The 144,179-nt window shown below is 41.7% G+C and overlaps 1 protein-coding gene across 1 annotated transcript; it reads left to right on the forward strand.

The window, feature by feature from the left end:
• The first annotated feature begins 3,817 nt into the window (after window positions 1-3,817).
• NEK8 (NIMA related kinase 8) lies at window positions 3,818-112,368 on the forward strand. The gene is made up of 15 exons (XM_089682987.1): window positions 3,818-3,969; window positions 16,121-16,326; window positions 28,241-28,473; window positions 47,179-47,310; window positions 52,051-52,256; window positions 53,555-53,634; window positions 54,130-54,314; window positions 59,640-59,787; window positions 64,302-64,378; window positions 74,036-74,153; window positions 77,289-77,439; window positions 88,385-88,548; window positions 88,820-88,978; window positions 101,224-101,382; window positions 109,194-112,368. The coding sequence occupies exons 1-15, from the start codon at window positions 3,923-3,925 to the stop codon at window positions 109,217-109,219; spliced, it is 2,091 nt and encodes a 696-aa protein (XP_089539113.1). The 5' UTR covers window positions 3,818-3,922; the 3' UTR covers window positions 109,220-112,368.
• Window positions 112,369-144,179: the final 31,811 nt, after the last annotated feature.

A 144,179-nucleotide genomic window follows, 5' to 3' on the forward strand; every position in this document is an offset into this window, starting at 1 on the left:
GAAGAGTTGGACTGGTGGAATGGGACATTGCTTTGTGGTGTCTCCTTCAAAATGTCACATTCCATATGGGTATGCGTATCATGGGACAGTGAAGTGCATGCAGCAAAGCCTCAGAAAATGATAGTTACACCGGGTGTGTGGTGAACTTCTAATTCGAGGTGCCACCTTAATGTTGAACCTGACATGGATGCGGCCCCGCCTGGTCCCGAGCATCGGTGAGCATGTACACAGGAAAAGGAGTAGGAAAGAGGAAAAGTCCCCATGTGCACAGGTGAGGTGGCCCTGCCCACATGCTCATCCATAGACATACATTGCAGGAAGCAGCCAGAATCTGGAGCAGGGGTTACCCCCTAATCAGCTTCTAGCTTTAATTTTCAAAGCTTAATGTAGAACTATAGGCAAAACTTTTTTTTTTATTTTGATTGAGGAGATTTACCATTGGGAATTTACCATTGGGGTGATTTACCTGCACTTCCTGTCCCATAGCCAAAGCAGGAAGTGAGCAGAAATCTCTACAAAGTAAGGTGCACCCTTTGGCCTTCCAGGTCACCAGAACTAATGTTCTAGTCCCATTGGAAGATTTTCCCTCTATTACCCCTGTTATGGGGTGACAACCGTTAAATTCTGGGCTGAACAGTTCAATCTATTTTTAGATCCTGGGCTCAACAGTTCAATCTATTTTTAGATCCTGGGCTCTGGGCTCAACTGTTCAATCTATTTTTAGATCCTGGGCTCTGGGCTCAACTGTTCAATCTATTTTTAAATCCTGAGCTCAGCTGTTTCGATCTGTTTTTAAATCCTGGGCTCAACTGCTTGATCTATTTTTTAAATCCTGGGTTCAGCTGTTTGATCTATTTTTAAATCCTGGGCTCAGCTGTTCGATCTATTTTTACATTTTGGGCTCAGCTGTTTGATCTATGTGTAAATCCTGGGCTCAATTTCTTCAAAGAACCTTATTTTAGATTGTGGGCTCCACTGAATTACAAAAATGGGGGGAAAAGCGCTTTGGCCTTGTGCAGTATCTCAAACTCTATGGGACAGGAAGTGAAAGGAAATCTCCCCAGTGGGACACAAATGAAAAAAATACCTGACAGAGGTTATAACCCTTTATATTAATGGTGAAGCGCTCAACTTATATAAAAATGAAAAATTATGAAAAATTATCTCCTGCCTAAATAATAAATTCCAAATGTGCAAACAAATAATCAATCTAAACGAAAATGTCTAGTGCAACATCCCCACATATAAATTATACGCCCCCTGGTGGTATAGTGATGATCAACTAATGCCTCTTAACTGTGCAAAGTGATACATATATCCAATTAAATAAAAACAATTAGATGAAAAATCAATTCAAAATTATTAGTGATGCCACACTGTGCAAAATAATAAAAGTGTTCAATGACTTCACTCCATGCTGCAATTGTGCTCTTTGTGATAATCTTGATGTGACTCCCCTCAATAATAGCCAAAGTGCCCCCTCACCTTCCACATTCGACCCTTGCGGGTCACAAAGCTTTATATATATTATATATCTCTGCCAGGTTTTTCCTCCTCCACTGCCTCCACCGACTTAATCAAGATCCTCCTCCAGGCAATGAGTTCCACTCAAATAACTCCCCTCACAATACGGACTCAGACACAGGGCGCATATGCAAGAAAAAGCAGACCTCCATAGTGCAACACTGTTTTAATGCACTCAGAGATATATAAAAAAATGCACTCACATATCCTCCAACAGAGAGAAGCAGTTCCCCATGTGCTATGGGTATATTCAGGTGTACAAAGATGGCGTCCGAACCCGGAACCGGAAGTACGTCACCCCTATGACCGGAAATACGTCTAAGGTAAGGTGCACCCTTTGGCCATCCAGGTCACCAGAACTAATGTTCTAGTCCCATTGGAAGATTTTCCCTCTATTACCCCTGTTATGGGGTGACAACCGTTAAATTCTGGGCTGAACAGTTCAATCTATTTTTAGATCCTGGGCTCAACAGTTCAATCTAATTTTAGATCCTGGGCTCTGGGCTCAACTGTTCAATCTATTTTTAGATCCTGGGCTCTGGGCTCAACTGTTCAATCTATTTTTAAATCCTGAGCTCAGCTGTTTCGATCTGTTTTTAAATCCTGGGCTCAACTGCTTGATCTATTTTTTAAATCCTGGGTTCAGCTGTTTGATCTATTTTTAAATCCTGGGCTCAGCTGTTCGATCTATTTTTACATTTTGGGCTCAGCTGTTTGATCTATGTGTAAATCCTGGGCTCAATTTCTTCAAAGAACCTTATTTTAGATTGTGGGCTCCACTGAATTACAAAAATGGGGGAAAAAGCGCTTTGGCCTTGTGCAGTATCTCAAACTCTATGGGACAGGAAGTGAAAGGAAATCTCCCCAGTGGGACACAAATGAAAAAAATACCTGACAGAGGTTATAACCCTGCTTTCCTCTATCCAAACTGAAAAAAAAAAAGTTTTCCTTCAGTCGCTCTGTAATGCAATGCATGTTAAATTGTGCATTATAATGTAATGTATAAAATTGGGAAGGTGTGAATGAGCCCTAAGGTATTCTGCTTCACTGAAACTTTACTAACTACAAAATTGGTTATTTCTGGCAGAAGTAATTTTGTGGAAATCAGTCCGCCATTCTCAAACAGCACCCACTGGGACATCCATATCCACTATGACAGCTGGAGGGCCAAGAGTGACCACACAATGCACTGCTCCACACACAGCATCAAATACACCGAGAAAGGGGAGGTTTCTGATGCAGCTTTATTATAGGACATCTCTTTATTATATACAGATCTTTATTATAGGACATCTCTTTGTTATATACAGATCTTTATTATAGGACAACTCTTTAGTATATACAGATCTTTATTATAGAACAACTCTGTTATATACAGATTTTTATTATAGAACATCTCTTTATTATTTAAAGATCTTTATTATAGAACATCTCTTTATTATATAAAGATCTTTATTATAGAACATCTCTTTATTATATAAAGATCTTTATTATAGGACATCTCTTTATTATATACAGATCTTTATTATAGGAGAAGTCTTCTTTTATATACTGATCTTTATTATAGGACAACTCTTTATTATATACAAATCTTTATTATAGAAGTCTTCTTTTATATACAGATCTTTATTATAGGACAACTCTTTATTATATACAGATCTTTATTATAGGAGAAGTCTTCTTTTATATACTGATCTTTATTATAGGACAACTCTTTATTATATACAAATCTTTATTATAGAAGTCTTCTTTTATATACAGATCTTTATTATAAGATATGTCTTTTATATACAGATCTTTATTATAGGAGAAGTCTTAATATACAGATCTTTATTATAAGTCTTTTATATACAGATCTTTATTATAGGAGAAGTCTTCTTTTATATACAGATCTTTATTATAAGTCTTTTATATACAGATCTTTATTATAGGAGAAGTCTTCTTTTGTATACAGATCTTTATTATAGAGGTCTTCTTTTATATACAGATCCTTATTATAGGAGAAGTCTTCTTTTATATACAGATCCTTATTATAGGAGACGTCTTTTATATACAGATCTTTATTATAGAATATGTCTTTTATATACAGATCTTTATTGTAGAAGTCTTTTATATACAGATCTTTATTATAGGAGAAGTCTTCTTTTATATACAGATCTTTATTATAGGATATGTCTTTTATATACAGATCTCTATTCTACAGACGCAGACACCCCAACCCGTACCGCCCTCACATACTCAAAAGACCCCGCAGTCATGTGACCCTGGCACAGTCCAATCACATCCCCCTCCGGGATTCCAGAGGTTTTCCAGTTGTTTGTCCCCCCGCAGCCTCCGTAGGGTTTGTCGGAACTGTTGCCATGGAGACGGAGGGACGTTTGTTCCAGGGGTCTGCAAGATGGAGAAATATCAGAGAATCCGGGTGGTCGGCAGAGGGGCATTCGGGTGAGCTTGTTAGAATGTAGAAGGGATGTGTCGGGTCCTCGGGAGCACAGCGTGTCGGCCCCGGAGAACATCAGTACAACACGCGGGCATGGCTTGTCCAGCCTTTGTAGAACTACTAGTCCCAGCATGCGGTGCGGGGTCACCTTTCCTGTCCCTGGAAGTGGGCGGAGCTCCCAACCGTCCACACGTATCCCTTCTTTTTTCGTTGTTATGTCTTTTGTAATCAGGGAGTGCCCATTTGATATTAGAAGAAATAACAAGCAGAGATCTGTTTTTTTCAGAAGATGGTGTCAGCTTCAGCTTTGTTTAAGGTAATCCTGCCAGAAAAGGTCACTTCCTGTTATGGGGTGACAACTGTCTCTCGAATGTACACCTGTGTTGTCACCGCTGGGTTGAGTGGCCATGATGGTGCCGAGTCCACAGGCACCGTTGTCACTATTAGGAAGCCATTCTAATGGTGAGTAGGCAGTGCTGGATGGAGTGTATACGGTGCAGGGGGGATGTATGGTGGAGTTACACCACAGTCTGTATTTTATGTGCTGATCAGAAAACCTGGGGGGGGGACATAACTGACTGGTCAAAAAGAATAGGGGATTCAAGAGATCAAAACGCCCCACAGTGCGCCAACCCACTTAATAAGCGCCATCACTGTAACCAAAACTGCAAAACAAATATGTTCAAATATCAGGTTATAGAGAGCCGTGTTGAGCAAAAGTGGTCACTGAAAAGTGACAGATGTGGCTTCACCTGAATATAAAAATCAGTATAACCACTTAAAGTGGAGCTCCACCCAAAAGGGGACATTGCGCTTTAACCCCTTGCCCTCCAGAGGATTTACCCCCCTTCCTGACCAGGCCATTTTTTGCGACACGGCACTTTACTTTAACTGACAATTGCGCAGTCATGCAACGCTGCACCCAAATGAAATGTAGGTTCTTTTTTTCCCCACAAATAGCGCTTTGTTTCGGTGGTATTTGATCACCTGTGCGATTTTTATTTTTTGTGCTATAAACAAAAAGACTGACAATTTTGAATAAATAATTTTTTTGACTTTTTGCTATAAAACATGTCCAATAAAAAATTTTAAGAAATCAAATTTCTTCATAAATTTAGGCCAAAATGTATTCTGCTACATGTCTTTGCTGAAAAAAAATCCCAATACATGTAAATTAATTGGTTTACGTGAAAGTTATATGATTTACAAATGGCGGTGTGTATATATACTGGGATTTTATTTTTATTTTTGTTTATACTAGTAATGGCGGCGATCAGCGACTTATAGTATGACTGTGGCAGGCATTCTGACACCGGTGGGGAACTGACTAACTGCCACTGACATCCCCAGTGACACCAATACAGCGATCGGTGCTAATAAACAGCTCTGACACTGTGCTAATGACACTGGGTAGGAAGGGGTTAACATCTGGTGTGGTCAAAGGGTTAACTGTGTGCTGTGTGTGTTTTACTAGGAAGACAAGCTGCTTTGTATTGCTCTGCATGCAGAGAAATACACAGCAGCAGGTTTGTGCTGACAGAGAAATACACAGCAGCAGGTTTGTGCTGACAGAGCAGAGATCTGTGTTATTTACACACAGACCTCTCCCCTCTCAGTGTTCCTTGGCGATCGCCGGGTGTCGGCGGGGAATCTCTGGCCAGGGCCTGGTGATCGACAGCTGTAGCCACCAACAGCAGGGCGGGTAGGGCGGTGCGTGTGCTTCCTACCCTGAAATGCGAAATCACGTATATATACACGTGATTTTGCGCAGCTCTGCCGCCCTGTAGCAGTAGTTCTGCTATAGGCGGTGGGGAAGCAGTTAAGCACTGGTTCCCCGATCCCCATGAGGAATTGCCACATTTGGGATTTTGAAGGGGTACCCTCTTCCACTGCGATTGCCTAGGTGATCGGAAGCAGAAGCTGTTCTCCCTTCCAGTACTCTTCTGGGACACGTGACAGGTCCCAGAAGACTACGGGACCATTCACAATGCTCAGGACTACTCATGCATGCGCAGTGAGCATCCAGCTGTGAAGCCGCAAGCTGGGTGCCCACAGTTAAGATGCCAGCACCAGGGAGCAGTGAGTACATTGCTGGATTGACGGACAGGTAAGTGGCTGTTTTTTAAAAGTCAGCAGCTACAGTTTTTGTAGTTGCTGACTTTTATTTTTTTTTTGACTGGAGCTCCACTTTAAGAACTAGGCTTTTTCTGGCACTTTTTGTTCACATGTAACAATCAGGTTTTTTTTTTTCCTAGAAAATTACTCAGTACCCCAAAATATTATATATGTTATTTAAAGCAGAGGCGCTAAAGAATAAACTGATGAGTTTTGCAATTTTTTATGTCACACAGCATTTGCGCAGTGGATTTTCAAACACAATTTTTGGGGAAAAAATGCACCTTTTAAAATTTTAAAGCAAAAAACCACAATACATAACCCAATTTTTTTGTAAAATAAAAGACGATGTTATGCTGAGTAAATAGATGCCAAACATGCCACGCTTTAAAATTGCGCACACCCGTACATTGGCGACAAGCTATGTAAATTTTACTATCCATAGACAGCGCTTTAAAAGCCTTTACAGGTTAGCACTTTAGACTTACAGAGGAGGTCTAGAATTACTGCCCATGATCTGATGTTCATGGCAATACCTCACATGTGTGGGACTATCACTGCGTGCATTCTGGACTGATGCCTGTGTTTGCCTTTGCACGCTTGCATGGGGGGGACAGGGCACTTTAATTTTTTTTATTACACTGTTGCTTTAAAAAAAAGTTTGATCACTTTTTTTTACTGTCACAAGAAATGTAAACATTCTTGTGACAGCAATAGACACATGACAGGTACTCTTTATGGAGAGATCTGGGGTCTAGAGGACCCCAAATCCCTCCTCTACACCTAAAAGCATTCAAAATATCAAAATCACTGTTTTTTAATGCTTATGAGTTTTTAAAATTGATGCTGTTGACATCCGGGTAAGCAGAAGTACACTGCAGTCATCACTTCCGGGTTACCATAGCAGAGAGCTAATCAAAGCCGATTCTGGCTAGTGGGTGGACACGCTGGCTGGTTGCTTGGGTCTCCCGTTGGGATGGGAGATCCAGAGTAAGCAGCAGAAGGTGGCGGGAGAGGGGGACTCTCCTGCTGCTAATAATACCAATCCAATGGCTAGTTAGCCGTTCAGATCACTATTACAAGAGGGCTGACCGCCAGCTCTAAAAAACGGTACCGCAGTGATATCTGCAGCTGCAGGCATCACCCTGGTACAACCACTTGAAGACCAGTGACATACCAGGTATGTGAATGTTGTATGATCCTCCTGCGCTTAATGGAGTGCCTATAGTACAAAGCAGCTAGCACTCAGACTGATACCAAACAGTAACGTAAAGCATATGTAGGAAGGTAGTGCAGCGCTCAATAACACTCATATATATAAAAAATGGCAGATACGTTGGCATAGACTTATACTGCAATAAAACGTCATATACTGAAAGCAAATAAACAATGAATAAATACAATACTGTGATAGATATTAAGCAATAGCAGTAACCGTGCCCCCCTCACTCCCACTCTATAAAGTGTAAGGTGGGTACAGCTAGTCAAAGTGGGTAAGCACAGTCCACAAGATGATAAGTGATGGTGTTTCAACACAGTAAAACTTCATGCATTGTGTATAATAACACAGAACATTCAGTGCTGGTGCGTGACTCTCCCCCTCTGGCTGAATTGCCCCCTCACCTCCACTCTGCGACCCAATGGGCCTATGTGCCTTCAAGATCACTAATAGGATCTTTAATCCAATGCTGTCAGGTAAGCTCCTCCAGACATCTCATCTGTTGGGGATGGTGAGCTGGATATCCTGGCTCCTGATCACCGCTGGGTGTACCACTCATCCAGATGTTGTAGGATATATATAAAAAACTCTGATAGTGTAGTATGCCAAAGTAAAGTGCGTTTTATTGAATAACAAAAGGATTGCACTTACATAGGGATGTCACATAGAATGCTTCCTCCACACATGCGTGGGTGTACTGCATGGGAAAAGTGACTATTTCCTGGGTATAGAAAGATGGCGGCTGTACCGGAAGTAAGGACCATCACTTGTGGACTGTGCTTACCCACTTTGACTAGCTGTACCCACCTTACACTTTACAGAGTGGGAGTGAGGGGGGCACGGTTACTGCTATTGCCTAATATCTATCACGATGTGTATTCATTCATTGTTTATTTGCTTTCAGTATATGACGTTTTATTGCAGTATAAGTCTATGCCAACATATCTGCCATTTTTTATATATATGAGTGTTATTGAGCGCTGCACTACCTTCCTACATATGCCAGGTATGTGAACGGTCGATAAGTGGATAAAGTTTACTAGTACAAATATCGCTGAAATAGCATACATTACGTAACAATAAAACTAAAGTATAACTATAGTCAAAACGTTTCTTTTTAGTTTTGATAGAGTGGAGAGGGATTAGAACCTCTGTTGTTATAGCTGTTTGTGCCCCCCATTAGGGAGATTCATTCTTTCTATTTGTCCTATTTAACATTATCATTGAAAGTGAAAGTAAAAGAAAATCCCAGATTTTGGGTTGTCCCCTGAAAAGTAATAGAGGGGAAATTTTCCAATGAGGACAATAGTTCTGGTGGCCGGGGGGTCTCCAAGGAATTTCCTTTAATTTACCGGGATTTCCTCTCACTTTCTGTTTGGCTATAGGACAGGAATTGAAGGGAAATTTCCGCAATGGGATACAGATTGTGAAAAAGAAATCTGACCGGGGGTATAACCCTCCCTTACTCTATCCAAAATGAAAATATAAAACGTTTTGCCTATAGTTCTACTTTAATATTACATCAGTGCCCCATACCTCACCTATATGAAAGACGCAAAAATGTGTATATGACACCACCCAAATTAAAGTGTCCAGACAGCTTCTCGTACTGGCTGTGACACCACTGGGGAAGTAATAAATACACTTGAGGGTCAACCAATCTTTACCCTAAGTACTGACCAGATATAAAGGCGGCCATAGATTTGAAAACCGAACACAAATTCTTGTTGGTTGTTAAATTGCTCATTTTTTATATCATTAGTGTGCCAGCTGCAACACAAGATTTTCATGCTGCAATTGAAAGTGCCTGATCCTACATGCCGTTTTGTTTTAGAAAACTAAACAAATGGCACAATCGGATGAGCTATTTTCATTTTTTGACAGAATGTTCAATTTTCGACTCATCTATGGCTGGCTCAAAGTGATTGTGGACCCCCCCCCCCCCCATGTGAATGAGTATTGGGTACATAATACCCCTACTCATTCACTAAAAAAGTGTCAAAAGTGAATAAAAACACAACTACAGTTTTTACAGTCCTTTATTTGAAAAAAAAATTGTCCCCTGAAGTAGATCCAGTGTCAGTCACGATGAATGCCGCCGGCCCAAAGAAAAAAAAAAGCGCTCCCGTGAAGTGGAAATAAACTGCCACCGTCACCAAATCAATAGACAAGCGTCAAGTTATTCAGGCTGATGAAAATAACATATTCAATATATTGATTTATGCACTTATCTTTGTTTGACAGCTTTCTGAACTAGAGCCTGCAGTCAGCTTTTCTTTGTTTTTAGAAAGCAGTAGGCGGGCAAATGACATCAAAGAGAGAGCTCTTATATGAACACCCACCACTAATAACAGTCCATGAGCATGCATCCCGGCAGTGTATACCTATGGGCATACTCATGCGCCTGTCAATATACTGAGAATTACATGCATACACTTCCTCTTTACAAATATGTTGTCAGGATGTTGATGGTAAGGGGGGAATGATTGACACCACTGCATGGTGTTGCTGATAGTAGCTGACAATTTCACAGGCTGATTAAGGAAAACAGGAGTGTTGCCATAATCCAAACTTGGTGAAGGTACATAAGTTATATGAATGTTATTGTAAATTGATGTTCCTATTCGTACCCCACAGAACATAAGGCACTTTACATTCATTACTTTTTGGGTTATGCTGCTACCTGCAGGTAAATGGACACTAGCCATAAAAAAGAATTCCCTGCACAGGCATAACCCCTCCCAGCTCAGCTAGGCCTCAGATTTTAGCTACCGTAGGTAATTCTCCTTTGTGGTGTCTAAAGATGTTGCTGTTTGGTGCTGGATCTGGCAGCCAGTAGTCACTGGGGTACCCAGTATCTGGTGACCTCGCTAGCAAAGTGCTGTGGAGTCAGTGTTTCTTGACCTTTATTAAGTCAAGGCACCCTTTAAAATTATGGACAGTCTTGAGGCACCCCATTCTAAAATGTATAAAAATATTCTAAGAGTTTTATACAATGCAGAAACATCCATACACGTAGGACACCCAACGTTAGAGCTGGTTTATTCTTTCAAAGCAAATACACTTTTGCACACTGGTACTGACTAGTATTCCAATGTTTCTCTTCTCCCTCAGTTTTTCTCCATCACTGAGCTAATGTGACCCCATCACTGATGGAGAGGGGCAGGGGGAGAGTCAAACAAGGATGCTGTGCAGGAAACCAACATCCCCCTTATCAACTGATGATATCATTTGTTGTCAGGATGCCGGAGGCTAGAAGGTTGCAGTGGTGTACTGTGAAAACCTGTGGCTTTGTATAACTGAAAGGCAGGCTTGTTCCACCCGCTGGCTTGTATACATGTTTTGGGCAGTTTTTAGACATTTTGCTAAGGTACCCCTGAAGAAACCTCAAGGCACCCTGGTTGAAAATGGCTGGTCCAGGGCAGTGAGCTCCTTGGGGAGTTGAGACCTTGAAGCCCCTGCAAGGCGTGCAAGCTGTTATAAGTGAAGATCGTACATTTTGGTGCTGTGACACGGAAAAGCAAGTTAGTAAGAAACTAAGCGCCTTCTCTTTACATGCAAAAAAGTGATATAAACTACCTTACACAAACATTGTATCTTCTATGCAATAAAATATAAATAATTACTCAACATTTAGTGTGCCAACAAAAATAAAAATATTACAAAAAATGTTTGCTGCTTCTTGAACTGAAAAATCACTTGTGACCAAACAATACAATGAGGTATGGCGCTAAACACACATAGTAGATGAACAATATTGTTCATCTAATATGTATGTTTAGCTCCATACCTTATTTTATTATAAGGAAAAGCAAGTGCCTCTGTATGTGGAAAATGTGTCAGTCACCTAGTGTTCCCTGGTGCTTTGAGCTGGGAGGGCTTATAGAAGTTCAGGACTGGAATGACACATCATCATAGCGTTGTTCAAAAGGGACGGATCAGGCACAGTGATGTCATCGCGCTCACCTGGATGCCATTTTCAGTTTCCCTTGGCACAGAAACCTGTGCAATCAACAGCTCAGCATGGGCAGCTACAGCATAGCATTGGCACAGCTCCACGTCAACTCCTAAAATAATCCAGGACGCCATTTTCAGTTTCCCTTGGCACAGAAGCCTGTGTAATCAACAGCTCAGCATTTGCAGCTACAGCATAGTATTGGCACAGCTCCACGTCATCTCCTAAAATAATCCAGAGCAGCCCTTGCACAACCAGAGTCCTGTAATTGCATCCCTCAGGTTCAGATTGGCTCTGAATCCCTGCCCTTATCTGGTGATTGCAATGTTTTGGGGCAAAGTCAGACGGTTCCTATTTGTCGGGAAAAATTTTCAGTGACCATTTTTGGCTTGCATGACCACCTCTTTTGGGCCTTCATTGATTTGGAATGCATGGGTGCTTTTCTTCCCCTTCCTCTTTTTGTGGGGAGCAGAAGTTGTTGATCAACATTGTGGAGCTTCGGGTGATTTGGCTGGCCTTTCCCTGATCTATGCCTTCCCTCCTTTGCAGCTTCTTCCTCTCCTGTTGCACAGAATCAAGTTGGAGTACATTCTGGTGATTAAGATCTCATCTGGTTGGCCAAGAAAAACATGGTATGCGGACATTGTCTCTTGGCATGTGAGTCATGGGCTCTCCCAGATCATTCAAACTTTTTTGCAGCAGGACCCAATCTTTCTTCCTGTTTAATAGTTGTGGCTTTTCATGGCTGTTGAAGCTCAAGCCCTGAGGTATACGGGTGTTTGTGACTGTCATTTCTGCCCTTCTCAAGGCAAAAAAAATCAGCCTCCAGAAAAGTGTATCATCATATAAGGAAGGCTTATTTCACTTGGTGTGAGGCTTGCAAGTTTGATCCTTCACAATATATTTTAGGTGCATTTTGGTTTTTCTCCAGTCTTGTGTGGAGATGTCTATGACATTAAGTACCAGCAAGGGGAAAATCTCAGTCTTTCCTGTTTTAAAGACCTTTCCCATCTGATTTCTTAGTAAAATCCTTTGTGCAGGGCTTCATATGGATTGTGGCCGCCTTTGACTCCATTGGACCTTTATTTGATGTTAAAATTTGTTTGTGAAATACGCTTGTGAGCCACAAAATTTCTAAAGTGAGTATCGTGCTATATCATTAATAATATGGTTTGCTGACATTAATACACATTCTCATAACCATGTGTTACAAAACCACAAATAAAACCACTTAAATGTCGCACTCCATAAACACTGCAATTGGTATTGAACTTTTATAAGTTCATTAATAAATCATCAATTGTTTGTCATTAATCCTGTGCTTAATTCAAAATAGCATTTGCAACATGTGACATGATTATAGAAAATTATATAGTGAAAAATTATATAAATTAAATGAATATTTAAATCTAAATAAATAAAAATAAATAAAAAATAAAATATTATAAATAGTGATAGTCCCAAAAGTGAATTCATATGATTCAAGCGGTGTCTATTTCTTGTGTGAGTGCCCTCCGAATTAGAATATCAATATGCGCTCACCTCAATGAAAGCCTAACATATAATTTAGGCAAACATAACTTTGTGTCCTAATAATGGCTGGACCTTTCAGCTGCTCTGCGTTTGCGATCTGCTGGATAATAGATGTCCACTGGAGTTTCCTGGATAATCCAATCCTTAATTATGGATAGGGGTGCATGGACCTCTCCCTCTGTTTACTGAAGGATTACTCCTCCGTCTCTCTGTTTGTCCATCGTTTAAATATATGAAAGAAAGGAAATATAGTGTCTTATCCTTTTTAAAAGCCGTTTAATTTGTACCCAATATGCTTATACACTCACAATGTATACATAGATATCACGCTTTGTATTAGATAAAGAGCCTCCTTTGTGTGTGTGTCGCACACAGCCTATACTTGCTGTCTAGTCCTTGAGTGCGTGGTGACGTCAGAGCCCCTCCCCTACACGTTGCGCCACCGGGTCACGTGGCTTCGTCAGGGGGATGTCAGGGGAGGTGGTCATGCTGCTCACAAGAAGCGTTTTTATAAGATAACCTCACGAGACCCTCCCAAATGCCCAGAATGCACTGAAAAATAGTAAATAATTAACTATTTGAGACATTTTCTGAGAAATAGAGAAAGCACCATTTTTTTTGATGGGAGTTGCAACTGTAGCAAAAGTGGCTCGTGAAACAAACTTGGCATTGTGGGAGGAGCTACATAGTGCTGTAATGCCTCCGGATGCATTCTGGAATGAACACAACACTCCTTGTGCTTTTTTGCTGTGTTTTGATGTGTTTCAGTACAGTTCTGTGCAGAAATAATGCGGCACGTTCTACCATTTTTTCCTGCATGCGAAACCTGGAACTGACTGCGCTGGTGTAATAGGTCCATTTGAATACATAGAAAACGCTGTGCATGCATTTTTGATGAAGAAAAAAGGCTCTGGACAGCATCTGGATATGGACCAGCCCAAAAACACCTCTAAACACAAATGCGCATTAACGCATTTACACGTGGTTATAAGCATTTGGTGTTTGAAACGCTGGTAAACTCTACCCTGAACGCAATTTTTGTGCTTTCAAAAAAATGCCTGCCAGCTCAACTGCCTGTAAACTGCTGTAAACGACACGTAGGAAAACATAAAGGAGAGTTTAGGGGCTGCTGAAAAAACACAGTCTAGCAGCTGCAGAGTACATGAGCCCTTTAGCCCTTAGATCCCGCTGTGAGTATAACAAGCATGCTTTACTGCATATACAGACTGATTTTACTGTTGTGAGCTTAGTAACACTTTAAGTAGTCCTCACTGTTCAAAAGGTTGTGTCCTAAGTAATCATGTCCTGTGGTGTAATAAAAGTTAGGATTTATTGTTTACCTGTAAAATCCTTTTCGTGGAGTACATCACAGGACACTGAGCACCCGCTCTGAAGGTGGCAGCATAACCCCAGTAGTTATGAGTATTAACTTTATTGTGTCCTGTGATGTACTCCAAGAAAAGGATTTTACTGGTAAAGTATAATTCCTAATTTTTTTTTACACCACGGGACATGATTACTTAGGACACAACCTTTTTTGGGAACATGTTACGTATTCCACCCGTCCTCCATCTGCTCCCTGATACCCGAGTTCCCCGTACCAGCTGTAAGTTTTTTAAATCGGCGTGGCCGTGCTCCACCCACAAGCCCATATCATTTACTCACAGAGTTCTGTGAACGAATGAACTACAAGTCCCAACATCCTTTGCAATGTCGGCTTGTAATTCTCAATGAACTACTGCGCCTCTGTGGAGCACTGTTGTAGTTCATTCAGTCTTCCTGTCAGTGTTAAGCTGTCTGCTCATACGAGATACGAGCACACAGATTAAACTGACAGTCTGCTGGAAACCTGCATGGCAGCAGTGATTTGCTGGTCACTGGTGCAGTGCTGTACAGGCTAAATGCTTTATCTGCAAAAAAATGTGCATTTATGAACTGTGAACTTATCCTTTAAACCAAAAACCCTAATGCTTCTTGGTGAATTTATACTTTAATGCTGTATTTTAAAGGCAGCTTTGTCACCCAAGTAAAATAGGCAGCAAGGCATCTGTCCATCCTGCCTTAGATTGCCAGAGTACCCAGACTTTCAATGAGCTTGTTCTAGACTCACCCATCATGTTAGTGTAGAACAAACTTGGCTAAAGTGTCACTAAACCCACAACAGTAAAATCAGTCTGTATATACAGTAAAGCATGTTTGTTATACTCACTGTGGAACCTAAGGGGTTAATTCTCTGCATTGTGTAAAAACGCTGATTAATCCTGACTTCTCTGTTCCTCCCATTATTCCAGTGCCCCCCTCTTATCTCCTGATAAGACATGTCGTGTGAAGTCACTCTGCACATGCTCTGTTTGGTGTGTATTGCTAGTGAGGGTTTTTTTTTCCCTTGGGAGAGTGCATGTGATCATCACAGGGCCAATCAGCCCTGTCCAGACAGAGGTCGGGTTCTGCATCCTCCTAAAGCAGAAAGAAAACTCCTCCTACAAGCTTTAACCAGTTCTCTGCCTGACACTGATAGCAGTCACAAAACTGCTCCAACTGCTGATGAGAAAAGGTATGTAGTAGTTTATATTGACTAAAATAACTCCAATTTTATGTTCTGTGTACTGTGGGAGACCAGATATAGTGAATGGTCCCGAGTTTAGTAACACTTCAAAAAGTTCATTCTCTTTTCACATGAAGAGTTTTTTTTTAAAAAAAGTTAGATGTTCTCTGTGTGATATTGGTTGATTCATATATAACAGCTTATGTTTGCTCTCTGATTGACCCCCTACATGATCTGGTAGTCACTCAGTCACAGCTAACCATGATTAAAATGCTCAGCTGTCACTATAATATATGGTCATCTGAAGGCTATGAGCAAACGGGTCATTGTTGTCTCTAGGTCCTTCTAATAAAAACATAAATTTCAGATTTCATTTTATACAACCAACAAGCTTCTGAATTGTTTATTTTTTTATGGGTGTCAGGAACCTGGAGAAAATGCCACTTTGTCTTGTACAGATTTTTATTTGCATAAAATCTCATCTGGAATTATTATGGTAAACAGTTAACAAGCTTTTTTGAATTTTTCAATTTGAAAAATGTATCGCACAAGTGACCACCTGTATTCATCCTTGATTTTCTCTTACATGGCAATGCTCCATTGTCACTGCTTCTAGCACCAATTTAGTTTAGACTCATTTATGGTAACCTACTAGATTTATGGCACAATGTGTAACATTTTGTGGAAGTAGCACATAACCAGTGTCATTCAGGTGACTTTTCAAAACATAGTTCTTCAGTGATCTGTGGGGTCTCTTCTAGCTGGCAATTCATATTTGTGTGTCTGCAGGATTGTGCACCTCTGTCTGAGAAAAGCAGACCAGAAGCTGGTGATCATCAAACAAATACCTGTGGAGCAGATGACCAAAGATGAGCGTCTTGCAGCCCAGAATGAATGTCAAGTGCTGAAACTATTAAATCATCCAAACATCATTGAATACTATGAGAATTTCTTAGAAGACAAGGCCCTTATGATTGCAATGGAGTATGCTCCTGGTGAGTAAACAGGATTTACCCCTGCAAACGTGGTCAGTGGTATGATATTTGAAATTTCTGATGACGTGCCTGCAGTTATACAATCTATATTAGTCTGTAAAAGTTTTTGCTGCTATTTACATTTTAAAATTTGTGACTATTAACTGATGAAGCTCATTAGCCACAAAAGTTATTAATGGTCTTTGAAGTCCTTAGGCTTTGCAGTCTTAGCATTTGCCAGGCTGGGTTCCCTATTGTTGACATCAGTGGACCATTCTTGTGCAATGTGTGCTGAAACTTGTAGTCTTTTTTTTTTTGGGAGACAGGGTGACAACACAGGTGCATGCCTGGGGGACAGAGCATTATCAAAATATAATAGAAAGTCCTTGTTCAGGCACTATCTGGATCACTGGATAACACTTTAAGGAAAGCTAAAACAGGAAAAAAATAGAGAATACTTTTGTATTTGGGTTTGCATACACTTTTAAGTGCTGGTTCACATATACTATGTTGCCAAAAGTATTGGGACGCCTGCCTTTACACACACATGAATTTTAGTGGCATCCCAGTCTTAGTCCGTAGGGTTCAATATTGAGTTGACCCGCCCTTTGCAGCTATAACAGCTTCAACTCTTCTGGAAAGGCTGTCCACAAGGTTTAGGAGTGTGTCTATGGGAATGTTTGATCATTCTTCCAGATGCTCTGCCCACAGGGCCATGTCATTGATTCACAGATCCCTGTGAATCAGCGAACTACAAGTATTGACAGCTTTTACGGCTGTTGGATTGTAGTTCTCAATGAACTACCATGGCGCCGCATTGCTCAGGTGGGATTTTAGCCCATTCTTCCACACAAACAGTCTTTAAATCTTGAAGGATCTGTGGGCCTCTTCTGTGAACTCTGATCTTTAGTCCTTTCCATAGATTTCTATTGGATTTAAGTCAAGTGATTGGCTGGGCTATTCTTGCAGCTTTATTTTCTTTCTTTGAAACCAATTGAGAGTTTCCTTGGCTTTGTGTTTGAGGTCATTGTCTTGCTGAAATGTCCACCCTCGTTTCATCTTCATCGTCCTTGTAGATGGCAACAGATTTTTATCAAGAATGTCTTGGTCCATTTTTCCTTTCATCTTTCCTTTAAGCACATGAAGTTTGCCAGTACCGTATGCTGAAAAACAGACCCACACCTTGATGTTCCCACCTCCATGCTTCACTGTTGGTATGATGTTTTTGGGGTGATGTGCAGTGCCATTTGACCTCCAAACATGGTGTGTATTATGGCAGCCACAGAGTTCAATTTTGGTCTCATCTGACCAGACTATATTCTCCCAGTTATTCACAGGCTTGTCTAAATGTTGTGCAGAAAATTTTAAATGAGCTTCAACATGTTTTTCTTCAGCAATGGAGTCTTATGTGGTGAGCGTGCATACAGACCATGGTGGTTGAGTGCATTACTTATTGTTTTCTTTGAAACAATTGTCTCTTAGATTGTAAGCTCCAAGGAGCAGGGCTCTCCTAACCCTCTTGTATTGAACTGTATTGTTACTGTATTGTCTCCCGTTATATTGTAAAGCGCTGAGCAAACTCTTGGCGCTATATAAATCCTGTATAATAATAATAATACCTGGTAATTCCAAGTCTTTATGAAGCTCTCCACAAGTGGTCCTTAGCTCTTGGACAACTCTTCTGAATATTCTTTCCACTTCTCTGTCAGAAATCTTGCGAGGAGCATCTGGTTGTGGCCGGTTTATGGTGAAATTATGTTTTTTTTCCAGTTTCGGATTATGGCCCCAACAGTGCTCACTGGAACATTCAGAGGTTTAGAAATCCTTCTGTACCCAATGCCATCAGTATGGTTTGCAACAGTAAGGTAGGGAAAGTCTTGAGAGAGCTCTTTGGTTTTACTCATGAGATGTTTCTTCTGTGACACCTTGATAATGAGACACCTTTTTGTAGGCCATCAGTTAAGACTAAACCAGTTGATATTAATTTGCACTGACAAGGGGCAGGATTGCTTTCTAATTACTGATAGATTTCAGCTAGTGTCTTAGCTTTCCATGCCTCTTTGCACCTCCCTTTCTTCATGTATTCAATACTTTTTCCCTGGTCATTCTATTTTATTACACATAACTTAAATCTGAACTTGTTTGTTTTGGTTTCTTTGTATGTATGGATTACATGGGTTGTTACTGATATGTGGTGAACATTTCATGTCAATAGCACTATTAGAAATATATTTACTGAGAAATATGGTGATGTGTTCAATACTTATTTTACCCGCTGTATACAAGGGTTCGAATTCTTTGTATGATTCAGGGTACACGTAACACCTGTGAATAGGTATACAATGTCCCGATTTTCACTAATAACGTGACCAATTTAATTATTGTTAGTGGCAGTTCTGGAATAGGCCTACACAGAAAGCCAAAAGTTTACTAGGCTCAAAACGTGCAAGAAGAGAAGAGAGGAAGGTGTTCTGTAGTCCTGCGATAGGGTGACAGTGGTGCTGCTCTGTAGATACAGTACAGTGAGTGAGTGTTGTAGTACTGGGAAATTGGAAATTTGTTACCGACGGGGTCACCAGATGAAAATACAGCAAAAATGGCCTTTAAAGAGAAACTAATGTGACCACCTCATCTGAAGATTGGTAAGCTAAAATATACTAAAGTATTGTTTGAGAATTTAGATATGGTTTACGAGAATATAAAATATAGAACAACTGGCACTTAGTAAGGAATAGCAGAGATCTGGAAATTGTCAGCTCACCACTTTCACTAAAAAGCAGTTCGTTCTACATTGCCACAGCATCTAGTGTTAAAAGATGTTTCCGGGGACAAGCAGGCGATGCCGTCACGTACAAGGCCTACTTATCTATTGCCCGTCCATGAATACCTTTATTTTTCAACAAAGCTTGTCATCAACCTCTGTCACCTCCTTAACTACTACATCTGGAATGCTTATGGATGAAAAACCATATGCTGAAAGACTTAAATATTTCTCTGAAATTAGAAAATATCTACCAATAATTATTTTTCCTGACCAGGTCTTTGTTATTATACAGGATTTATATAGCGCCAACAGTTTGCTCAGCGCTTTACAATATAACGGGAGAATTGTTGATGTTATATGTATGCTGATTGCTGTAAGAGCACAGATTTTTCTCATTGCCTCTGCTGCGTACACAAACCTTATTGTTCAATTCATTTAGCAATGCCAGAATGCCAGCCAGCAAGTTTAGTTACAGCTTCTAGGAGGCTTTAAACCGGGGCTTAAAATTTCAAGTCTTGAGCTACTAGCCAGGCCTTAGAGTTACTCACCACCAACAAACACACACAAACAGAGACACCTGTACACACACACAGACATGTACATACACACACAGAAACATGTACACACACAGAGACACATGTACACACACACAGACGTACATACACACACAGAAACATGTACACACACACACACAGAGACACATGTACACACACATACAGACACGTACACACACAAACAGAGACACCTGTACACACACACAGACATGTACATACACACATACACACACAGAAACATGTACACACATACAGACACATGTATACACACACGGGCACATACAGACACGCATACACACAGATACATGTACATACACAGAAATACACACGCACAGACACATGTACATACACACAGACACATGAACATACATAAACAGACATATGTACATACACACAGACACATGCACACACACAAATACATGTACATACACGCAGACACATGTACAGATACACACATGTACATACACACACACATGTACAATTGTACATGCATACACAAACACACACACATGTACACGTACACACACACCCACCCACCCACCCCCCCCCATAAAAAGTTGCAGTACTTCGTTGTTCACTCACAGAGCCAGGTACTGCACTCTAGGGGGAAGCAGAGAGCACAGCACACACTCCTTGCTTTGCTTTCACTGCGATCAGCTATTGAGCAGTCTGACGGCTCCCAGTGCCAATGACAGATCCGGCCTGAGCTCCGAGCCTGCTCAGCAAGACGGCCCTGGGGGGCACACTCGCCCCCGTCATAATTTCCACTTCCCATTGGCGAGCAGGCGAGTGGAAATTTCAGGCCCTGCTTTAAACACTTTCTAAGTTTTTGTAAATCATGTTTGCGCATTTAAGTTGTAAATAGGTATGTTTAAAAATTCTAAAAATACATGAAAGTATTTGTTGATCTGCCAGAAATCAAGTGTGCACCTAACTTCCTGTTTGAGCTGACAACACCGTGCCTTTTCTGCATAGAAATTCCAGCCAGCGTTGTCATCCCTGCCTGCTTGACTACTGAACTCCATTTATCATCCACCCCTCTCCACTCCACTCCACTCCACATGTATACATTGATTTATTTCCAGCAAAGCAATGTTCCTGCTTTGACTCCTGTTCACGCACTGTGAGGGAGATTTACTAAAACTGGTGCACTCAAAATCTGGTGCTGATGTGTATAGTAGCCAATCAGCTTCTAACTTCAGTTTGTTCAGCAAGCTTTACCAATAGAACCTGGAAGCTGATTGGTTTCTGTGCAGAGTTGCTCCAGATTTTGCACTCTCCTGTTTTAGTGAATCTCTCCCTGTATGTAGGGAAGGGCTGTTTTGAGAAGCAGTTCTGTAGGCATGTTTACATCAATAGGAACTGAGCTTCCAACAGCTGCCCCTGCAAGAATGTTACAAGCCTGGTGATGTCACAGGGTGCAATAAAAGCCCTACAGCAGTGACATGGGGAAAGGTAGACACAGTACACATTAGTACACTCAGCATTTAGCCCCTCTGCACGAGGCTCCAGCATTTAGTAGCGGGTGGGGGCACAGGTTTACTGCCCTGCCCCACTGTCAGCAGCCTGTCAAACTCTGTAAGGGGCTGGTGGCTGCTGCGGCGGGATGGTGCACCCAGCGGTACTTACATTTAGGGTAGTATGCACCCAGAGCCATTGAACACAGGTTGCTTGTGATCTGAACATCCAATGCTGGAACCTCATGCACCAGGGTTAAATGCCCAGTATGTATGAGACGTAAACAAGTTCATGATTTAATTTCACCTCTAATATGCTATAGGTCAGCTTGACTAGAATAGAATCCTTGGTTTGACAAAATATTACCAATGCTGTATAAGCCTTTATCCAGTGTTCAGATTGGGAAGGAAGGCTCAATTCCAACATGTTGAATGGCCTGTTTTAGCTCCCACATCAAGGTTGCCAACTCATTGGTTACATACCTAAAGCTGCCTATAGGCTTGTAAGGGCAAACTATGTCTCATCTTTACAAGTTTATAGTCTGTACAGTGCTCCCCTTCTACATAGGCACAAATGAGCACATTAATGTTTGTACCATGATCGTTCTTTAGGAAAATTGGCAGCTAGATCCTGCACTTAATGTCATGCAATGTATAGACCTATATGGAAATGCTGATACCTTTAGGGCTCATTCACACAAGCGGCAGACTCTGCTGACCTTCTGAAAACTGATCTGTGGTGGATTGCTTTTTCAGCGTCAGTTTAAAGCTGGTTTACATTCATACTGCTGCCTTGTGAAGGCCAGTTTTTTTCCCCCAATGGGAATTTTACATTATTTATTTATTTCAGGTACTTATATAGCTCCGCCCATTTACGCAGTGCTTTACATATATATTGTACATTCACATCAGTCCCTAACCCTCAAGGGGCGTACAATCTAAGGTCCCTAACTCACATTCATACATACACATACTAGGGACAATTTAGACAGGATCCAATTAACCTACCTGCATGTCTTTGGAGTGTGGGAGGAAACCGGAGTATTCGGAGGAAACCCATGCAGGCACAGGGAGAACATGCAAGCTCCAGGCAGGTGGTGCCGTGGTGGGGAAACGAACCTACGACCCTAGTACTGCCAGGCGGAACTGCTAACCATTTAGCCACTGTACATTGAATCTCCCTGCTGCAACCTCCATAGCTGTGTTTGACATGCAGTTGCGGCACAGTCCATTTGATTTCAGTGGGTGTTTTTGACAGGCGGGAGCTGCCTATCAAACCCAACATGCTGAATTAAAATTGCTACATTGAGAATCAAAGCATCGTAATAACTTCGGCAATGCAAACAGGCCTGAGTGACTGCCTTGTCATATTGTAGGTAGGCATTCGGGGGTGATAAAAACAAGGATTAACCATGTGTGTTAGCTGCCTTCCCCAGCCATGCATGTGAACTTAAGGCTTAAGGTTTTTTACCTTCATACATTCTATGCATGAAGGTAAAAAAAAATCTTGTGTGTGCAGCCCCCCTCCTATTACTTACCTGAGCCCAATCTCGATCCAGTGATGTGCATGAGAGCAATAACTTTCCCAGGTCCCTCCCTCCTCATTGGCTCCCACTGCTGTCAATCACAGCCAGTGAGGAGGGACCAGGGGAAGGGGCCAAGCTGCACTCTGTGTGTCCTATAGAATAACAGAGGTGGTCTGGGAGCGAGCACGCATGAATGCCCCCAGAGCTGGCAGCTTGATCTGGGGGCACCCAGCAGAAGGGAGGAGCCAGGAGCGCTGGCTGGGGACCCTGAAGAGGAGGATCGAGACTGCTTTGTGCTAAACCATTACACAGAGCAGGTAAGTATAACATTTGTTATTTATTGTTAATCGGAATCTTTAGTATCACTTTAGCCATAGAACCTGTGTCGACAGGCTTTTATTCACTACTAGTGGGTTTTGCTATGAGAATACAAAATCCACTTTAAGCAGGTCAGAAGGAGGTAAACTGCAGGTCATATACTCGTGTAAGTGAATTCTGAATGATCACAGAAGTGTCTCATACTGATACAGAAGTGATTCTGTTGACACAAGACCAAAGTCCTTTGTGCAATTTAGCCTATAAGGGCTCATGTGCACTGCAGCTGATAAACTCACGTTTAGGAGCTGTTCAGCGTTTTTTTTTCAGGAGCCCCTGAACTCACCCTAATGTTTTCCTATGTGTCCATGTACACATCTTCGTTTACAGTCGTTTACAGGCATTTGAGTTTACAGTCGTTTTTTTTGAATGCAGAAAACTTGCGTTCAGCAGTCGATTTTATCAGCGTTTCAAACTCAAAACGCATGTAAACGTGGCAAATCGTGTTTAGAAGTGTTTGCGTTTTAAATTTTTTTTTTAACTCTTCCAGTTTCCGATGCTGTCTAGAGCCTTTTTTTCATCATGAAAAATGCATGCAAAGAGTTTTCAGGGTACTCAGATGGACAAAACACTTAACACAGGATGTTCCTACCAAGCTTGTCACACATTGTAATGACCAATTCACACCTCAGACCTCTCCCACCCATGGAAACAAAAGATATGTTAATGACCATTCACACCTCAAATTCCTCATGAAGACCCCCTGCCAGGTGGCCTTAACCATTAGCCGCCCGGCCAATGGCCGTTTGGCGGCTTCAGATGTGCTCCTCCATATTGGGTGCACGCCATTTGGCGTGCTCCCGCACATGCGCCGTTTGCGCTAGTGCAGAGCGGCGCAGCAGTGCGATCTGTCGGCGGCCGTGCACCTCGGACACGGCCGATGACTGATCCTCCCGTTGCTGGTACCATGTGACCTGCTGTGACCAATCACAGCAGGTCACATGACAGTTGTATACATGGATGGCTTCATTCATGATGCCATCCATTGTATACTAGTGCCTAGCTGTGAATGGTCACAGCTAATCACATGCACATGTCATGTGATTAGCTGTGACCAAATCACAGCTAAGCACAAAAAAAAAAAAAAAAAGCTGAATGAATCGATTTCATTCAGGTAAATGCTTGCTTATAGCAAAGTAATTCTTTGCTATAAGCAAATTGTGTAAAAAAAAAGAAATACTGATCACTTCCCCAAAGTAGTACAATGTTACTATGGTAACATTGTACTATTTTGGTCATAGTAAAATATGAAAAGAAATCTTAAAAAAAAATGTAATAAAAAATTAAATATACTATAAAAATAAAAAAAATATATATATTTTTTTTTTTTCATACTGTCACCAGTCAGTGTCCCTGTTCACCGCCATGCCAGTTATATGATGACGCTGTACTGCACTGGTGACAGTATGTAAAAAAAAAATAGTGAAAATAATTTTTTTCATTTTTTCATTTTTGGAAAAATTATGACAAAAAAATACAACTTCAAAAAACTCGCCATGCCTCTTATGAAGTACGTCGGACTGTCTACTCTACAAAAAGGGGTCATTTGGGGATATCTGTACTATTCTGACATTCTTGGACCTCAAGAAAGTAGATTGGCCGTCAGTACTTCAGGATTGATAAATTTTCAGATCTATACCATAGTTTGTGAACTCTATAACTTTCCTACAAACTAAAAAATACATCCTAATTTGGGTTATTTTCACCAAAGACATGTAGCAGAATACATCTCGGCCTAAATTTATGAAGAACAATTATTTATTTGTAAACTTTTATAACAGAAACAAAGAAAAATGTGTTTTTTTTTCAAAATTTTTGGTCTTTTTTTGTTAATTTAGCAAAAAATAAAAACCCCAGCGGTGATTAAATACCACCAAAAGAAAGCTCTAGTTGTGTGAAAAAAATGATAAAATTTTAGTTTGGGTACAGTGTTGTATGACCGTGCAATTGTCATTCAAAGTGTGAGAGCGCTGAAACCTGAAAAATGGCCTGGGCAGGAAGGTGTAAAATTGCACGGTATTGAAACGGTTAATGACTCACTCCACCAGACACCTTCCCACCCTTGGAAACAAAAGAAATGTTAATGAGCAACTCACACCTAAGCTATTCTCAACACATACTGCTGTCTCTGCTTCTACTCTCTGTATTTCTCTGAAACAGTCTGAAATAGTTAATAATTTAGCAATTATCAGTGTATTCTGGGCATTTGGGAGGTTCTCCTGTGGTTATCTGTAAAAAAGGCTTCTAAATGCAAACGCACATAACGCATTATGCAAACGCGGCTTAACAGACATTTTTTAACCTACGTTTTCCAGCAGTCAGTTTCCATCGTTCAGAAGTGTCCTGTGTACATGGGGCCTAAATGTAATTGTCTTCATAACCCTGAAATCCTGAGCTGAAATCCAGTGAAAAATCTTTGCTATCCTAGTTAATAAGCTGATCTTTGGTTTATCATCTGTTCTGTGTATAATTCTTATTCCTTCATTTATGTATCACCCCCATTGGTCACACCCAGCTGAAAGTACCTCACTTGTTTTCCTTTTCTGTGTATGCTGCTTTGTTACTTTTATTGTAATCTGATAACAGGACCGAAACCAGCTGCTTATGTAAATTCAGGTCAGAAAACAGAGTGACTCAGATTGTTGACATAAGGAAGGTCATTCATTGTTTTGTAATACATATTCTTCAGTGATTACAGGAATGTGGCCTCATCTTGTCTATTAGTGACAGCTCAGGCCTTGCCACTATAATGTATAAAGTAAAAACAGTTCCACCTTGGCTTTAGTTCATAAGTACCAATTTTATTAAAACACACCTTTCCCCCCTTCCTCGAAAAATCACATCAGCATAGAGTTCTGCTTTTTGGTATGAAATCTTTTAACATTCATTAGTTAATTACAGTTTTTCCATTTCCTGATTGAGTGAGGCACTGGGGATGTAGCAAGGGCCTTACAGATGCACCCTGGGAAGACTTCATCCCCAGTGTCTTCCCCCTCACGGTCACATGGTCTAGGAGGCATAAGAAGTAATAGGAGATGGATTCTTCTGCCATTAGTGAAATTTGGCCACCAAGAGAAGAGTGGAGAGGAAAAGAAAAATAAGGCATGCGAAGAATAAAATGCCTGCAGTTATCTCTAAGTATTTGTTTGTAGATTGTCATTACTACATATTTCTGGTTCCAAAGGAGCTTTATTGAGGTATCAAATGCAAACGTAGAGAGAGAACATTCATTTTAACGATCAAGAAAAAGTATCCGTGTAGAAGAACGAAGGTATAAACCCATGCAGGGGCCATTAGCATAACAGTAGTATATAGTTGGTATTAGTGGTGCACAGAAATGAAAATTCTGGTATCAAAACTGAAAATTCAGGATACACTTGGCCGAAAACCAAAACGGACAATTTTAAAATTTTTAAAAAACATTAATTCATGTGGCTGCCAATTTTGCATTGAAGACACTAGAGGACATTTTTGATATAGAGTCTATAGAATGAGACTTTGCATCAAAGTCTAAGACATGATTTTGTATTGAGGTCGCTAGGGTGAGTTTTGCATGAACGTCTATGAGACAGGATTTGGCATTGAAGTCACTAGGGGGCTTTTTTGCATTGAAGTCAATGTGGATGTAACTTTGCATGAAAGTCTATATGAGACGCAATTTTATATTGAGGTCATTAGGGGGCGTTTTTGCATGGAAGTCTATGAGTCGTGACTTTGCATGTATTTTCACCTTTTTTCCTATTGGCAAAATGCCGATAAAACTTTGCTTGTACAATATGTTTCGGCTGCTGAAATATCAGTGCAGCCCTAGTTGGTATGTCTTCATACAAGGGCATATGTAGTAGCGATATTATGATATAGTTTAGCATATAGATCGTAAGAAGGCAAATCCGTGCAACTCACTGAAGGTCGTGCAACCTAGTCCGATAGAAATAAAAAGGATCCCCAAATCACTTATATATATAAAAAATGGTATCTATTCAAAAAAATGAACAAGTCAGTTTAAGTGCAAGAGCTATCAGGAGTGCAATGACCGGGTGAACTTGCAAAGAAAGAAAAATACAACCAAAAGGATGGAGGTAGTGCGGGGAAAAACCCCTCGTCAGAGTGGAGAAAAGAAGAGTCAGAGGAAGAAGAACAAAGATAAAAGACGGGGTAGAAGGGAAAGGGTAGGAGAGTCTCGCCACAGGGGAACCACAGCTACTGTATGTTCCCATCCCATGAGGAGCTGGAAAAAGGGGGGCCATATAGACTTCGATTAAAGCTGGAGTAAAGCAGGAGATCGGTTGATAGTCTAACCACAGCTGTCAGAACGAAAGTAGCCTGTCGTGTTTGTCCTCCAACACGGTCATCAATTTTTCGATAACAAAGAAACCTTGAATTCTGGATTTGACGTCTTCAATACTAAACATTTCTAATGATGCCTTTGTTTTATCTTTAAGATAAGAGTGAAGTTCCTGTTTAATGGGTGAATATGTGGATGTCAGCAGTGAGTATGCCTTGAGGTGACCATATACTGTAGGCTGCCAAGCAGGTACAATCTGACTGCACATTAGTACCTGTGAAGCTTGCCAGCACCAAAAAGGGGAACATTTGCTGCTGCTTATCCCAGGGAGGATCAGCATTGATTTGACATATTTCCTAAACTGCCTGATTGTTCTTTCCCCAGACATCTACTATGTGCTGGGGTCAGGAGCTTTCCTTTGTCCCAGATTGCCGTATCATGTCTGTGGACACATTAACCGCTTGCCCGCTGCCCTATAGCAGAAATACTGCTACAGGGTGACAAGGCTGCGCAAAATCATGTATGTATATATACGTGATTTTGCATTTCCGGGTAGGGGACGCGCCCTATCAGCGCCACCATTGGCGACTTCAGCTGTCGCTCACCGGGTCCCGGCTGGAGATTCCATGCCAGCACCCAGCAATCGCCAATTATCACTGACGGGGGGAGAGGGTTATATGTAAACAATACAGATCTCTCTCCTGTAATCTCCAGCACACTGCTTTGTATTGCTCTGCATAGCAGAGGGTGAATCTAGAAATCTGTGTACAAATTATGATTATGAAAAATGTGGCTGAGCATGCAATTATGAGTTGAAATGTCTTCGGAAATTTTAATAACATCTAGGTTTGCATTTTCACTGGAAAATCTTATGGTTTTCTTTTAGACTGTAAGCTTTTACAACTTGATTTAGCAGATAAAAAAACATTTTCACAGAAATGATTAGAAAGTAATATGGCATTCTTGTTTTGCAGGTGGCACTTTAGCTGAATACATCCAAAAACGCTGTAATTCCCTTCTAGATGAAGACACTATCCTGCACTTCTTCGTCCAGATCCTCCTTGCTCTCCATCATGTGCACAATAAGCTCATTCTTCATCGGGACCTGAAAACCCAGAACATCCTGCTGGATAAACATCAGATGATTGTCAAGATAGGAGATTTTGGCATTTCAAAAATTCTCAGTAGCAAGAGCAAGGCTTATACAGTGAGTACACAGTGAGAAGACAATAATCCAGAGTCAATGATAAGCATACTAATATGTATGGAATAGCTCCATGGTGTAAAAGTAGGCAATGTTATCTGAATGACGGATTTCCATGAATGAACACACATGCATTTTTTTAGATGCATTTTTTAGAAAAGCTGCTCAGACTGGACAACTATCCTTATCCTTGGTGTATCATATTTTTTGTATTAGAATATCTTAAGGATTTATTTATTTTTTTAATAGAGCAGGAAAGGATTGTCTCATTTGTTTTTTACTTTCTGTGAGCATATTGGGGAGATTCTTCTTCTATGTTTGCTTTGGTTGATCCATTGATGGAAAACCCAGAATTACACAGTTCTCATAACCTGTCACCTTGTCACTTCCTCGGAGCTGCACCAAGGACAAAAAAAAGTTATCTTCCGTATGTAAACTACTAATCCTATCAGTCTCAATGTAATGGGGATAAAAAAAAAAATAGATATGTTATTGGTCCTGCTTGAGAGGCAACAATGGCTGCCTTTCGTGCATACAATATAGTGGATAGAGGAGGAGTAAATGTAGTCATCCAGAGCAGCGGTGCACAGTCTTTTTTTTAGTCATAGCACCCTTTCAAAGTCTACAAAATCCTGGAGGAACCCCAGACTAAAATGTATAAAATGTAAATGATAATTATCAGTGGGAAACCTTAGCCTAGGACTGCAATGGGCAAACTACAGCCCGCGGGCCATATACGGCCCGGCGGACCTTTTAATCCGGCCCGCGGAGCGTGGCAAACATCGGCTGTCAGAATGTGTGTAGGCGGGGCAGCGTGAGGAACATGAGGGGAGCTAGGCTCCTCTCACAGTCCGCCCTGAAGACCGGAACGGCGCGGGAACACGGCGAGAGGAACACGCAGAGCAAAGGTAAGTGAATTGACACAGGGGGAACTTGGCTTACTACTTGGGGGGGAATAGTACTGTGGGGGATGAAATACTATATGAGGGATGAATTAATATGGGGGATGAATTAATATGGGGAATGAATTACTATAGGGGGGATGAATTACTATATGCGGGATGAATTACTATGGGGGATGAATTACTATATGGGGGATGAATTACTATGGGGGATGAATTACTATGGGGGATGAATTACTATACGGGGGATGAATTACTATGGGGGGGATGAATTACTATGGGGGATGAATTACTATATGGGGGATGAATTACTATGGGGGATGAATTACTATATGGGGAATGAATTACTATGGGGGATGAATTACTATGGGGGATGAATTACTATATGGGGGATGAATTACTATGGGGGATGAATTACTATATGGGGGATGAATTACTATGGGGGATGAATTACTATATGGGGGATTAATTACTATGCTTACTATGGGGGAATATTACTATACTTACTATGGATGACACATACACATCATTCATCTACTCTTGGTCCGGCCCCCGGGTCCAATATATGAACCCATTGCGGCCCTCAAGTCAAAAAGTTTGCCCACCCCTGGCCTAGGACAATGCACAGAGCCAGACAGGTGAGATTAACTTCACATCGGAAGCATCCTCTCATCAAATCAGAGCCCACCTTCACATCAGATGTCCCCTCATTACATCAGAGTCTCCCTCACTTCATGTCAGATGTCCCCCCCATCATGTTAGAGGGTCTCATATCTCATCAGAGCCCTCTTCACATCAAAGGTCTACCATCACTTTAGTTTCCCCATTATGTCTGGGGGCCCCTCTATACATCAACAGCTCCCTATAAGTGAGCCCCCTCCATCACATCAGAACCTCCCTTTCATAGCATAGATCCCCTCCACCCCATCACTATAGAGTCCTCCATTACATCGAGCCCCCCTCATCACAAAGCCTTCTGGTCACGCAGAGTCCCCCCAATCACATAGTCCGCTGCTCACATCAGAGCCCTACCTTTTGGCTCCAGCAGTATGGCAGAGGGAGGGAGGTGGGGGGGAGTGGAGGAGGTTAACTTCCGCCTTCTGATTGCTGAAGGTGGTCCTGCTTGCCTCCTGTCCTGCATCAGAGTAATGTATTGCCATAGTGCGGGTGAGCCAGCAGCCATCACTGTAGCAATGAATGATGCCATGCGTCCTGGCCCTAGAGTGTCATTGGATCTTGCGGTGCCAGCCGCCGGCCCAGACACACCATGATAAATCGTGATGCTGATTGAGGAAAGTCCGTGTCCTGTGCCCGTGGCACCCTGGGAAAACCCAGATGGCACCATGGTTGAGAAACACTGATCCAGAGACAGGTAGTGTGTTAGTTAAAGGATTACCAGGTGAAAATAAAGGAAGAAAGCCTAAAAAATAAAAATAAAAACTCAAAACATCTAAGGACTGGGACTGGTAAGCTGAAGTATAACATATATTTTTTTTGGGGGGGTTAGATATGCTTTAATTCCTAAAGGGTTGCCATGCATTCTGTTTAGCAGTGAGCAAAGCTGTTTTTGTGGTAACTTGATATTTTTAGCAAAATAACTGTATGCTTTTGTAGCAGCTTCACATGTTGTTCAGCATATTATTTCCTTTTAAACACAATTTTTCTACATATTTCATTGGTGACTTACATAGGTTGTCTAACGTTATTATCCATTCCTGGGATTCCCCTTAGTCTCACCTTATTCTGCAGAAACTAAACACTACAGTTTAATTTGTTCACTGCTTGCAAACTGAGAACATCATTATTATATTAACACTAAATATAATATAATGTATCTTTTGTATGTATGTATTTATACCAGCCATTCCCATTAACACATACTAGAATAAGAAACCCAAGAAGAGTGTGAAATGTACTAAAGTGTGTAAATTGACTACTAGAAAATTATACTCACTAGTTAGATTTTAGTATACTGTTACTATTTAAACTGGCATTAAGGTGAGGTATATACATCAGCTCACCAAGGTCCACTGATTACATTTATAGTGGCACTATAGGAAACCGCAAAAATGACATACAGTGCTGTGAAAAAGTATTTGCCCCCTAGCTGATTTTTTATGCTTTTGCATATTTGCGACTCTTAAATGAGTCAGGTCATCAAACAAGTTTTAATATTACACAAAGAGTAAATACAAAATGTAGTTTTTGAATAATGATTACATTTATTAAGGGAAAAAAGCTGTCCAAACCTGCCTGGCCCTATGTGAAAAAGTAATTGCCCCCTAAGGCTTCTTCCACACTGATCCGCTTTTGGTGTGTTCTTCAGTTAAAAAAAGTGGAAGAAAGCAGCATCCCTTTAAATCCTATGTAGCTCATCACACTGGTCCTTTGAGCTTCAGCTGAGGTTAAAAAAATCCTGCTTGCTGTACTTTTGGTGCAGGTTTGGTCTGGTAAAAAAAAATCTAAAACACATCCCTCCTTTGGAGTGAATTGAAACCACAACAAAAATGCATAAAAAATGCAATGCACCTGTGGGATGTTCTCAAACCCCTGTATACAGAATTGCATGACAAGGAAAATCACATTATATTTAATAGTGCCTTCTAATCAACTCAGCACAGCGCGATTTTGGAAAAGGTTCAGTGCTATTTCAGCTCCATAGACTTTTACATTATCTCACAGAAATCACATCAGCATAGATAAGAAACATTCCTATAGGACTTTAGCCACTTGCCAACCGCGCTATAGCCGCATGAAGGCTACAGCGCGGTTGTCCAGTTCTGGGAGGGGTTCATATGATGTCCTCCCACAACACGCCCTCCTGCGCACCCCCAGAGACGTGCACCCGGCGATCTCCGTGATCGCTGTGTCCAATGACACAGCAGATCACTGGGTAAATGCAGTTGCCGGATATTGGTTGCACTTTCCTCACGCTGTAACAGCGTGAGGAAAGTACTGCCGATAACTGGCAATTGTCAGCAGATCGGCACTGATCATCAGGGCACTGATGATTTGTGTCCAGCATTGCCACCCACCCGTGCCCAGCAGTGCCACCCACCAGTGCCCAGCAGTGCCACCCATCAGTACCCAGCAGTGCCACCAGTCAGTGCCTAGCAGTGCCGCCAGTCAGTGCCGCCTATCAGTGCTGCCTATCAGTGCCCATCATTGCTGCATATCAGTGCAGCATCATCAGTGCCACCTATCAGTGCTGCCTCTCAGTGCCCATCAGTGCTGCCTATCCGTGCCACCTCATCAATGCCACCTATCAGTGCCCATTACTGCTGCCTATCAGTACCCATCAGTGCTGCCTATCAGTGCAGCCTCATCAATGCAGATAAGTGTAGGAGAAAAATTTACCTGTTTGCAAAATTGTATAATAGAAACAAAGAAAAACTTTTTTTTTTTGCTTTTTTTGTTTATAGCACAAAAAATAAAACACCCAGTACCACCAAAAGAAAGCTCTATTTGTGTGAAAGAAATGCTAAAAATGTCATATGGGTACAATGTTGCATGACCACTCAATTGTCATTAAAAATGTGACCGTGCTGAAAGCTGAAAATTGGCCTGGGCAGGAATTGCCCGCTAGGCAAGTGATTAATGGATTCAGTTTTTTTTTTCAACCATCACCTCGCCACCCTGGTCATCCTTCATCCATGGATTTTGATACATCTGCAGATATAACAGCAATTGTGGAGCCTTTCTTTGATCGATTGATTGACCAACCATTCCTTCTGGGTTCAGATGCTGATCTTCCCTGCACAAGTGATTGTAAAAGAATTCCCTGCAGCCCCCACCCCCCTCCTATACTTACCTTACCTTAGCCCAATCTAGATCCAGCGAAGTGTATGAGAGCTGAGGTTCTCTCGGCTCTCTCACTCGTTGGCTCAGAGACAGCAAAGGGAGGCTGTGAGGCTGCCACTGACATACAGAGAATACCAATCAGCTCACTATAGGGCAGGGGCGGACTGACAACTCATGGGGCCCCCGGGCAATAGGGGATCATGGGGCCCCTGTGTCCTTGCCCAAACTCAAAAAAGCCTATGAAAAAGGTACCAGGGGCATCTCATGGGCCCCCTACTGACCATGGGCCCTCGGGCAGTGCCCGAGTTTCCAAATGGTCAGTCCGCCCCTGCTATAGGGTCATTCAGCAGGGTGAAGTTGCCAGAAGCCCAGGCGGATCAGGGTGGCTCCTTGCAAACCATTGTACAGATGAGATAAGCATGATGTTTGTTTATATGAACATTTACAATCACATTTTGCCTGGAGTTTAAGTTTAAAAAAATAACCAAATAAAAGCATGTTTGAGTAATTTTCTGACCTTAGTGTATTTTGATTTCACATTTGTTTTTACTCACTAGTGTAACACAGTCACATACTCTGTTTTCACTTTATACACTCATAGCTGCACTGCTAATAGCAAGTCAAGGTCGTAAATTATTATTGCATTATAATTAACAAGTTTAACTTCCTATTAGCAGTGCAACTATGAGTGCAAAAACTGATTAAAGCAAAATTCACCCAAGAAAACATTTTTTACCTTTCGTCACAACCCCTTCATCCCGCTTAAAGAATTCAGTGCCATTACTTTATAAATAAAAATGTTGAAAACATTTTGTTGTGCTGAACTGCAGCACCTCCTGCTCTCTGGCCTAGGCCAAAATGAAGTCATGCCCTGTTGCCTTCTGGGATTCTCTGCAATATAATGCAGGATAAATCATACCACAGGTGTTTGGATGTAGCAAAGAGTTTTTGCACATCTGTGCACGCACTGGGGCATCTCTGCACATGTGCAAACAAACCACAAAGCCCCATAAAGTTCTCTGCTAGGATCAGGCATGGTATGTCCACGTTTGTGTGGAAATACCCCACATATCTGCAGGTATGCCGCAGGTCCTAAGGACCTGGCAGAGACCTGCTACGTATCTGGCAAGTGTCAGATAATGAAAGGTAGCAGTGGCAATAGCAAGTGGAAGGATAACAATATCTCTGGGTGAAGTTCTGTGTTAACTGGTGCACATACAAGATATGTTCAGCCCTAAATGCAGCCCCTATTCCTGCAGCTTCAGGCTTCAGATCAGCACCAATGCATATAACCTTTAGTCCTCATATCATCCCTAGTTCATGCACCTTCAGACCTTAGATCAACCCCCCGTGCATGCACCTTTAGATTTCAGACTTTTAGTGACGTCATCGAGGTAGGTGGGCCACATTTTATAATTGACAGCCTAGTAAACTGCCTGAATACATGTGGCAGGATCTGCTAATGCCTGAAATAAGGGGTGAAGATTGTCTGGGTGCAAAACACCAAAAATACAACACACAGCTGCATAGAACATTTCAGTAAGAGAATGCCCTCATCTTGTTAGAGTCAAGGCCTTTAGTAACAATGGATGTAAATAGGTGACAAGACGATGAGACAGGGTCCAGAGCTTATTATAAAGATTTGTCTTCAACTGATTCAGAATGCATGTTGCTGATTACACTACAGAGCAGTGCAAGCTTATACTATTGTTTTCTTTAGAAAACGCATGCTATATATTTTTTTATTATTTGATTAAGCATTTCAAAGTATCATGGGATGAAAAATTAAGAACTAAAACCTTGTCATGATTTACTTTAATATCCTATTTGCCGATTCTGTATGGCCTTGCTTAGCTCCTTCGCCTCTCTCCTTTATTCCCGTTAGCTATTCATCATTGATGTTGATGACTCTAGAATTACATGTCAAGGAACTGGGTGGAAAGAGCAAGCTTGCATATATTTACTCTCCCCGTGTTCTGATTCAGCTAGCATGCTCTGTGTGGACTTTGACCCTCAACTTAGTGAATATGCACAGGCTGTCATCAGAATTTCACACCAATTTATTCATAATGTGACAGCTTCTCGATGTCATTTGTTGCATATTGACAGATATAGTTGTTTATTTCCATGTTTTATGTTTACAGAACTATACTGCGGCAAGGTGGATATAAGATGATGTAATAAGTACTGTCATAATAAGTTTTTGTTAAAGCTTAACTTGTCAACCTAATGGCCACTCACCATAATAAAATCGTGTGCAGGTACTGTCAACAATGGAATTTACTGGCTGGAATACCTTTATGCTACTCACCTTTGTGGAATAGCACATGTTTCTACCTCCACTAGCATACTTCCATCTTAGCGGCTCTACCACCAAGATAACCAGCTGGTTATCCTACCCTATACTATCTACACTGTTGGATTATGGTTCATGTTGGACGTGGTAGTCAGTATTAACCTTCTCATTTCTACTATAGCTTACTTCATTCTATCAACAGGATAGCCTTAAATGATCAGAGGTGTTGGTGACACCTTCAGAAAGGAGTCCATCCTGTCTCTGAAACATTGGTGGTTTTGATTTCTTCTATGTTGTCATTGCAATTAAGACCTGAATTCTTTACTTATTGATGTGCTGCCCATTTTTAGTCTTTGATTCCACGGTATCGCCACTGGCCTTGTACTCTCCCTAAGGTCTTTACAGTTATGATATGAGATGGATTTTTTTCTCATATTTTTATTGCTGTATGTGTTCCCACTGGGGAAATTCACCTTCCCTTCACCTGGAGCAGAAAGGAAATCCAAAATGTTATAGTTGTCACCAAAGGTGTGGGCTAATTTTCCAGTGAGAGCAGTATAAGAGGGGATTTCACTTACTTTTTTCCCACTTCCAGTTACAGTTGCAAGAAAAAGTATGTGAACCCCTTGGGATTATGTGGAGTTTTGCATGAATTGGGCATAAAATGTGCTCTGAACGTCATCTAAGTCACAACAATAGAAGAACACAGTCTGCTGAACATAATACTACACAAACATTAGATTCTGCCATGGTTTAATTGCACATAACATGTAAACATTCACAGTGCAGGGAGGAAAAAGTATGGGAACCTTTGGACTTAATAACTGGTTGACCCTCCTTTGGAAGCAATAACCTCAACCGTTTCCTGTAGTTGCAGATCAGACCTGTACAACGATCTGGAGTAATTTTGGACCACTCCTCTTCACAAAACTGTTTCAGTGTAGCAATATTCTTGGGATGTCTGGTGTGAATCGCTCTCTTAAGGTCATGCCACAGCATTTCAATTGGGTTGAGGTCAGGACTCTGACTGGGCCACTCCAGAAGGTGTATTCTGTGCTGTTGCAGCCATTGTTTTGTTAAATTACTTGTATGCTTTGGGTCATTGTCCTGTTGCATCACTCATCCTCTGCGGAGCTTCAGTTGGCGGACAGATGGCCGTACGTTTTCCTGCAAAATGTCTTGATAAACTCTGGAATTCATTCATTCAGCATCTGATACATTGTTCAGATCTAAAGGTAGAACAGAACTTAAATAGATGAATATTTTGAACATGATTGGAGTTCCGTCTTACCTCTTATTTAAAACAGTAATGCTGTCTTTAGGCAGGTAAAAATTAAACATGCATTCTTCTGTATTTACCTGTATAGAAGTAAAACTCACAGCATTAGCCACGTGACTCCCCCCCGCACCGCTGCCTTCAACCCAGCCAAAGCTCTAAAGTTGGCCATACACATATAAATGTGTTTTGTTCAGCCTACTGGCAACATGACCACCCTTGTAGCAAGTTTCAGATAATGTATGGCCAATGTGGCACTGGACCTAGCCTGGTGGAGTGCTAGATAAATATATGAAATGTTTTTACAGCAAATTACTATCAGTGCAGTTACACTTCTTGTTGTAAGCCCCCAGATTCCCTCTTAAGCTTGGCCATACAATCAAAATTTAATCTGTGTGTGTCCTTCCCTGCTCAACAAAAGAGAAGAACATCTCAGAGGAACATGCCAGAAAATTCACCAACGATCAGAAGCTACAGTCAACTGCAGCCACTGATCAGTATACCCTGATAGTGGCGGCTGCCGCTGTCATCATACAATGCCTCAGCTTGGGGGGAGGTGGGGGAATTCCTCAGTCCACCTTTGTATGGATGGAGGAATCTGTTAGTCTTCTTTTGTTCAGATCACTGTCTGAACAAATTAAAAAAAGATTAATCTCGTGTATGGGCAGCCTTTTAGTCTAATTTTCACCTGTCTCCAATCTATCAAAGTCTTGGCTGTGCAGCCTCCTTGGAGTCACCCAGACTCCAGATAATGACGGGAGAAGATAATGACGGGAGACTGTGTGGTGCTGAGTAGACTGTACTTTACGGAGAGTGTAAGGCTGGGAACCTGTACTAGAGGAAGGGGAACTGACAAAAATAGAAAGTGCAAATGCACTTTAAGTGTGGTTGCACTTTAAAGGTGCAACTACAGCTATTTTTAAAAAGATTAAAAGTCAGCAGCAACATATACTGTAGCTGCTGATTTTTAATAAACAGACACTTACCAGGACAGGGGTCCAGCAATGTTTTCACCCAGGCTGGTTCTTTTCTGGTCTTCGTATCTCCAGTGCTGCCAGCTTGGCTGTGAGAAGCCAGATGTGACTTCATGCTGTTTCACAGATGGCTTCCCACTGCACATATGTGAGACATGCTGCGCTTTTAGACTGGTTCTGCAGCCTCCTGGAGCATGTCACATGTTCCAAAAGGCTGTGGTGGAAAGAGGTGGTTGAACTTTATCAATTACCGCCTAGTCAAGAAATGTTGAAATGGGAGCAGTTGCCTGTCAGAAAAAAACTACCTGCTTCCAGAAAATAAACTACCAATAATGGTAGAGGAGGAGGAGAACCGAACTTTAAGGGTTAGGGTTAAGTGTAGGGTAAGAGTTAAGTTTTGGCGATGGATGATTAGGGCAATATTTTGGGGTTTCTCTTAAAGTGTTACTAAACCCAGGACCCTGCATTCACTATGTCTGGTCTCCCGCAGTACACAGAACATGGAAGTGCAGTTATTTTAGTAAATATAAACTGCTAAATACCATTTCTCATCAGCAGTTAGAGCAGACTTATGACTTCTATCAGTGTCCAGCCAAGCATTGGTTAAAGCATGTAGGAGGAGTTTTCGTTTTGCTCTAACAGGATGCAGAACACCTGACCTCTGTCTGGAGGGCTGATTTGGCCCTGTGCTGATCACATGCACTCTCCCAACCTCTCTACCAATACACACCAAACTGAAAACTCCAAACCCAAATTCTCCTGCGCTTGAGGATGGACTCAGCATGGGCTATGGCTACATCTTGGATGTCCTGGATTGTGCACTGCTTGCTGCCCTTAACGGACCGGGATAGTCCAAATGCACTGGATATAAAAAAACAAACAGAGGGCACACCGGCCTAGTACATTACCGTAAAAAACATTTATTGAAGAAATAAAAATAAGTATCATACTCACAAATGACATAAATGTCAAAGGCACATTGTAAAGAACTGTCCAATCCACACTACGTGGCCATCCACAATGGGAACCCTGGACTTCCAATAGGCTAATACGTTTCGAGGACTTGCCTCTTTCTCTGAACCAGGGCCAGATGTTCTTCAGGGCCAGGGCTCTGAGGAAGAGGCAAGTCCTTGAAACACTTTAGCCTGTTGGAAGTCTAGGATTCCCAGTGTAGATGGCCACGTAGTGTGGATTGGACAGTGCTGTTCTTTACAATGTGCCTTTGACATTCATGTCATTTGTGAGTACAATACCTATTTTTACACACCAAACTGAGCATGTGCAGAGTGTCTGCACACGGATATGTCTTATCAGGAGATAAGAGGGTGACACTGGAAGAAGGGGAGGATCAGAGAAGTCAGGATCAAACAGCGTTTTTACACAATACAGAGAATTAACCCCTTAGGTTGGTTCCATAGTAAGTATAACAATCATTCTTTACTGTATATACAGACTGATTTTACTGTTGAGGGTTTAGTAACACTTTAAGTGGAAATATGTCAGCCAGAGTGAATTACACATTTTCATTACAAAACTATTTTATTTTAGGCCAAAGATGAAATTGTTGATTTCTCTTCATTGTTAGTTTACTCCTATATACAGTAATGTTCATTTAGAAATAGGAGAATCAGAGACATCTGTAGGTCAGACACATGATGTATACTGAAAATATGTTTTCTGACATTTCAGTGTCACAACTGTCAGTTGTCTCTGCTTTCTAGGGATCTGTCCCAGATTTAACAGGTTTGCCCTTGGAAACGTTCTTTGTTTTCCATGCTCTGTAAAATTTAATCTGTTTTGCAAGTCAGATTAAACTTTCAGAATTGTTTAATGCTTTATGTGTCTCTTAATGTGGAACTTCACTCTCTTATTTATTTCTCTCTTAATCAACATCGACTATTTTTAACCCTTATGCTGCTAGCATTAGTAAATAGGAAAGTATATCATATTCACTTGTTTTATAACTTTTTTTTACATTTCTTCAGTTACCTCCTGGTTTCCATGCCTAGACAAATGATGTCAAACATCTCAGCAGTCTTAAAAAGGGGAGGAGGGGTTCTCTTAGCTAAGCACACCCTCCTGCCTGCATGCCTGAGCTAAGGGAAGATGGATTCCAGGACGTAAATGCTACATGAATCATCTGCCCTTACACAAGATGGTCATGGCCAGAAATGCTAGGGGGTGTTTTTCAAAGAGATTTCTCAGCACAATAAAGCATGGAGACATGGATGGATGGGTGAGTTTGTTTAGAATATTATAAATTAATTAGCGTTTTTTTTTTGGTTTGTGGTGCTCAGATGCAGTGTAGTTCTGCTTTAACTTTCATTTAATTAGATAGGGGCATTTAAAACTGAGAAATGTATTTATATTTTCGGATGGATGGATGGTATTGAAAAGAATAAGGTACTATAGCTGAACATCAAAGTGTTACCATAACTTACTTTAAAGCTGAACTCCAGGGGTCATGGCTAGGGTGTATTCTTACTAATTCGGCTTGGCTTTTCTTTCTCCCGCCATCTTGAGGAATATGACAAGTGGCAAAAGCTTTGGCCCAATCCCCCACACTGTCGATCTTGTGAGCTCTGAATCCTCAACAGTAGATCACTCTGCCATTACATGCAGCATGGTCACACAGACAGAAGAGCTGGAGTATGCCTCACTAGACTTCTTTCTTCACAACTCTGATGCAAGCCATTACCAGCTGCCAATCCATCCTCACCTCTAAGATTGATCATGTGCACAGTGAGCTTAGTGTGATTTGTAAGGACTTGGACAAGTTTAGAGAGCGCCTCACTGAGGTGGAACACAGGGTTTCCTCCATGGAAGATATCCAAAGAGACCGTGTGGCAGACCTCATATCCTGAAGGTTAAAGTAAAATACCTACAGACCAGATGCTGAAAACCGCAATTGGCTGAACAACATGTGAATCCTTGGACTCCCCGAAGGTTTGGAGGGCTCTGACCCAGTGTCCTTCACTCAAAATCTGCTTAAATCTCTCTTACTGTGGGCCAAATTCATGCAATTCATGGTGGACCAAGCACATCACATTCTTATAGCCCAAGCCCCATTGCAAAGGGAGCCATTATACAATAGCACCAAACTCCTTATCTTCTCTGACTACACAGTGGAGAGACAGCACCAGATGAAGTTCTTTGATCTTATCAGGGCCAAGCTTTGTACAAATGGACTGAAGTACAGTATGTTTTTTCCAGGAAAACTGAGAGTCCAGGATGGAGATCAGGTTCATTTCTTCATCTCTCCTGAAGATGCAGCCTCCTGGCTTGAAACTGTCACAGGCAGTGCTATTCTTGACTTACTGTATGTTCCTTTTGTCCTTTGGGTCTCTCAGTCATCCTGGCCTGCCTACCCATGTCTACTCTTGTATACCCAGGGCTGTTTTACCTGTTGTGAGCATTAAGTTGTATATACCATGAGCTTTCCATATGTCCTCTATGTCGTGAGGGATTCTGGCGGGCACCCTGCGGCTTTCTCAGCACTTTTATGCCCCTTCCTGCACCCATCCTGTGATGGGGTGGGTTGCTGGACTCTCAGGACCATTTTCACTCAGCTGGAAGTGCTACTTTCAAGTTTAAGTTTGTACCCCTAGTTTTACTGGGAGACCTGCACCACATTTAATGTCCGGATGGAATCTGTTTGTTGTTGTTTGTTTTTCTATGTAAGTACAAAAAGTATTACTACTTTCTCCATGTGTCTTACACTCTGTACCCTCTGCAAGTGGCCGAGAGCAATATTTGGGATTGGGACGCAAGCCACTCTCAGTTGTAAGGGGGCTGGTGGGGTGTGGCTTTGGTTGGAGTGTTTGTTTTGTTTCTGTTTTGCTTTACCTTTTATTTGCTGCAATTCAGTATATCTGGGTTAACGTATATTTGGTACAGTGTATCTCTCTTTATATTTATTATGCTGTGTTTTATGTCATTCCCTCCGGGTTCTTTCTGTCCTTGGGGTTTTGTTTGTATTGCTATACAGGTACCATGGCTCACTATAGTATTATCTCTTTGAATACGAGAGGCCTGAACTCCTCAGTCAAATGTTCTTTAGTTTTCCAATTCTTGAAAATCTATAATCTCCATATTTGTACATACTGGGAGACACACCTTACTTGTAGTAAAACTTTGAGCCTTAAGAAACTCTGGGTTGGTTACTACTGCCATTCCAGCTATTCTGTTTTTGCTAGAGGAGTGAGCATTCTGGTGTAAAAATCTGTACCTTTTAAATTGATAGACCTTGTCCTGGACTCGGATGGAAAGTACATAGTCATACATGCACAAATTGAATTTATGGATATGGTCCTTGTAGGTCTGTACCTACAGTACCTCCTCCTTCATCACTTAGGTTACTGCATAAATTGATTACAATTGTGACCATCTATTCCACAGATATCATAATTACAGGTGATTTTAATATGATCCAAGCATGGACAAGACTCCGGATAGCACTTTGGATTCTGACCTCCACATGGGCTGAGATGTCTGGAGATGGAAACATCCGGCAAAAAAAGCCTTCATGTGCCAGTCAGCATCTTACAAAATAATTTCATGTATTGACCTGGCATTTGTGGGAGAATTGTCCTGCCCAGGATCAGGCATATTTTAATCTTTCCGAAGGTGATCTCTGATCATGCACCAATGTTGCTGCAGATTACTGTTTTATATAACCTCTTTGACAGACAGCAGCTCTCTAGATTTTGGATTGCTGATGTTAGAGAGGAACCAAGTTTTAGGGAGCAGCTCAAGGAGTGTCAACCCCAATTTTGCACTGGATGCTCCAATGTGGGATGATTTTAAAGCATTCACTAAAGAACAATATCAATCCCTGATAGGATTGAGTCTGAAGCTTCTGACTTCAGGGGTGTGGACATTTTTTAAAAAACAACTTGTCCAGGGACTAAATCGGTGTCCCAATCTACTTGTCCTGATAGGAAAACATAAATTTTAACCAAAACCATATTTAAATTTGCTTTAAGTAATGTCTGGGGCTTTTAAAATCAAAAGTGGCTTTATGACGACTTAAACATTTAATTATTTTAACATTGCGCTGTTTATTTCCTTCTGCCCTCCCTGTATCTCTCCAGCACCGCACCCGGGGACTAGCAGGGAGGAGAGACACCTTGCAGTGTAATGAGCACCAATTGGGTGCTCGTCGGGAAAAGGGAGTGTCGGGCTTATCCTTTATCCATTTCGCTGCCAGAGCGGTTTTTGCATTTTTTTGCACACGTTTAAAAAATCATTTAAGGCCTGAAGATGACACAAAACCCCCAACATTATATATTTTCTGAAATCAGAGATCCTAGAGAATAAAACAGCGGTAGTTTACATTTTTTATGTCACACAATATTATCACAAAGGTAATTTTAGAGCACAAAAAGCAATAAATTATCCAATTTTTTGTAAAATATAAAAGACAAGGTTGCATCAAGTAAATGGATATCCAACATTTATTTGTGTGCACTCGTGAAACGGCAACAAACATTAGTACCCTATATTTTCAGTAGGCAGTGCTTATAAAGCCCCTTTTAGGTCATCAGTTTAGCTTTACGGAGGTGCTAGAATGATTTCTCTCAATCTGGCATGTGCGGTGATATGTGACATGTGTATCGCAGTCGATGTTTTCATGTGTAGGTGCCTAAGCACGTGCTTTTACATTTGTGGGTGTGGGGGCCTTGAAAATGTGGGGGTTATATGCTTGAATGTAACTTCCTTTTTTTTTCTTAAAAAGTCCCCTATGGGATGATTTTTTGGTGGCAGGTTCTCTTTAAAAGACCCTGGATATCTCCCCTGTGCTCCACTGATTGTAATGCAGTGCACATCGCACCACATTGCATTCTTTCCCAGCCTCAATGACCGGGAATCTGTAAAAAAGGGACTCGAAAGTGACGTCACATCACTTCCGGGTCGGGACAAGAAGAGAAGGCCGCTCTCCTCCCTCCCCTATACCACATCCCGCCGGCACCCACTGAACCAGTCCTGGGCCTGCAGGTTTGCAAGCAGAGCCTGGGACATATAGCGGGCAGGGGGAAGAGGCTGGCACTGTGGGCTGTGTGGAAGCAATTGGGCAGCAGCGCTGCCGCTCTAATGCTTCCACCTGACAGGTGAGCCCTGCTGCTTGCCCGCAGTAGGGCTAAAGGCAAAAAAACCTACCTGCCTGGCACCCGAAACTGCATGTCCCAGGCGTCGGGCCATATGAATTGCACATCCCTTTGACTTGGAAAGACAATATAGCCAGGCTGGGGATTTAAAGTATTATAATAGACTACCTTTCTTGGGAAATGATCCTCCTTTGTATGTCTGTGACTAAAAAGCACCTATTACACCAATCTCAGAAAATCTTTGTCATCGTCAGTGAGTGTACCCCAAATCCTTAGCCCTACAGGTGAAACACTCACACACTCTGTGGTGATTAATGATTGTTAATTATTGGGAACTTTATAGTTCCTGGGTGAATTATACTGCTAGTGACTTCCAGACTTACTTAGCTGCTGTTAACCTCCCAGTTTTCATGACTTCAGATACAGAACAGCTGGACTCCCCTATCACACTCTAGGAGGTCCAAAAAGCCCTATAAATCCTCCAATCCAAAGAGACTCCTGGACCTGATGGGTTTCCTGTGGAATTTTTATAAAATCTTAGCTGAGGAATTGACTGAGGAATTAACCCCCCACTTTCATTCAATGCTAGTGGCCTCCCAAGAGACAGCCTCCCTTTATGGCCTTGAAACCTGGCAAGAATTTTGATTTTTGCTCATCCTAATGCCTCGCCTCCTCGTTGAATGTGGATGCTAAACGTTTGACAAATATATTAGCCAATCATCTTAATACCGTTATCACAGCATTGATACATCTGGGCACAGATATTAACATCCTCTCGCTTATATACTCACATGGCCTTGGGTGCTCCAGACCACCCAGGGCTAGTGGCCTCTCTGAGGCTGAAAAGAGTTAGATTCTGTTGAGTGGGGTTACCTCTGGGCAGTCTTGGAGAACTTTGGTTTTGGTCCCAAATCCATTTCATGGCTCATATTACTGTATACTTATCCCGTGGCCCGGGTAAGGACCAATGGTACTCTCTCTTTTTTCCCCTGAGTAGAGGGACAAGGCAGAGTTGCCCCCTCTTCCCAGGCCTATTTGCTTTGGCCTTAGTGCCCCTGGCGATCTTTATCCTTCCAAGGGTGGAAGGAAAGAAAATTGCATGATTTTCCCCATCAACACAGTCAATGTTAATGGGGGAATGTCCCCCACAGTGCTATTGTGTTCTGCTAGCAGGGAACCTTCTCTGCCAGCAGAACACAGTGATCACTACCAGCTGCTATAGCCAGCGGCAGTAATCACATTAAGAAAATCGGACAGGCTGGTTGTACTAAAGTCGATCTATGGACCAACTTCAGTACAACCAGCCTTCTCATCCATGGATCGAATCTTGGCCGGTCCCTGCTGAACTGGCCAAGATTTGATCCATCTATGGCTGGCTTTAATGTACATATTTCCTTTGCCTTATGTTTATATTTTCACTATGTGGTATGACTGTAGTTATATTGGAATGCTTTGGAATGTTGTACTACACTGTACTATTTGGATTATTTCTGACTGTGGCATTGTTGGTTGTTACTTGGTAAATCTTTAATATGCTTTGTATTGTTAAATAATAAATAAAAACTGAACTTCAGGCCATGAGGTTAATACACATTTGAAGTACAAATGTTTGATATGCCGAATAAATTGTAATTCTGCTCAGCCAGTCATTATGGTGACCAGACACCTTTCTCAGACAGGATAACCAATTCCTGGGCATCTCTGCAGAGTACACATCAGATAGACTTAGTAGCCTGGTGTAGAACCCATCTTGTCACTAAACTATAAGGCTTCATGCACACTGGGTGTTTTTCTTCCTCCCTTGGATGCCTTTCTCCAGGGAAGGAAAAAGCAGCATTAAGAATGCACCCAAAGCTGTGTTTTGTAAATGCGTTTAGGTGCATCAAGTGCTTGGGCGTTCATTCATTCATTCAGTCCATTGGCCTGATTCTAGCCATTGGAATGAATGAAGGCTCAAGCACTAAACACTCCTAGTGCTTACGTGTGTTAGACACATCAAGAATGTTTTACTCTGAAATGCTTCTTTCCTGAATGCACTTGGCCTTGGGGTTTTTTTCTGCCTCTAAACGCTCCTGCTTGTAAATGTCTGTAAATGCCCCTGTGTGCATGGATACATAGGCTAACATAGAGGCATAAAAAAAAGACAAACACCCTTAAAGTGGTGTTTTTGACACCTAGTGTGCATGAGGCCTAGTAGAGTAGATCATCCCTTTTACTTTCTCTTTACTTTAATCTTTACTTAGTTAAAATTTTAAGATGCAAAAACATACTGTATGCCATAGTCAAATATGTGGGTTGCATAGGAGAACAAAATGTAGAGAGGAATATAGATTGGGAGGGACACAATGGTTACAAATAGTGTCATATATATTTGACTCAGATTTTTATTCTGTATATTCCAACAGAGAAGATTCTTCCTTGTTTCTTGTGTGGTCACTGAAAGAGGAAGGGAAAGGTTTCCAACAGGGACACAGCAACTTAAGCTAAACAGAGGTTTAAAAAGACTTTTCCTTTCTACATTCACTTGTAATGTGTCTCAGAACTTTCTAGCAAATATGACTTCTTCAGGAAGAGTCAATTCATTAGCACAGCCCCATCCCCCTTCATGTTATAGCCCACTCCTCTTCTGGGAGTGTCTAAATACTGTCTCTGCTGTCCCCACCCCACCTTCTCTGTATAATCTATTCTCCATACACTACAATTTGTGGCCCTTATTATTTGTTTAATTTCAATATTACTAAAATTATTTTTGTTAAATACAGCAACCCTAAGTTTCAAATACTTAAAGTATGCCACATTCCTTACACCTACACTCCTGGGACCTGTTTTCAGCCAAAAGCCGGCTAAAGTCCACTGTCAACTGATGTCACTCAGCCAGTCCAGGCTCTGAAAGGATCCCAACCATATGGTCGGGATCCACCCAGAAGTCTGGACTGGCACCTGGCTCAGCCTCTCAGTGATCCAACGAAAGCCTGAGCCGGTCCCTCCCAACCCTTCCACAGCCTGGTGCTCCAGTGAGTGCTGCAGGCAGAGAATAACAAGCTGTAGTTTGACAGTCACGGCTGTTTGCTCAGAGCGGAGAGGGACTTGACCGATCAGAGGCTTTTGATCGCTTAGTTCTCACTGCAGAGCCGGCAGGGGACAAATGCATCATCGAATTGATGCTGCATCTACCTAGGTGAGTATAAATGTTTCTTTTTCTTTTTTTTTTAAGTCCATGCTTTCTCTTATAGAGGTTGAAAAAAATTGCTTTACGTTAATTAAAAATATTTACTTATTGAAATAGCGAGGGTTTTTGATCACCCTCTTACTATATGTAAAATCATACTAATTGCTTAATTTTTTCCTTCAGGTTGTGGGAACGCCATGTTACATCTCTCCAGAACTATGTGAAGGAAAGCCCTACAACCAGAAAAGTGACATCTGGGCACTTGGATGTGTCCTCTATGAACTTGCAAGTCTTAAAAGGGCATTTGAGGCGCCGGTAAGAGCAAATCTCACTTAACTGTGCCTTATGGTGTCACCCGTGTGTTCATTTAGAGCAGAGAAAGCTGTTTTAGAACATTGTTCCAGAGAGCATGCTGAAACTTGTAGTCACCCTCTAGATAGCGGTTATAGATTCACAAAACATTGATCAGAGAATCTTCTAAGGGAAAACGCAAACATAGAGTCTGTGTAGACCCATTTATTGAAATGATATGAAAGTGACCAGAAATACAAAGCAATGTGTTTATATGTTGCAGTATCAGGTCCCTTACAGACCTGATCACCATATGATTGTTCTGTAGAATGATTGTGGTACAAACGTGGATGGTCACATCAGCTGAATGTTTTGTGGTTATGACTTCTGCAGACATCATAGCAGCAGCAGCAGCAGCCTCATTTAGGTTAAATAATAGCGATTTTACTAGGAAAATGAATTGCGGGTAAATTTTTTTTACCCAAAATTGTTCTGCTTAGAGGTGTCTGTACAGTTGTTATGAGTTCTTTTTAGGATATAAAATGCAAGAAAAATGGAACAATCTGCAAGTGGATAACATATTTCAGAGGTACATAATCTTGTTTTCTGAAGCTTGTGAAGTGGGTTACTGTTTAACCTTTCTAACACATTTTTTGCTTGTGACATGAAACCAAGACTCTTTCTACAAGGGTAAGGACCGAGTGACAGTTTCATACAAGGGCAGCCAAACAACCTCGTGGTATATGTTTTTTTTAGCACTGGAAATAACTTATCTTTAAAAAGCATCTCAGTGACAGGCTCATACCTGCTACCTGAACCTTTATTTGCCCGTGAAATATCATTACTTCCAGACAATGATGTTATCTGGTCACCTTTTGACTCAGTGTTTCTGGGAACTGTATTGTAACAAAATTCATAAAAAAACAGTGTAAAAAAATCTGCATGCAAAAACGCACTGCAAAACGGAGAAAAAGAAAATTGCATTGGTGTGAACCAGGCCTGAAATGCATTGAAAACGCAGCAAAAATGCATAAAAAATGAAGGTGTTGTGTTTTTGATGTGTTTTGTGTTTTTAATCTGCCCAGCAACAAGTTGGCCAAAAAAACAACACAAATTGCATAAAAAAATGCATCATAAACGCGCATGCAAAAATGCAAAATGTACTGCAAAACGGACAAAACACAAACTGCATTGGTGTGAATCAAGCCTGAAATGCATTGAAAACCCATAATAAACGCACACATGTTGCGGTTTGATGCATTTTTTTGAGTCACATGACCTATGAAAAATGCACCCTAAACGGGGTAAAAGCATGGCAAATCACAGCTAATATCGCTGGCAAACTCATATGTTTTTTCCGGCCATTATCGGCACCTTTTTTACTATCGGCAAAATGCCGATAACATTATTTTTGGCCGATACATTTCAGCCGCCGATATTTCAGTGCATCCCTAGTCACCTTATCTAGTAAAAGCTGCAAATTGGTCATCCCACAGCTGGTATTTATCAGTTTTGGTAATGAATGGCTGCTGCAGCCAGTGTAATCATCTGAGCACATTATCAGCGTATTTATTGCCACTTTCATTGTCCACCATTATTAGGAAATTAAATTTTGGGTCGAGCGTGCCAGTTTACACATCTAAAGATCAATATAAATCCATCTGGTCTGTGTTCCGGCAGATTTGTTGTCTGTACATTTATTTTGTCAGGTGACAAATTTTATTGTTCTAGGCAATATGGTTTAACTAGTTGCCGACTGCAGATAGCCGAATGACGGCTGCACTGCGGCCGACCAGTTCTGGGTGGACGTCATATGACGTCCTCCCAGAACACGCTCTCCTGCGTGCCCCAGGGGGCGCGCACCCGGCGTTCTCCGTGATCGCTGTGTCCTACGGACACAGCTGATCACGTGATGTGGTAAAAGGCCAATTACAGCGGCCTTTTACCACGTGATCAGCCATGTCCAATGACACGCTGATCACAGGGAAATGCAATTGCCGGTTCTCGGCTGCACTGTCCTCACGCTGTCAGATCGTGAGGAAAGTACTGCCGAGAACCGGCAGTTGTCAGAGCGAGGATCGGCACCGATCATCGGTGCCCAGCAGTGCCACCCACAAGTTCCGCCCACCTGTGCCCAGCAGTGCGCCCACTAGCTCCGCCCACCTGTGCCCAGCAGATGACCCACCTGTGCCCAGCAGTGCACCCACCTGTGCCCAGCAATGCACCCACCTGTGCCACTCTGCAGTGTCACACACCTGTGCCCAGAAGTGCCACCTTCCTGTGCCCAGCAGTGCCACCCACCTGTGCCCACCCACCTGTGCCCAGCAGTGCCACCCACCTGTGCCCACCCACCAGTGCCACCCACCAGTGCAGCCCAGCAGTGCTGCCAGTCAGTGCCACCAGTCAGTGCCCAGCGGTTGTGCCAGTCATTGCCGCCAGTCAGTGCCCAGCAGTGATGCCAGTCAGTGCCGTCTATCAGTACCCATCATCAGTGTCACCTATCAGTGCCTCCTATCAGTGCTGCCTATCAGTGCCGCCTATCCGTGCCACCTCATTAGTACTGCCTATCAGTGCCCTTTAGTGCTGCCTATCAGTGCCCATCAGTGCCGCCTATCAGTGCGCATCAGTGCTGCCTATCAGTGCCCATCAGTGCTGCCTCATCAACGCACATCAGTGAAGGAGAAAAATTACCTGTTTGAAAAATTTTATAATAGAAACAAAGAAACTTTTTTTTTTTTTTCAAATTTTTTGCACTTTTTTTGTTTATAGCGCAAAAAGTAAAGCGCCCAGTGGCGATTAAATACCACCAAAAGAAAGCTCTATTTGTGAGAAAAAAATGATCAAAATTTCATATGGGTACAATGTTGCATGACCGCGCAATTGTCAATCAAAGTGCGGCAGCGCTGAAAGCTGAAAATTGTCCTGGTAAATAAGGGGGTATAAGTGCCTGGTAGGCAAGTGGTTAATGCAGGCAATAGAGGGGTCATTTATCGGCCGAGTTTTTGTCTGCACGAAAAATAGGCTGATATTCACGCCGTTAGTGGGGCCAGCCCGTCGGCCATTTTTCGTGGATCTCCTCCTTTATTTTTATCAGTCATGCTGGAAAATCCGCAAAAACAGCCGTTTTTCGTGGACATTGGTGGCAGCATTGGCAACGGGGGCCACCGATTGTTCATTTATCGGCCGAAAATTCGAAGCTGTCTTACACAGCTTTCCAAGAGGCTACTTATCCTAATTTGTTGCATCTTTTCCCATTGATTTGGGGGCAGCAATTGTATGATTTAATATCAGTACTTTATTCTGTAATCTGCAGTGTAATGGTACATTCTGGCCAAAATATAAAATTAAGCCTAGAAATTCCTAATGGGAACATATTATATTTTTCCAGGGCTTCTGTTTTATTTATAACATATAGCTGTAGCAAACCTAACTACCCCACTATTTAGAATTGTTTTGTTGTTGGACATTGCACTGCACAGAATCATTTCATAACCTGACTGTGCGGACATGTGCATTGTGGATTTTAGCTGTGCTGGGTTACTTTACTGGATTATTTAAGGTGGCCATACACTGTGATAGTTCATCAAGAACCATCCAAAATTTGCTATGGGGGTTGCTCTGTTGGGTGTCATCTGCTTACAGATAGTATTTCAAGCCATGGGAGGCTATGAGCTGACCCAGGGAGGAGGTGCAGATGGAGAATAGAAGGGGTCCATGGACAAAGCCTTGGGAGAAACCTTACTGAAAGAGGAGAGAAGGAGGTTGACTATTGGTTTTAGCAGATAGTAGCTCGGTTCACGCTTACTGAAAGTCGGTTGGGTTCAGCAGGAACAAGTCAACCCTCGGTAGATGTGTACTACTGTTTGTTCAACAGGAGCTGGTCTAACAGCCGTCTTTGGTCAAACACTCTTGCTGGAAAACCGGCATTCGATCAGAGCTTGCATCCAATGGTTGCAAGCACTGATTAATGTTTTCTGGTTCTGCTGGCTGAACAGAAAAAACTGAATGTGTATACCCAGCTTAAGTACAGTATATGGAGTAGGACCAGTGGTTTTAGCAGATAGTAAGTCATTAGTGAGTTTTAAGAGGACAGGTTCTGTGCAGTGTTGTGGGCAAAAGTCAATCTGAAAGAGGTCAAGAAGGTTTGTACAGTGGAAGTTCAGACAGCTGTAGACTAGGCATTTTAGAAGAAAGGTTATTTACACTAGAGGGGCCAGAAAGGGCAAAGGGAAATTCTAGTAGAGAGGGAGAGTTAGAAGATGTGTGTTAATCCAGCCATAGATGGATTAAAATTTGACCGGTTCAGCAGGCACCAGCTAAATTTCTTTTCATCTGTGGTCATTCCTGCTCAACAGAAATCAATCTAATGGTCGAATTCTGTCAAACGGGCTTGTTGGAACATTTTTATTCAACCAATGGCTACAACTAGTTGACTGCAGCACTGATCAGTGCATTTTGACAGTGGAGGATCCCCGCTGTCAAAATGCAGTTGCGGAGGGGATTCCTCTATCCACCTCGTTTTTGTGGATCAGACAGCCTGCTGTCTGATAGAAAAAAAGCAACTTATCTATGGCCAGCCTTAGAGAGTGTAGAATAGAATAGAGGATGATCAGAGCAGTTGTGAGTAGCAAGTCTAAGACATGCAAAGTTTTAAAACAGTCATAAAACATAAATGAATATGATGTTAATTTAACGTGGTGTGAATGTACAATAGTCCTCAGTGCTTACAACCTCACAATATTGTGTGTGTGCTTTTATGTGTAGAACTTGCCTGCTTTAGTGCTGAAGATCATGAGTGGGACTTTTGCCCCTATTTCTGACCGATACAGTCCTGAACTCCGCCAGCTTATACTTAGCATGCTGAACCTGGATCCTTCCAAGCGACCCCAGCTGAATGAGATCATGGCTCATCATATCTGTATACCTGCACTTCTTAATCTGTACAGTGACATTGGCAGTGTCAAAATGAGGTCAGTATAATAAAAAGAGAAGTATGGACTTAGAAAAAAACCAAACATTTATACTCACATAGGTGGATGCCGATCCGATGCTGGCTCTTCAGTGAAAACTTAGCAGTCAAACAGCACTGATCGCTCAGTTCTCCCCTCCGCTCTGAGCAGAGTGATGACTGTCATTTACTGGCTGTATTCTTTGCCTTTCCAGTGCTTACTGGAGCACTGGGCTGTGGAGGAGGTGGGAGGGGCTGGCCCAGGCTCTCGGCGGATCACTGAGCGGCTGAGCCAGGTGGTTGTCCAGGCATCTGGGTGAATCCTGACCATATGAATTTTAGCTCACTGTCGGCTGAAAACGGAAAACAGGAGTGCAGTTTGTTCTATCCACATCGGCTTGCTTACAGTGATTAAATTTTAGGGGTCGCCTAAAGACAAGACAGAATAGGAGATAACTGAACAGAATGAAGTAGGGAGTTCCAGAAGATAGGAGAAGCTCTAGAGATGTGCTGCAGATGAGAATAAGAGGAGGTGGCTAGGAAGCTAGGGAGTAAGGGGTTTTTGGAGAAGCAAAGAGAATAGTTTGGTTATTATTTTAGTTATTTTAGGACAAGGTTGGTGATGTAGAGGCAGAGTTGTGTATGTCTTTGTAAGTTGTTAAAATTTTGAGTTGTAATTGATGGTCTGTAGAAAAAGGGAGTTGGTTAGGAAGGGGCATATTTTGGAAATGTTACTGAGGTGAAGGTAACATCTAACATCCTAGTATGATGGGATTGAAGCACAGCGGTAGAGGATAAAAGGGCTCTGAGTATAGAGACTTGGGAACCCCTATGGAAAGAGGATAAAAAGAGAAGGAGATAGAGTTATAGGTGAAAAATTAGAAAGGTAGAAAAAACTGAAAAGACTAATCGGTGAGGTAGCAGTTCGGATGGTTGTAGACTAGGTGTTCTAGGAGGAGGCAGGTGGTGAGATGTGCATCAGAGAATAGTTTAGCACCTGCCTCTCTAGTAACAGGGTCAAAAGAGAAGATTTCTAAATATGGTGGTAGATATGGGAATTTAACTGGGGGAGATAACAGGACCATGACAATCTTATCACAAATTGCATCTATGTTGTTTTTGTAATGAATGTCAATGTCCTGGGCAGACAGGAGTGTACCTTAAACCTCCTGTCAATCATTTAATTTCCTTTATATCCTCAATAGTTGTTTATGGGACAGTTTTTGTTCTACTTAATAATGGTCCAACCAATTGTTTATTACATTTTTTCATTTTTCTCATTTTTGATTTGTTTAGTAACCAAATATTTATTCTCTGCAGGGTAGAGAAGCCTCTGGCAGCAATGCCTGCAGTGACTCGTGGCCGACCGGCTGGACGAATCCCCAGCGCCAGATCCCGAGGCGAGCAGCTTTTAATTGTAGCGTAATGCACTTGATAATTCATGCCATTAGTGCAGCATCCTATTCCTGTAAATTAGTTTACGATGAACAGTAGATGATGTAGTCATTTGCTCTCCTCAGCCTCCTTCCTTCTGTTGGAATACAGCACTACAGCTGTACATAATTTAGTGAGTTACCGGCTAATGCTTGATCCCGTGTTGTAAATCTTCTAATGAAAATCTGAAGAATTATGTACTGTTTCCTGAGGAGATATATGAATATCATTTGTCACTAGCATAAACATCTCATCTTTGCACTAATGAAATACTTCTCTAGAGTTGCTGTCCATTCATTTAACATGACAGGTGCCTATTAGCAAGCCAGAGGGAGTTTTCTTTAACACATTCCTTTATTTCCTAGTATTATCACCAAGGTTTAGACACAGCATGTTTTTATGGAATGTTATATTGAGAGCTTCAGTTAACTGTCATATTTATGTTGATTTGTTACAATCAGGTAGCCGTGTTGGGTATTCTGCGAAAACAGGCATTCCTCCCCCACTGTCCTCAGTGTACACATGGGGAAGTGGGATCACCTCCCCTCTCCGACTGCCCATGCTGAATACAGAGGTAGTCCAGGTATCAGCTGGGAGGACACAAAAAGCTGGAGTCACCAAGTCTGGAAGGCTCATCATGTGGGAGGTGAGCATCAGAAAACTCTGACCCAGGTTTCTAGTACTAGGCATTCAACAAGAGAAATATGCAATTCTTAAGTATCTCAAGCATGTGCAAGCCCATCATAAAGAGTAATTTAAGAAATTGTACAAATCCTTTTCACAGTAGTGGGCTAGATTTATGTGGCCTGGGATGCAAATGTAGTACATTATCCCTAGTTGATTAAGTACTATAACAGGGAAATGGGAAGGGAAAGGATTGCCAAGGTAGCCAATTATGATGGCTATGCAGCCCTATTATTTTTAAGAGCAGCTTCTTAACTTTTGCAAAGTGCTTTACGTATATGTATTGTACACTCACATCAGTCCCCCAAGGAGCTTACCTCTCATGTATACAAACACATATTAGGGCTAATGTGGACTGGAGCAAATTAATCTACCAGCAATACTTTAGAGTGTGGGAGGAAACCCATGCAAGCTAATGGAAAACAAACAAACTTTGTGCAGGTAGAGTTGTGGTTGGGATTCAAACCAATGAACCATCATGCTGTAATGTAGAAGTACTAACCACTAAGCTACTGTGCCGCTGTTATGATCTGAGGCCTGCCCTATTGCTAAATCAAAAGAAATGGAGGACCCTAATGCACTTCTGCAAGCCCTGCCATGCTTGTGGCTTTGACATTTAGAGAGGTGATGCAAAATATAGTTCCATCTACTAATGGTAATGTGAATGTGTAACTTCAGACAACAGTTTATTACCTTTTTATAAAGTGGGGGAATGGTTTTCTTTTATCTTTGCTGTCTCTGGTCCTGTTGGGGAGTTTTCCCTTACTTTGTATTCTGGATACATTGTTGCTTTGAAACAGAAAAAGAGGGGAAATTTCAGAGAGCACATAGAGAGCAATAAAAAGCTGTTGGAGCAGTGGTTCTCAACCTTTCTAACGCCGCGACCCCTTAATACAGTTCCTCATGTTGTGGTGACCCCCAACCATAAAATTATTTTCGTTGCTACTTCATAACTGTAATTTTGCAGTAGGAGGAATAGTGCCACGTCATTGGTGTCAGTGGGAGGAATAGTGCCCCATCATTGGTATCAGTGGGAGGAATAGTGCCCCGTCATTGGTGTCAGTGGGAGGAATAGTGCCCCGTCATTGGTGTCAGTGGGAGGAATAGTGCCCCGTCATTGGTGTCAGTGGGAGGAATAGTGCCCCGTCATTTGTGTCAGTGGGAGGAATAGTGCCCCGTCATTGGTGTCAGTGGGAGGAATAGTGCCCCGTCATTGGTGTCAGTGGGAGGAATAGTGCCTCGTCATTCGTATCAGTGGGAGGAATAGTGCCCCATCATTGGTGTCAGTGGGAGGAATAGTGCCACGTCATTGGTGTCAGTGGGAGGAATAGTGCCCCATCATTGGTATCAGTGGGAGGAATAGTGCCCCGTCATTGGTGTCAGTGGGAGGAATAGTGCCCCGTCATTGGTGTCAGTGGGAGGAATAGTGCCCCGTCATTGGTGTCAGTGGGAGGAATAGTGCCCCGTCATTTGTGTCAGTGGGAGGAATAGTGCCCCGTCATTGGTGTCAGTGGGAGGAATAGTGCCCCGTCATTGGTGTCAGTGGGAGGAATAGTGCCTCGTCATTGGTATCAGTGGGAGGAATAGTGCCCCATCATTGGTGTCAGTGGGAGGAATAGTGCCCCATCATTGGTGTCAGTGGGAGGAATAGAGCCCCATCATTGGTGTCAGTGGGAGGAATAGTGCCCCATCATTGGTGTCAGTGGGAGGAATAGTGTCCCATCATCGGTATCAGTGGGAGGAATAGTGCCCCATCATTGGTGTCAGTGGGAGGAATAGTGTCCCATCATTGGTGTCAGTGGGAGGAATAGTGCTCCATCATTGGTATCAGTGGGAGGAATAGTGCCCCATCATTGGTGTCAGTGGGAGGAATAGTGCCCCATCATTGGTGTCAGTGGGAGGAATAGTGCCCCATCATTGGTATCAGTGGGAGGAATAGTGCCCCATCATTGGTATCAGTGGGAGGAATAGTGTCCCATCATTGGTATCAGTGGGAGGAATAGTGTCCCATCATTGGTATCAGTGGGAGGAATAGTGCCCCATCATTGGTATCAGTGGGAGGAATAGTGCCTCATCATTGGTGTCAGTAGGAGGAATAGTGCCTCATCATTGGTGTCAGTGGAAGGAATAGTGCTCCATCATTGGTATCAGTGGGAGGAATAGTGCCCCATCATTGGTGTCGGTGGGAGGAGGAATAGTGTCCCATCATCGGCATCAATGGGAGGAATAGTGCCCCATCATTGGTATCAGTGGGAGGAATAGTGCCCCATCATTGGTGTCGGTGGGAGGAATAGTGCCCCATCATTGGTGTCGGTGGGAGGAATAGTGTCCCATCATTGGTGTCAGTGGGAGGAATAGTGCTCCATCATTGGTATCAGTGGGAGGAATAGTGCCCCATCATTGGTGTCAGTGGGAGGAATAGTGCCCCATCATTGGTGTCAGTGGGAGGAATAGTGCCCCATCATTGGTATCAGTGGGAGGAATAGTGTCCCATCATTGGTATCAGTGGGAGGAATAGTGCCCCATCATTGGTATTAGTGGGAGGAATAGTGCCCCATCATTGGTATCAGTGGGAGGAATAGTGCCTCATCATTGGTGTCAGTAGGAGGAATAGTGCCTCATCATTGGTGTCGGTGGGAGGAATAGTGCCCCATCATTGGTGTCGGTGGGAGGAATAGTGCCCCATCATTGGTGTCGGTGGGAGGAATAGTGTCCCATCATTGGTGTCAGTGGGAGGAATAGTGCTCCATCATTGGTATCAGTGGGAGGAATAGTGCCCCATCATTGGTGTCAGTGGGAGGAATAGTGCCCCATCATTGGTGTCAGTGGGAGGAATAGTGCCCCATCATTGGTATCAGTGGGAGGAATAGTGCTCCATCATTGGTATCAGTGGGAGGAATAGTGCCCCATCATTGGTGTCGGTGGGAGGAATAGTGCCCCATCATAGGTGTCAGTGGGAGGAGGAATAGTGTCCCATCATCGGTATCAATGGGAGGAATAGTGCCCCATCATTGGTATCAGTGGGAGGAATAGTGCCCCATCATAGGTGTCAGTGGGAGGAGGAATAGTGCCCCATCATTGGTGTCAGTGGGGGGAGGAATAGTGCCCCATCATAGGTGTCAGTGGGGGGAATAGTGCCCCATCATTGGTATCAGTGGGGGGAGGAATAGTGCCCCATCCTTGGTGTCAGTGGGGGGAGGAATAGTGCCCCATCCTTGGTGTCAGTGGGGGGAGGAATAGTGCCCCATCCTTGGTGTCAGTGGGGGGAGGAATAGTGCCCCATCCTTGGTGTCAGTGGGGGGAGGAATAGTGCCCCATCCTTGGTGTCAGTGGGGGGAGGAATAGTGCCCCATCCTTGGTGTCAGTGGGGGGAGGAATAGTGCCCCATCCTTGGTGTCAGTGGGGGGAGGAATAGTGCCCCATCCTTGGTGTCAGTGGGGGGAGGAATACTGCCCCATCCTTGGTGTCAGTGGGGGGAGGAATTGTGCCCCATCCTTGGTGTCAGTGGGGGGAGGAATTGTGCCCCATCGTTGGTGTCAGTGGGGGGAGGAATCGTGCCCCATCCTTGGTGTCAGTGGGGGAGGAATAGTGCCCCATCGTTGGTGTCATTTGGGGGAGGAATAGTGCCCCATCGTTGGTGTCAGTGGGAGGAATAGTGCCCCATCATTGGTGTCAGTGGGAGGAATAGTGTCCCATCGTTGGTGTCAGTGGGAGGAATAGTGCCCCATTATTGGTATTAGTGACACCAATGATGGGGCACTATTCCCACTGACACCAATGATACTTACCTTGCAGACCCCTGCTCCAGCCTGGGCTCGCTCGCTCCCTTCCTCTCCCATGGTACCGACACTTACCTGTCAGCTGTCTTCCTTCTCCGGCCGCTCTCCTCCTCTTCACTCGCTCGATCTTCGCGGTGCCGCTCGGCTCCTCCTCTCCAAGCTCCACCTCCTTGCCAGTGATTGGCCGCCTGTGTGCCTCTCCTGAGCTACAGTGCCGGCGGCCAATCACAGGCGAGGATTGATCTCGAGGTGTGTCCAGATGACAGGGGCGGCATGTCATCCCGCCCACACCTGGAGACGGCGGCGGCGGCGGCGAGGAGCGGTGTCTCGGTTCCTAAGACCATCGGAAATATGTGTTTTCCGATGGTCTTAGGCGACCCCTGTGGAAGCGTCGTTCGACCCCCAAAGGGGTCGCGACCCCCAGGTTGAGAACCGCTGTGTTGGAGGATCCAGCTTTCCCCACACTAATATAAGAATCGTTATTTTTGTGTTGCTGTAGTTGAGATTAAAACAGGAAGCGAGGGGAAACTTCTCCCCGTACTATCTGTCAGAGGGAGGGGCGGCTGCAGCTATGGGAACATGTTACATGTTCCACTCTAAAAACAGGTGGAACATATAACATGTTCCCAAAGATGTACTTATCCTTTAAAACAAGTAAATACTGCATATTATAATGTTCCTATCCAATGCTAGCAGGATAAAGATTAAAAATAGTCAATGATGATTGAGAAAGCAAAGTTCCTCTTTAAATATTGTGACTGCATTGGTTTTCTTTTTCCCCCTTTATTTTCACCTGGTGATCCTACTAATAACAAACTTTGAATTAGGGATGAGGTGAGGTGCGGAAATATGTTACACGTTATACCCTAAATTTGGATGTAACATGCTCCAAATTTAGCGCTGACCGAAGTGTTCTGGGGGGGTCATCCCACTGGGTTGAAATGAAAAAAAAAAAAGGAGTAGTGTATACCAGACTTAACAGGAGTTCTAGCCTTTACGCTCTCCATCCAAAGCTAGAAAAAAAGTTTTTGTTGGGCATACACTTTAAGATGTCAATACATGCCCTGATTTGCAGCATCTGCTCTTCATCTCCCAATTTTTTATAGATATAAACATTCAATTTGGTCAGGTTTTGGTAGGGACATAGAGCAATTGGATTGTACATATATGTCAAGCTACCGGTGAAAGTCTCTGGACATCTCTAAGAAAAATTATATGAAAACATATTTAACATAAGCATAGTTTACAGTCACTCTGGCACTTTTTAAAAAATATGTAACAACCTGCAATAGAAGAGGCCTAATACTCACCTCTCCTGCTTCCTATTTCTCCGAACTTTGCTCTGTCACAGAGCATTGGCCACTTCATATTGGACACATTCACAGAAATTTAGGCTGCCTGCTCCTCCGCTGTGCTTTTTGGAAATGAGATATTTAACATTCAGATATTTATATTTGTTGTGTTACTTGGATACAAAAAAGATATATAATGTATTTTTTATTTTCTAGGCGCCTCCTGTAGGAGCTGGTGCACCTTCACTTCCTGGTGCTGTAGAACATGCTCAGCCTCAGTTTATCTCACGATTTCTGGAAGGTCAATCTGGTGTCACCATCAAACATGTGTCATGTGGAGATCTCTTTACTGCTTGCCTCACAGGTATAGACAGTCCGGCACAGTTTTTTTGAAAATGGGAAATTCTGGGGCACATTTTAAAATCATTCCAGCATTTTTGCTAGCGAACGAATTAGAAGCCGCAAACATTATATATTTTCTGAAAACAGAGGCTGTGGACAATGAAATAGTGGCCATTGCAATTTTTTATGTTGCATAACACTTGCTCAGCTGTTTATCAAATGCCCATTTTTCAGGTAATTTTTTTCTGCCCCTTAACGCCCCTTTATGTTAGCCTATGTGCCCATGCACAGTCATTTAGAGGCAGGGGCTTTTAGGAGCAGAAATCTGAACACACCAAAATTGCCTTCACCTAAAGTACACACACCTAAAGGCAAGGGTCGCTTAGCGCTTGAGCATTTATTCACTTCAGTGGCCAGAATAAAATATTCTGGCCAATTAAATGAATGAACACCCAAATTCTTAATGCACCTGAATGCATCTAAATGCACCTGAATGCATTTGAAAAATGCAGCTTTAGACACAGTTTTAACACTGTTTTTCTCCTGTTAGGAGAAAGGCATTCAGAAGAGCTTAGTGTGCATGAGGTCTAAAAGTCTGTATAGGTTATTGGTTTAGAGTTAACCATAAATTATGACCCTAGAATTGTTGCTGTCACTCCGGCATGTGTTACACAATTACTGTTTACATACAGTACACGTGTGGGACCTACGCATGCAGTTGTATTTGTATGTACTGTATTTGTGGTTAGCAGTGGTTCTTTGAAATTGTTTATTATTTTTATTTTATTAATATGTAATTTTATTTACAATCAATTGGACACACTTTTACCATTTCATAATCCAAATAAAAAAAGTGATATCTACTCTAAATTTTTTCCAGTAGCCAATGGATTATACCTTTACTAAGTCTGGCCTTATTAAATGAACCAAGAATTTTTCCAAGATTCAAAATTATTATGTTTATCTGGGGCATGGTCAAAGTCACAATATACTGCAAGATGATGATTCGGCTTTTCCATCACTCTTATACAGTGCTCAGCATAAATGAGTACACCCCAACAGATTTGGCAGAAATCCTTTACTTTTCTTTCAGAATCAACATTTCCTATGGGACAGTATACTACAAAATACTCCCACAAATGCAAGATATTAATCGCAAACAAGATTTGTTAATTTTCACACACAAAAAATTATTTTTCCTAAAAAATTAATTCAAGGCCATGTTGCAAAATGAATACACCCCAATGAATGTCTTATGAGCAAACTAAATTGTAGACAACAAAATCCTAATTAACAAGAGTTCAACTACAGGTAAGTCTAATTACCGTATTCATTAAACAGGTATCCAGCAGATAGTTGACTATAAAAGGCATTTCTTAATAAAGAAAACGCCTTCCCATTTCATGCTGTCAGCAATGGCACCACATGGAAGAGAAATGTCACAAGGCCAGAGAAAGAAAATTATTTCTTTACTCAAGATAGGTGAAGACTATAAGAAGATCAGCAAAGCTTTACTTATTAGTCAGAATACTGTAGCAAAAGTGATAAAAAAATTTAACAAAAATGGAACTGCAACCATCTCACAGAGACATCCAAGACATCCACGGAAATTAACACCTCAACAGAAGCGTCTTCTGATGAGAAGGGTTGAAGAAAATTGCTATGCAAGTTCACTGAAGTTAGCTAAAGAAGTAGAAAGCCAAACTGGGGAGATTGTTTACTGTGACACAATATGGCGTACATTGCAGAGGAATGGCATGCATGTCATCTACAAATGAAGCCTCTCCTAAAGCCCATGCAGAAAAAAGCTCACCTAGAATTTGCCAGGGTCCATGTTGAAAAAGAAAAAGACTACTGGGAGTCTATACTCTGGAGTGATGAGACCAAGATAGAAGTTTTTGGAACTGATGTCTTCAAATGGCGTCACAAAGGTGAGGAGTAAAAAGAAAAATGCATGGTGCCTTCAGTGAAACATGGTGGTGACAGTGTCCTTCTGTAGGGCTGCATAAGTGCTGCTGGTGTCGGGGAGCTGCATTTTATTGATGGTATCATGAATTCACAGATGTACTGCTCTATATTGAAAGAGAAGATGCTGCCATCACTCCTTGACTTTGGTCGCCGTGCACTTTTCCAAAATGATAATGATCCAAATCACACATCTAAAGGCCACTGTTGCATTTCTGAAGAACAGGGTGAAAGTGAGTCAGTGGCCAAGTATGTCTCCTGATCTGAATCCAATCGAACACCTATGAGTAATTCTGAAGAGACAAGTTGAGCATCACTCTCCATCCAGCATCCAGGCTCTAAAAGAGGTTGTTCTTGAAGAATGGAAAAAGATAGATGTTGCTATATGTCGCCAACTTGTTAATTCCATGCCTAGAAGACTTAGTGCTGTCCTTACAAATCATGGAGGTCATACAGAATACTAGTTGGAGTAGTTTTTGAATCAACTAATTTGAGTAAAACTGAAGATTTTGTAATCTAAGTTATATTATTAACATTAGTTTTATGTAATGAGCTAAACAAATGTTCTATAAAATCAGTTTTGTCAAAATTTTGTGTTCATTGAGATATTGATTAAAATCTTACTTTTCAAAAGGGGTATACTCATTTATGCTGAGCGCTGTATATCTCCACATCGCTCCCACTTCATGGGCCTAAGCTCCTCTCCTTGCTGCCTGAAACGTGGCTATCTTAAGGTGGACCTGTTCCGTGCTCTGGGCCTGCCCCAAGATTAAATGATTTTGGAACTCTATAATCCGCTATGCTACTGTACAATGCTGGATCTATCTAGAACCCCCCATTATTTATTTATGGACAAATTATCTTATGTTGTCTGCATGAAATGGGTGGAGCGCTCCCTACATAGGAAAAGTTGTTTGATGTCTGAGAATATTTCATTCAAACCTTGCCCATAGATACTCAGCAATCTATACTATGATGTTTTTAATACACCCAATGGTCTCAAACCAGATTGCAAACAAATGATCCCCCAATTGATGTATGACTTAAAACAACTATACTTCATACTTTAGTAACAAGGGCCTCACCCCCACCCTCCACCTGCTAGTTGTTAAACTGGCTTCCATCCATCTAAATGCTTATTAATGTTCATCCTTAGACCCAGTACCACTAGTCTTTTGTCAAACTATGTATAAAGTGCTGCGCTAATCTGACATATAAAAATGTTTACATGCAAACCAATAATGATAAAACATAAAACAATATAACACTCTAGTAGTAATGCTGATAATATTGGTGAATCCCGATACTGCAGTCCTAATATAGTGAACATTAACAAAACGTCTGTGCTTAACAGTGATGGATCCACAATCAATGAAAACTTCATGAAGTAATGTGTTTGCAATGTCCACCAAATCTCCCACTAAAGAGGTCAAATTTGTATATGGAAAGAACTGGAGTCAGACAGGTATTCTTACATGGATTTCCCCATGAAGACTCTCAAGGGTAATGCAGTCAATTGGACATCAATGCACCTCTAGAAAGCACTTGATTGCCATGATCCCAGAGGAGCTGGATTTCACCAAGCTCAATAAGGAAAAATATCATAGTGCTCACTGCTAATCTTCTTTATTTAAAACAAATTAGATATGCACTTACTTGTATACAGATGGAAAGAACTTAGCATAAATAAATGAAGAGAACTGCTCCGTGATGCATGTAACAGAGCACTGCTACATGTGAACCAGGGAGCAGGGCCGGTGCAAGGATTTTTGTCTATACAGGCAAACATACATTTTGCTGTCCTCCCTTCCACCCACTATCCTTCAACCACCCCCTCCACAATGCAACCCCTACCAGTTACTCCACCCCAAATATTACAGTATGAAGCACAAATATTACAATGGCTCCATCCCAAATATTACAGTATACATCACAAATATTACAGCTGATCCACTCCAAATGTTATAGTATGCTCCACAAATAAAACAGTTGCTCCACCACAAACATTAGAGTTGCTCCACGCCAAATAGCACAGTATGCTTCACAAATATTACAGTTGTTCCACCACAAATATTACAGTGTGCTCCACCAATATTGTCGTTGCTCCACCCTTAATATTACAGTTCCACCACAAATATTACAGTTGCTGCACCACAAACATTAGTGTTGCTCCACCCCAGATATTACAGTATGCTCCACAAATACTACAGTTGCATCCAAAATATTACAGTATGCTCCACAGATATTACAGTTATTCCATCAGAAAGTGAAAGGAAATCTCTGCCAAGTAATGGGAGTTCTCCTTCTAGATAGTTGTAATTGGAACAGGTGTCCCCCTTGAATGGTTTACCTTCACCCTTTGTTGTGGTGACAATAAAAGTTTTGATTTCCCATCACTTTCTGTCTCGCTGTCAGTGGTCACTATGATGAAAGAATATGAATCTTACCAGTGGGAACACTGACAGCTGATTCTAATCCTTCCTTACTATATCTAAAGCTAAAATAAAATGTTTTGGCTATACATACACTTTTAACATATGTTTTCATTACATTGTTTTTGGTTTTCTCCAGACAGAGGCATAATTATGACTTTTGGCAGTGGGAGCAACGGTTGCTTGGGACATGCCAATTTTAATGATGTCACACAGGTAAGTTAATCCCCTTTCAGAGTTTATTCACTCAGTTGCTTAGCCCCATGCAGTGTGTCAAGCTGCTTGTTTGCTTTTTTTTTCATTACTGACGATCGTGGTGCATGCAGCCCATATTAAGTGAATAGGTACACATTGGCTGTACATGCTCACCTGCACAGACTTGTTTGACAGGTATGTAGGGACTGGTACATTGATCTGCACACACAGGGACAGCCGATCGGCACAGGAAACTGCAGATCACGATGAACACTGTAGCAGAGTTATTTTTTATGTCAAATTTCAATTTAGATTTACTCCTGGTTCACACTGAATGCGATATTGAAATCGCACTAATTCACTTGCTTTGTACCTCCGATTTCACTGCGGCTTGCAAACTTAATTTAGTCAATGCAAGTCGCAATGAAATCAGAAAAAAGTAGTGCATTAACTATTTTTTAAATCGCACTACTTCATATTAAATTGATTAAAGGATAAGTTCACCTTTTAACAAAAAATAATAAATGCACATCTTTTTGTAGGTAAAAAAATGTGCATTTATTATTTTTTGTTTATGGAGCCTCTAAAGCATTACACCAGTGATCAGTAGATCGCTGGTGCCATGCAGTTCTTCCCCTGACCCGTCAGTATATCTGTTGCTCATGCATTCTATATGAGCAAGCAGATACTACTGACAGGAAGGCTCAATGGACTACCATGGTACTGTGGAGCTCCGTGGTAGTACATTGAAATTTATAACCTGACAGCCGCAAAGGCTGCCGGGAATTGTAGTTTTCTCATTCACAGAATGCTGTAAATGAATGACGTGGATGGGCGTTTTTGTGACAGCTAGCGAGGGGGGTGGGGGTGGAGAACCCTCCCTAGCTGTCACAGCAGGCATCAGGGGGTGTGGGGGTCGGTCAGATCGTAACATGTTACACCCTGAATATGAGTGTAATGTAACATGTTACGAAAAGTGAACTTATCTTTTAAGACAGTCCCATAGAAATACATTCGATACAACTTCAGGTGCGATTTGTAAATCGCATGTTGCACCTGAAGTCGCACCAGTGTGAACCAGGGCTTAATCATAGTCTTTTGACTAAAATATAATTTTAGTTTTAGTCGTATATTAGTCCCCTGAATTGTTTTAGTTTTAGTCGTATTTTAGTCGACTAAAATCTCTGGTACATTTTTGTCTCCAGTATCATAGACAAACAGAAGTGTAACTTTAAAATATGAAGAAAACAACAAAAACTGTAAACTCTTTTGGCTGTAATGCCATTACACATATTACCTGAATATAAAAGCTTTAACAGTTCTCTGTTAATAATGAAAGCAAGTGTCAAGTAACATCTTTAAAAATAAAACCAAGTTCGTAAACAAGAATATTATTGCTTTTTGACCACTGTTAACGTGACCTCAAATTTCAATTTAGTTTTAGTCATAGTCTTTTGATTAAAATGCCATTTTGGTTTTAGTCTTATTTTAGTTATCTGAATTGAAACTGAATTTTTATTTCATTTACTTTTCATCAATGAAAACATTCAGCTGACAAAAAGTAAGATGAAAATATTTTCGTAAATTAAATTAATAGTGCACTGTAGTAAAATAGACTTCCAGCCCAATCTCCTGCTTCACAGTGGTCCCTCATGTATGAGATATGCATATTGGTCCAAGCTGCACCAGTGTACGTATGCAATAAAGATCATGCCTGGTGTTCTGTTTTTTAAAGGAGATATCCAGGAAAAATTTTTATTTTCAAATGCAGTTTGGCTGTGCCCGCACTGCATGGGTTAAATTCTCATTTTTGTCTAGGGGCTCAGAAAGTATAGATATACTTACCTAATCCACTGATCCTCCGAGCGCAAGACCGGTCCCCACATGCTAGTGGCCTTGTGAATGGGCTGTTCCTGACCTCATCACACCCATAGCCTAGCTAAGGACGTGAGGACAGCAGGAACAGTCCACCGCTGGACATGGGGGAGTGCCGTTTTCCAGAGGATCAGAGGACAGGGTAAATATAGCTTTACCCTGAGTCTCTAGACAACACGAGCACTTAACCCATGCTGTGTGGGCACATCCCCACTGCATGGGAAAATCAAAATTTTAACCAGAGTTCTGCTTTAAAGATATGATAGACTGAGATTGGCACAAACTGATTTGCTGTCTTCTACTAATATTATCCAGTTTAACCCTTTAACCCTTAGGGCGCACAAATGCAATAGATTACCCAGTTTTTTGGTAAAATAAATATCCAAAATGTCAAACATGAAATGGGGACAAACTTTAGTACCCTATATTTTCCATAGGCGATGCTTTAAAAGCCCCTATAGGTCATCATTTTAGTATTACGGAGGAGGTCTGGTGCTGAAAATATTGATCCCACTCCAGCATGTAACGTGTGTTTCAATCAGTGTTTTCAAGCGCAGATGCCCCAACGTGTGCGATTACATTCATATGTGCAGTTGGAGCGCCTAAAAAATTTTGGGGCAGGGATTTTATGTGTTTGGGTGTAACTTTAATTTTTTACAATTAAAAAATTTTTCATTACTTAAATTTTTTTTTAATCACCTAGGAGACAAAAAGTCCCATATGTGATGATTGTTTTGGTGTCAGGTTCTCTTTAATGAGACATCCAGGGTCTAAAATACCCTGGATGTCTCCCCTGCGCTCCACTGAATGTAATACAATGCAGATCACATTGCATTACATTTCTTCCCAGGTATGCTTGCAGTGGACACCCACTATGTCAGTCCCGGGCCTACAGATGGGCAAGTGGAGCCCGGGATACATGGCGGGCGCACTGTGGTGGGGTTCGGGTGCACTGTCACGGGGGTGTATGCTTCCACCTGACAGGCAGGAGTCTGCTTGTCAGATTTACACACAATCCCGGTAGCTGCAGCCAGCAGGAGTGTGTGTAAAGCCCCCCGCTGTCGGGTCCATACAGCGTTTGAACTTGACAGCGAACGCGAGATAACCTGACACATTCTAACTTTTCTTCATGCTGTAATGATGTTTTGGTTGCTGTTTCATCAAACCAATACAGAAATTTGCCCACAGAAGTCCATCCATAAAGAAAACCTGTCTTATTGGAAAGCTGTAAAGAAAGAAATATGGTATTTGCCTTTGCAGAGGTAATTAGAGAGTCCAAATTGACCTGACATCTGACACTTGCTGGCCTGTCTGAACTTACACACTCTTCTAAAGGCTGCAGAGTGCAAAATCAGTCAGTTCACAGGCATCATACAGCTTATCATACTTCAGGGGATCACTGACCAGCTAAAGTACCATGCGCAGAAAAATAAATTGGTTGCTTGCATTAAGGTAAAAAAATGTTTACGTTAAAGTATTGCCCCCCCTCCCCCCCATTATGCCTACCTGAGCCCTCACTCGATCTAGAGCTTTGCACATCTGCAGTATCTTCCCCCTCTTCTCCCCTCTTCCACAGCTTTGCTGAGAGCAGGAGCCATTGGTTTCCTCTACTGTCAGTGAAATCTTGTGATGAGGGAGCAGGAGGGGGGCCGAGCCTCGCTGTCTGTATCAATGGACACAAGCAGCGGGGCTTGGGATCGAGCACGCATGTGTGCCATGATAGGAAGCAGCTTCCTATGGTGGTACACCAAGAAGAGGTGGAGCCAAGAGCGCTGGTGTGGGACCCAAGAGGACGAGGTTTGGGGCCGCTCTGTGCAATTTCATTGTACTGGGCAGGTAAGTATAAATCTGCTTGTTATTTTAAAAAAAATTAATTGTAAGACTTTACAATCACTTTAAGTAAAACTAAATGCTGGGGAAGTACGCCTGCAAAATATTCTAATAAATTAATATTTTGACTCTTTTACTCCGAACCATAGTTTGGTATCATTGTATAAGTTTCACATACTTACTGGGGCCTGACTTTCCTTGAGTTCATTGGCTAAGCCCAATCAGTATCCATTCCCATGTCCAATGAGACTGCCTTAGTGACCCATACTCATTTTATTTTATTTACTGTATTTCATTTTTACACACCTCTTAACATAAAGGCAGATAATCTGTGTACTTCAAGTGCAGTTACTGTAGATCTTAGAAGAAGCTTTGAAATTGAGAGAATCTCTGCTGATTTCTATCATCAATCATGTGCAAGCAAAGTTGCTGTTTTTTTTTATTCTCCTTGCATGTTCCCCTCTATCTAGATCTAGAGCAACTGCACTTGCAGTGCACGGACTATTTGCCTTTAGTAAATCAACCTCTATGTGTTGCACAAGTCTCATAAATTAAACCAAAAACTTCCTAAGAGGTAACTATTAGTGCAAATGCACTTATACTAAAGTGCTGCAGCACTTATTTTTTCATGGGAGACCATAGTTCTACTTCATGAAAAGATAACCTTTTAAAGTATTCTAAAGGTTTTTTTTTTTTTTAAATAACGTCATACTTACCTGGTGTGTGGAGTTTTTTTGTACAGAGCAACCTGGATCCTCCTCTTCTCGGGTCCCCTGCAAGCTCTCCTGGCTCCTCCTGTCTGTCAGGTGCCCCCACAGCAAGCAGCTTGCTATGGGGGCACCCACTGCTCCGTGTGTCCATTCACAGATGGAGCCACGGTTTGGCCCCACCCTCTCTCTCTCCTCATTGGCTAGCAGGCTGTGATTCCAGTGGCTCCCTCTTGCTGTCTCAGCCAATAAGGAGGCAGAGACCCGAAACAGCTGAGGCTGTCATTCACATCACTGGATCTCGATGGGGCTCTGGTAAGTATTCAGGGGGCTAGAATGCATGAAAGTGTGTCCATTCTTACATGGAGCTGTGACTTGGCCCCGCTCCCATCTGTCCTCATCGGCTGACTGGCTGTGATTGACAGCAGCGGGAGCCAATGAGGAGGCAGAGACCCGGGACAGCCGAGTCTGTCATTCACATCACTGGATCGCAATGAGTCTCAGCTAAGTATTGAGGGGGCTGGTGGAGGTGCTGCACACAGGTTTTTTATAGAATTCATGAAGGTAAAAAACCTTCACCCTTTATAACCACTTTAAGTACACTCGGTATGACACAGCATTCAATTATGACTATGTAAAGTGAAAATCTATTTTCTTTGTGTCTTTTGTTTTTGGCAGCATTTTCCATTAAGTATTGGGCAGCAATTAAAGATTTTTGCTCATAGAGCGATTAGACAGATTGCATTGTGTTGCAGAATCCTTCAACATAATTTGTATAATTCATTATATGCATTTTTTTAGCTCACAACTAGAGAAACAAAGTGCAGAGTGAACGTAATTGCATACATTTTATCCTGAATCGGGTTCTGCTTTAAAAATATCAATATCTGGTTTTATATAACATATGCTTCTATTTAATTAATACTGTAAAGCTATATTTTTCCGGGAATATCACATTAGCAAAAGAACAGCATATGTTCCGATTGCACAACATGGGCAGAAATATTTGCAAAGCTGTGACATCTAATTAATAATGATGAAAAAAAGAACATGCTTTCCTTGGCATTGATTCCCATTTGCCTGCTTGTTTAGGCAAATAAATACTGCTCAGACACATAGGTTTTCATTTACATATGTTATATTGCTGTTATTGCCAAATAGATCTGCTGTCTATAAATGATTTAGTGTTGTCTTAATTAGTCTTGCTAAGAACGTATAGTGATAGTAAAGGTACATTTTTCTCCAAAAACAACCAAACATGTTATACTTACCTGCTCTGTGCAATTGTTTTTGTCCTCTCATCGGCAGTCATAGCTCCTGCTCTTCTCCGAGTGCCCCCATAGCCAGCTGCTTGCGATGGGGGTACTCATGCAGGCTCGATCTCGAGCCACATTGTGTGAATCTATAGACACACGGTGCTGCTCAGCTTTATCCCCTTCCTCTGCTCACAGGATTTTATTTACAGCTGCAGGAGCCAGTGGCTCCCACTGCTGCCAAGCCTCCTTTGAGAGAGGGAAGAGAGGAGCAGCACTGCAACAGATATGCAAAATGATGTATTGAGATCAGGTAAAGTATTTGGGGGGGGGGAGCTGACATTGAAAGGGTCTTTACCTTAATACAGAGAATGCAATAAGGTAAAAAAAACCTTTTACCTTTACAACCACTCTAAAACTGAACTCCAGACAACAAAATAAAGCCCCGGTATGCAGTCCTGCTTTCACGCTGATCCATTTTTCTTTCATTTTTGCATTTAAAAAAGCAGAAGAAAAACACATAGACAGTAAATCCTATGGAACTCTTCACACTGGCCAGTTGCTGTTCCGTTGTGTTTTTTAAAGTCTTGCTTGCTGCATTTTTGGTGCACCACAAACACACCTCCCCACTGAAATGAATGGAAAACACATCAAAAACATGGCAAAAATGCATCAAAAATGCACCCGCAGTTGTGTTTTTGCTGTGTTTTGGAGTGCCATTTCTTTTTTCACAGGTGCGAAAATGCGGTAAAAATGCGGCAAAACACAGTAAAAACGTAGCAGAATCACATATGCATTTTTACTGTGTTTTTGCAAGGAGCAGTGTGAAAGTTGCCTTACTTGTTTAATTAGATTATTTTAAATACTTTAAAAGGTAACTCTACTGCTGGAACTACTTTCGTGGGAAAAAAAATTTAGCAAATAAGAAAAAAAAATAAAGCGTATACAATTGAGACTCAAGTCATATTGTGATTGAATATTATTAACACTTACCTTTCCTTTTCAATCTGTAGCGCAGTAATTTTCTGTAAAATGCAATGCAATATGGCTACCTGAAGGTGTTCTGTACACAGATGGTGTACAGAACGCCCTTGCAATTGTAATTTCCTGCTTGTGTGATTGGCTCACAGATTTTCCCAGTCTGCTCTAAGATTCAAGTCAGATTTTGAGCATCCCCTGCAAAACAAATACAGTTTTCGGTGATATACTCCTAAAGACAAATCACATCTCAAGGGGTGTAAACCCTGCCTTCTGAGGGTGCCAAGTGGCACTGGAATATGCGAGTGTACTACTTTTTTGTATATTTCTCGATTTTAAAGTGTTACTAAACCCACAACAGTAAAATCAGTCTGTATATGCAGTAAAGCATGTTTGTTATACTCACTGTGGGACCTAAGGGGTTAGTCCTCTGTATTGTGTAAAAAGGCTGTTTGGTTCTGTTTTCTCTGCCCCTCCTCTTGTTCAGATGTCCAACTGATAAGACAGACTGAACTTGTAGTCACAAGCACATACTCAGTTTGGTGTGTATTGCTAGAAAGGTTTTTTTTTCCTTGGGAGAGTGCATGTTATCAGCACAGGGCCAATCAGCACTGTCCAGACAGAGGGTCAGGGGTTTTGCATCCTCCTAGAGCAGATAGAAAACTAATCCTGCAAGCTTTAACCAGTGCTCTGCTGAAGTCACAAGACTGCTATATACTGTGGATCAGAAATAGTATTTAGCGTTTATATTTACTAGAATAACTGCATTTCCATGTTCTGTGTACTGTGGGAGACCAGATATTGTGAATGCAGGGTCCTGGGTTTAGTAACACTTTAATAAACTGGCTACAGTATAGAACATTTTTTTTGGAATGTTTGTGCTGTCTTATCCTGATCCCAAAAGTCTACAGTGTAGAAGACTGTAAAGACGTTGGTCAATTTGGTCATTCTGATATAGGTGATTATGAATTGCCTTCTTATATTCCATATCTGGTGAATTATTACTCTCTCTGCATGCGGCAGATATTTGCACAAGTGGATTATTCGTTTCTTGGACACATGGGGGTTTATTTACTAAAGCTGGAGAGTCCAAAATCAGACTCCCTTCTGCATAGAAACCAATCAGCTTCCAGGTTTCATTGCCAAAGCTTCATTGAACAAGCTGAGGTTAGAAGCTGATTGGTTTCTATGCAGAAGGGAGTCTGATTTTGGACTCTCCAGCTTTAGTAAATAAACCCCATGGTGTGGAGAAAAGTTTTTTGTGGACCATTTTAATTTGACTTGACACTGTGGTCATATTGATTGTCATGTGTTATTAGTATTTATGTTAGTAGTGATCACTTTATTAATTGTCATAAGTAGTGCCTTTCCTTCTTAGGTTTAATGTTTATATTGTTGTTTTCACTTTTAAAGGCAGCTTCTCCTTATTTATAGGTTTAAGTTGGAGGTGGCTCCCCCATCTCTCTGTTTTTGTTTTAAAAATAAATAAATGTATATACTTTGAAATTGTTACACAACTGCAACATTGTATTCCTGTGTTATAGGTCATTGTGGCACCACGTTAAAAGCTGTTTCTGACATATACAGTGGGGAAAGTAACTATTTGAGCCCCTGCGGATTTTGTAAGTTTGTCCACTCACAAAGAAATGAAGGGTCTATAATTTTTATCATAGGTATATTTTAAATGATAGAGACAGAATATCAACCAAAAATCCAGAAAAAACACATGATACAAATGTTATAAATTGAGTTGCAGTTCAGTAAGTAAAATAAGTATTTGATCCCCAAGCAAAACATGACTTAGTACATTGTGGAGAAACCCTTGTTGGCAAATACAGAGGTAAGACATTCCTTGTAGTTGGTTACCAGGTTTGCACACATCTCAGGAGGGTTTTGGTCCACTCTTCTTTACAGATCTTCTCTAAATCCTTAAGGTTTCTTGGCTGTCGCTTGGTAACTCGAAGTTTCAGCTCCCTCCATACATTTTCTATAGGATTGAGGTCTGGAGACTGGCTAGGCCACTCCATGACCTTAATGTGCTTCTTCTTGAGCCACTCCTTTTCTGCTTTGGTGGTATGTTTTGGGTCATTGTCATGCCAGAAGACCCATCCATGACCCGTCTTCAGTGTTTTGGCTGAGGGAAGAAGGTTCTCATCCAAGATTTTACAATACAAGGCCTTGTCCATTGACTCCGCAATGCGGCAAAGTTGGCCTGTACTTTTATCAGAGAAACAACCCCAAAGCATACTGTTTCCACCTCTGTGCTTGACTGTAGGGATAGTGTTCTTTGGGTCATAATCAGCATTTTTCTTCCTCCAAGCATGGCGAGTCGAGTTAATGCCAAAGAGCTCAATTTGGTCTCATCTGACCACAGCACTTTCTTCCAATCCTTCTCTGAATCATTTAGATGTTCATTGGCAAACTTCAGATGGGTCTGTACATGTGCCGTCTTGAGGAGGGGGACCTTGCGGGCGCTGCAGGATTTCAATCCATGGCAGTGTATTGGCTTTTTGGTCTTGCCCATGATGGTGAGGAAGAATGAGATTCTGTGGACAGGTGTCTTTTATACACATTACGAGTTGTCGTTAGGAGCACCTTTTTAAATTGACAGGTATAATCTGTATACCACATGAGCCAGTCTGTGGGAGCCAGAGTTATTGTTGGTTGGTAGGGGATCAAATACTTATTTTACTCACTGAACTGCAACTCAATTTATAACATTTGTATCATGTGTTTTTTTTCTGGATTTATGGTTGATATTCTGTTTTCTATCATTTAAAATACATCTACAATAAAAATTATATACCTTTCTTTTCTTTGTAAGTTGGCAAACTTACAAAACCTGCAGGGGATCAAATAATTATTTTCTCCACTGTATGTCCTGTATGTTAATTGTGTATTACAAAGTAATTTCCTGGCTTGCTTCCTGTGGCCCTTGCTCACTGACAGCCCAGTGGGCAATGGCTGTAAAGTTTTGCATATATTAAAATAATCGGCTTGATGACACTTAAGGCATCCCCTGATTTCTCTTACAGCCTAAGATTGTAGAAGCTCTTCTGGGTTATGAGATAGTTCACGTGTCCTGCGGGGCTTCACATGTCCTTGCTGTTTCTAATGAGAAAGAAGTGTTTTCCTGGGGCCGTGGGGACAATGGTAAGGCTTGTTCTGACCTCTGCTTGCATGAATCTGTATGACAAGCACCTCTGTGATTGGAGACGTTCTGACACTTCTATTACATTCTGGTTTTTAAGATATATTAACATCAGTTCTTCATACTCTTGACAGTTTTATAGTACCCCATACAGGGAGCAAGGGTTGTGATCTATATACAGGTAGAACCAGAACATCCAGGTCTGGTGTACATTGGTGACCCTTAGATTTTATCATAGTTACTGATTACAGAGATTTCCCATTATGTTTCTATACTTTACACATATATATCATTATCTCACTAAATTGTTCTGAATGGTGGCATTATCATTAACTTTAAAGGGACAGTAAACACATTACTGGGGGTAATGGAGAATATATCATTATCTTATAAGTTGTTCTAAGTAGTGACATTATCATTTACTTTAAAGAGGTAGTAAACTTAAAGTACTGCTGGTTAATATAAAGGAACAGCTCAAAATGCTTTCCCAGATGTATATAAACATTGCAGGTACTTACCCAGGCAGTCCCCCTGTCAGAACAAAAAAGCACAGCGGGGGAGATCATCGCACTAACTTCACCTGTGTTAGTATGGCAATCTCTTCATTGTTTTTTTTCTTGTTTTTTTTTTTCAGCCCACTGAGTTGAATGAAAGTAAATTTATAGTGTGCCCAACTTTAGATTGAATTCTGGTTTGGGGTTTTGTTACTGTTTCTGGTCCAGAAATCCAGCTGAATACAACCATGATAGCCTGAAATAGGTAATACCATCGAATAATAGTCTTCATATAGCTTTCTAGGTAATGTAAAGCCTGGTATACATTATACGTTTTTTTATCAGATTGCTCTACTAACACGCAATCTCCCCAGTTGTGCTATTGTGTTCTGACAGGGGGAACGCCAGAACACACATGTCAATGCTCACCATTGGCTGACAGCGTTGATCGAATGCAGGTCGGCTGCTGGTTTTACAGCATGCCTTTTCGACAGAAGCCGGGCATGAGATTGGCTTCTGTCCGACGGTCAGGTGTACACACGGGTCAAAACTCATTCGGTTTCTACTGTACCGGCTGATTTCGGGTGATATTCAGCTTGTGTGTACGGGTGCTTTCAAGCATTGCTAGATTTTGCATGGATAAGGAAAGTTTTAAAAACACATTTGTGGCTAAAATTGATAGCCTGTTTTCCAAAGCAAAGATGCATTTTAGGTTTTACGGATCCTTTCCTAAAGGTTTTGCTTATTTTAATCTCTAGTGTACCATTTGCAAAAAAATATTAAATGCAAGATTCTACAAGTACACTATGCTTACTTATTGCCTCAGGCCCTACATTTATTCTAACATGATATAAGATGTCACTCAGCCAGTCCAGGCTGAGGAAAGATCCTGACTTTGAAGTCGGAATCCACTTAGAACCCTGGACCAGTACCTGGCTCAGCCTCTCTGCAATCCGATGAGAGCCTGAGCCAGCCACTCCTTCCCCCTCCACAGTCAAGCGCTCCAGTGAGCCTGGGGAGAGGGGCAGAGCAAACAGCGGTGACTGACAGTCTCTACTCAGAACGGCAGGGAGAACTGGGTGCTCAGTGGTGTCTGATTGCTCAGTTCTAAGCCTTAGAGCCATCAGGGGACAGATGCAGCATTTGATGCTGCATCCACCTAGGTAAGTATGATTTAAAAAAAAAAGAAATCCCATACTTCTCTTTTAAACCTAGGTATTGCACTATGGGCCATTTCACACTGGTGGTTCACTGAAAAAGCTACTGCCATTTTCCTGATGGAAGTTCATAATTCACTGGCAATCGCTTGAGTAGTAGTGTGAACTACTAAAATTGCTGGAAAGATACCTGGCTGGTGTGAGCAGTGAGGGAGCGGTGTCATTGGAAGTAGTGAGTTGGCAATCCTTAAGCTAGCCATGCACAGCTCAAATTTTGTCTGATTCAGCAGGAATGGGGCTGAGGGAAGCCCTATCAACACTGCCTGGCTCAACAGAACTCGACTGAAAAATCAAAGAAGCCAGGTGCAAATATGTTGGATATTCAGGCAGCTGGGGCTGCTTGAATACAATAGCTGGCAGTGCAGATTTATCCATCCATTCTGTTTAGAATCAATGGAAAAATGGATTGATTGAATCTATTGGTTTTCTAATGTATGGCTAGGTTTATTGTGCCTAGGCTTCCTGACAGGAAGTAAATAAAAATTACTTCAATAGAGACACGGATAGCAATAAAAACCTGGGAGGCTCTAACCCTATCTGCCCTATCCAAACTGAAATAAAAGCTTTGATTGTAGCTGGGATAAAAGTATTAGAACTATCTTATTGATTCAAGTGTATGAAAGGGCTGTAGTGTTGAAAAGCATATATCTTGTGTAAAATATTTTTTGTGCCAGGTTTCTGCTGGAAATTCCAATACATCTGCATCTACCACTATATACTAGTCTGATCTTTTTCTGATGGTTATAGAATAGTTACAGAAATATTTTGATCTTCTTCCTTATAACATTAGTGGGTTTTTTGCAATTATTGGCAGCTCCAAGTTGTACACTAGAGTACACTACAGTCCAAATCTTGCACTGATGAGAGCTAATAGTACTGATATAACAAAATAATAATTGTATTAGTGTATTGTACTGTATATTGTATATATTATTGTATATATTTCTTGTTTTAGGTTCCTCGGGATATATCACGTCACTGTAACATAAAAAAAAATTGGTTCTGTGCCCACACATTGGTGTGGATATACTAAAGGCAAATAGGTTGTGCACTGCACAGGTGCTCTAGACCTGAGGGGAACATGCAAGAAAAATAAAAAAAAATGAAGAAACATAATTTTTGCTTGCACATGATTGGATGAGAGAAATCAGCAGAGCTTCCCCTCATTTCGGAGCTTCCCCTCGGATATAAAGTAATTGCACTTGCAGTGCACAGTATATTTACCTTTAGTAAATCAACCCCATTGTGTAGTAAAGAGCAAACCCCTAGTTTTGGATTTGTAGTAATATGTACATATCATATGTTTTCTTATGTTACCGATGCACATACAGTGGGGAGGAGGGGAGCATTTACATTTTTTACCTATCCAATGTGTCCAATCCAAGTTTTTCTTTTTCTGCTGATCTTATTTCTTTTCTCACTGTAGGAAGACTGGGGTTAGGCAACCAGGAATCTCATAATTCCCCTCAACAGGTGGTAGTTCCACAGGACTATGAACCCCAGAGAGTTGTATGTGGCATTGACAGTTCTATGATTCTGACTGTGGGCAATCAGATCTTGGCCTGTGGCAGTAACAGGTTTGTATGTTCTAAACGTAGCAAACAAAAAAGCATCAACATTTTTGCCAATGTAACAAAATTCATAAAGGTTTTCTGTGAATTTCAATTCTTTAAACAATTTTTGCAGTAGAGTAAAGGTTTTGCAATAACAAATTGGCATAATGTCTGCAGAACCTGTGAGACTGTTGTAACAGTTATCTTTTGTACTTACCTTAAAGAATACGTTCACCTTTTCAGGCAGAATTTCACTTTTCATAATAAATAGAAGCTTTTACAATGCCATTTCTGGCCCAGCCATCCCAATGTGCTTTCTCTCACTTACCTCATCCACAAGACATTTAATTTTTGTCAGTTTATGTGAGATTTTGAACTGATTTTCAGATTCCACCATTTCCTTTAGATTATCTCTCAGCATTCACTTCCTGAAGGCCGCCTCCCGGAAGCCTTTACTTCCTCGTTGCATCACAGAAGAGGGAGTGGTATGCTGTGTTCACCACTCTGGACCACCTCCCTTATTACATTATCACCTTCCTATACAATCCAATTGTACAATCTCCGTTAGATCTCCCATCAGCTATGTAGTACAAGGGCCTATCTGATTTGATACAAATTGAATAGAATGTTCAGGTGTGTCCTCCTATTCCATAGTTCTGGTAAATCTAAAGGAAATTGTACAAAGATTGTACAATCGGATTGCTTTGTGTATGCCTATCTTTATACAAATACATAGGAGGGAGTGAACATAGACACTCAGTTGCCATGGCCCATTTACATCTCCACGTAGCGAAAACTCACATTCCCACATGTGTTTGTTTTGGGGCATTTTTACTTGCCACTTTTTTTGGAGTGTTACCGCAGTTTTTGGTGTGTTTGACACACTTGGGGTACCATTAACATGTAATTACAACACAAACATGATGCATATTTGCAGCGTGTTTCTTTAACGTATGGCATGCCTTTTCTGTGCAGATTGCCATATGTTCGGAAACACACAGCATGTCATCTGCATACGCTGCTACTTTATGATCTACATCTATTTTAATTCCTCTAACATTTAAACTCTTTCTTACTGTCGCCAATAGAGGTTCTAGGGATATAACAAATAACAGCAGGGATAGCGGGCATCCCTGTCTTGTGCCATTATACATTTTAAAAAACCCTGAAAGGGATCCATTTACCTTAACCGCCGCTGATGGACTATTATAAAGCTTCTTTATCCACTTTATCATCCTAGTCCCTATTCCTAAAACCTCCAGCGTACTTAACATAAATCCCCAATCCACCCTGTCGAACGCCTTTTCAGCATCGATCGACAGGATGCTTGTCGCCAACGTTTCTCTCCTTACCTTTTGTATGAGGTGTAGTTATCTTAAACCATTGTCCCTTCCTTCTTTACCAGGGACATAGCCCACCTGATCCATTCCGGCATCAATTCCTTTAATTTAGTAGCTAATACTTTCGCGCAGCGTTTGTGTCTATATTTAATAGTGCTATAGGTCTATAACTGGCGCATTGTGAACAATCCTTCCCTTCTTTAAGAATGATTGTTATATATTCTTGTAGGAATTCTTCTCTTATTCCCATTCCTTCCCCTAGGGCATTCCTATATAAACCCATATTATGTATCAATAAATCTCCAAACTCCGTATACCCATCAGGTCCTGGACTCTTTCCTCCCACTGTACGTTTCAGGGCCATACTTGTCTCTTCCTGGGAGATTACTTTTTCTAATGATATTAACTTTTTCTCTGATACTTTTGGCAGATCTGCTTCTTCTAGGTATTCCCATCTTTTCCCTCTCTTTGTTTCTTCTGTTACCTGCCAATTCTTGGGGTTCACATCATACAGCCTACTATAGTATTTCTGGAATGTTTTCGCAATATCAGCGGTGTAGTATACCAATTCTCCTTTATCATCTTTTATTTTTTCAATGTAATTCATCGATTTCTTTTCCTTCAGTCTTTTCATTAGATATTTCTTTAGATATTTTCCCGGTTTATTCCCCAACTGGTATCTTTCCTTAGAGACCCTATTAAAAATCTTCCTCGTCTTTTGTTCCAACAGGTCCTTTAACTCTTCTCTCTTAAGGATGATCTTCTGATGTATATCTGTATGCTAAAAAAAAAGTTAATACACTCCTTCGCCACAGAATAATCTCCAACCCAGGTATGAAATGCTGCTGTGCACCAGTGTAGAACACCAAATCAAAAAAAACAAAAATATAAACAGCGCAAAACAATACGTAATAAATATAAAGTAATAGTGTCCAAAAACTAAAAAATATTTTGAAATTAAAAAATATTTTATATATCAATAAATGAATGTGTCCATAATAACTAAAAAATTTGAAATTCAAAATCCTTCCTCCCAGACTCCACAGTGCTTATATTCTTCTGTGATATATGCTTCCACCATTCACCAGTGCAAACCGACATAAACCGCACTCATCAGATAATGGTGAATAGTAGGCCTTTTAGGACTTTCAGGGATCCTACACCCCCCCATAGCCTCCAGACCTCCATCCCACCATACAGAGTTATGATGATCCTTCCACTCCCTCCTTGGTCGGTACCTCCAAACCAGCTCCACCGTTGTGCCAAAGGAAAAATATTGCATACAGTGTAATATTGCTAATGACCATAGAGCATGTAAAAACAAATACCAGGCCACTCACATGTTCCAAGATTCATAAAAGCATGTTTAATAGCCTCCAACGGCCAGGTAAAATCACACACCATCCAGAGACAGCTCCAGAAATCTCACAGCTCCAATATAGCAGAGGATGACAGTATGTAGGACAGACAGATCCCAAGATGGCCGCTTGGAACGCACCGCTCAGCGTGCGTTCCACTAACCAGAAGTTGCGCAAGACGTAAGGACAGCAGACCGGAAGTGCATCGACGTGTTTCGCCCCTCCCACTGGGCGTTCTCAAGACTTAATTTCTATTCGAAGGGAAGGGAATATATACCACTAATATAATGGACCTTCCTCCTACACCCCCCCCTTTTCCACACCTCCTTCCCCACACTACTTCTCCCTCCCCCTCCCCCTCCATCATATTCCTAAAAAACCCCTGGCCTACGCTTTGCCCTGGAATCTGAAGTGAGGATCTCTCACTACTGATTCCTATTCTGGGGTACAACTCTGAACATGTGCACCTGGAATTATCCCCAGTTCTCGACATGGGGTTAAGATCTGATCACCAATTTAACCTCCTGACGCCCCACCTACTCTAACCAATAACTCCCCAGAAGTACTAGAAAAGGGGGGGGAGGGGAGATGGGGAAAAGAAACTAATAAAAGGAGAGGGGAGGATGGGTGGAGGAAGAAGATTTACTGGCCCCCCTCTCTCCACCCATCTCCCCGTCCCCCTCTATCTTCTCTTTTTGTTAACTTGCTGCCATTTCTCTTTTCTCGGCCTTACACTTTTGTTCGGCCCCTCTGACCATCTCTCAATGTCCACATTCCGCAGTTCCAGTTTTTCACAAAAGTCACTAAGTTCTTCTGGGAATCTTAGCCTTGCCAACTTCCAATCCTTCCATTCAATCAGACATGCCGGGAACCCCCAGTTGTATCGAACTCTTTTCTCCTTCACCTGATCCAACAAGGGTTTTCTACAATCTTCTTTTCGCTAATGTCTCAAATGCAATGTCCGCAAAGACCTGCAAGTTCGATTCTCCGAATCTTATTTCAGGGTTTTCCCGCAGTTTTTTCCATATTCTCGCTCTATCCTCGTAATGACGAAAGCGGACGATCACATCCCTAGGGATGTCTGTTGTTATTCCTGGCGGACGCCTTATCTTGTGTACTCTCTCTATCTTCAATGGGTTTGAGACTGCTCTACCCATTAATGGGTTAAACACCCTTCTTATTTTTTTCTTTAGGGTTCTTCTCGTGTGCCTCTTCTGGTAATCCTCGGACCCTTTGGTTGTTTCTTCTCCCTCCATTCTCTTGATCCTCCAGCTTAAAAGAGAGCACTCTCTGTTCCCTTCTCATCTCCTCTATCTGCTTCTCCAGATTAATACTCTGCTGGGCTTGTATCTCCATTTTCTCCTCTACCTCTTCTACCCTTGTTAACAGTAGACCCAAGTCCTTGTGAAATATCGCCATTTAATTTTTCATGGAGAGTTCTAATTCTGCAAACATTTCCACCATTTTTAATCTTGTAGGGATTTGTGATATTTTGCTTTGGTGTTCAAAAACTTTTTGATAGTTTACATTATCGACAATTATAGATTCAATGATCTCATTCCCTTCTCTTGCTCTAGATGACAATCTAGATTGCTGACCATCATATTTTCTACTTCTTTCTTGTTGTTTCTTCATATCTTGTAACTCTGGGCTTTTTTCTTGTAACGGCATATATTTCTTTATTGTACTAGTATTTGCATTGGATTGTGGGGTTTTTACTCCCCCCCCCCCCTCCCTTTAATGGGTTTGTTCTTCATGTTGACTGACCAGAGATTTTAACTTCAAACAACCGTATTGTCAGATATGAGGAGGGTAAAAAGAAAAAGTCCCTCCTTTCTGCTCCTCTCAGGGAACTTGTACAGACATGGATAGCTTTACATGTGCTTATGTTCTTTATATCAGAGCTTAGCCTCTGTACTCTTCACATTTCTTGATCTTCCAACCATCCAGCCCCATTACTCAGGTATACATTTATCAATGCAGAAAACAGAGACAGTGGGAATTTACATCTTCAGCCGTTAATCAAGGTAACTCACCATCCCTTTCTGAAGTCCTTAATCCCTCTGCCTCTGTGCACTTCTTCTATCCCTCTCTGAGAATCCTGTATTGAGGGGGGGTCTGGGCAGTTACTTGAAGTGCCTTGTCTTCAGATGTCTCTTGCTCTGTTGGTCCCCAAGGTTATCAGCTTTCCACCAGGCCAGTGGGGCGTCTAGCCACTTAGTCGGCACAGCCCTATGTTTGGCCGCCCTCCCGGGGTCCTGCAGGCACCTCTGACTCCTAACTCTCCTCCAGGACCCTTCCAGGGAGCATCTCTGTCAGCGGGTGCCGGACCTTTGTGGCTGGATAGTATGCATAAATGTGCAGCCATTGGAAATCAGATAAAACTGTAGAACCAGTGGGCCTATACTATGATTTTCGTGTCCTCATGTTAACCATCTGCTCCAAACATTGTACAAATGTCAGATTATTTGTATCTCATGAAAAAAAACAGATAACATGTCAGCCGCACAACATGCATTCACATCAGTCCAGTTGTTTATTCAAAAGATCATATCACAAACAGTGCAGGTGCACTTTTTTGAGGCCACACAAGACCTCTTTATTAGGCATCCGATTAATTCCACAGTATGGTCAACATAATGTACATCATGTGAAATTAACTTTAAAAATGAGTACTGAAAATGAAAGTTTGGTAATTCATGTGTTTCATGTTAAAGCAAACCTGTGTGTTTGTCTATGCTGGGAGCAAAGGAAATAACTGGTGCATCCAGGTACTTTGGAGATTACATCAGGCTTACTTTCTTATTTTGCCCCTGGCAGCTGAATGGAGGAAGGGTAGGAGTAAAGGAAATTTCAGTATATGATGTTGGGGAGGGGGGAATTGAAGGGGAACTAAAGTCTAGGTCACTCACCTCCCCTCCAGCAATGCCATGCCACCAGCTTCCTCACTGGTGCCGTCATCGTTGTCCGATCTTACTGTATCACATGTTCGTGTCATCATTAATTGGTCATTGAAAACATTCAACTCTAGCCAAGGTTATTGCAATGACAGCACTTGGCTCACTCCCACCCAAAGTGTGGCAGTTAGCAGTGTGCTGTCATTGCAGGAAACCTTGGCTGGATTTTAATGTCTTCAGGGTACGGCTCATTATTTGGGTGGTGGATTTCAGTGGACTCCAGGGCTTTGGCACCCAACTAATTGCAGTGAATTGGGAAGGATACAGGCTGGCCTGTGAGCAGTAAAAGGGGCTGAGTTCATCTATCATTATTTGGTTGCCTTTATTTAGCTTTCTTTGGGTTACACTATGTGGAACATTAAGTATTAGTTCTACTGTTCATAATCGTATTCAGTTCTTTGTAGAATTACCAGTGTTGGTCTTGAAACATTTATAGAACAGGTTTTAAGTTATGCACTTTATATACAGCAAGCTTTTTCAACCAGGGTGTCTTAGGTTTCTTCAGGGGTGCCTTGGCAACATGCCTAAAGATTACCCCAAACCTTTATACAAGCCAGCAGGTGGATGAAGCCTGCCTTTTAGTTACACAAAGCCACAGGTTTGCTTTGTGCAACATTACAACCTTCCTGCTGCTGGCACCCTAACAACCAATGACTACATCGGACCCCTGCACAGCATCTTTTTTTATCCCTCCGTGCCCCTCTCCATCATCACTAGGGTCATAGGGGTTGCGGACTGAAGCCCAAGTTTCACAGCTAATTGATATAGTAGTTGTTCAGATCAGGTTTACATGATTTTATCCTGTTTACAACTGATGACATGTGTGGTTTAGAAACTGTTCCCATAGAAGTCAATAACCTGTAATCCGCACCTGAACCAGACTGCACTGCTCAGAAATCGGACAGGACTCTTTTTCAATCCACGCTGAATCTGCACTGCCAGAGCATTAGACATATGTGAACAGGCACCATAGGAAGCAATGTTATTTCACATGTCATGCGGATTGGATGTGGTTCAAACCGTATCCAATCTGCATATATGGGAACCGGCACTGAGGGAGAGAAACTGAGGGAGAAGAAAAACACTGGAATAGTAATTAGTACCAGTGTGCTTCAGAAGAATAAATCACCTGTGATGTGGGGTGGCCCACGAGTGTGGATGTTGCTGCGATATAAAATTATTAGCTTAGTCCTTAACATTTTAGAATGAGATTGTGCAGAATTTTAAAGGGTGCTTTGACTGAAAAAGCTTGAGAAACACTGATATACAGTAATATTCATTCCTGTTTATATTTTTTTATATGCCAGTCATTTTAGGGACATCCAGGTAAGTGCTTTCTTCTTTTTACTCCTAAAGCATAACTTTTATTTATTTATTTTAGGTACTTATATAGCGCTGTCAATTTATTGTACATTCACATCAGTCCCTAACCCTCAAGGGGTGTACAATCTAAAGTCCCTAGCTCACATTCATACATACACATACTAGGGCCAATTTAGACAGGAGCCAATTAACCTACCAGCATGTCTTTTGAGTGAACTTTTTTTCATTCACCTTCGCCCTTTGTGCTCTGACAATCTAATATGTATAGAGAACACAACTCGATTTAGATCTCTGCACTCCCCATACTTTTCATGGATTGTGCTCCATACTAAGGGCAATTTAGAGACTGTCATATTTATTTAAATTTCCAAAACCAATATTGAATCACCAACTGTGTCTTATGTCACTGGAGGACTGTGGTAGCAACAGCTGTGGTAGCAACAAGCCTCTTGTAGCTTGCAGGTCTGACTCTCTCATTAGGTTTAAACATTATGAAAAATGCAGAAGAACTGGTGAGACTCCAGTTTGGGAGATTCATCTCTTCATTATTTAATAAAAAAATAAATACCACTGTCCATATAATTTGTTTATTATTTCATTTTGCTTAAGTTAAAATAACTATAATCTATACTATAGATCCCAACGTATATTTATAAATACTGTTGTGTTTTATTTATACTCGCTAGTGGATAAATATTTCTTTTCAGGGGGGTACATGCACCACCTCTTATTAGTAATATTGAACTATAGTGCCAACATTCTACAAATGTAGTGTACTTGGTCATACAGAGACTATAAGGGGGAGATATACTAAAACTGGAGCTTGCAAAATCTGGTGCAGCTCTGCAGAGAAACCAATCAGCTTCCAGATTTTATTGCCGAAGCTTAATTGAGCAATCTGAAGTTGGAGGCGGATTGACTGCCATGCACAGCTGCACCAGATTCTATGTGTACCAGTTTTAGGCTGGCCATACACTATGCAATTTTCTGTCCAATTTCTGCCCAATTTTCTTTAGATTTACCTTCAAATGTGTAGTGCAAGGGCTCGCCTAATTGGACACAATTGAAAGTGTTGTTTAGGTTTGACCTCATATTATATGGTTTTTGGTAAATCTAAAGCAATTTTCTAAAGAAAATTGTATAGTGTATGGCCAACGTTAGTAAATCCCCCCCTAAGTGTCACTAAAAACGACATCGAAAAAAAACATGACTATGTGAAAATAGTAAATGCTGCCCTGCCCAAAGAGAATGCTCTCCATGTGGGCTCTCTTTTGCTATTTTGGAATGAGAATAGCATTAATTTAGCATACACAGACAGTACGTAATGATGATAGTAGAAGCATTTACTGACCATTGACACTTACAGATTCCTTTTATACTTTTGAGCAAAGCTTTAGGATTTTTGGGGGGGCATCATCAAATATTAGACTAATGACTGTTATCCAAAAACTCCTTAGGGTACTATAGGCCATGCCGCTCTGATTTTCTCATAGTACAAATACCTGGGCCTCCACTAGGAGGAATGTTCGAATCTCATTTTATATCCATACAATCACTATACAAGTGAGAGAGAATTGAACATCCTCCCTTAGGGCTCACTTACACCATCAAGCTGTGCTGAGTGCCGAGCTGCTAGTGTGCACTGAGCGCAACAGTCCAGTATGCTGATCTCGGTGTATTGCACTGTTAACTAATTTGTTTCATTTTTTTTTCTTGCAACTTTATTGAAATTCCACAAGGAAAAGTTCAAATAGTGTAAACATGCCCTTACAGGTTAACTATACTTTTTGTTTAGGTTCAGACTAGCGTACCTGCGATTTGATCTGATTTTCAGTGTCTGGGTGCTGGTTGGTAACCCCTTCCCATTACATGTACACATATATGCAGTCTCACAGAAGAGGGTGTACTTCCATGAGGCTGCATGTATGCATACATGTTTGTTCTGGGAGTATGCTACACAGCGAGTGCCCAACACAGGGACTGGGCTATCACTGAGATAATAAAAAAAATCAGGAGATATTGAATAGCATTTACCACCAAATGAAAGCCCAATTTGTCCTGAAAAAACAAGGTATAATCCACCTGGAAACACTAAGTAGTAAAAGTTTCAAAACTTTGTTCAGGCGTTAGGATTTGTGTTACCCCCCGACATCAAAGGGTTAAGAAACCTTAACCTGCAAAAATGTGTGAAAAAACAAGTACATGTGTTTTTGGTGTTTTTCCATTGAAGTATATGGGCCTAATCATGCTGCAATCACACCAAAGTAACATTGGACCCTTCTCCAAAAATGCGCCGTGTTGTGCTGCATTGATGTGAATAGGCACCATAGAAAATAATATGATTTCCATTTTCATGTGATTCTGTGCGACTGAAGTCGCATCTGAAACAAACTAGTGTGTACAAGACCTTAAACAAAACGCATCAACCCCTGCCCTCAAATCACTCCATTAAAACCCCCATCAGAAAGGATACAGCCATACAGTTATCAAATGCTTTGACAGAGCTGGCCTAATGGTAGATAATCCTTCTATTCATTCCAGTGGTCCAGGTTCCATGCATGCATAGTACTGGGGTTACTGGAATGTCTGATGTCTTTATAGCTTTATCCTTTTTATAAGGTGCTGTGCAAACCAGGATATTGATGTTTGGGTAAAGACTGCAAATGGCATTGCTTAAATATACTGTTTTGATTCTTTGAGATGCTCCAGTCAGGGAAGTGTTATAGGTCCGCCCATGTGAAAGGGGCCTAATGATCCTATCGGACCATCCATCAGTTTTTCAGGCGGACCCGATCGGACCATCTATTTGCCTTTATGGAGCAGCGGATGTAAACAGACATGTGTCTGATCATATTCGATCCGCTGAAAACAGACAGATCCGTCTAGCAGATCGGATTGGATCGGATGACAGTCTGATGTAAATGGACAGGCGGTACGTTTACATCCGACTGCCCGTAGAGGATAGTGAGCCGTGTCCATGTCTGCTCTGCATAACCGGAGTGGACACGGACCATCCATTTGCTCAACCGGGATCAGTGAACAGATCTCCCGCTGAGCAGGTGGATCCACTAGCAGAGTCCGCCTGTGTGAAAGGGGCCTTAGGGCTCATACAAATAGATTAAAATAGTTTTTCTCTGATGGTGCAGCTTTTAAAATCAGTAAGTTAAATAGTTAGGATAAGGTGATATTATTTATTTTTAAGTGTGTATTTGTAAATATTTATATGTATTTTTGATATGTGAGTGTTTGTGTTACATTCTGTGCAGAGCTATGCTTGCATTTCACTGCATGATCTGTGATTGTATAATGATACATTTTTTTAATCTCTTAAATTGCATATATGTTTGCATTTAATATTTAGCTTCTTAGGGCTCGTTCACACTTGACTGTTTTACCAATGCTTGCCAAATGCCCCTATAGCGTTTGGCAAGCGTTGGTTCGTCGTTTGCGGAGCGTTTTTTAACACTCGGCAAATGCTCCGCAAATGCTGCATGCGCGATTTAGCGGCGGTTGCTAGGCGTTTGCAGAGCGTTAAAAACACCCCACAAATGCCCTATAATGAAGTTTAAATGGTGTTACCGCTCCGCAAACGCCCCGCAACCGCGCCGCAAACGCCGGCCGTGCATTTGCGGAGCAGCACCATAGACAAGAATAGGAGGCTTCAACGCCTCCTGACTCGACCAGAGGCGTCCATTTTGCTGCACCGCGCCACTACCGCTCCCGTTAGAACAGCACCATGTGCTGCAATGGGCAGAATTGTCCGAGGCGTTTGGGAAGCGGTAAAAATGCTTTCCAAACGCCTTTCTGCCGCTTGAAAACAAGGCTAGTGTGAACGTAGCCTTACAGACTTACCTTATGATCTGTGATTGTATAATGATACATTTTTTTTAATCACTTAAATTGCATATATGTTTGCATTTAATATTTAGCTTCTTACAGACTTACCTTTTCTAATAGATATAAAGTTGAGGCACCACTTTGATTTTCTCAGGTTTAACAAACTTGGCCTAGATAAGATACCGACTATTAGTGAACCACCTTCTGAGGATCAAGTGGAAGAGGCCTACACCTTCAGTCCAGTCCAGTCAGCACCTCTGCATCTGGAGGCCATTCTGTGCGCAGATGTGGGCACTTCCCACTCCTCTGTAGTAACAGGTCAGTAGAGAGACAAGAGAACGGGCAATGTGTAGAATGTGTAGGAAAAGTGAGAGAACAGCTTGTTTACAATGGGATTTTACGTTTGTATTCAGTCCTCTGCTTTTGTGAATGAATAGGAAAGTTTTTCACTTTGACATTCTAAAGCTAACATTTGTATTGACAAGCTGTTGTATGTGCAAACACATGGAGACATGAAAGATCAGTGTGGAAACTTTGCAAATACTGCTCTCATTCCCTTGCCTTTTTTTTTTTACTTTCTCCATGAAAGCCCGGGGGCAGTGTTACACCTTTGGCAGCAATCAACATGGACAACTAGGCACCAGTGCACACCGGAACAGTAGAGTGCCCTATCTCATCCCTGCACCGCAAGGGTTAAAAGTGACAATGGTGGCATGTGGTGATGCCTTCACAGTAGCTGTTTGTGCAGGTGAGGCTTACATTGTATCCTGTACACATTGCAATCATTACATTTACTGCTTCTTTATGACCACAGATGATTCAGCTTAAATACAAAAAATAAGCTCCTTAGTTCCAATTCAAATCAGTATTTGTTGTGACCACCCTTTCCCTTCAAAACAGCATCAGTTCTTCTAGGTAAACTTGCACACAGTTTTTGGAAGAACTTGGCAAACATCTTTTTAGAACTAACTACAGATGTCCTGTGGATGTAGGCTGCCTCATATCCTTCTGTCTCTTCATATAATTCCAGAAAGACTTTATGATGTTGAGATCAGGGCTCTGTGGGGCCAAACCATCTCTCCTTCTTCTTTACGCTGAAGATAGTTCTGACATTGGCTGTATGTTTGAAGTAGTTGTCCTGCTGCAGAATAAATTTAGTGCCAATCACACACCTCCCTGATGGTATGGCATGATGGATAATTATTTGCCTGTATTTCTCAGGACCGAGAACACCATTAATCTTGACCAAATCTTCAACTCCATTTGAAGAAATGTAGCCCCAAACTTGCAAGGAACCTCCACCATGCTTCACTGTTCCCTGCAGACACTCATTATTGTAACGCTTTCCAGCCCTTTGGTGAACAAACTGTCTCCTGCTACAGCTAAATATTTCACATTTTGACTCATCAGTCCAGAGCATTTGCTGCCTTTATTCTGCATCCCAGTTCCTATATTTTCGTGCATAGTTGAGTTGCTTAACCTTGTTTCCACGTTGGAGGTATGGCATTTTGGCTGCAGTTCTTTCATGAAGCCCACTTCTGGCAAGTAGATTTGGTATACCAGGGTCCCATTGGTTTTCAGCAGTTCTGTACTGATGACACTCCTGGATATCTTCTGATGGAAGTAAGCATGATGTGGCTTTCATCTGCTGCATTGTTTCCACTGCGTCTATGGTCCTCAGCATTTCCTGTTTCTTTGTGCTTCTTGAAAAGATCTTGGACTTCACATATTGAAACCCCAGTCAGCTTTAAAAATCTTTGCCTGGAAATGATCATACTGATGCAGTATAATTGCCTTGTTGCTGTGCTCAGTCTTGCCATGGAGTATGACCTGTGACATGAAACTGTCTTCTAAATACCAATTCTTAGATGTGATGGCTACATTCATTTTCTTTTTTAGGCTTTCTTTCTTCTTATTTTCATCTGGTGATCCAGCAAGTAAGTTTGTTGCTTTTCAAAAGCACAAGCGCTCCAGCAGAATGGATCGCTTTACATGGATGAGACAAACCATTTAACACTAGCAGGGGTGTTTAAAAGGATCCGCTTTTATTTATTCATGAAAAACCATTATCCCAAAAGGAAAAAAAATGTTTACTGTAACTGATTATAAAGTGGGAGCTGGACTTTGATCAAAGAGACTCCCATAGTGTAGAATCATTTATTATAAATGAAAAACATACAGTTGTGTTCACAATAATAGCAGTGTGTTGAAAAAAGTGAATAGAGCTCAAAATCCTTCTAATAGCTTTTATTTCCATACACACAAATGCATTGGGAACACTACACATTCTATTCCAAATCAAAACATGAAGAAAAATATATCAAATGTGTGTTGTTCCTCTAAAACAATTGAAGAAAAGTGAATATTAGACTGTTCAAAAAAATAGCAGTGTTTGTATTCTTCTTTACAAACTCAAACATTCACTATATAAACTGAAAAATGTTTGAAGATTTTGTTTTCCTTTGAATCACTTAATTAATATTTAGTTGTATAAGCACTGTTTCTGAGAACTGCTGTACATCTGTGTTGCATGGAGTCAACCAACTTCTGGCACCTGTGAACAGGTATTCCAGCCCAGGATGATTGGACGACATTCCACAGTTCTTCTCTATTTCTTGGTTTTGCCTCAGAAACTTCATTTTTGATGTCACCCCACAAGTTTTCTATTGGATTAAGATCCGGGGATTGGGCCGGCCACTCCATAACGTCAATCTTGTTGGTCTGGAACCAAGATGTTGCACGTTTACTGGTGTGTTTGGGGTCGTGGTCTTGTTGGAACACCCATTTCAAGGACATTTCCTCTTCAGCGTAAGGCAGCATGACCTCTTCAAGTATTCTGATGTATTCAAACTGATCCATGATCCCTGGTATGCGATAAATAGGCCCAACACCGTAGTATGAGAAACATCCCCATATCATGATGCTTGCACCACCATGCTTCCCTGTCTTCACAGTGTACTGTGGCATGAATTCAGTGTTTGGAGGTCGTCTGACAAACTGTCTCCGGCCACTAGACCCAAAAAGAACAACCTTACTTTCATCAGTCCACAAAATGTTGCACCATTTCTCTTCAGGCCAGTCAATGTGCTCTTTGGCAAATTGTAACCTCTTCAGCACGTCTTTTTTTCAACAGTTAGACTTTGCGGGGGCTTCTTGCAGATAGCTTGGCTTCACATAGGCGTCTTCTAATTGTAACAGTACTCACAGGTAACTTTAGACCTTCTTTGATCTTCCTGGAGCTGATTGTTGGCTGAGTCCTTGCCATTTTGGCTATTCTTCTATCCATTCGAATGGTAGTTTTTCGCTTTCTTCCACGTCTTTCAGGTTTTGGTTGCCATTTTAAAGCATTTGCGATAATTTTAGCTGAGCAGCCTATCATTTTCTGCACTTCTTTATATGTTTTCCCCTCTCCATTCAACTTTTTAATCAAGGTACGCTGTTCTTCTGAACAATGTCTGGAATGACCCATTTTCCTCAGAATTTCAGAGAGAAATGCACTGTAACCAGCATGTATAACATTTGCTGCCTTCCTTCCTTAAACAAGGGCAATAATTGCCACCTGTTTTTCAAAGAATGAATGACCTCACTAATAGAACTCCACACTGCTATTATTTTGAACATGCCCCTTTCGATCAGTGATTCAATTACACAGAATCAGCAGCATGCATGTCATGACTGTTGGGTCTGTTGGATTTCTATTACTCTACTACACCTGCTAGTAAATTATTTGCCATGTAGAAATATCATTTCTACCAAAAACAGTGATTGATCAGGTTAGTGATGTCTGACTGCTATTATTTTGAACATAACTGTATATACAAATGTACTCACCTAGCACTGTGCCTAGAATCCGCACCAGGATAAGCCATCTACTCTCTGTGCTCTCTTATGTAGAATGCTGCTCCACAAGTTGTCACTTTCCCTTTAAGAGTGGGAGTTTCAAAGACTGGAAGCTCTGTCACAGGCTAAACCCCACTCAACACGTTTCATCATCAAAAGGACATCATTAGGAGCTTCCTGATGATGTCCTTTTGAAATTCTGTATTGTGTAATTTTGTAATGTGATGATAGGGGATCACTCCCTCTTCAGCTGCTTCATTCAGAAAACACCTTGCATTTTGTTCACTGAATGCGAGGCATTCTCTGAATGGACAAGGTGGAATCCTGATGTTCATCAGCCCCTTATCCATTCAGAGAAAGCCTTGTGTTTAATGAAAAGAATGCAAGATGTCTTCTGAATGGAGGAGTTGAAAAGCAAGTGACCCCATATCATCACTGTATGAACAGCAATACTTTTTAGCTTCCACAGCAATCCTATGGACGTAGTATACAAAAAAATTACCGTACTTTCCGGCGTATAAGACGGCTTTTCAACCCCTGAAAATCTTCTGAAAAGTCGGGGGTCGTCTTATACGCCGGTGCGAGTCAGGGCAGCACTTTTTCGAGGGGCGGCGCTGCGCCGCCCCCCCTCCTCCTCCAGCGGACACTAAGTACAGGGGTGGACAGAGGGGCTGCTGTACCTTACCTGGCTCCGGTCCCACGACGATCCGGTCCAGGAAGCGCGGCTGCTCCTTCATTCAGTTCGGCCGCTCGATGGTCACGCGGCCACTCAGCTCCGCCTCCTCACCGGTTATTGGGCGCCAGCACTGGAAAGGCACACAGGCGACCAATCACCGGCGAGGAGGCGGAGCCGAGCGGCCCCGCGAAAATCGAGCGGCCGCACTGGAAGAAGGAGCACCCGCTCCTCTCCCCCACTGACACTAACGATGGGGCACTATTCCTCCTGCACACTGACACCAACGATGAGGCACTGTTCCTCTCCCACTGACACCAACGATGAGGCACTGTTCCTCTCCCACTGACACCAACGATGAGGCACTGTTCCTCCCCCACTGACACCAACGATGAGGCACTGTTCCTCCCCCACTGACACCAACGATGAGGCACTGTTCCTCTCCCACTGACACCAACGATGAGGCAGTGTTCCTCCCCCACTGACACCAACGACGAGGCACTGTTCCTCCCCCACTGACACCAACGATGAGGCACTATTCTCCCCACTGATACCAATGATGGGGCACTATTCCTCCTCCCCACTGATACCAATGATGGGGCACTATTCCTCCTCCCCACTGACACCAATGATGGGGCACTATTCTCCCCACTGACACCAATGATGGGGCACTATTCCTCCCACTGACACCAATGATGGGGCACTATTCCTCCCACTGATACCAATGATGGGACACTATTCCTCCCACTGATACCAACGATGGGGCACTATTCTCCCCACTGATACCAATGATGGGGCACTATTCCTCCCCCACTGACACCAACGATGGGGCACTATTCTCCCCACTGACACCAACGATGGGGCACTATTCTCCCCACTGACACCAACGATGGGGCACTATTCTCCCCACTGACACCAACGATGGGGCACTATTCTCCCCACTGATACCAATGATGGGGCGCTATTCCTCCCACTGACACCAATGATGGGGCGCAATTCCTGCCACTGATACCAATGATGGGGTGCTATTCCTCCCACTGACACCAATGATGGGGTGCTATTCCTCCCACTGATACCAATGATGGGCCGCTATTCCTCCCACTGACACCAATGATGGAGCACTATTCCTCCCACTGACACCAATGATGGGACACTATTCCTCCCACTGACACAAACGATGGGACACTATTCCTCCCATTGACACCAATGATGGGGCACGATTCTTCCCACTGACACCAATGATGGGGCACTATTCCTCCCACTGACTAATGATGGGGCACTATTCCTCACACACTGACACTAATGATGGGGCACCATCATTGGTGTCAGTGGGAGGAATAGTGTCCCATCATTGGTATCAGTGGGAGGAATAGTGCCCCATCATTGGTGTCAGTGGATGAAATAGTGCCCCATCATTGGTGTCAGTGGGAGGAGTAGTGCCTCATCATTGGTGTCAGTGGGAGGAATAGTGTCCCATCATTGGTGTCAGAGCAAGGAATCGTGCCCCATCATTGGTGTCAGTGGGAGGAATAGTGTCCCATCATTGGTGTCAGAGCGAGGAATCATGCCCCATCATTGGTGTCAGTGGGAGGAATAGCACCCCATCATTGGAATACCATACTGAAATAGCATACCATATTGAAATCAAATCTGATGTTTTTTCATTTTTATTTGGTGTGCGTTGGAAGAGGGGTAGTCTTATACGGCGAGTATAGCTCAAACCCTATATTTTAACAGGAAAAGTAGGGGGTCGTCTTATACGCCCAGTCGTCTTATACGCCGGAAAATACGGTAGAGGTAATAAAGTTGGACCCAGCAAACAACAAAACATATTTTTTTCCCTGGTGTTCAGCTATAAGCTACGACTAGCAGTTCAGTATTTTGCCACTTGTGCAAAACCACTCATTAATGTTGCATGCAGCCAGAAAACAGAAAGTACAAAGAAGATATGCTAGCAGGTACAAGGTAACATGAATTGCATTTTTATATAAGACGAAGAAGATGTTTATGACCACCAGCTTTTGTTAATGTATGTATTTTTTTTATTGAGATCGCATCCATACCCAGATATTTATTTGTTATGTTTGTTTGCCATCAGGTCATTTGTTCTTTTGCATGCACTTTATTGGTACATATATGAACAATAATTGATTTTATCATTCCTAAATTGGTTATTAAAGTGATTGTAAACTCTTACATATAGCCTGTGAAGTGATTGACCTTAGGTGATACACAGATTAAACAAATCTTCCTCCATAAGTTGTACCTGTTTATCTATAGTATCTTTCCCCTACATCCATTCAAAGTGCAAAATTTACACAGGATCTCTCAGCTCTGTCAATCACAGGCTGTGCCCTCCCCTGTCACCATTTTTCTCTTGGTGTCCGAAAAACTTGTCAGAAGTGACTCATTGTGATTGCAGAGTAACAAGACAGTGGACAGAAATGACACTTAGTGCCCTGGAGAGAAGCAAGTAAGCACTATAGAAATGTGTGCTTTGTTCAGATTTCATATTTGAGGTTTACAGCCACTTTTAAAGGGCTCTCCTATGTGGTAATTTTTTGCTGAACAGTTAAAAAAAAACAATTAAATGTTGCATACATGGTACATGAAATTCGAGATTGATCACTAATAGTTGCAGTGTAGTATCCTCCTCCCATGATATCCTCCTCTCTAGCTCCTCATCACCTCATCCCACGCTCGCCTCCAGGACTTCTCCAGAGCCTCTCCCATCCTCTGGAACTCCCTACCACAGCATGTCCGGTCAGCCCCCACCCTGTCTGCCTTTAGGCGATCTTTGAAAACTCACTTCTTCAGGGAAGCCTACCCCACCTCCACCTAAGAACTGTGCTTGAATCACCTCCGCCAGATCATCCCCCACAGCTATCACCTTTTGTATCACCTCCCCCTTCCTTTAGATTGTAAGCTCCATGAGCAAGGCCCTCCTATTCCTTCTGTACTGAAATGTATTGTAATTGTACTGTCTCCCTTATATTGTAAAGCGCTGTGCAAACTGTTGGCACTATATAAATCCTGTATAATAATAATAGTATACTCATACTATGAGACTATGATGCTGGAGTGACATTAAGCTTTAGTAACTTATTTTCCAGCTTCAATATTGAATCACTATATGTAAACACAATTATTCCACTCTAATTGCAGTCATGCAGTCATGAAATTTCATGTAGTGTGTAGCTGATGACGTGCAGTACTGTGTACCAACAAACTCACATTAGTCAGTGCTGGTGAGAAAATCAACAGTGATGCACTTCACCTTTTTTCTGTTTTGGAAATGCACAGGTTTTATTGATGTGTATGTCAGACCTTATATGCTCTGGTTAGCAATTGCAGTGATGGACTTGACTTAGAAATTTTTGTTACTAGCAAAGCGTGCTCATTCTTTGAATGGTTCATTTGAAAAGCCATGGTTTATTTAAAGAAAACTTCACTCTGTTTTTCAAAAAAATAAAAGTCAGAATCTACAAATATTGTTGCTTCTGACTTTTAAGAAACAGACACTTAAAGCGACACTAAAGGTTTTTTGTAAAATAAAAAACATGTCTAAACTTACCTGTGGTGTCACACAGAGCAGCCTGGATCCTCCTCTTATCAGGTCCCCCGCAAGCTCTCCTGGCTCCTACTTTCTGTCCGGTGCCCCCAGTGACTTTTAAGAAACAGACACTTAAAGTGATACTAAATGTGCATTTTTTTTTTTTGTAAAATAAAAAACATGTCTATACTTACCAGTGCTGTCACACAGAGCAGCCTGGATCCTCCTCTTCTCGGGACCGACGCAGGCTCTCCTGGCTCCTCCTTTCTGTCCTGTGCCCCCATAGCAAGCAGCTTGCTATGGGGCACCCGCTGCTCCATGTGTCCATTCACACATGGAGCCGTGACTTTGCCCACCCCCTCTCTCCCCATTGGCTGACTGGCTGTGATTGACAGCAGCGGGAGCCAATGGCTCCTGCTTGCTGTCTCAGCAATGAGGAGGAATTGACCCGGGACATCCGAGTCTGTTGTACACATCGCTGGATCGCTCAGGTAAGTATTAAGGGAGCTAGGCGCACTGCTGCACACATAGAATGCATGAAGGTAAAAAACCTTGAGCTTTTACAACCACTTTAACAGACCATGGAGTCCAGCGATATCTTCTACAGAGCCAATTCTTTGCTGGGCTTCAGCTCTACAGCGGCATCACCTTAGGTATGGGAGCTGGCTTTGACTTCCTGAAATCTCAAAGCTGGTTCTCCACTGCACATGTGCAAGGCATGACAGGACTATAAGACTGGTCCTGCAGTCTCCTGGGACCTGTGCCCTGTCCCAGGAGGCTGCAGGCATGAAGTAGGGGGCCAAGCTGATTTAAAGTGGTTCTAAAAGCAGAGGGTTATTTACATTATTGCATTCCATGCATTAACGTAAAAAAACCTTCTGGGCACAGCCCCCCCTTTATACTTACCTGGGCCTCATCTCGATCCAGTTATGTGCAAAAGAGTGAAGGCTGTCCCAGGTCTCTCTCTCCTCATTGGCTCACAGAGCAACAGGAGCCATTGACTCTTTCTGCTGTCAATCACAGCCAGTGAGCCAATGAGAAAAGAGCAGAGGGCGGAGCCAAGCCACACTCTGTGTGTGAATGGACAATGTCTGTTCACAGGAGCACAGCTTGGGAGCTAGCCTGCTCGAATGCCCCCAAGCAACGTTCAGCAGGAGAAAGGAGCAAAGACCACTGGCAGGGGACCCAAAAAGAAAAGGATCGGGTCTGCTCTGTGCAAAACCATTGCACAGAGCAGGTAATTATAACATGTTTATTATTTTGTTTTTTTTTTAAATAAAACCTTTTAGAAGCACTTTAAAGCAGTATTAAACCCAAAAGTAAACATTTATATGTTGTAGTTTACTAATTCATAGATATAATGGCTGCATTAGTTTCCTTTTTTGGCTTTCTTTCTTCTATTTTTATCTAGTCATCTGACAAGTAAGTCTTTTGCTTTTCAACAGAAAAGCTCTCTTGCAGTTACAGGGATGAGACAGCCCATTTAACACAAGCAGGGGTGCTTAAAACGATCAGCTTGTATTTATTTATGTCAAACCTTTATCCAAAAAGGAAAAGACTGTTTGCTGTAACTGCTTATAAATTATTGTCTGGAGTTCAGCTTCAGTTTGTTACTGTATTTAAATCTGCTAGTACTTCTAACACTCACCTCCCTCCAGGCTAACAATCCTGCTTTCCAATTCTGCTCTCGGTGCTCCTTCATCTACAGTGGTGTCTGCATAATACAGAATGTGTGTTTCTGGCCAGATCACTAGGAGAAAGCAGAGGGAAAAATTATTTTGCAATATATTACATTTTTGGTTTCGGATTTATAACCGCTTTAATTCCCACCTAGGTAATAAAACCTAGTAATAATAATTCAGTGAGCACAATATTTTTAGTTAGGTTTCAGAAAGAAGGGGAAAATACAACACTATGGCTCCACCATCTTTTATGACCCGTCTTCTGTGCCTATGATAAAGCTTAACAAATATGAATGTTTGCACATACTATTTAGAATGCCCATGTAGACCACAGTAAATTAGCCATTTATATAGCAATTTTAACAAATGGCTCATCAAAGACAGCACTATGAATATAGCAAAGCCACATTGTTATATGGTGTCTTTATGTATCAAACCATAATTGTGTACAGCACAAGTATATCTTACTGAAACCAACATTTTTTAAACTTTTGGATTGAGTAGGCAAGGGTTAGAACCACTGCCAGGTTTTGTTGCTCTCTGTGTTTCCTCTGGGTAAATTCACTCTATCTGTCCTGGTGACCATTGGCAGAAAGTGGTGGGAAATCCAGATTTTTGCAGTTGTCATCAGAGCAGCAGGTAAGGGTCAGTTATTCATTGGGAATTTCTGGTGACAACTGTCTACGAGGGATTTTCCCCCCTTTGTTGAGATCCTCCCTCGTTTCCTGTTGCATCTCCAGAACAGAAAGTAAAGGAAAATTTTCCCAGTGGGACACAGGCCACAAAAAAGGTGTATTAACCCATTCTTATGCTTTTCAAAACACAAACATTTTTGGCTCTACTTGCATTTAGACATCTTCTTAACGTGAATAATATTTTTGTATGATGCCAAGTTAGCAAATATTTAATAATGGCTTGTTTGCTTATATGTATGGCCTTTGAAAAACCTTCATATTGTTTGTTTGCCAAAATGTGGGTAGCATTTTCTGTAGTCTTTGTGTTCTGTTTGCTGTGTCCTGTGTGTGCACTGTGTCACCCCTAGTTTTTGTATGTTTTGTACTGTGTATGCTATGTGGACTCTGAGCTCTACTATGTGCTCAGAGCTGTGTACTCTCTGTTGGCTGTTCTCTGTGTAATTGTTGTGTGCTGTGTATGCTGTTTGTGTTCTACAATGTGTCCTGTCTTTCTTGCTGGTGCGTTGTGTTTTCGCTGTGTGTTCTGAACTGCATGTCGTGTATTCTGTGTGCACTTTGTGCTTTTTGTGCTGTAAGATATTTATTGCTATGTTGCCTACACTTTGTGTATTTGCTCTGTGATATCAACTGCATGCTATATATGCTCTGTGCACTCTGGGGTTGATTTACAAATAGACTGTACACTTTGCAAAGTGCATTTGCACTCTGCAAGCGCAGTTGTGCCAAAGCTTAGTGAATGAGGTAAAGCTTCACTTTGCAAAGAATACCCAATCACATGCGAGGAAAATAAAAGAAAAGCATTTTTGTTTGCAAATGATTGGATGATGTAAGTCAGTAAAGCTTCTGCTCATATACTAAGCTCTGGAGCAACTGCTGTTGCAGAGTGCAACTGCACTTTGCAAAGTGTGCGGTCTCTTTTAATAAAGGAAGTAAATGCTACATGAATCATCTGCCCTTATTCAAGATAGCCACAGCCAGAATTGCTAGGGGGTGTTTTTCAAAGTGATTTCTCAGCAAAATAAAACATAGATGGATGGCTGAGTTTATTTTGAATATTAAAAATAAATTAAATTAATTCAAATGTATTAAAAGCATTTTTGGTTTGCTGTGCTCAAATGCAGTGTAGTTCCACTTTAAGCTGTTTACTGTTTATGTTATCTGTGCTCTGTGTATTTGTTGTGTGCTCTGAACTGTTTGCTGAGTATTTTGTGTGTGTTTTGTGCTTCTGTGCTCTAAGCTATTTACTGTGTTGTGTTGCATGCGCTTAGTGTATATGCTGTGTGCTGTGTATGTTGTGTGCACTCTGTTCTATGTGTGCCCTAAGCTGTTTACTGTTGATGTTGTCTGTGCTCTGTGTGTATTCTGTGTATGTTGTGTGCACTCTGTTCTGTGTGCCCTAAGCTGTTGATGTTGCCTGTGCTCAATGTGTATTCTGCGTATGTTGTGTGCACTGTGTTCTGTGTGCCCTAAGCTGTTGATGTTGCCTGTGCTCAATGTGTATTCTGCGTATGTTGTGTGCACTCTGTTCTGTGTGCCCTAAGCTGTTGATGTTGCCTGTGCTCAATGTGTATTCTGTGTATGTTGTGTGCACTCTGTTCTGTGTGTGCCCTAAGCTGTTGATGTTGCCGAGCACTGGTGTGTATTCTGTGTGTGCCCTAAGCTGTTGATGTTGCCTGTGCTCGGTGTGTATTCTGTGTGTGTTGTGTGCACTCTGTTCTGTGTGTGCCCTAAGCTGTTGATGTTGCCTGTGCTCGGTGTGTATTCTGTGTGTGTTGTGTGCACTCTGTTCTGTGTGTGCCCTAAGCTGTTGATGTTGCCTGTGCTCGGTGTGTATTCTGTGTGTGTTGTGTGCACTCTGTTCTGTGTGTGCCCTAAGCTGTTGATGTTGCCTGTGCTCGCTGTGTATTCTGTGTGTGCCCTAAGCTGTTGATGTTGCCTGTGCTCGGTGTGTATTCTGTGTGTGCCCTAAGCTGTTGATGTTGCCTGTGCTCGGTGTGTATTCTGTGTGTGCCTTAAGTTGTTGATGTTGCTTGTGCTCGGTGTGTATTCTGTGTGTGCCCTAAGTTGTTGATGTTGCCTGTGCTCGGTGTGTATTCTGTGTGCTGTGAACTGTGTGCAGTAGAAGCCCCTCAAAGACAAAGCGACACATCACTGATTTGGACAGTGAGAGAGAGAATACATAAGATCATGTGAGTTACTGTAATGTCATTACAACAAAAAGGTTGAAAATGGGTTAAAAGGTTGAAGCCAAGATGTTCTCAAACAACCACTGACTCGCTCAGTCTCCCTTTGAAAAGCAATTTTTTTTCCCTAAATGTTGTTTTAAGCTGTGAAATGTGTGTGGACAGTCCCTGGAAGGATGCACAAAAAACAAACCAATCCAATGTTTTGACAAGTGTGTTACCACAGAGTTTTATATTTTCCTTGCTTTCATGTCTTTACTTGTGACTGTGAGGCTTTTATGGGGACAACATGGGAGCAGCTCTGTCTGTTTGCATTATGATGCAGTACAGTGATCTCCACTAACTCCTATAGACACTGTCTCTGCAGATGGCCAAGTCTTCACATGGGGGAAAGGAGCCAGAGGACGACTAGGACGCAGAGACGAGGGGATTGGGGTACCTAAAATGGTTCAACTGGAGGAGAGCCACCCCTATACAGTAACTTCAGTGGCATGTTGCCATGGTAACACTCTCCTAGCGGTAAAGCGTAAGTATGCCACAAGTATGCATGTGAATATTAATATGTATGAGCTAGTTCCTTCGGGGACATTTCAGCTATGCCAGGTTTCCTGTCAATAATGCTGATTGCAATAAGCCGTGAAATCCATTATATATGTGCTCCTTCTATAAATCCTGTAATCATAATCCTATGCCATTATCTGCGGGAGGAACTGACAGTGAAGAGGATTGCTGGCCTGAGTCCAAGGGAGAATGTCAAAAACTATGTAAAGAATGGATGGGGTTTTACACTGACATCTCAGATATTTCTTCTCTTTCCTCTGGTAAATGCTTATACAGTACCCTTCAGTTTTTGTAACACTGGGAGAAATATGTACACTCAGATTTGCTTCTCAGACCAGACTCTCCCTTGCTGTGATTTATATTCCTTGTTTAATTGATGAAAGGTGCATTGATTCCCACAGGCCACATCTTTTTAGCACACATGTCAAAGATTTTCTACATTTTTAAGTGCTCTGTAATACAGAAACCAATTTTGGGTTCGCATTTTTCTCATGTACTCCTCTCTGTATCTAAAGATTGATGATCATTCTGTGGCTGTCTGGTAAAGTGCATCTTCTGTCTAGAAAAATACGCACATACTTTGCAGCCTTTTTTTTAGTTTAAAGGATGTTTACCTTTGGAACATGATACATGTTCCACCTGTATTTAGAGTGAAACATGTAACATGTTCCAGCTCCTGCCCACTCTCCTCTGATCCACACCTCTTTGAGAGCGGGTGCTGTCACTATTTAACAACAGTGCAACTGTGTGGGGCTTCATTTCTGTGAATGAATAAACTACAAGTACTGTCTGTCATCGCGGCAGATGGACTTGTAGTTTCAATGGGCTGCAGGGGCACTGATAAGTGCTCTCCACTGACATGTGCTTCTGCTTTCAAACAAAAAGCCCATACAGAGGTACAGGATGAAAGCCGGAGGACATGTCTGCAGTAGCCCACAGTGCACTTGTGATCTGATAATGTGGGCAATGCTTTCCAGGCTTCTGCAAGAAAAATAATAATTGCGCTTTTTTTTCTGCAAAAATATGTGCATTTATGAATTTTTCTGTAAAAGTGAACGTGACCTTTAAGCACTTTAAGATCAGGCCTGTTCTGATATTTTTTGTTTACATGTAAAAATCAGTATTTTTTTTGCTAGAATTTACTTAGAACCCCCAAACATACGTATGTATGCACAGGGGTGTCCCTAGGGTTGGTGTCATCCAGTGCAATAATACTTGGTCACACCCCCTCCGGCGATCCCCACAGAATGGATCGAATCTGTGGATTGAGCATAATGGATCGGAGTCTGATCTATTATGCTCCCCAATCCGCAGATTCGATCCATCCTGCGGGGATCGTCGGCATGCAACCTATATGGGGTGACACTGGACTGGCTCCACGAAAAGGTAAGTTGTAAAGAAAGCCGCTGATCCCCACAGGATAGATTGGATCTGAGGATTGGGGAGCATAATGGATCGGACTCCAATCCATTATACTAAATCCGCAGATCCGATCCATCCTACGGGGATCGTCGGCTTGCTTTACAACGTACCTTTTCGTGGAGTGGGTCCACAGTGCCACCCCGTGCGGTAGGTGTCACCTGGTGTGGTGCGCACCCCCCGCAACTGCCTCTGGACGCCACTGTGTATGTGTGTGTGTGTATATATATATATATATTTTTTTTATAGTAGAGGCTAGAGAATAAAAGGGTGGTTGTTACAATTTGAATTTGAATGCACAAAAACAATATAATACCTAATTGTTTGGTAAAATATAAAAGATGATGTGTCACCAAGTAAATAGATACCTAACATCTCACACTTTAAAATTGCGCACGCTGGTGTAATGGCGCCAAATTACAGTACATAAAAATCTCCATAGGCGACACTTTAAAACCTTTGCATGTTACCATTTTAGAGTTTGCCTTTACGTGCAAGCATGGGGGGACGGGGGAGCTTTACATTTTTAGTTTTTAATTTTATTAAAATGTTTTATTTTTACACTGTACCTTTACTTTTTTTTTTTTTTTTTTTTTAGTGCTATCACAAGTAATGTAAATATCCCATGTGATAACAATAAGCAGTGACTCTTTACTCTTTTACTTAGACATCTGGGATCTGTTAGACACTGCATCACCCACAGAAAAAAACAATACATCAGCCCGGTATACCACTTTAAACCGGCGACATATACAGTTGCAAGAAAAAGTATGTGAACCCCTGGGGATTACGTGGAGTTTTGCATGAATTGGGCATAAAATGTGCTCTGAACGTCATCTAAGTCACAATAGAAGAACACAGTCTGCTGAACATAATACTACACAAACATTAGATGTTGCCATGGTTTAATTGCACATAACATGTAAACATTCACAGTGCAGGGAGGAAAAAGTATGTGAGGCCCTAGCTTAATGACTTCTCCCAGAGCTAATTGGAGTTAGGAGTGAGCCAACCTTGACTCCAATCAGTGTGATGATATTGGATGTGTTGCTGACAGCTGTCCTGCCCTTAAAAAACACACACCTGTTTTGGGTTTACTGGTTTCAAGAAGCACTGTCTGATGTGAACCATGCCTCGCAGAAAAGAGCTCTCAGAAGACCTACGATCAAGAATTGTTGACTTGCATAAAGCTGGAAAGGGTTACAAAAGTGTCTTACCATGGACACATGAACATCAAGGCTTTTGGAGATAGACTGTCTACAAATGGAGAAAGTTTAGCACTGTTCCTACTCTCCCTATAAAAATGACTGCAAGAGCACAGCGCAGAATGCTGCATGAGGTAAAGAAGAATCCCAGAGTGTCAGCTAAAGACCTACAGAAATCTCTGGCACATGCTAACATTTTTGTTGACACATCTACAATAAGGAAAACATTAAACAAGAATGGAGTACATGGGAGGGCACCACGGAGGAAGACATTGCTGTCCAAAAAGAATATTGCAGCACGTTTGAAGTTTGCAAAAGAGCACCTGGATGTTCCACAGCACTACTGGCAAAATATACTGTGGACAGAGGAAACCAAGATTGAGTTGTTTGTAAAGAACACACAACACTATGTGTGGAGAAAAAAAGGCACAGCACACCAACATCAAAACCTCATCCCCACTGTAAAACATGGTGGAGGGAGCATCATGGTTTGGGGCTGCTTTGCTGCCTCAAGGCCTGGACGGATTGTTGTCATTGATGGGAAAATGAATTACAGAGTTTATCAAGACATTTTGCAGGAAAACGTACGACCATCTGTCTGCCAACTGAAGCTCCGCAGAGGATGGGTGATGCAACAGGACAATGACCCAAAGCATACAAGTAATTCAATAAAACAATGGCTGCAACAGCACAGAATACGCCTTCTGGAGTGGCCCAGTCCTGACCTCAACCCGATTGAAATGCTGTGGCATGACCTTAAGAGAGCGATTCACACCAGACATCCCAAGAATATTGCTACACTGAAACAGTTTTGTGAAGAGGAGTGGTCCAAAATGACTTCAGATCGTTGTGTAGGTCTGATCTGCAACTACAGGAAACGTTTGGTTGAGGTTATTGCTGCCAAAGGAGGGTCAACCAGTTATTAAGTCCAAAGGTTCACATACTTTTTCCTCCCTGCACTGTGAATGTTTACATGTTATGTGCAATTAAACCATGGCAACATCTAATGTTTGTGTAGTATTATGTTCAGCAGACTGTGTTCTTCTATTGTTGTGACTTAGATGACGTTCAGAGCACATTTTATGCCCAATTCATGTAAAACGCCACGTAATCCCAAGGGGTTCACATATTTTTTCTTGCAACTGTATGTACGTTAGCCGGTTTTAAAGTAGTTAAAGGAATTATGTTAAAAAAGATGAAGGTGCTCAGCTATAAGTTAACATTATGTACATAACTGTGTGTTTTTTTCTCAGTAGTATCTGTATAATAAGTGTATTATGACTCCGTAAAATAATGGAAACGGAGGGAGGAAGGGGGCAGGGAAGATTGTGCACAGTGTACACAAAAGTATGTTACCCATTGTATGAATTGGAAGTGAATACTTAGTTTCAAGTTGCACATTGTTTGATCATCACGTGCTTGGCTCTCATTGAGTTCACACAAATAAATGCATTATAAAGAACTGACTAAATTCAGTTCCTGCTCATGTTCAGTTGCCTTTTTCTTGTTTACTTTCATACACTCTATTTATAGTATTTTGCCAGTCATATAAAAATGGGAGCAAAAGAAAAATTGTTTTCATTCAAACCATTGACATTTAAGTCCTTTATAAGCTTTATTTTTTAATAGAAAATTATCACAATACAACACATTTTAATTAAACTTTCCATAAGATACAGTATATGCTGCTATATATAAGCAATGACTTAGGAATTCAGTATTGCAAATACAGTATTCAGATAATCAAACAATACCATATACTGTCATGAGAAACAGTAAGAATACCCACTGAAATTGTTGTCTTTATCAACATAATTAAAAAGGCAAACATTCGATCTTCATTCAAACAGTGTCTACGAATAAAGGGAAAATTCTTGAACTAACAAGACATAAAATTCGCACAATTTATTTCTTATCATAATCTAAATTAATCAAAATGCAAATATGTCAAATGGAAAAAGTAAGTACGACCCTACATTTACCACCACTTCAAGTCCATGAATTAGAATCTGTGTTCCAGATTTAAATCTCCTTAGACAGTATGCAGGTAGAACCTGTCTTTTTTAAACTTGAGATATCTATGGTCTGGTGTTCTCTTTGTTATTGATGTGGGTGGTGGCATCATGCCAAGCTCTGTAAAACCCTCAGAAGAAGGTTGTGGATGCCTATGAGTCTGCCAAGAGACTTATAAAGATTACCAAATAATTTGAAATCTGTCATTCCATATAGAAAAATCTATAAAAAGCATAGAAGAGGACTATATTTCAAACAATTGCTAATTTCTCCAGGACTGCCCTGCCCTTCAAATTCAGCCAAAGAGCTGGCCATTTGAAACTCAAAGAAGTCTCCAAGAACCCCAAAGTTTAATTTTGGAATCTGCAGGTAACTCTAGCAACAGTTGGTGTCAAAATGCATGCATCTACAATCAGATGAAAATTGCACCAGCTTAACCTACATCGGATTTGTCCAGGCAGAAGCCTTTGCCGTCTAAAAAGAACATTAGAGCAAGACTACAATTTACCATTGAACATATGAACAAAGGCCAGGCCTTCTAGAACAATGTGCTGTGGACTGATAGAGCAAAGATAGATATATTTGGCCACATTAAAGCTAAGTACACACAAGCCAAATATCAGGCAGTATCGGCCGGTTCAGCGGAAACCGACCCGACATTCAGCCCATGTGTACGGCAGCCAGTCCGACAAAAGCTGGCATTTGTCTAAGGGGCATGACCAAAAAAGGTCTGCTGATCATCTTTCCATCAGCGCTCGCAGGCTATGTTTAAGAGCGCTGACAGGTTTATTCAGGGTTGGGGGGGGTAGGTAGTCCCCCTGTCAGAACACAATAGCACAATGGGAGAGGTCACTGTATTGACACCTCTTGTGTTAGTACAGGAATCTCAGGTCCACCCCATGTGGGTACGAGGCTTAACACCAGACATGTTTGGCACAAACTAAAGACAGCATTTTCGAAGACCCTCATATTAACTGTGAAGTATGGTGGTGGACATGTTATAGTTTAGGGTTGCTTTGCTGTTTCAAGGCTTGGGCAGCTTGCAGCCATTGAATCAACTATGACTTCCACATTGTATCAAAGTGTGCTTGATGACCTCCACTGCTTATACCTAATGTTTTTCAACTACAGTGCTCAGCATGAATAAGTACACCCATTTTGAAAAGTATGATTTTAAGTAATATCTCAATAAACATAAGGACAATTTAAAAACATTTGACAAAACTGAGTTTTATAGAACATTTGTTTAGCTCATTACATGAAAGTAAGGTTAACAATATAACTTAGATTACAAATTCTTCAGTTTTACTCAAATTAGTTGATGCAAAAATGAATACACCCCATAACAAAAACTACTACATCTAGTATTTTGTATGACCTCCATGATTTGTAAGGACAGCACCAAGTTTTCTAGGCATGGAATGAACAAGTTGGCGACATATTGCAACATCTATCTTTTTCCATTCTTCAAGAACGACCTCCTTCAGAGCCTGGATGCTGGATGGAGAGTGATATTAAACTTCTCTCTTCAGAATTCCCCATAGGCGTAGTGATGGTAGCATCTTCTCTTTCAGTATAGAGCAGTACATCTGTGAATTCATGATACCATTAATGAAATGCAGCTCCCTGACACCTGCAGCACTCATGCAGCCCCAAAAAAGGACACTGCCACCACCATGTTTCACTGTAGGCACCATGCATTTTTCTTTGTACTCTGCACCTTTGCGATGCCATACAGTTTTGAAGCCATCAGTTCCAAAAACATTTATCTTGGTCTCATCACTCCAGAGTACAGAGTGCCAGTAGTCTTCTGCTTTTTCAGCATGGGCCCTGGCAAATTCTAGGCCTTTTGTGCATGGCCTTTGTATACTTCCATATTATAAACTTTTGCTTGGACAAACTGATCAACCTATGAGGTGCCTAAGCTATTATGTAATGGGTTGTACAATTTTTTTTCTGTTCTGTAACAGTAAAAACCCATAAATAAAGAATGCAAAAAAATTGTGTGCTTGATGAGAAAGTGAAGCCATCTATCTGAAAGCTGAAGTTGAACAGGAAATAGATATTTCAAAACAATACTAGCTAGCAAATCTACCAAGGAATGGCTAAAAAAAGAAGACATTGAGTGTTATGAACAGGCCTACATAGAGCCCTGATTTTAATCCCAATGAATGTGAAACAGACAATTCATGGTCAAGGAGACCCAAAAAAAGTCTTGCAGCTCAAGGAATTTTGCAAGAAAAAATGGTCAGATGTCAAAGACTAGTAAGCAGTTATGCAAAACACTCACAAGCAGTCATGTTTGCCAGAAGGGGGCAATCTCAGCTTCTGGGACCAAGGGGGTAATTATATTTCAGCACATCATTACATCCATTGATTTTTTTTGAATAATTGATTGAGAAGACCAGTTTTCTATGTGTTTTTATTTAAGAATATCACCATATCTGGAGGCAGTGTTTGAGTGAAAATCAGATGTTTTCCTGTTCAAATATATTGAAAAAGTAAAATTCCCAGGGGGTGTACAAATTTTTTCACATGACTGTATATATATAATATATACTGTATAACTACAGAAAAGAATTACTACTCTTATACAGTAAGTGATATACTTTCATCCATGAATTCAAAACTATACATACAGTAGGTGTTCCTAGTCTAATGTATTAACTAGATAAGGTTTTGTACTTGGATTTTAGTGTTTCACTTGCTCCAATATATTGATTTATCATTGTAAAATAGTAAAATATAACATTAAAATAGATGTGCCCTTCTGTTTATCAAGTGAAAAATTATGAGTGAAATAATTTATTTCATTCTCATATTCATAAATCAAAAAAAAGTACAAAAGAGCTTTCATAGAGGACAGAGAGGACATACATTAACTGTTTCCTCATTTCAGGCTTTAGGTCTGAGACTAAAAAAAAAATATATATATATATCCATCGTGTAGAGAATTAGTGCTGCTTTGTCACATGTGGACAGTATGTCTTGCGGGGAGAGACAGGGTCAATACAGGGAATTATCCTCCTTTCAGTCTGCTTGTCAGTGATACCGATGTGCTGTTACCTCAGTCACAGTGGGAGATATCTCATCTTCTCTGTGTGTCATCATGAACTAACTGTTTCAATTACATTTACAGCGGGCATAGAAGATGTCTCTGTGTGAGAGGAGGACGTCAAGACAGACATCATGATCTGTAAATATCAAATAGGTGTCCCCAGCAGACTCCCTCTGACACACCACTTCCAAAAAGGAGTCTGATGACATAACGCTCCCTGCCAGATATCACTAGCATTTGTGTCACACAACGTTTGTTGCAAGTCAGAAAACAAATTCTCCAGACCTGTGGAAAAACCCAAAAGGGCCAAAAGGCCTGAACTACAACTTGGTTGAAATTAAAGACAGATGAGATACACTGGCAAACCTATATCTTCAGAAATGAAGAGGAAAAAAAAATTGATTTTTGAAAGGACTCCGTAAACCAAATACATAATGGACAGCTTTCTTCAATTCCACTTTAGCCTGAACTGAAGAATTATAGACAGTGGTAAGCTTCAAGTCCTTGTTATTGGGTACAAATGTGAGAATCTAGTTAACATGTGAATGCTTCTTGTAGGTCTTTCTAGAATACAGACAAAAACATGTTTTTAGTAGGTAGGAAAACATCCACAGTTCTTGCATGCGCAGCAAAGGGACAGAAAATAAGGGAAAATCTGTTCAATGGGATAACAAACAGAAAAACCTAACACAAATTACCCCCTCCCCCCCCCCAAGAATGAAAAAAATATTTGGCTGGAACTTAGCTGCAAGGCCCCATTTACTTCTCACTGCTGTTGTCATAAGTTTTTTGCTTGCATTTTGTTTATGTTTTTTAACATGTGTTTTTAGTAGTGGTGCATCAAAAATTGAAATTCCATTGCTGAAGCCTAACATTTAGGATGTGAAATGGACAGGGATGGGGATAACTGGTCTCGGGGCTCAGTGTGGATGAAGCCTAGGGATAACACAGCACACATACCCCGGGTGGGGGTCTGGCTCCACTCCCCCTCCCTCACTCACCAATCAGTGTCCTGGCTGAGTGGTGCACTCATCCCTGGCACAGAGTGGCCTCCTCCTACTCTACGCTCGGCTCCCCTTCCCCTCTTCACACCACAGGGGATCCCTAGGCCTGGCCAGAGCCCCCAGGCAGCCTCCAGTGAGCACTTTGACACTATTTAGACTGCACAGCATCCCCAGCTTAATCACGATGGGAAAGAAGAGTCCTGACTGACGGCAGCCAATCGCCAGCCAGCTCAGATTCCAGGACGGCCAAGACAGCATGGCTCGGGCTGCCTAGAAGTCCAAGAAGCGGGCTGTTGGCTGCCAACCATGCGCAATGGGGACGGGCCCAAACACGAAGTTTGGAGGAGAGGCAGGGCTAACCCATTAGTATTAGCTTTTATATTTGTGGTGGCCATTATCAGCACTTTTTTTTTTTCTATCGGCAAAATGCCCATAACCCCATTTTCGGCCGATACTTTTTAGCAGACAAAATATCGGTGCATCCCTAGTTTTTAGTGTGTTTTAGCTGTGTTTCCCTAGACTTTAGTGGGCCGGAAAATCATGTTTTAAAATTTTTTCCGTCCAATTCACCAAAAGTACAATTTCCTCCATTGTCTGGATGTGGTTTGGGCTGTAAGAGTCTGCCTTTCTGCCACTGCTTCTTTCAGAAAGCATGCATTCTCTTTTTGTTATTCTGGATGGTCCCACTTTTTATCATCTCTAGGTTGCTCACACAGACCATCATCCAAGCTTACATGGCTTGGGCTCCACCCTAACCTACTAGATCTGTAAATGCTTCTTACACATCTGCTATCTGGTCTTCGTTTCACAAAATTGTTGAGTTCTACCAGGTGGACGTTTCAACGTTTCAGCATCATCTGTTGCCAGTTTCAGGCATAATATCCTTCAAGTAGCTCTTAGTGTTGCAGGCAGTCTCCACTTCTGTTGTTCTTTTTTGGGCCTGTTAATGTTTGTTTGCAGTGTTGCCCCACCCCTCAGTTAGAATACAATTGGATGTCTCAAACCTTAAAGACTTTTTCTGTCCCTCAATGGGCAAGAAGAAAAATAGGAATTTTGTACTCCACTCTTGCATGATTTTGATGAAGCTCTCAGTACTGCTTTGCTGCAAAACTAAGGCACGCTGGTAGTAAAAGGGGTTGTTCTGGGCTGGCCTGTAATTTTTTCTTTTTTTGTTTGCCAGTATCCAATCCTCCTCTGCAGGTGGCAGCATAGTCCGAGGGTTAAAGACTTTGTGTCCCTCACTAAACTCCAAGAAAAGGATTTTATGACAAGTACAAAAATCCTGTTTTAGTCATGAAACAACTGAATCACTTCAAACTTGAATATGTAGGACTTGCTCAGTAATAAACTGCATAGCCCAAAGCAACATATCAGACGTGATCTCCTAACTGATGTGAATGGCTGTTCTTTGTATATTACTACTGCCTGACTCTAGCAGGCAGTGCTAATTCTGGGAACAGAACACATCCTTGCAGCATTGTGAATAGTGACATGCCTGCCCAGAACATAGCAGCACGTTTTGTAGTAGGAAGGTGGCATCTTCCAGTGCTACAGGGATGCCTTAGCTGTAACAGGTAACAGATGTCATCACTGGTTTCCTTCAAATGACTGCATTACGTAAAGCCAATTTAGCCAAAAACAAAAAAATAAATAAATAATCAGCATAAGGGACATTATTTATCTTCAGTGAGAAGTGTCCTTTGTGCTACTGTGTCCTCCCTCCACCAAAATTTTCCTTCCCTGATTCACAACAGCTGGGAAGGCCAGAGACCTGAAGGCTTGCTGAAATCACAGCCCCAAAACAGTGCTTTATGCCTCTGATTAGACATGTTTTTCACCAGAACTCAGTTTTTATCAATGTAATTTAAAGGTATATTATTTTTTTAAGGTGAAATAAAGGGCAAGTTTAGCAATAGTTAAAAATTCCCCAAACCACCTTCCATAGCCCACTCAATACACCAAACTGTTCCACCCTCAGATACTTACCTCCAACAACTTCAACCTCACGTGCTGTCTCCAACCTGGCTGCTAAAAATCTAGTATCAAGCTGCATCCCCTTCATACTGACATCCTGTAGGCTTAAATGGGATATTGCTCAGTACGGTACATCCTATTCAAGCCTATGGTAAGTTAGTATATATATAAATAAAGAACCAGCGCCACGGAAATTATATAAAACAGTAAGCTGCAAAACATAGCCTATAAACTTATAGGATATACAAAACTTCAAAAAAATAGGTTGCGCTTAAATACATACAAAAGTGTAACAAAAAATAAATAACAAAACAATAAGAAACAATATTTTAAATCAAATTAAAATCCAGCAAAAACGAAAAAGTCCAAAAGTTTATATAATCAATAATGTCCAAAATAATTCATCACCAAGTAAATCCAGCACCAAAAATGGTTAAATAGAACTCACCAGAGTAATATGCTGATTGTTGAAAAACCAGCATATAGTACTTGTTATTCTGGGAGAAATGAATAATATGGTGACAACAACACTGCAGAAATGAGGGATGAACTCCAACAGATGATGTGCTGCATTCAACTTTGCTTGGATTTTCAACTTTGCAGCACATCATCTGTTGGAGTTCATCCCTCATTTCTTCAGTGTTGTTGTCACCATATTATTCATTTCTCCCAGAACAACAAGTACTATATGCTGGTTTTTCAACAATCAGCATATTACTCTGGTGAGTTCTATTTAACCATTTTTGGTGGTGGATTTACTTGGTGATGAATTATTTTGGACATTATTGATTATTTGGACTTTTTTGTTTTTGCTGGATTTTATTTTGATTTAAAATATTGTTTCTTATTGTTTTGTTATTTATTTTTTTGTTACACTTTTGTATGTATTTAAGCACAACCTATTTCTTTGAAGTATGGTAAGTTAGTGCACGGGAAGCAAAGCATTAGATATTAATCAGTCAGGCTATAGACAGCTTGGGAATCTGCAACCATTTCCAGAAGTAAGAACCTTGGGTGCACTGAGGGAGCCAGAGAAGATTTTAAAATACTGTATTTTTAAATGTGTCCTTTACATCTAAAGCAGGGGTCTCTAAACTTTCGAAAGAAAGGGCCGGTTTACTGTCCCTCAGACTTTAGGGAGGCCAGACTATGCCTAGTGGGAGTAAACAATGCCCAGTCTTTGGTGTTAGGGGGGAGAAATAGTTGGTATCAGTGGGAGGAATGGTGTCCCATTTTTGTTGTCAGTGGAAGGAATTATGCCCCATCATTGGTGTCAGTGGAAGGAATAGTGCCCCATTGTTGGTATCAGTGGCAGAAATTATGCCCATTGTTGGTGTCAGTGACAGGAATAATGCCTTAAGGGCCGGATAAAGGCAAGCAAAGGGCTGCATCCAACCCCAGGGCCTCGGTTTGGAGACCAACGATCTAAACCACCAGATTCCACTTTCAGAGGAAAACAAATGGACAAAATGTAGTGTTATATGCAGAAAATCAAGTGTTTTGTGCACGTGTGTGCTCTATATACTGCTTAGGAAATCAAAGGGATCAAAACTAAAGAAAAAAGTAAAAGAAGCTTTTATGTTAATAATAGTATTTATGATTATTTTATATTAGAATATTTATATTATTTTTAGTTTTAAGTCTGAATTTGATGGACCAAAGTGCCCCTAACATTTCTTCTGTAGGCCGACAGACAAAATAGTGGTTGCTCAGGCATAGTGCTTTGTGCAATGACTGGAAATTGATGCCATTGGCCTTAAAGTATGTCTAAACTCAAGTACAAAAGTGTAATATACTGCAACATACCACTTGTTACATGTGGCTGCATGTATTCTTTTTAGGCCTTTTTTTTTTCCATTTTCTTCTGGATATCTTCCTATTAGCATGCTTTCTCTCCCAGTGTGACAGCGCTCACTCATCGTACTATTTAATAGAGGAGCAATATTTTCACCCTAGGACAAGACTACAGAACCCCCCCCCCCCCTTTTCTGCATAACATAGGTGTTCTGTAGTCCACAGAAATATCTTAAACAATGCTTACTGATAACAACAAAGGCAGAGAGCACAGAAGTCATTTCTCAACAGAATTACTGGTTAGATCAAAATGTACTTTTTTGCACTTAGTCAGCACATATTTATATTTACCAGAGAAAAAGGGAGCCAATAATAGAAGTTCATTGTAGGGTTTACATACCTTTTTATGTAGCCTATTTACAAGGAAAAAAAAAATCACATAGCTATTCCTTTGGTAAAACTGGCATGTACTTTTATTCTGTGTGAGTGGGGCAAACTTGATTGTTTTCAGGCTCTCACCTATACAGGTACAATGTTCCTAATTCATGAAAAACTGAGTGTTTTGGGAAAATACCACATTTTGGCTGCTAGATAGCGCTGGTGATCATAGAAAATAAATATATATTTCTGATGATCTCCAGCAGTATCTAGTGGCCAAAATGTGGTATATTCCCCAACCTCTCTTTTTTCACAAATGATAAACCGTCGACCTGTACAGCACAATAGCCTGGGAACATTTGATTTTGCCCCATTCACACATAGTGAATGTACATATCAGTTTCACCAGATGAATAGCTATGCATTTTTTTTTAAAAAAACAAACTCCTAAATATTAGAGGATTCTTTAGCATAAGGACCCTTTCACACGGGCGTTCCGTATATCCACTTTTCATCTGTCCATTTACAGATGAAAAACGGACACCCATTATTTCGATGGACTAGCGGATGTAAACAGATGATCATCTGTTTACATCTGTTAATGTCCGCATCCGTTAACATCCTTTTTTTTTGAACAGAAGAAACCCTGTTTTTCTTCCTTTAAACAAAAACCGGAACGGATGAACAACAGATATAAATGGATAAAACCAGATGTAAATGGACACAAAAAAACAGATGAAAACAAATGTAAATGGATGAAAAACAGATGTAAACTGATGAAAAACAGATGAAAAATGGATGTAAACTGATGAAAAACAGATGTGAACTGATGAAAAACGGATGTGAACTGATCCATTTTTTTCTTGGAACAAACATGACTGAACTGATGAAAAAAAACGGAACGCCTGTGTGAAGCAGGCCTACTTTTTTGGCATCAGGGGTTCCCTGCCGAAAAACCCAGAAGTTAGAACAAACCTATCAAACTTTTGGACCGCTCTTTGCACACTGTATAACATTTTAGCATACTGAGTTCTAACTACACATGAAAGATTGGTGAGCCATACAGCTGTGGAATCTTATGAGTCCATGGCTAGATCAAACCACGCATGGCCAGTTCTGTGTTATGTTGTACTAGTTTTTACAAATAGAACTCAAAAATGTTGGTTGGAAAATGCAGCCGCTGAAATCAAAGCCGCTTTTTTGGTAAAATCAAATAACTGGGATCTGTTGCTGTATACAGTTTGCCTTTATATGTAATATTTATAAACAAATCACTGTGCTGTTTTTAAAGCTTTATGTATATTTATTTTATTGAGGAAATAAATACTCCCATCTGTTTTCACAGTTTGCGTATTGATTGCGTTTCCTCAGTTGACCTCATGCTAGCTAAGCCCCCTGAGATGTACTGTATTTGTATTTGCTCTGCATGTTTAGGCATGCTCACAGATGACTTGCTGCATAACACACTGGACTGGCAACCAGGACCCAGGTGTCAAATGAGGAATATGCTGGGGTGATAAAAGTCCTGCTCACCAGATTTATGTTACATCTTATGCTGGAATGGTATTACTGCATTCAGTGCACAGCTGAGACAAGCAAAGCATTGTTGCACTCAAATTTTGCCATCAAAGGATCACTAGTGTGACATCAGTCTTTTTTGAATCTTAACCACCTGAGCTCCAGGTTTTAACCCTTCATGACCAGGCCATTTTTTCCTATTTAGCACTGCACTACTTTAACTGGTAATTGCGTGGTCATGCAACACTATACCCAAATTAAATTTCTAGCATTATTTGTCACACAAATAGAGCTTTCTTTTGGTAGTATTTGATCACCACTCGTTTTTTTTTTATTTTTTTGCGATATAAAGAAAAAAAGACCAAACGTTTTGAAAAAAAAATTTCATTATAAATGTTGGCCAAAATGTATTCTGTCATTGGTAAAAAATCCCAATAAGTGTGTATTGATTGGTTTAATTGAAAATTATAGCGTTTACAAAATTTGGTATATATAATGGGATGTATTTTATTTTATACTACTAATAGTGGTGATCAGCAACTTATAATGGGACTGTGATAGTACGGAAGGCAATCTGACACTAACTGATGCTGGGGGGAACTGACTAGCTGTCGTTAACATCACCAGTGACATTAATACAGTGATCAGTTCTAATAATATGAACTGTCACTGACTGACTCTCGCTGTGTACAATCAAGGGGGTCAGCAAGCCCATCTGCAGTACATTGGGGGCAGTCCTTAAAGTGGAGTTCCCCCCATCAAAAAAAGTGTAAGTCAGTAGCTATGAATACTGTAGCTGTTTACTTTTAATATTAAGGCACTAACTTTTAAAGGGATCCAGCAGTGTCCTTACATCAAGCTGATTCTTCAATCAGCTGTCGGGTGCTGATTCCACCATCTTGACTAAGGGAATCCGGCAGTGAAACCTTGCAGCTTCACATCCAGGCTCCTACTGCGTATGCGCGAAGTGCACTGCGCTTTGTGAATGAGGCAAACTGAGCCAAAAGTGGGATCGGGTACCTGTCAAAACCAGGTACCCGCTCACCCCCAAAAGGTGCCAGTTGTGGCAGCGGAGGGGGGAGATGGCAGATAAGCGAAGCTTCCACTTTTGGGTGGAACTCCACTTTAAGTGATTAAAGAAAATAATGGTAGTTGTACAAGGAGTTATTCAATTCTGAACACATTTTTTCAATTTTTTTAAAGAACAGTATAACTACACCACAGTTTTGTTGCCTGTGGACCACACTACTATTTTACCCTTCTTGCATGGTTGGGCGTAAGAGGGTCATTCTAGAAATCCAAACATCTTTTTTGTAAAGCAACATAAGATATTTTATTGTTGTTAAAGTGTCAAAAAAACTCTGGTAATGGAAGAGAGGTTTTATTTATTTGGACCTACAGTATGCCAGTTCTTGGAATCTGCTCCGCTGTACCACAAAGCTGCCCTAAAAGTCCTCACATCAGACAGAATTTTATTTGTGTCTGATGCCCCCTGCCACATTTTGTGATTCCCCCCACTGCCCCTACATCACTAATATTTTCTCTCTTCCCCACTCCATCCAAACGTTAAAAAAATATTTGCCTGGAGCAACCCTTATTAAAATATCACTAAACTGAAGCAGCCCATAGATGATTTCGTTTTTCTCGTTGAATGAAAAAACTGACCCAATCCCTCATCCACATATTCGATGTGGATGGAGGAATCGCTCACACTGAGCTATTGTGTTCTGACAGTGAGAAGACTTCCCTGCCATCAGAATACACTAATCAACCCTGCAGGCTATAACGGATGCACTGATCGAACAGCATTTATCTGACAGGCTGGTTGTACAGAAATTAATCAGTAGCTTGACTTCTGTACAACCACTGTCCCCATACATAGATCGAAAATCATCCGGTTCCTGCTGAACCATCCAAATTTTTATCCATGTATGGTCCGGTTAAGTGAACATAAAAACTGTCTACCTCACTAAAATAAAGGTAATGCTTGCACACCAATAAGCAGGGGAACACAGAGATTTCAATTTGTGGAAGGGTATTTCTTTTATAGAAGGTCATCATAACCACAGCATTATAAAATGTAATTGTATGATAATATCAGGATGAAAGATCCAAATAATGAAAAAACTAGGTCAGTGTGTTTTGCCAGATGAGTAGAGTTGAAGGAACTACCCTCTAGGAAAGGGTGGGTACAGCATTAGGAGAGGTTTACCCTCTGTCTTTTTAGCTGGACATCCATTTAAAGTAATTTATTTATTTTAAAGCAGTATTAACCACTTGAGCTCCAGAGGATTTACCCCCCTTAATGACCAGGCCTCTTTTTGCTACTTGGCGCTGCACTAATTCAACTGATAATTGCGCGGTCATGCAATGCTGTACCCAAACGAAATTTACGTCCTTTTTTTCACACAAATAGAGCTTTCTTTCGGTGGTATTTGATCACCTGTGCGCTTTTTATTTTTCACGCTATAAACCAAAAAATGCCAAAAATTTTGAAGAAAAACAATATTTTTTACTTTCAGCTATAAAAAATATATAGTAAACTCAAAGTTAGTTATAAATTTAGGCCAAAATGTATTCTGCTACATGTTTTTGGTAAAAAAAATCCCAATAAGTGTATATTGATTGCTTTGTGTGAAAGTTATAGCGTCTACAAACTATGGTATAGATACTGCAATTTACACCATTTTTTTGCTATACAGCTCTGTGATAGTTTAACGGACAATTGCGCGGTCATGCAATACGGTACATAAATGAAATTTACATCCTTTTTTTCCCCACAAATTGAGCTTTCTTTCAGTGGTATTTGATCGCGGTTTTTATTTTTTGCACTATAAAAAAAAAGGCTGACAATTTTGAGGAAAAAAACAATATTTTGGACTTTTTGCTATAAAACATGTCCAGTAAAAAAAAAATTAAAAATCAAATTTAGTCATAAATTTCTGCCAAAATGCATTCTGCGACATGTCTGCTAAAAAAAACACCCAATACGTGTAAATTACAGTTGTGTCCAAAATTATTCAACCCCCAATGCTGTAAAGGGGTTTAGGGACTATAGTGTACATTTGGAATTGTATTCAGAATCAAATCCTACAAGGACGTTGTAACTACCCAAATGCAACTAAAATGACATCAATTGTTTATGTAATACAGTAGTAAATGGTTCTTATGTGGTTTCTTCATTGCCACAATTATTCAACCCCTTAAAGACTACCACTCTGAAGAACAGAGGTTCATACAGGTGCTTTCCATCAGGTATTGAAAACACCTGTGGATGTCACCGAGCAGCAATCAAGCATAATAAGCACCAATTAGGCAGCTTTAAAATGACTGTGATACTCAGCTCCTTCTAGACATTTACTGGTGTGGTTACAAACATGGTGAAGGCAAGAGAATGGTCCAGGAAGACAAGAGAAGAGGTGATTTCTCTTCACAGGAAGGGCAATGGCTATAAGAAGATTGCAAAGATGTTAAACATACCAAGAGACACCTTAGGAAGCATCATTCGCAAATTCAAGGCAAAGGGCACTGTTGAAACGCTACCTGGTCGTGGCAGAAAGAAGATGCTGACTTCGACTGCTGTGCGCTACCTGAAGCGTAGAGTGGAGAGAAGTCCCCGTGTGACTGCTGAGGAACTGAGAAAAGATTTGTCAGATGTGGGTACAGAAGTTTCAGCCCAGACAATAAGACGCACACTGCGTAATGAAGGCCTCCGTGCCAGAACTCCCAGGCGTACCCCCTTGCTGTCTCCAAAGAATAAGAAGAGTCGACTGCAGTATGCCAAAAGCCATGTGGACAAACCACAAAAGTTGTGGGATAGTGTTCTGTGGACTGATGAAACAAAATTAGAACTGTTTGGGCCCATGGATCAACGCTATGTTTGGAGGAGGAAGAACAAGGCCTATGATGAAAAGAACACCTTGCCTACTGTGAAGCATGGTGGAGGGTCAATCATGCTTTGGGGCTGTTTTGCTTCTGCAGGTACAGGGAAGCTTCAGCGTGTGCAAGGTACCATGAATTCTCTTCAGTACCAGGAGATATTGGATGGAAACGTGATGCAGTCCGTCACACACCTGAGGCTTGGGAGACGTTGGACCTTTCAACAGGACAATGATCCCAAGCATACCTCCAAGTCCACTAGAGCATGGTTGCAGAGGAAAGGCTGGAACATTTTGGAGTGGCCATCGCAGTCACCAGACTTAAATCCGATTGAGAACCTCTGGTGGGACTTAAAGAAAGCAGTTGCAGTGCGCAAGCCTAAGAATGTGACTGAACTGGAGGCCTTTGCCCATGAAGAATGGGCGAAGATACCCGTAGATCGCTGCAAGACACTTGTGTCAAGCTATGCTTCACGTTTAAAAGCTGTTATAACTGTAAAAGGATGCTGTACTAAGTACTAAGATTGAATGTCACTTGGGGGTTGAATAAAACTGATAATGCTGTGAGCACAGAAAAGACATTTGTGGTTATTTCATTATAACTGTTATGTTATATTTGTCTGACCTACAAGTGCCTCTTTAATGTAAATGTAAGCAAGATGACTGAATGATCAAAAGCAATGTCAAACTGGCCAAAACACTCAATTTCAGTGGGGGTTGAATAATTTTGGACACAACTGTAATTGGTTTACGTGAAAGTTATAGCGTTTACAAATGGCGGGAAAGATACTGGGATTTTTAGTTTTTTTTTTATACTAATAATGGTGGCGATCAGCGACTTATGGCGGCAATCAGTGACTTATGGCGGCGATCAGCGACTTATGGCGGGACTGCGGCGGACATTCTGACATTGGGGGGTACTGACTTGGGGTCACTGACATCCCCAGTGACACCAATACAGTGATCAGTGCAAAAAAAAAAAACACTGACACTGTACTAATGGCACTGGGGAGGAAGGGGTTAACTTTATTTTTCAGGGAAGGGTTATCTGTGTGAGGGGAGTGTTTTACTAGGGGGCGGGGGTGTGTACTGGATGGGGACAGGCTGATCAGGAGAGAGAAACTCTTCTGTCCCGATCAGCTTGTCCTTGAGCTGTCAGGAAAGTGACAGAAAGCACAGCTACTGCAGCTGTGCTCTCTGTCACTGATTGCCGCCGATTGCCGGGACATAGCCAGTAATGACCGGCTGACATTCGCGGCTGTGATCGGCGGGACAGGTAGGGCGGCAGTGCGCCTCGCGTGCGCCCCCTACCTGTTTACAAAACACACGTTTTAAAACGTGGTTTTGCCTGCCCATGCCGCCCTGCCACCGTATTTATACAGTGACTGGGTGGCATGTGGTTAAACCCAAATCCAAAAATGTAATATGCAGCTTACCAATCTTTAGATGTGGCGGTTGCATTAGTTCTCTTTTCTTATAGCTTTTTCTCCTCTGTTTTCTGTTGGTGATCTAACCAATAACACACCTCCAGTACTAGTGAGACACAGTCTGAAAGAATGAGCGCAGGAGGCACAGCAGACAACAGCATTGTCAGTCTGGAAGGACGATACTGTTAAATGTATTAGCAGATTTAAATACACTAACAAATTGAAGCCAAACTCCAGCTGCTTATAAGCAATTACAGCAAACATTTTTTTTCCTTTTAGGATAAAGGTTTTACATAAATAAAAGCTGATCATTGTAAGCACCCCTGTCAGTGTTAAATGGTTTGTCTCAGATCTATAACTGATACATTCTGCTGGAGAGCTTGATCTTTTGAAAAATCAACAGACTTGCTGACCAGATCACCAGAAAAAAAAGACAGAAATTGTAAAAAAAGAAAATGAATTAAAAAAAACAAATACTGCTCTCTCTGCTTCTGCTCTCTCTATTTCTCTCAAAATGTCTGAAATATTATTATTATTATACAGTATTTATATAGCGCCAAAAGGTTTGCTCAGCGCTGTACATTATAGTGGGGGACAGAACATGAGACAATACAGTAACAAAACCATACACGAGGGGCTCGAGGGCCCTGCTCTTTCGAGTTCACAATCTAGGAGGGAGGGGATAGAGGTAGAGGAGGAAGTGGCTGTGGGGGGATGGAGTGGTAGGAGGCGTAGAGGAGATCGGCTGTTAGGTGAGGGTGGGGTAGGCTTCCCTGAAGAGATGGGTTCTCAGGGTGCGCCTGAAGGTGAGGAGGGTAGGTGACAGTCTGATGGATTGGGGTAGTGAGTTCCAGAGGATGGGGGAAGTCCTGGAGAAGTCCTGCAGTCGGGCGTGGGAGGTGGGGATCAGGGAGCTAGAGAGTAGGAGGTCCTGTGAGGAGCGAAGAGTACAAGTTGGGTGGTATTTGGGTATCAGGTCGGTGAGGTAGTTTGGGGCAGCGTTATGAATGGCTTTATATGTCAATGTTAGTAATTTGAATTTAATGCGTTGGGCAATTGGAAGCCAGTGGAGGGAATGACAGAGGGGGGTGGCAGAAGTGGAGTGGTTAGTAAGGTGGGTGAAATAGTTAATTTTTTACTATTTTTCAGTGTATTCTGGGCATTTTGGAAGGTCTCCTGAGGTTATCTTTAAAAAACGCTCATAAACGCAAATGCTCATAAACATGGTATGCAAACTCAGCTAAACAGATTTTTTTTTAACCTACGTTTTCCAGCAGTCAGTTTCCATCGTTCAGAAGTGTCCGTGTACATGGGCCTTATTAGAAGAAAATTCACAGACAAAGGGGAACTAAACAAAAAGTAACAGGTGGTTAAACAGAAACAACTTAAACAAACTCAAATATGCTGCAACAACATTGTTACATTTGTTTTAGTTTTTTTATGGCAACAACAAAACAACTGATATAGAAGCCTGTGTGGGTACAAAAGGGGGATCAGGGATAACGAGGACAGTCCTCTTCAGAATGCCACCCTTACAGACAACTAAAAAGATCATTGGTGTCATTGGCTGCTGGCTTTACCAAGTGGCATTAGCCCTGGAACTATGCAGGCTCCATCAAATGGGAGGTCGATCAGCCAAAGCTCAAGGAACCCTCTGTAACCTCAAGAGGAACTGATGGCTGACATTGTGTGTGCTGATGTGGCCTCCTGTGGCTTTTTGCATGTCGGGTTTTTGCCACATACAGTCTCATCTCTCATACCAATTCTTACTGATTTATTTATTATTTATTTCAGGTACTTATACAGCGCCGTCAATTTACGTAGCACTTTACATATATATTGTACAGTCCGTAACCCTGAGCCCGGGTTCACACTGATGTGGTGCAGAATTCGCAGCGTTTTCTGTATGAATTCCACACCGCATCAGAATCGCACCCCGTTCATGCAAACTGCTGCAGGTGTGTATGTTAAGTTAACAACACCCCGAAAGCGGTCCGCAAAACACGGTGCGATGTGCAGAATCAGATCACATAGGTGTGAATACCCATGCGATCCAATTCTAGTGTGGACCAAAAAAAGTGTCCTGCACGTTTTTGGTGCGGGTGCGGTGCGTTTAGAACCATATAAAATGTATGGCTCCAATTGCACCGCACACAAATCGCATGTGGTTTGCACAGGAATGTGGTGCGGTTTCTGTGTATAATCACATGCGATATACCGCACCGCATATATGTGAAACCAGGCTTAAGGGACGTACAATCTAAAGCATCTTTGTGCAAATGGAGAACTGGAATTCAGTTTACTCCAGGAAGGGGGGAAAACATATCCACAGAATCTATCATTAATGGGAAGAAAATAATTCCCCTGACATCAGTGGTCATTGAGAGGAAGACGTAGTAAGCATCCGTGTCCTATGTTTATTTACACATACATGTCCACTGTCATATGTTTGTGACTCAAAAAGTACTGAAGCCAGACATAGCCAGATATCTATTGTTTTTCAAAAGGAGATCAGTAATAGCCCCCCGTATACAGTTTCTCATTTTTGCCTCCACATAAGAATTAAATTATTGTGAATTTTGAGATAGTTATTATAATGCTTTCTTCTGGAAAAAAACATTAATTGCACCGTACCCCAAAATAAATGAAATACAAATGATGAAGTGACTTGAAATGTATTTTTCCTTTCATTTTTTTCTTTCCTAAAGTTCAATGTTATTTTCATGCCCATATACCATAAACATCCATGTTTTGTCTGTGTCCCTATGCTAGTCTTCTTGCAAGAATTGTTTGTGGTTGATGTTATGGTGTAGATATCCTACAAATGCTGTTATGACATTCCAATGAAAGGTTCATTTGCAGACCTAAAGAATTGTGTATAGATGATGTATGCAGTAACATGGAATCAACAGCCTTTTATCTGCATTTTGGGTTTGTTGTGTTTTTTTTTTTGCATTCTTTATTTACAAATTTTAGGCAGTCAATAAAAATGACAAGCAAAATAAAAAAAAGAGAAACAAAAATTAGTACAGTAACAAGCCACCCAGTTTCGGATGCAATGGGTACCAAACAATAACAACCCCCAAACGTGGGCCTCTTGAGTTGTACATCTTAGAAACAGGAAATTCACTGTGGTTTCATATCAAAATATTATATCTCTATACATAACATTAAAAAAACAACAAAGCACATATTCCAGCACTACAGATAAATACACTACATTGCCAAAAGTATTGAGACTCCTGCTTTTACATTCGCATGAAATGTAATGGCATCCCAGTCCGTAGGGTTCAATATTGAGTTGGCCCACCCTTTGCAGCTATAACAGCTTCAACTCTTCTGGAAAGGCTGTTCACAAGGTTTAGGAGTGTGTCTATGGGAAGGTTTGACCTTTCTTCTAGAAGCGCATTTGTGAGGTCAGGCACTGATGTTGGATGAGAAGGCCTGGCTTCACTCTAATTCACTCTAATTCATCTCAAAGGTGTTCTTTCGGGTTGAGGTCAGGTCTCCAAACTGTTCCCACAAAGTTGGAAGCATGAAATTGTCTAAAATGTCTTGATATGCTGACACTTTAAGAGTTCCCTTCACTGAAACTAAGGGGCCAAGCCCAACCCCTGAAAAACAACCCCACACCATAATCCCCCTCCACCAAACTTTACACTTGACACAATGCAGTCAGGCAGGTACCATTCCTGGTACCTGCCACACCCAGACACGTTCATCGAATTTGCTAGATAGAGAAGTTTGATTCGTCACTCCAGAGAACATGTTTCCACTGCTCTGGAGTCCAGTGGTGGCGTGCTTTACACCACTGCATCAGATGCTTTGCATTGCACTTGGTGATGTAACGCTTGGATGCTGCTGCTTGGCCATGGAAACCCATTCCATGAAGCTATTGACTCAGCAGACAGTTGGTGACTTCTGCGCACTGTGCGCTTCACCATGCGCTGACCCCACTCTGTCATTTTATGTGGCCTACCACTTCGTGGCTGAGTTGCTGTTGTTCCCATTGCTTCCACTTTGTTATAATACCACTAACAGTTGACCGTGGAATATTTAGTAGCCAGGAAATGTCACAGATGGACAGGTGGCAACCTATCACAGGACCACGCTTGGATTCACTGAGCTGCTGAGAGTGACCCATTCTTTCTCAAATGTTTGTAGAAGCTGTCTGTATGCCTAGGTGCTTGATTGTATACACCTGTGGCCATGTAGGTGATTGGAACACCTGAATCCAATTATTTGGAGGGCTGTCCTAATACTTTTGGCAATATAGTGTATGTCCTATAGCAACAAAAGAAAATTGAAACACATATTATGCCTCCTTAACTGTCTTTATGTCTGGTACCAATGGAAACACATATGGTGCATCTAAACATTTTGAGATGAGAAATAGGGACACATTTAAGCACAAAGTATGTAGACAAATGACACACCCTGCCACACTGTCTGTTACACAAACCACAAAGAATAAAAGTACAACTAAAGTCTATTGCATGACAGTCTAAACAGGTAACAAATATAGATACTATGTGATGTACAAGCCTCATAAAGTAAACAAAGAACTTCTTTTCCTCCCCTTTCCGTGTTGAATCCTCATTTGTTTTTGGTCTTAAATGCTCCCCTCCCTTTCCCATACACTGCAGCTCACAATGGAGCATTCAGCAATAGAGGCAGTGCTATGAGTACAGAAAGAAGTGGGCAGGACTAGATGCTGATTGACAATCTACAGGTTTGTGAATCCGCAGTGACAATGCTGATAACCACAGCCCCTGAAACATTTTTAAACCACACTGTACAACTAGACATCACAGCCTACCTGTGAGTAGCAACTCTGAATTCAGGAGCAGTGTTGTTGCCGCCTCGTCATAGGACTCTGCATTAGGTGGACTTCACTGGCAGGATCAACAGGTGTTTATGCAACTTTGCAGAGGAACTAAAAGAAAAACTAAGTTTAGATGCACTTATACAGTAATTAGGAGCTGCTGCACATAAAATGTTTTAATGGGAGGCCATAGTTCTACTTTAACACCCCGGTCACATCAAACCCGATTTTGAAATCATGAGACTTACAGAGAAGTCGCACTTTCAAAATCAGGTGACCTGCTGATTTCCTTGTGATTTGCAAGACATCTGACACAGATGTCTATGCAAATCGCAACAAAAGTAGTGCATGCAGTACTTTTGAAATCAGTGTGGCACTGATCAAGTCGGAACCGCACCGATATGACCGCTCTAATAGCGGACAATAGGGTGCGACTTGGCATACGATTTGCAAGTCGCCTGGCATGTAAATCGCATGCCAGATCGCACCCAATGTGACTGGGGGGGGGGCTAATACACAAGAAACAACGGGTTACACCCACAAGAGTTTTTTCTATCATCCCTACTTTTTCTTTATATTGGCTTTTCCGAATAACAACTGCAACTAGAAAAGCTTCAATTTCTGGGGAAATTGTGTGAAGTGTTCTTGCCTCCACCAGTAGTCTACAACTCACACTCTAGCTTTTGTCACTCTGCTGCCTGCTCACACACCTGGGTTCCTATGGCAACTCACTCTACAGCAAGTGCAGAGAAGAGAGGTTAAAAACAAACTGCTCCAACTTGCTCACTTCACTGGCGGTTGCCATCTTCAAACGGTTGTAGTTTAACAATTATAAATCCTACACTAAAGAGCTTTATATTGTGAGAATCACAAGACCCAGGCCTACATTTTGGTGCATAGTATGTCTCTGAAATATTAAAAATGAAGGCACAGTCGCAGTTTAGAAATTGCCCTTCAAATTTGAGGTGGCTAGAGTGGAGTTTCAATGAATGTCAATGGGCAGCGTGAGTTGCAAACAAACGGTCATATTGTGAAAACTATCAGGACTATGGCTTAGCCGTGGACGTTTTTAGTGGCAGCAGGGATAGCTTATCGTTTTGATATAAGATTTGTGTAGGTGGGCTTAAAAATGAGGGTGTGATGGCAGTTTAGAAATCATGTCCTGATTGTTCAGCTCACACTCTAGCTTTTGACAGCTCCCACTCTAGTTTTGAACATTCCCCCATTCATTCCTATGGGACCAATTTCACCACAAAAACGCCGATATTTCGTGAACCATTCGGCGAAACGTTCCACCAATCGGGAACAATCCGCACGTTTCGGTATATTACTGTCTATGTAAAGTAAAAACTGTGGGAGGAGTTAGGGTGGTAAGTTTGGCTATAATAATAATATATATGCGAGATAACAGTAAGTGGTCGCCATGGAAGAACACTTAATAAATTTAAGCAGAACTAAACCCATTGATTTAACAGTTTAAAAAAAAAGATACATTCTGGGAATGCTAACTCACTTTTGCTTGTGCTCTCAACCAAACTGTCAAACCGTCAAATTGCCGGTGTCATAACTGATCACATGTGCAGCACTATGGCAGTTACAGATCAAGCCAAGATAGCAGCTTCCTTGGCTGTAAAGGATAGGAGGGTTTAATTCTGCTTTAAATTGTACATTTTCCTATCAAGTCCTATATATCAGACTAAAAAAGGACAGCTGGGCAAGAAAGAAGGATTTGGCTCATAAAGAGCTATGAAAACGTCCCCATGATGTTCCACAATTTTGGAAAATTGTGTAAGCGATTTGCATATATGATATTAGGGATTATTGTGGGTTCCTAGTTTAATTGCATTGTAGTAGCCATGAGTTTACTTACACACAAGTGGAAATCAGAGTTGGAGTATGAGAAGTTCTCAGCATTTTCTGGAATGTACAAAGTTTCTGATCACTGATGTGGAAAGATGTTAAGAGCACTCTTGACCTGAATTCTTTAGATCAGGCCAATGTCAACAGCATGATGAAAAGGCCATAAGCATATGAAACAATAGCTTTTTTAGAGGGCACTGAGAGAAACAAGTTAAGGCATGTTTAGGCCACAACAATCTTGAAGGAGAGAAAGGCACAAAGGCTGCCTCTGGGCATGTTGGTTTCACTAGCAGTGAGAGCCAGCTTGCCTCCATGGAGAATATGTGGTACCTGCAGGGACAATAGGTGTTTTGTCTACTGATCACTGCTCCTACACCTCCAGCATGCACTCAAACCTATACAATGAGGAAGTGGATATTGTTAGCTCTACATGACAGTTCGTTCTGTGAATATGTCATTATTTTTTATTTTACTTACATTACTAGTACAGAGCTTATATAACATTTGCATCTTTTTATATCTTTTATAGAGAATGTGGCCTTGAACCATTGAATCATTTAGGGACTTGCGTATGAAATGTGCACTACCAAGAAATCTTATACGTTTGCTTATAGCAACCATTCAGCTTCCAACCATTTTTTCATATGAAACAAGGATACTAACTGATTGCTAGGGAGAACAAGAAATGTTCTTGATAGCATAATGTTCATACATTTTCCCCTTTAGCCGGCCATACATGGAACAAAATTCAGTTCAGCAGGGACCAGAATTTCAATCTATGTGTGGCCACTGTGGTTGAACAAAAGACAATCTACTGATCGACTCCTGTTCAACTGCCCTGCAGGAAGAAAACTGCTCGATCAGCGCTGCAGACTATAAACTGCAGCATTGATCTCTGTATTCTGACAGCAGGATAGTCATAATACAAAGACACAGCAGGGAGGATTCCCCCAAACCTACACTTGAATGTGTAGATGGGGGAACCAAGTCAGTTTTTTTGTTCAATCCACTCATTTTAATGAAAAAAATGACCCGTGTATGGCTAGCTTTAGTTCTTCCAGAGGTTATGGAAGGAACCCAAGTTATCATATGGTACGGTCAACCATGATGTCATTATTTTGATGACAAGAAACACTGCAACGGGAAAGTTACCAGGTACTGTAGGTTTTAGGCTATTACCCTCCTCTTATGGCAGTTGTAATAATGGTGCAAAAAGAGCAAATGCATCAACTCTCCAGTACAGGTGAACCAACAAGAACATTGTACATTAACAGATGCTGAATTTACAAAAAAACTTTATGCTGTATTATAAGTAGTAATTATTCATCACAAGTACTTATACAGTGCCAAAATGTTATGCAGCTCTTTACATATATATTGTATATTCAAATCCGTCCTTGCCCTCAAGGTGCTTACAATCTAAGGTCCCTATTTCACCTTGATACATGCAGATACTAGGGCCGACTTAGACAGGAGCCAATTAATTTACCAGCACGTTTTCAGAGTGTGGTAGGAAACCCACACAGGCATAGGGAGAACATGCAAACTCCAGGCAGGTGGTGTTTTGGATGGGATTCAAACCGACAACTCTAGTACTGCAGAAGTGCTAACCATGTAGCCAGTGTGCTAATATGTGTAATATATTCAGCTCAATGAATGGCAATCTAATGACTAATATACAAGCAGCAGGAGATGTTCAAAAGGCACAGAATGAATGTAGCAGGGATATCCTTGCACTGCAGGTCCTAAGGTATTGTTTGCCCTCCAGCTAAAAGAACAGCAAGCAGCACATTAGTGACATCAGCAAATTTCACTCCATATCTCATAAGACTAGCAGCCTGAGGCGGCAGTGCCTTAGATCTCACAGCAAATATATGAAACTTGAGTCATGGGAAATGCACTTCTATTTTTCTATTTTTCAGCAAAAGTTTAAGACAAAAAGGTAAATTCTGCAGTGTACTGCTTAAGCACAATTGGCATTTTTGGATGTCTCCTATAAAATAGCAGCTCTTCACTTGAGTTCAGGTCCACTTTAAACACACACATATATATATGTGTGTATATATATATATATATATATATATATATATGTGTGTGTGTGTATATATATATATATATATATATATATATATTCTCAATCTTCTTTAACATTCTCTGGTCCAACTGTGAGAGCTTGTAAATTGGAAATCACTGACTACACCTTTTTTTCTTCATTTGCTTTTACTTTATTCTTTTTCGTATTTACTTTTCATCTAGAGGTCTTACTTCGTTAATATCACCAGAGGCATTGTGAGATGGTTTGACATGAACATGCTATATTTGTATTACTTTAAAAAGCAGTTATTATTACTGCATTATTATTATCAGTAATTTTATACAATGACATTTGACTCACCTTATCGCAAAAATATAATTGTGTTAGCCCTCACCAAATTTAAAAACAAAAAAGATCTTTTGTATTACTGCAAATGGGGCCAGAGGACATTCTGGCAACAATACTCAAGCTATTGTCTTTCACAGACTTTACTTTGCAATCCGGTCTCACAAAAAGTAATGCATATCACATCATATGTATAAAAGACAGTCTTTACTTTTTCTGTTAGCAACACATTTCCAGTCAGGGTATGGCAAACCTCCTCCACCTTACAGGGGTCTTGACACCACACATACTAAGATGATGTGACTATCTGCAAGACCATAGGTCACTACCAGACCCCCAAACCTAGCCAGTTGCCTCCATGCCTATACATGGGGTCACTTCTGGTTCTTCACTTGTCACCCAGAATGTGTCCCCACACTTCTGTGCATTAGGTGAACTTTTGCCTGAACCCTGATTCCTACATTAAAGCCTCTTGTCACCAGTAACACAGGGACAGATAACACAAGGACAGATTTACATTGTTACAGAGAAACCCATTCACTACAACAGTCTGTAAAGGGAACCTATCACTGCTTTACATACTACGGATAAAAAAAGGATACATGGCAAAACAAGAAAAAGAAGCAACAGCTCTTAAGATTTCTTTCTTTGCCATCCTGTAAGCAGTCTGCCAGTCTTCCCTGCACATGACCAGTACATGCGAATGGAACAGAGCTTCAGGACCACTGAACTAGTACCAGTGCCCAAGTTCACACTCTATACATGTGCACAGATGTTGGTCCAAGACCTTACTATCACATCACCCTGGTCACTGTCCACAATAACCCCTTACACCTGGAGCACTTCTTCTGTAGGCCTTAATTTTACCTGGTCCAGACTAGGGTTCCATGAGTCAAACTAAACATCCAGGGTCCTTGCTTCCCAGGAGCCTGGGTCACCTGACACATGTTCTATGAGGTGGTTAACTCTCACAGCTAGGAGAGACTCCTATTCCTTAGTCACCACCCACTCCTGAGCCAACCAGGTGTGCAGAATTAAGACCTTTGCTTCTTCCCAATGAGGTTTACCCCAACAAATCAAAACTCCCCAGCTTAGAGAAGGTTGAGGCAATGAGTGACTTTGCCCTAAACTTTACTTAACAATTAAACAGGATATAACAGATCCAAACGATGGTAACACAGTTGAATGAGCAGGGTTTAAATTAAAAACATGAAGCCATCAAATAATATTGATAATAACAGTAAGCATTACAATAAATACCACTAATCAGTAGGTGGTGCTGTGGTGATAATCACAAATTAGGCTGCATACCATCCTTCCCAGGCAGTAGACCTCTATACTTTTCTCCCCCAGACCCCTAGGAGGAGCACTTCCTTCTATAGCAGTGGTGGCGGACCTATGGCACGCGTTCCACAGCGGGCATGCAGAGTCCTCTCTGTCGGCACACGAGCCACGTCACCCCACATTTTGCCTCCTTGTACTGGTGGTCAGTGAACTTTGACCCCTTGCGCTTGTGATCAGTGGAACTTTGCCCCCTTGTGCTGGTGGTCAGTCGAACTTTGCCTCCTTGTGCTGGTGGTCAGCAGAACTTTGCCCCTTGTGCTAATGGTCAGCGGAACTTTTCCCCCTTGTGTTGGTGGTCATTGGAACTTTGCCCCCTTGTGCTGGTGGTCAGTGGAATTTTGCCCCCTTGTGCTGGTGGTCAATGGAGCTTTGCCCCCTTGTGCTGGTGGTTAGCGTAACTTTGCCCCCTTGTGCTGGTGGTCAGTGGAACTTTGCCCCCTTGTGCTGGTGGTCAGCAGAATTTTGCCCCCTTGTGCTGGTGGTCAGTGGAACTTTGTCCCCTTGTGCTGGTGGTCAGTGGAACTTTGTCCCCTTGTGCTGGTGGTCAGTGGAAGCTCTGTTATTGTGTTTTTCTTTTAAGACAAAAGATTTTAATGAATGGGTTGTTTTTTTCTAAACTAAAACCTCATTATTCAGGTTTAATTGCAGTGTTGGCACTTTGCAATAAATAAGTGGGTTTTGGGTTGCAGTTTGGGTACTCGGTCTCTAAAATGTTTGCCATGTTCTAGAGCTTCATCATTTTTTTATTTGCTCCTCTTCTCCAAATTCAAAGGAACTTGGCTAATTTAGGGGACACAGCGGCCAAGGGGAGTGGCCATACAAACCTTTTATTATTTTTATTGCCAGAGGTAGAGTCTTGATCCTATAGAGCAGGGTTGGTCAAAAAGCCACTGCAAGGAGTAATGGTGTTCAGACTGCAGTAACTAAAAACACGTACTGTAGACATCAGTTTCTTATGTATGTTTTTTAATTGGCTGTTGTAGGATCTCTCACTTTGTCTGATACTGTATTAAAATGAGAAATCTTCTTTTCCCTAAGATTTGCAATAAATGTGTAGCTGCTGATCATAATATTAGAGGACAATCTCCAATGGAAAAATCCTTGGAGAGTTCAACCTCTGAACAATAAAGCACATTTTCCAGATACTTTCTGATCAAAGAAATTGAAAGAGACATGTAATTAATTAGAAGCCCGGGTCAATGAAAAAGTGTTATGCATGCTGGACTGGTTCTCTTTGTCTTACAACAAATAAGACGTATTGGCTAAGAATACGAATGTAACACTTTTTCATATTAAAATTATGAGACTGTAAAAGGATTCTAATATATAGGTCAGAGCAGCTAAGCAGATGGCTACTTGGCCAGTATCTTGATAGGCTACTGTATGAGATAACATTAACAAACTCTTTTGTTTCCAAACTGCTGTACAATATACAATTTCTCAAGAAATGTTAAACAGCAAGATATATGTTATAAAAATGTTAAATCAGTATACATGATAAATATATAATATACAGCAGTTATACACAGAGAACCAAACTATTGTTTTATGGTTGCTTTCAGTTACAGTATGTAATATCTACACTTTATAGTTAAAATTGGTGTGTATATTGACTAACACAAAAACTACAGTTTCTGGTTAGCCAGAGCCAATATGAATTGGAATAAAACATTAGTTTCATGGACAGTATCAGGTCAAATTGGTTAGCTTAAAGTATATGTAAACCCTAACAAGAAACTCTAAAGTTAGCCATAGATGGAGCGATTGGTGACCAGAGGTTGCCATTGTGTTCTCCCGGCGAGGAAAGGGGGGTGGCAGTTGTCCTTGCTGGGAGAACACAGTGAATACTGCTAGTGGCTATAATAGCTGGTAGCAATATTCACATGTAAAATCTGACAGGTTGGTTGTACCTAAGTTGATGGATCAATTAACTTAGGTACATTCAGCCTGCCCATACGTGGTTCGAACCATGGCCAGCTTAAGTTCAATAGATCATTAACATCATCATGTTACATAATGCTAAGGCATTATGGGTGGAGTTACATATGGGTGAACATATTGTAAAGCTAATTATTGGAGTTTTTACAGTGTTCGTGAGGAGGTAGAGACTCGGCTCCTTCCACAGATAAAAAGGGCTCCGAGAGCTGGGACAGTGATAATAATGGGTGACTTTAACCACCCTGAAAATGGCTGGTGTAATGGCACTGCTCATACACTAAAAGGATGAACGTTAATTAGCTTATTACAAGACAACCTTATGGTACAGTTTATAGAAGCCCCAACTAAAAATGATGCTTTACTGGACCTGTCAATCTCAAACAATGCAGGGCTTATTACAAATTTCCACATAAAAGAAAATCTGGGTAGCAGTGACTATAGCATGATTTTATTTAGTTTACATTGTAAAATCCAAGCTCATATTTGCATAAAAACACAATTTTAAGACAGCAATTTTTACAATGCTGAAGGCTGCCCTCCAAAACTTGAACTTGGAGCAAATATTTTTTATCAAAGGACATAAAAGAGAAATGGTAATGTTTAAATCTTCTGTATACTAAAAACACACTGCAAAATACTCTCCCATGGGCAATAATTTTAAAAGGCTAAAGCTAAAACCTATGTGGTGCATTTCTACTCTTACAAAAACAATCAGGAATAAGAAAAGGGCATTTAAATGCTATAAAAATGCAGGAACATTTACATAGGTTAAGTTACAAAGAATACAACAAAATATGCCAAAAGGAAATCAAGAACACAAATATCGCAAGCGGTATACCCCAAGGTTCGTTGTTAGAACCCTTACATTCTAACCTATTTATAAAGGATATACAGTATATATAAATATATATACACAGAGAGAGAGAGAGACAGGGAGAGTTTGGGATTAAAAGGACCATTTTTGTGTTTGCAGGTGACATCAAGCTATATAGAGAAATGAAGTCCCTGCAAGATGATCTTACTGCACAAGCAGACCTGAATGCACTATTGAGAACCTCTCCCCCATTCACAGGAAGTCATGTATTTTTATCAGTGAATACAAGAATACAAGCCTTCCCCTGATTGGCAGAGGTGGAAGCCATGACATCATCTGCCACCTTTCCACCTCATCCAATCAGAGGAAGCCTTGTATATTTTTTATAAAATTTAAGGCTTTCTGTGAATGGCTGAGCAGCGCTCAGCCCAACTCGATTTTGTTTCAGCAACAGATGGGAAGTCTTTGAACCACTGCCAGAATATTGCGATATCCCACATGGAAGAAATATATAAAAATATCCTTCCCAAATATATTGACATACAGTTGCAAGAAAACGTATGTGAACCCCTTGGGATTACGTGGAGTTTTGCATGAATTGGGCATAAAATGTGCTCTGAACGTCATCTAAGTCACAACAATAGAAAAACACAGTCTGCTGAACATAATACTACACAAACATTAGATGTTGCCATGGTTTAATTGCACATAACATGTAAACATTCACAGTGCAGGGAGGAAAAAGTATGTGAACCTTTGGACTTAATAACTGATTGACCCTCCTTTGGCAGCAATAACCTCAACCAACCGTTTCCTGTAGTTGCAGATCAGACCTGCAGAACGATCTGGAGTAATTTTGGACCACTCCTCTTCACAAAACTGTTTCAGTGTAGCAATATTCTTGGGATGTCTGGTGTGAATCGCTCTCTTAAGGTCATGCCACAGCATTTCAATCTGGTTGAGGTCAGGACTCTGACTGGGCCACTCCAGAAGGCGTATTCTGTGCTGTTGCAGCCATTGTTTTGTTGAATTACTTGTATGCTTTGGGTCATTGTCCTGTTGCATCACCCATCCTCTGCAAAGCTTCAGTTGGCGGACAGACGGTCGTACGTTTTCCTGCAAAATGTCTTGATAAACTCTGGAATTCATTTTCCCATCAATGACAACAAACCGTCCAGGCCCTGAGGCAGCAAAGCAGCCCCAAACCATGATGCTCCCTCCGCCATGTATTATGTTCAGCAGACTGTGTTCTTCTATTGTTGTGACTTAGATGACGTTCAGAGCACATTTTATGCCCAATTCATGCAAAACTCCACGTAATCCCAAGGAGTTCACATACTTTTTCTTGCAACTGTACACCTGTACTCTATATGTAACTGGTATGGTATATAGACTATAGTTCATTAATTCCTTATGATCAGGTGACACATCTGTAAGTTATGCTCTGAACCTCTCAAAATGCTCTATAAACAGGAAGGTGCAGCAGACTGGTGTGTACACACAATGGCATCTACAAAGAGCTGTCTGTGACATCTTCTGGTAAGTACGCCTTGCTCCACCCTTGGTGTACATTTCTATGGGAAATGGATTAGATATTGTCACCCTGAGAATGGTTAATGGCAGAAACAACGGAGACTTTGTTTCTTTGCCTGCAATGAATAATCTTCTGAACATGTATGGCTGACATTACAAAACAAACAAGACAAAACTGCAGTAAAGAGCAGGATGTGTAGAATTAGACAGTGTGACGCGAGTCTGAAATGTCAGGATAGTTTACAGTATATTCTGTCAGGGTTTACCTTAAAGTGGTTCTAAAGGCTGAAGGTTTTTTACCGTCATGCATTCTATGTATGAAAGTAAAAAAATCTTCAGTATGCATCTCAGCCCCCCCTAATACTTACCTGAGCTCCATTGCGATCCAGCGATCTGCATGGGAGCCTCGGCTCTCCGGGGACTCTCCTTCCTCATTGGCTGAGACACAACAGCAGGAGCCATTCTGTCAATCACAACCAGTGAGGAGGGAGTGGGGGGGCAGGACTGAGGCCCCAGTGGCTCAGGAGCGAGCACACACAAGTGTCCCCATAGCAAGCAGCTAGCTATGGGACACTCAGCAAGGGGGAGAGGGCAGAAGCGCTGGTGGGGGTCTTGAGAAGAGGACAATCGGGGCTGCTCTGTGTAGAACCATTGCACAGAGCAGGTAAGCATGACATGTTTGTTATTTTTAAAAAATCTGAACCTTTATTGCCTGTTCACATATATGCAGTTTGAACCGCATCCAATCTCAATGACATGTGGAACTAACATTGCTTCCTATGGTGCCTCTTTACATATGTGCTGTGCACTGTCAGTGTGGATTGAAAAAGAGTCCTGTCCGATTTCTGAGCAGTGCAGTCTGGTTTAGTTGCAGATTACAGGCTATTGACTGCTATGGGAACTGTTTCTAAACTGCACATGTCATTATTTGTGAACAAGATAAAATCCTGACCTGAACCTGATCTAAACCTGACCTGAACGTGACGTAAACCTGACCTGAACATGACGTAAACCTGACCTGAACCACTGAACTACGCTGAACAATCCGCTCTGCACATGTGTGAATCAGCTCTTATAATGACTTTAACAGTTTATCTACATTCATGTTCTCTCAGTTAGAGCATCAACCCTGATACACTTGTTGGCTAAATAAAATGACTATTTATGTTCCTGAGGCTAACCAGAACTGAAGCTTCCTGGAGTGTGCTGTATGTATGATCATGTGACTATATACAGAAGGATGATTGGTCATGTTAAAGTGGAACTCTGGGGAACTAACTACGCCTGTGGTAGGGCTTCCTCTCCATTGTGATGGATAAATGCTCATTTTTGCCTAGGCTACAAGTAAAAAGGACTGTTTGCTCCTGCAGGCCTTTCCTTCCATGTGATTATTCCCTCACAGCCTCTTCAGCCATTCTGCCTGTGGTCGCAGCGATGACATCACCTCATACAATGCAGGACCGACAGTCCAGTATTGTAAGTTAGGATGCCAAGGGTCCTCTCGCAACCTGCAGCATTGTGAAGAGGGGAGTGAAAGTGTCCTAGACATAAACAAGCAAGGCTACATTTTCCATTTCTCCAGAATTCAGCTTTAGCTCATTTTCCCACTGATGCGGTGCAGTAAATCCCATGTGATTCGCACAGGAACCGCACCGCATTCCTGTAAAAATCACATGCGATTTGTGTGCGGAGTGATTGGAGCCATACATTTTGTATGGCTCTATTCGCACCACACCCGCACCAAAAACGCGCAGGACCCTTTTTTGGGTCCGCGCTAGAATCGGATCGCATGGGTATTCACACCTATGCGATCCGATTCTGCACATCGCACCATGTTTTATGGACCGATTTTGGGGTGTTGTCAACTTAACATACACACCCGCATCGGTTCCCATGGACGGGGTGTGATTTTGATACGGTGCGGAATTTGCACTGAAAACGCTGCAAATTCCGCACCTCATCAGTGTGAACCAGGGCTTAAAGCTCAAGTATATGAAAACATTAACTCCAGTAACATTTCTAATAAACACCATTACACTTTTTCTTACATAGAACCAGGATACATATGTACAGGAACCCTAACTCGATCTCTGCCTCCTGTCATCACCAAAACAACTAGATTGGGAGGGGTAGGGTCAACAAATTGGGCTATATTGCCTACAGAGAACTTGCTAACAGGAGGGTAGAGCACAGGGATGACCTTATCCCTGGTCTTTAGTTATGGTGCAGAGGTTAATGCTCAAAGGTGTTTCTTGGGTCCAAAAGACTTAGGACATCCTAGAGTACCCTGGCTAGAGAGAAAGTTGGGGACTACTTTTACCAATACTCACATCCTTGTTTTCCTCTTATCTCTTCTCTGTTTTCTCTCTATCCTATCTTTTCACTTTCTGCTGAAGTCTCTAATCATCTCCCTGCACCATGGGTATGGCTTGCTCCTAGGTGAACAGACAACCTCCCTGTTTTCTGTTTGGTCCACAGTACCAGACAGGAAGCCTCTAATATACACTCTTCCCAATGCCAGAAGCTAGATGAGATAGGAGGCATGCTCGATATGCATAGACGTCAAACTTCAGGCTTTTATGCAACATATTTTTTGAGGTTTGCAGTGCACAAGATACAAATGGAGCTAACACGTTTCGGGGGAAAAGCAACCCCCTTCTTCAGGGCTAGTATACAATAAAATAATAAAACACATTATAACTAGTATACTATAAAATATTATAAAATATACAATTCCAGAGGCTGGACATTGCACAAAGATGTCTGTGTGTTTGTCTTATAAACCGACAACTTCTACCTTTGCAGCTACATTGCCCTAGACAGAAGAAGGCAAGATTCTTACTCTTTGTAGTAGCTGCAGGCTTGAGATCCACAGACATTGGATGGAGATCTGTTGTCCCAGCTGCCATGATCTATCCCTTTAAGTGAATAACATTGATTATTTTGTTACAGTGGCATCTGAAAGTCAGTGGCATACATTAGGCAGCAAGGAAACATGTAGGCCCTGAAGTTGATGAGCCAAAAGCAGAAAAAGATGGACATCGCCATTTGTGTATGGGGCCGTGTAGCAGCAGGCTGGTCAGGGTGCCCATGCTGACCCATTTCCACAACCAAAAGCACCTACAATGGACACGTGAACATCAGAAATGGATTATAGAGCAATGGTACAAGGTGGCCTAGTCTGATGAATCATGTTTTTTTTTTTACCTCATGTGAATGGCCAGGTGCATGAATGTCACTTACTTGGGGAAGAAATGGCACCAGGATGCAGTATGGGAAGAAGGTAAGCCGGTGAAGGCAGCGTGATGCTCTGGGTAATGCTCTGCTGGGAAACCTTGGGTCCTGCCATACCACAGCATACCCATGCCTCGGCAAGTCAGAGCTGTTTGGCAAAAAAAAGGGGACCTATTCATATTAGGTGGGTGGCCATAAAGTTCTGGCAGACTGGTGTACGTGCTTCTGCACCTATAGTCATTTCTTACTCAAAGTCCTGCTATTGGGCAGCACAGTGGTTAAATGGTTAGCACTTCCGCCTGGCAGTACTAGGGTCATTGGTTCGAATCCCAGCCATGGCACTACCTGCCTGGAGTTTGCATGTTCTTTCTGTGCCTGCATGGGTTTCCTCCGGGTACTCCAGTTTCCTCCCACACTCCAAAAGACATGCTGGTAGGTTAATTGGCTCCTGTCTAAATTGTCCCTAGTATGTGCATGTATGAATGTGAGTTAGGGACCTTAGATTGTACACCCCTTGAGGGTTAGGGACTGATGTGAATGTACAATATTATTATACAGTATTTATAAAGCACCAATAGTGCAAAGGGGGACAGAACAATACCAATACAATGCAAAACATGAGGGAATTGAGGGCCCTGCTCTTTCGAGCTTACAATCTAGGAGGGAGGGGATGGTGGCACAGGAGGAGATAGCTGTGGGGGATGGAGTGGTAGGAAGAGTGGAGGAGGTCGGCAAGTTAGCAGGGGGTGGGGTTATTCAATATATACGTAAAGCGCTGCGCAAATTGATGGCGCTATATAAGTACCTGGAATAAATAAATAATTAAGTCCAATTAATGCAGCTTCCCTTGATGGTGTGGTAATGAAGCTGCACTGCTCCTGGATCCAGAGCAGAGTTGTCACTCTCAGGTAAGCTGGGCCTTCTTTCCCTACAGTAGGATGAAAACTTTGGTAGGGGGTGTGGCTATTAACTAGAGATGAGCGAATCGAAGTAGCCGAAGTGGAATTCGAGTCGAATATCGGAAAAATTTCGATTCGCGCCGAATCCGAAAAATAGCCTAATTCGGACGCGCGTATCAAAATTTTTCCGAAAATGGCGGCTGACATGTGCGGCGACGGAGCGGGGATGTCTGGGAAGGCGCGCAGACAAGGCGCGCTGACCCATAATGCATTCCTCAACGACATGTGATCGCATCAGCCAATCAGCAGCCAGCCAGCTAGCACTGTGTAATGGTCGAGCTATAAATAGCGGCCATTTTGGAATTCTTCATTTGCCTGCAGTCATTGAACAGAGGCAGACCGCTCTGTATTAGGGACAGGGACAGAGTTAGGGCCACAGAAACGATACTTGGGGACAGAGAAACGATACTTAGGGACAGAGAACTATTACTCAGGGACACAGATTTGTTAATTAGGGCCACAGAATCGTTACTTAGGGACAAAGAAACGCTAGTTAGGGACACAGAATTCATACTCAGGGACAGACAGAATTGTTACTGAGTGCCAGAGAATTGTTACTTAGGGCCACAGAAACGTTATTAGGGCCACAGAATTGTTACTCAGGGACAGACAGAATTGTTACTGAGTGCCAGATAATTGTTACTTAGGGCCACAGAAACGTTATTAGGGCCACAGAATTGTTACTCAGGGACAGACAGAATTGTTACTGAGTGCCAGAGAATTGTTACTTAGGGCCACAGAAACTTTAGTTAGGGCCACAGAATTGTTACTCAGGGACAGACACAGAATTGTTACTGAGGGCCACAGAACTGTTACTTAGGGCCACAGAATTGTTACTCGCACAGACACAGAATTGTTACTCGCACAGACACAGAATTGTTACTGAGGGCCACAGAACTGTTACTTAGGGCCACAGAATTGTTACTCGCACAGACACAGAATTGTTACACAGGGACACAGAACTGTTACTGAGGGCCACAGAACCGTTACTTAGGGCCACAGAATTGTTACTCGCACAGACACAGAATTGTTACTCGCACAGACACAGAATTGTTACTCGCACAGACACAGAATTGTTACTCGCACAGACACAGAATTGTTACTCAGGGACACAGAACTGTTACTGAGGGCCACAGAACTGTTACTTAGGGCCACAGAATTGTTACTCGCACAGACACAGAATTGTTACTCAGGGACACAGAACTGTTACTTAGGGCCACAGAATTGTTACTCGCACAGACACAGAATTGTTACTCGCACAGACACAGAATTGTTACTCAGGGACACAGAACTGTTACTGAGGGCCACAGAACTGTTACTTAGGGCCACAGAATTGTTACTCGCACAGACACAGAATTGTTACTCGCACAGACACAGAATTGTTACTGAGGGCCACAGAACTGTTACTTGGGGCCACAGAAACGTTAATCAGGGACACAGAATTGTTACTGAGGGCCACAGAACTGTTACTTAGGGCCACAGAATTGTTACTCGCACAGACACAGAATTGTTACTCGCACAGACACAGAATTGTTACTGAGGGCCACAGAACTGTTACTTGGGGCCACAGAAACGTTAATCAGGGACACAGAATTGTTACTGAGGGCCACAGAACTGTTAGGGCCACAGAATTGTTACTCGCACAGACACAGAATTGTTACTCGCACAGACACAGAATTGTTACTGAGGGCCACAGAACTGTTACTTGGGGCCACAGAAACGTTAATCAGGGACACAGAACTGTTACTGAGGGCCACAGAATTGTTACTCGCACAGACACAGAATTGTTACTCGCACAGACACAGAATTGTTACTGAGGGCCACAGAACTGTTACTTGGGGCCACAGAAACGTTAATCAGGGACACAGAATTGTTACTGAGGGCCACAGAACTGTTACTTAGGGCCACAGAATTGTTACTCGCACAGACACAGAATTGTTACTCGCACAGACACAGAATTGTTACTGAGGGCCACAGAACTGTTACTTGGGGCCACAGAAACGTTAATCAGGGACACAGAATTGTTACTGAGGGCCACAGAACTGTTAGGGCCACAGAATTGTTACTCGCACAGACACAGAATTGTTACTCGCACAGACACAGAATTGTTACTGAGGGCCACAGAACTGTTACTTGGGGCCACAGAAACGTTAATCAGGGACACAGAACTGTTACTGAGGGCCACAGAACCGTTACTTAGGGCCACAGAATTGTTACTCGCACAGACACAGAATTGTTACTCGCACAGACACAGAATTGTTACTCGCACAGACACAGAATTGTTACTCGCACAGACACAGAATTGTTACTCAGGGACACAGAACTGTTACTGAGGGCCACAGAACTGTTACTTAGGGCCACAGAATTGTTACTCGCACAGACACAGAATTGTTACTCAGGGACACAGAACTGTTACTGAGGGCCACAGAACTGTTACTTAGGGCCACAGAATTGTTACTCGCACAGACACAGAATTGTTACTCGCACAGACACAGAATTGTTACTCAGGGACACAGAACTGTTACTGAGGGCCATAGAACTGTTACTTAGGGCCACAGAATTGTTACTCGCACAGACACAGAATTGTTACTCGCACAGACACAGAATTGTTACTGAGGGCCACAGAACTGTTACTTGGGGCCACAGAAACGTTAATCAGGGACACAGAATTGTTACTGAGGGCCACAGAACTGTTACTTAGGGCCACAGAATTGTTACTCGCACAGACACAGAATTGTTACTCGCACAGACACAGAATTGTTACTGAGGGCCACAGAATTGTTACTTGGGGCCACAGAAACGTTAATCAGGGACACAGAATTGTTACTGAGGGCCACAGAACTGTTATGGCCACAGAATTGTTACTCGCACAGACACAGAATTGTTACTCGCACAGACACAGAATTGTTACTGAGGGCCACAGAACTGTTACTTGGGGCCACAGAAACGTTAATCAGGGACACAGAATTGTTACTTAGGGCCACAGAATTGTTACTCGCACAGACACAGAATTGTTACACAGGGACACAGAACTGTTACTGAGGGCCACAGAACCGTTACTTAGGGCCACAGAATTGTTACTCGCACAGACACAGAATTCTTACTCGCACAGACACAGAATTGTTACTCAGGGACACAGAACTGTTACTGAGGGCCACAGAACTGTTACTTAGGGCCACAGAATTGTTACTCGCACAGACACAGAATTGTTACACAGGGACACAGAATTGTTACTGAGGGCCACAGAACCGTTACTTAGGGCCACAGAATTGTTACTGAGGGCAACAGAACTGTTACTTAGGGCCACAGAATTGTTACTCGCACAGACACAGAATTGTTACTCAGGGACACAGAACTGTTACTGAGGGCCACAGAACTGTTACTTAGGGCCACAGAATTGTTACTCGCACAGACACAGAATTGTTACACAGGGACACAGAATTGTTACTGAGGGCCACAGAACCGTTACTTAGGGCCACAGAATTGTTACTGAGGGCCACAGAACTGTTACTTAGGGCCACAGAATTGTTACTCGCACAGACACAGAATTGTTACTCAGGGACACAGAACTGTTACTGAGGGCCACAGAACTGTTACTTAGGGCCACAGAATTGTTACTCGCACAGACACAGAATTGTTACTCAGGGACACAGAACTGTTACTGAGGGCCACAGAACTGTTACTTAGGGCCACAGAATTGTTACTCGCACAGACACAGAATTGTTACACAGGGACACAGAATTGTTACTGAGGGCCACAGAACCGTTACTTAGGGCCACAGAATTGTTACTCAGGGACACAGAATTGTTACTGAGGGCCACAGAACTGTTACTTAGGGCCACAGAATTGTTACTCGCACAGACACAGAATTGTTACTCAGGGACACAGTACTGTTACTGAGGGCCACAGAACTGTTACTTAGGGCCACAGAATTGTTACTCGCACAGACACAGAATTGTTACTCAGGGACACAGAACTGTTACTGAGGGCCACAGAACTGTTACTTAGGGCCACAGAATTGTTACTCGCACAGACACAGAATTGTTACACAGGGACACAGAATTGTTACTGAGGGCCACAGAACCGTTACTAAGGGACACATAATTGTTACTGAGGGCCACAGAACTGTTACTTAGGGCCACAGAATTGTTACTCGCACAGACACAGAATTGTTACTCAGGGACACAGAACTGTTACTGAGGGCCAC

Source organism: Staurois parvus, unplaced genomic scaffold (assembly GCF_062004578.1).
Source record: "Staurois parvus isolate SC_StPar_1 unplaced genomic scaffold, SC_StPar_1.0 ptg000299l, whole genome shotgun sequence".
In the NCBI taxonomy this organism is placed as follows: domain Eukaryota; kingdom Metazoa; phylum Chordata; class Amphibia; order Anura; family Ranidae; genus Staurois; species Staurois parvus.

Excerpts from the sequence above, each read along its gene's own strand:
- NEK8 (XM_089682987.1), top strand. The coding sequence starts at position 3,923 with ATGGAGAAATATCAGAGAATCCGGGTGGTCGGCAGAGGGGCATTCGG. Across the intron at positions 28,474-47,178 it reads GCAAGAGCAAGGCTTATACA|GTTGTGGGAACGCCATGTTA; the intron begins GTGAGTACACAG and ends TTTTTCCTTCAG. Across the intron at positions 101,383-109,193 it reads CACTCTCCTAGCGGTAAAGC|CGGGCATAGAAGATGTCTCT; the intron begins GTAAGTATGCCA and ends TTACATTTACAG.